Source organism: Callorhinus ursinus, unplaced genomic scaffold, assembly GCF_003265705.2.
Source record: "Callorhinus ursinus isolate GAN/ISIS: 27379988/994484 unplaced genomic scaffold, GSC_fseal_2.0 scaffold2, whole genome shotgun sequence".
NCBI lineage: Eukaryota > Metazoa > Chordata > Mammalia > Carnivora > Otariidae > Callorhinus > Callorhinus ursinus.
Genome location: NW_027397064.1, coordinates 92,119,994 through 92,236,807, shown reverse-complemented (window position 1 = coordinate 92,236,807; position 116,814 = coordinate 92,119,994). Strand labels below are relative to the sequence as shown.

At 39.8% G+C, this 116,814-nt stretch overlaps 1 protein-coding gene and 1 pseudogene across 6 annotated transcripts; both read left to right on the top strand.

The window, feature by feature from the left end:
- The first annotated feature begins 36,277 nt into the window (after positions 1–36,277).
- Positions 36,278–109,099, top strand: ACMSD (aminocarboxymuconate semialdehyde decarboxylase). Of its 6 annotated transcripts, none has more exons than XM_025857013.2 (10): positions 36,278–36,460; positions 44,141–44,185; positions 56,571–56,667; positions 69,060–69,109; positions 70,948–71,184; positions 74,202–74,295; positions 77,295–77,390; positions 78,569–78,741; positions 103,980–104,078; positions 107,885–109,099. In XM_025857013.2, exons 1-10 carry the CDS (start codon positions 36,404–36,406, stop codon positions 107,945–107,947), a joined length of 1,011 nt encoding a protein of 336 aa, XP_025712798.1. In that variant the 5' UTR covers positions 36,278–36,403; the 3' UTR covers positions 107,948–109,099. The 6 variants fall into 6 exon arrangements, with proteins under 6 accessions (XP_025712798.1, XP_073740807.1, XP_073740801.1 ...); XM_073884706.1 differs by lacking the exon at positions 107,885–109,099 and adding an exon at positions 104,923–105,469; XM_073884700.1 differs by lacking the exon at positions 44,141–44,185.
- On the top strand, positions 59,010–59,714 carry LOC112810601 (solute carrier family 25 member 16 pseudogene; annotated as a pseudogene).
- Positions 109,100–116,814: the final 7,715 nt, after the last annotated feature.

Below are 116,814 nucleotides of genomic sequence, written 5' to 3'. Positions count from 1 at the left end.
ACTGTGGAAAGAGCCGAGATGCCCTTCAACAGATGAATGGATAAAGAAGATGTGGTCCATATATACGATGGAATTTTACTCAGCCATCAGAAAGGATGAACACCCGACTTTTACATCAACATGGATGGGATTGGAGGAGATTATGCTAAGTGAAATAAGTCAAGCAGAGAAAGTCAATTACCATATGGTTTCACTTCTTTGTGGAACATAAGGCATAGCATGGAGGACATTAGGAGAAGGAAGGGAAAAATGAAGGGGGGGAATCGGAGGGAGAGATGAACCATGAGAGACTATGGACTCTGAAAAACAAACTGAGGGTTCTAGAGGGGAGGGGGTGGGGGGATGGGTTAGCCCGGTGATGGGTATTAAGGAGGGCACGTACTGCATGGAGAACTGGGTGTTATATGAAAACAATGGATCGTGGATCACCACATCAAAAACTAATGATGTATTGTATGGTGACTAACATAATATAATAAAATTTAAATAAATAAAGTATATATTAGTATATGTCAAAAAAAGAGAAAAGGAGTTTTGTTTTTTTAACTCAAGCAATGCTAGTATCTATCAGTTTCACCCTGGAAAAGATAAGCTTTCATAGAGTAATTCCATCAAACACGGACTTAAGGTCTTTAGCTCCAGTGATTTTTATTTTATATGCAAGCAGTTAACCGTCCCTTTGAGTTTTAGTCAAAGTGGACAGAGTCTGTGGGAAATTCAAAAGAGAAACTAACATCTGTATCCTCTCTACTCTAAGAAATCTGAAGATGGGGAAGGTGGGTCACCCATGGGTGACCAACTGTCCCTCTTTGCCTGGTGTTATGGATTGAATGTTTGTGTACCCCTGAAATGCATATGTTGAAGCCCTAACCTGTGAGACGTAATTAGGTTTAGAAGAGGTCATGAGGGTGTGGTCTTTGTGAAGGGATTAGTGCCATTATAAGAGATAGAAATCTTTGCTCTTTCACGCATGTGTGCTCTCTCTCTCTCTCTGCCCAGTGAGGACTCGGCAAGAAGGTAGCTGTCTAATAATCCAGGAAGAGGGTGCTCACTGCAACCCAACCCTGCTGGCAATTTGATCTTTGATGCTTCAGCCTCCAGAACTGTGAGAAATAAATGTCTACGGTTTACGCCACTCAGTCTATGGCATTTTGCTACAGCAGCCTGAGCTGCTTAAGACAGGCACCCAGGATGCAGGACTTTCACTTTTAAAACAAGGACAGTCTTGGGGCAGCTCGGTGGCTCAGTCAGTTAAGCATCTGCCTTCAGCTCAGGTCGTGATCCCAGGGTTCTAGGACCAAGTCCTGCACGGGGCTTCCTACTCAGCAGGGAGCCTGCTTCTCCCTCTCCCTCTGCCCCTCCACCCTGCCTCTCTCTCTCATGCTCTCTGCCTCTCTCTCTCTCAAATAAATAAATAAAATCTTTAAAAAAAATAAAACAAGGGCAGTTCTGGCCAACCATTCCAGATTGCTTGGGACTGAGAGGTTTCCTGGAACTTGCACTTTCAGTGCCCAACACCAGAAAAGTCCAAGTAAGCCAGGAAAAGTCGGTCACTTCAGTCACCACATCCGATTGGTGACATATGCATTTCAGGGGTACACAAACATTCAATCCACTCCTCTTTCCAAATGAAGCTTTTCTCCCTTTATGGGAGAAGGGCAGAATTGTTGGCAACTCTGCTCCAGAAGGGATCCCAGATTCCATCACCCCCATTTTTTTGGCCCCTGGGTGGAGGAACCTGCAAACAAAAATGAATCCTCCTTTGACATGGGACATGAGTAAAACCTCCATCACTTTCAGGACTCGTCTGAGGAAATGGTCTACTGAGGTATATGTTAGGGGCGCCTGACATTATATTTATTTTCTATTAATAAATCTGGGCTTCTCTCAGGGGACCAATGTAAGCTTGATTAAAGTTCCCTTTCAAGGGGCACCTGGGTGGCTCAGTAGATTAAGCATCTGCCTTCAGCTCAGGTCATGATCCCAGGGTTCTGGGATCAAGTCCTGCATTAGGCTTCCTGCTCCGAGGGGAGCCTGCTTCTCCCTCTGCCTGCTGCTTCCCCTGCTTGTGCTCTCTCTCTCTCTAATAAATAAATTAAATCTTAAAAAAAAAAAAAGTTCCCTTTGAAATGGTCCCAGAGTGGTAGCTTCTTTGCCTGTTATTCAAAGTCAAGTGTAGCTCCTTGTCAAATGGTTGCCAGGAGATAGCATAAGAGCCAACTCCCCACCTCCTCTGCCATGGCAACACACCCTTATTTCCTAATCTAGCTTCTTTCTGCGGGAGTCTAGCTTTCTGAGAGTAGTATGCTACCCTTGATGATGGAGTTAATCTTGCAGACAGAAACCAGCCCTTCTAACCTTCCTTCTGCACAGAGACCGCCTCATGTGGTAGCAGCCTACTGCTGACTTTTCCTTTGTGATCGTGTGCTGTAGTTGCCTTCAGTCTTTCTTATTCTCTCAAGGCCTCAATGAGACACTTCTGGAAGCAGAAATACACTTTGAGCCCTTAAAAATACAATAGTTCACTTAAATGGTGACTTCACAAATAGGAGGCAAGGTCTTCGTAATTTCTTAAGAGCAGAAAGTGCACTGAACACAAAATTGATGGAAATGAGGCTTATTAAGTGCCTCAGTTTACCCATCTGTAAAATAGGGATATATTCCCTTACAGGTTACTGTGAGGATGAAACGAGTGAGTGTATGTAAAGCTCTTAGAACAGTGCCTGGCACACAGTAAGTGCTCAATAAACGTTAGCTATTATATCATTGTAAGATTTGTTCCCATCTGTTTTTACAGGGACCTTTAACCAAATATATAGATAAAAGAACTAAATGTCAATTGTTAGTCAGGACTGTTTTGTTTGTAAGTGATTAGTCAAGTTAGCCTATGTAAAAAAGGCATCACACTAATGTGGTTTAAAGTGGTGGGGTTTGGAGCTGACAGCCAAGAAAGAGGTGGTTTTATTAAAGCACAGGGATAGCACCTATGGGTAGAAAGAGCTCCACTGGGGTTGTGAGGAGTGACTAATTACATAAGATTTTCTATCCTATGGAGGGGAGGGTGCTGTTAGGGCTCCAGGAAATGGAGTCTATAGGTTTCTGGAGATTGCTTTTCTCTTGTAAGTCATGAAGACTATTGCAAACTGATGGAGACTTACGTCCTGTATGACTGTGATCTGTATCAGTTAACGATTTGTTTTTCCTTTCCCTTTGTTCCAGGGCAGCCAGGAGTGCCTGTGGAATGTCTCACAGATCCCACCCAGGGTGTCAACTTGTGCTTTGCCCTCAGCTTGCCTTCTGCTCCCTCATCAGCACTGGCTCCAAGTGCATGCATGCATTCATTTATTCCTCTCTTACTCTCTGCTTGGTGTGAGGGGTACAGTGATCAAAGACACCACTTCCTGCCCCCAGGAAGTTCCTAAACTACTGGAGAGAGACAAAAAAGAGCCCAGACATTGACAAGATAATACAATAAGGGCTATAATACATAATTCTTGCATGGGATGGTATGGGACACAGCAGAGCGTTGTGTGGGGGCTGTGGGAGGCTGCCAGTATTTACCTGTCTGTATCTCCCCACTAGACTGTAAGTCCCTTGACTGCAGGGATTGTGTATTTGCATCTTCAATTTCCTCAGGTCCAAGGCAGGATGCAGGGAGAGTAACAATGAAGCAAATCCAGGTTTAGTGGAGCCTAAAGCTTACATCATTTGGAGGCTCTCCTTAAGAAAATACAGAATTACAAATGCATAATTAGATATAAGGATGAATATGTATTTAGAATGAGAAAAGAAATCAGAACAAACTACTTTCCCTTTAATATGAGGTCTCTTTAGACAATTTATCAAAAATGCTTATAGAGAAATACTTCCATTTGCTTGCTGGTTCTGCTTCCCTACACTGCATACTTTATGACTCCCAGCAGCAATCAGCACCCTGGGGCCCTTGTGAATGCGGGGCCTTCAGGCTTCAATTTCAAGAGCTTCAGGATAAACCCATTTTCTTATTTATTTATTTATTTGAGAGAGAGAGAGAGCACAAGCCGGGATGAGGGACAGAGGGAGAGGGAGAAGCAGACTCCCTGCTGTGCAGGGAGCCCAGTGCGAGGCTTGATCCCAGGATCCTGGGATCATGACCTCAGTCAAAGGCAGACGATTAACCGACTGAACCACCCAGATGCCCCGAAAAGTCCATTTTCGATGGAACATTTCTTCCCCTGCTCTGTCCATTGAAGGTCACAGCTCCACACAGCTCCCTCTGCCTCTGGGTTCTGGGAACTACTCCCTCCCCTATCTCTTCAGGCCTAAGAAAAGTAGCTACACTCCACTGTTTCCAGCCTTGGGGTATTGCACTATCCCAGTAGCTTCCCTACTCTCTGCTCACTACTTTGTAAACAGTCCCTTAATTAAAGACTCTCAAATTTTCTAATTTGAATGTGCCATCCATTTCTGCCAGGACCCTTGATTGATACAGAAGATAAAATGTAGTTCCTGTTTATGGCCCATGGGTAAAAGCTCTCTTAAGTATTATTACATTATGTGCACCACATATTATGTATTCTACGCCCCATATTCTACACGAGTGTCATTATTATGAGTATATACACCATTCCTAGATCCTTCTAATTCAATAGCATGAGAGTTCACCATTCCTATTCCTCTACTGACAGGGATGCTAGTAACAATAGAGACCTAAAACCTAAACCAGAAAAGAAGCAAGTCAGGCCTCATTGAAGCAAATCTATTTGCCATGAGGAATGAGCCATCACTTTTCCGGATGTGAGGAGTGAGCCATCCCTCTTCAGTCCCTAGAGGTGAGCCCCAAAGTCAAATAGGGACTCAATGGCAATCGACATCACCTATAGTTCAGGGGCTTAGGCTGCTCAGCGGGCAAAAGAGTGAGACCTTTGCTTCAAGCAGACATAATTCATCAACAGGTTCCAGCTGGATGCCCTACAGACTAAATCACCTCCAGCCAACTAGCACGTTTTAAATATGCCAAAAGAGGTAGCAAGTGGAATGAATAGGAAAGTCATCCTGGAGCTCCCAACCTTACCCAGTAAGCAGGATTTTAGCATACCAAGGAAACCAAGTTTCAATAGCAAGTGATACATATCAACTTAAAGTGCCTTAAGACAAAAAGCAATGTATCATCTCCTATCACATAAAAAATCCAGGGATGGATCTTGCTTCAAATGCAGTGGGATTCAGGTGCTCAAAGGGTGTCACCAGAAATCTCAATCTCTCCCTCTCTCCCTCTCCTCTCCCTGTCTCCTCTCTCAGTTTTTCTCTCACTCTCTTCCTCAGCTCTGCTTTCCTCAGAGTTGGTTTGCTTCTTAGTAAGGCTTTTCCCAAGTGGTGGTAAAATGAACATAAATTCTTCCAATTTTACATCCTACCAAATAATCACCATCCTTCTCCATAGCAACAAAGACCAGAGACTGAATCTGACTGGCCAGATTTGGGTCACATGTTCATAGTTCTACCAAACGTCTTGACCACTACTGTCCAGGCTGGAACCAAGGGGTGTGGTTAGTCCCACTGAAACCAGATGAACAGAGTGGGGAAAGAGTAGGTGCTATTAAGTAGAGGAAAAAAATCCTAAGGAGGAAAATCACACCATGGCTGCAGTGGCACCAGCCTGCAGCCAAATGACCCAAATCTAGGAACTAGAGACAGTTACTGGATCTAGGTCTTTGAGGCTCCCGCAGTTGTAAGGCAGTAGAAAGAAAAGAAACTGAGCATCCCAGCTTGAACACTGTCTGATCCCAGGCTCTCAATTCACTTTCCTTCTTTGGCTTCGATGTTCTCAGCAGCAAGTGATGGTGTGGAATCTCTGAGTGTCCTCCTGGATCTAAAAAAATTGATGCCTGTTTATATTGAACAGATATTTAAAAATCCCCAGATCTCAGAAGAGAACAAAGCAAAATCCAACACTATAAGTCAGAAATATAAATTCTTTTTCCCTTTGTTCTGCAGCTGCAGTAGCAGATAAGCATCCTCAGGTAACCACCATATCCACTCTCCTGAGGTCTCATCAAGGCAGCTTCTGGACAGGCATTAGTGAGACCAACACCTATGTTTTTTTTTTTTTTTTTTTTTTTTTTTAAAGATTTTATTTATTTATTTATTTGTGAGAGAGAGAATGAGAGATAGACAGCACGAGAGGGAAGAGGGTCGGAGGGAGAAGCAGACTCCCTGCTGAGCAGGGAGCCCGATATGGGACTCGATCCTGGGACTCCAGGATCATGACCTGAGCCGAAGGCAGTCGCTTAACCAACTGAGCCACCCAGGCGCCCAACACCTATGTTTTTGTCACATGCTACCTTAGCAGTGCAACCACAGACATTTTCAATGAAGGATCTGATTTGGGGTTGGCAAAACTGGATGCAAAAACAAACTCATGCAGGAAAATGAAGGAAACTTTGTAGAATATAAATAGGGTGAGATAGTCTGACTTTTTTATTACATTTTGGTAATATAAATTACAGACCAGATTTTCCATAGTCTGAAACCCATATTTGATATTAACTACCAAAAAATGCGGGAAAGAAAAGTGACCAAATGAAGACTACTTGCAAACAGTAGTGTATCGATCTTGACATGATGCTGACTTCAATTTTGCTGGGCCTGCCATCCTTGGATCACTGTCTTTGGTTTTGAGGCCCAGATTACCACTGACAGTGCCAAATCAGGTTTATAGTGGGAAGCTGCACAGCAATATCAGTGATGGGCAGAAGTTGGAGTTTCAGTCTGTCAAGAGTATGTAAAGACCTGATACCCCGTTGAACCCTTCAGGAACCAACTGAATTCCATTTGCTACTGAAGCTAAATACCTATCAGTTTCACTGTTTCCTTCCCTATAGAAGTCAACAATGTCCTTTAATTGGAAGACCCCACTGAGACCCTGAGGTCTTGCTGGATGATCTGGAGCTGGAGCCTAGGCATGGAGAGCAGAAGATTTGGCCTTATTATATTTCCATTTTGGTTTTTCCCAAGAGGGTAATATAATCGAGGGATGATTAGAACAAGAATATTTAGGCAATTACTTGCCTGCTGGTTTCTGGTTAAATTGATTATCTGCTTAGTTACCAATGCAGTTAACTACATGTTATTTAAATGCATTTATCTCCGAAATGCTGCCCACCAGTACGGAAAATGACCTTTATTACAACTGCTCTTCATTGCTTAACTCTGTTTTTTCTGGATAAGGTTTAGACTATCTGTCTTACATTATATTAGTGGTTCTCAAACTTTTTTGTCTCAGCACCTCTTTTCATACTTAAAAATTGCTAAGGGCCCCCAAAGAGCTTTCGTTTATGTGCATTATATCTATGAATATTCACTATGTTAGAAATTGAAACTAAGATTTTTAAATTTTAATTACAGTATAAATAATATACAGTGCTATATTAGTTTCAGGTGTAGAAACTAAGATGTTATAAAAATATTTAATATTGAGCCTCGCCACCATTATGAACGACACAGTAACTATCCGGACCAGGAAGTTCATGACTAACTGACTACTTCAGCGGAAACAGATGGTCATTGATGTTCTTCACCCTGGAAAGGCAACGGTACCTAAGACAGAAATTCGGGAAAAACTAGCCAAAATGTACAAGACCACACCAGATGTCATATTTGTGTTTGGATTCAGAATCCATTTTGGTGGTGGCAAGACAACCGGCTTTGGCATGATTTATGATTCTTTGGATTATGCAAAGAAAAATGAACCCAAACACAGACTTGCAAGACATGGCCTGTATGAGAAGAAAAAGACATCAAGAAAACAGCGAAAGGAACGTAAGAACAGAATGAAGAAAGTCAGGGGGACTGCAAAAGCCAACGGTGGTGCTGGCAAAAAGTGAGCTGGAGATTGGACAACAGAAGGAGTAAAGATGCTGCAGTGGCTTTATCTGTGGTGGTTGTGCAGATTTTTCATGAGAAGATCAATAAACTAAGAATGTTAATAAAAAAATATTTAATATTTTATTATTTTAACTTTTTTTTGAGAGAGAGAGCATGTGCACAACTCAAGCAGTGGGCAGAGGCAGAGGGGGAGAGAGAGAGAATCTTCAGCAGGATCCACACCCCTTGTGGAGCCTGATGCAGGGCTCAATCTCAGGACCCCGAGACCATGACCTGAGCCAAAATCAAGAGTTGGATGCTTAATCGAATGAGCCACCCAGGTGCCCTGACTTTAACTCTTATTTTATATATCTTATATATTCTATTATTATATGGTATATATTATTAATATATTATTAATTTAAATATTTAACTCACATTTAAAAATTCCATTTCATGTTAACATAACATTTTATGAAAAATAACCATTAAAAAGGGGTGGGGAGGGAGGCCTGGGTGGCTCAGTCAGTTAAATGTCTGCCTTTGGCTCAGGTCATGATCCCAGTGTCCTGGGATCAAGTCCCACATCAGACTCCTTCCTCAGTAAGGAGCCTGCTTCTCCCTCTGCCTGCCACTCCCCCTGCTTGTGCTCTCTCTCTGACAAATAAATAAATAAAATCTTTTTTAAAAAAGGGGGGGTGGGGAAAGAAGTGTGGCAGTGTCTTTAATTTTTCAATGTGACAGAGTAAAACACTGCTGGATTCTTATATCTGTTTGTACACTCGATTTGTTGTGATATGTAGTTTTGGTTAGAGGATGTGAAGATTATCAGGGCTCACGTAGTGGGAAAAGAGAAGACTATTACAATAGGCTTTTCAGATAATTTTAGATATTCTTCTTTGATAGTATACTGAAACTTGACATATGGTAGTTTCTTAAAAGTTAGTGGCAACATGGAATCTGAAACCATGTCAATGAATTTTTTGTACTGTTACATTAAAATTCACTGGTCTGTCTTGTATTCAGAATGATTTTATAATGCATGTATTCCAACACCTGGAAAATACCGTTTCTCTGAATTATGCAGATCTCCCAAATGCTGACCCATTTCATTATATAGCATTTTAAAAGTCACATTCATTTATATCACTACCAATATCATCAGAAAAGTCTTTAAGTATTAGGAAGCTATTAAATTCAAGGATGTGGATGCAAATTTTCCAAAATTCTAATTTTGGAAAGCTTATTAGAATTGGTAAGAAACATTGCTGGCTGTTTTCTTTAAAACAACATTTTGTTAATTTTCAGGAAAATGTCAGCTATCCAAGTCCTAATAGCTACAGTTTATCTGCCACTCATTCTTTTAAGTAAAAATGGTAATTCGTGAAAAACATGGCTAACTCAGCTCTAACTCAAATAATCACTCAAGTACTTTCCTTGAGATATGAATTCTTCAGTATGCAGCATAAGTTCTTTATGCAAACATCCTATTTTACCACACAGGGTATAAAAAGACATGTAATTAAGACTTGAGAATTAATGAAATCAATAATTTCTGCTGCCTCATCAAGGACATTCTAAGTTAAACTGGCTTTTTCTTTAAACTGCTAGTGTGTGATGGTGAAAATACAATCTAGTGCAGTTGCATGCTGTTGCCTTGATTCCTGCAAAGGCATCTGCAGTCTTATCCATCATTACTTTGGCAATATCAATGAAAATGTCAACACAGTGAATAAAGCAAATAACATTTTGGTATGATTATTTAAATAGCTTTGATGTGCACTGCTGTGTGATATTTCTGTTTTTTTGTCAGCTGCTGGGCAGACAAGGAGTTGGGTATATGCAAGGCTAGGGTTCTGCCAGGCAAGAACAAGAGAGACAGAGAGGACCAAATTAAGTTAAGGATGTTTTAAAGGAAAGGTGTGTAGTATGTATTTGGAATCTGATTTGAGGAAAAGTAGCTGAGAACCAAGAGGGTGATGGAAAGTAAGAAAGTGGTATGGTCAATGGAAGGATGGAGGTTATAGCCCAGGTGGGATGGTTTCCATCGAGATGCCTCAGGTACTATAGTTACTGATGATTTCAAGCCTCAGTTTTGACCCTATGACAGAAAATAAGAATGACTCATAATAAGAACAGTAGCTTATGGAGGCACTTATGAGGTACTATGCAAACTACTTAATAAATGTTATATCATTTAATCTTTATGTCAGTTCCATAAAAGAGGTACTATCATGATCCACATTTTGCTGGACAAAAAAATGGTGGGATTAGGGAGGTTAAATTCTCTACTCAAGATCATTTTGTATTGGAATTGGGTTTCAAACCCAGGTCTGCTGACCCCAGAGCCCATCTTTTTCATCAGTATGCAATAATTTCCAATTCCCAACAAAATGCAGGCATTTGGAAGTCAGACTTAGTCAGCTTTTTCCTTTATAATGAAAAAATGTTTGTATTTGTGAGGTGATGAGAAGAAAACACCATGGTGAAGACCTCGACAGACAAAGAAGAAGTGGGCACACACGGTGTGTTTCCTGGAGGTGACGTCACCTCCAATTTCTTCTACAATAGTTACTTCCATTCAACGCACAGAAACTGAATTCTTCCCTGTTTGTATATTCTAACCTTTATGATAGTCTGTTCCTTAGTCCATGGGCATGTGACTCAGAACATGAGTGTAGAAAAAGTGGGACAGACTATTTGCATGTTAATTTGAAATTGAAAATCTTTTTTTATATGTGGGCAGATGCATTTTCTTTCATTGAGATATACAACATATGTTTTGAATAAGAACAGATTGTATTACTGATTTGCAAAAGTTGACAAAATAATGGCTCAAGAGTTCACAGTTGTCTTTACCACAATTCTCTATCTAATGAGACAAGCTTTCTTTCCAACTGGGATACAGATCCCCTTTAAAAATTATAATAATAATGGCTTTTTTGCGTAATGCTTTATATTTTTTCTAAAAAATTCATTCTTTCGTATGTTAAAACTTAAATATAAAATATATAAAATATAAAATAATTATATAGAAGGTCTACACTGTGACCAAATGATATCAGGCTTAAACAGAAACTAAAGAGCTGAACTGAACATGCGCCTCTATTCTTATAGTCTAGTTGGGGGGATGGTCAAGGAAACAGCAAACTGTATAACTTTCCATACGTAATTTCTCTATCTTAACTCTCCCAACATCCTGTGCAGGGGGTAGTTGTGATAGGCAGAATAATGGCTCTCCGCAGAAGTCCACATCCTCATCCCCATAATCTGTGAATATGTTACTTTACATGGCAAAAGCAATTTTACAGATGTGATCCGCAAATGGGGAAACCACCCTGGATTACATGGGTGAACCCAAAGTAACCACAAAGTCCATCTAAGAGGGAGACAGGAGAGTCAGAAGGAGGAGATGTGATAATGGAAGCAGAGGCTGGAGTAATGCAGGGCCACAGACCAAGAAATTTGGGAACCTCAAGATGCTGATAAAGGCAGGGGAGCAAACTATCTCCCATACCTCCAGAAAGAATGCTCATAATACCTCCATTTTAGCCCATTGAGACCCGTCTTGGACTTCTGACCTCTGGATAATAAATTTGTGTTGTTTACAGTTGCCAGAGGGAAGGGGGTGGCAGGGTAGGGCAAAATGGGTAAACGGGAATAGGAGGTATAGGCTTCCAGGTATGGAATGGATAAGTCACAGGGATGAAAGGTACAGCATAGGAAATAGAGTCAATGGTATTATAAAAGCATTGTAAGGGCCCAGATGATGGTAGCTGCACTTGTGGTGAGCATAGCAAAATGCACAGATTTGTCAAACCACTATATTGTACAAATGAAACTAATGTGTAACATTGTGTGTCAACAATACTTCAATGGAAAAAAAAAAGTAAGCTTGTGATAATTTATTACACCAGCAACAGGAAACTGATACAGCTGGTATCATTACTGGTCCTATTTAAAATGAACAAATGAATGAAAACTTCACATGACTTAAAACTCATACATTTTGAAGGGCATGCAAAATGGTGTAACATCCATGGAGGACACTTTGACATTATGTATCAAAATTACCAGGGTATTTACTCCACTTACCCCAATGCTACAGATATACCTGCTTGCATGAAATGGTATGTGTTCAACTTGTTCACAGCAGCATTGTTCATTACAACAAAATACTGTAAACAATCTGATTGTTTATCTCCAGGTAAGTAATGAAATAAGCTTCACAGTGAGATACTATGCAACTGTGAAAAAGAATAAGGAAGCTCTCTATATACTGATATGGAAAGATCTCCAAGATTTCTTGTTGAGTGAAAAAAGCATATAGTATGCTACCTTTTGTGTAAGAAAAGGGAGAATATAAGAATATATACCCATAGCTACTTATATCCGAATAAAGAAATATTGGAAGGATACACCAAAAGCTAACAAAAGTGATTACCTATAGAAGACAGAACTGTGTGAGCTGAGATGAATGGAAATAAGGGTGGGAGAAAGATTTTTCAATGTACATCTTATCATGTCTCATTTTTTAAAAGATTTTATTTATTTATTCGAGTGAGAGAGAGCACATGCGCACACACGAGCAGGGAGGAGGGGCAGAGGGAGAAGGAGAAACAGCATTCCCAAGGAGTAAGAAGCCCGATGCGGGGCTCCATCCCAGGACCCTGGGATCACGACCTGAGCTGAAGGCAGATGCTTAACTGACTGAGCTACCCAGGTGCCCCCTCCATGTCTGATTTTTTTTTAACTATGTGAATGTACTATACTATTTTTTTTCTAATTAATCTTAAAATAATTTTAAGTAACTTACTGGTCTTAGATTGCACAATCAATTATAACAGTAGCAATAAGAGTAAAAAGAGCAGTAATGGCAGCAGCTACCCCTTATTGCATGTTGTGTGCCAGGCTCTTTCATGTCTTTCTCATTAAATCCTTATAATACCTCAGTAAGGCAGAGATCATTATCCTATTTACTACAAACGGAGAAACTGATGCTCAGAGAAGGTAAGACTTGCCTGAGGTCACCCAGCTTATGACCAGAGGAGTTGACCTCCTACCTTAGGTCTCTCTGATTGCAAAGCTTATGCTTCTGGCCACCAAGTTATAGTGCCTAGAAGCCACGTCTTTGACTTTGAGTGTTAGTGATTTCAGTCTCACAACTCAGCTTCTCACATGTAAGTTTTTGGCAGGCTAAAGTGAGAACCAAGTTGGCTAAGTGAGGCATGAGGGTTTTGGGGGGGAGGGAGAGGGTTGGCCAGGCTCTCCCACGAGGCTTTGGAGAGCTTGATTTGGGAACAATCCATTGTAAATCCATAAAATTAGACAGTCAAAGTGGTATCATCAGTGGTTACTTCATGAAATTAAATCGACAGGTTCTTCTTTATTCTTCCAGGCCGGTATCTCGGTACCAGCCTTTTGTGTTCTCCACCTGCCCCACACCCCCACCGCAGGCCAGACTCTAACATTTATAAGGTCTGGGGCAAGGATATAAATGGAAATCTGTGTGCCATATTTATGACTATTATAAGCCAAGCTAGGAAATGGCCAAATAGAATATATTCTATCCACACACCTTAACAAACACACTTGCAGAACCATGTGAACGGCCATGTTTGAAGTTAAAATTATTGGGCTCCTAAAAGTTCTGTGCCCAATGCTATTGCAGAGAGCTCCAGTCCCTAGCCCATGAACTATGAACCCTCTCTTCCCACTCTTAGATACCCCTCCATGCCACAATCAGCCTCAATATCCCAGCCTACATGTCCAAACTCCATTTATACACCCACAAATAGCCACCCTTTGGCCATTCTTTGGGCCTAGAGGTATGTATTCGGTGGTACATTCTGTCTTTAGGAAAATGGACCCAGAGACAAAGCCCACACAGACTCTAGAAACAGGCTCAGGGCCACGGGGAATTCCAATTCCAGGACCATGGTCTATATGGTTAGAAGAAGGGCTACATGTGGGCATGGGTTCTTGGCCCCTGGGACCGCCCACCCTATGGGGAGAGTGAGGCCAGAGGAAAGGCAGCCAAAGTCCACCAGATCATGGGTCCCAGAGAAGGCAGCCATCTTTCTCAAGTCCAAAAGAAATACTGCCTGCCCCCAGAAGTGTTTGTAAAAGAGATCCTACAAGATGGACAAAATTCAGGGCTCAAGCTCAATCACTTAGTGAACAGGAGAAAATAGTGAAGAGAAAAAAAAAATCACATGGTTCACAGTAAATTCATGTGTTATACAGGCAAATAGTGGGGAAAAAGCAACTAGAGTAGACCCAAAATTCTGGTGCAGTGATGATGTTTTGGACTTGTCTAAGCTAGATTTTAAAAGAGGAGCATTTCTGGGACGCCTGGGTGGCACAGTCAGTTAAGTGTCTGCCTTCGGCTCAGGTCATGATGCCAGGGTCCTGGGATTGAGGCCCGCATCAGGCTCCTTGCTCAGCTGGGAGCCAGTTTCTCTCTCTGCCTGCCACTCCCCCTGCTTGTGGTTTCTCTCTCTCTCTCTAATAAATAAATAAAATCTTAAAAAAAAAAAATAAAGAGGAGCAGTTTCCCTCCTTAATACCCATCACGGGGCTCACCCATCCCCCCACCCCCCTTCCCTCTAAAATCCTCGCTTTGTTTCTGAGAGTCCATTGTCTCTTGTGGTTCATCTCCCCCGCAATGGGTGTTATACGAAAATAATGAATCATGGAACACTACATCAAAAAATAATGATGTACTGGGACGCCTGGGTGGCTCAGTCGTTAAGCATCTGCCTTTGGCTCAGGTCATGATCCCAGGATCCTGGGATTGAGTCCCACATTGGGCTCCCTGCTCAGTGAGGAGCCTGCTTCTCCCTCTCCCTCTACTGGTCCCCCTGCTTGTGCTCTCTCTCTCTCCCTCTGACAAATAAATAATAATAATAATAATAATAATAATAATGAAAAAAAATAATGATGATGTACTGTATGGTGACTAACATAACATAATAAAATTAAATTAAAAAAGTAAAAGAGGAGCAGTTTCTAAAAAAAAAAAAGGAAAGAAAAAATAAGGAAAGGAAGAAAGAGAAGGAAAGACCAATGAAACCAAGACTTGGTTTTTGAAGAGATAGACAAAACTGATAAACCTTTAGCCAAACTCATCAAGAAAAAAAAGAAATAGGGCTCAAATAAATAAAATCAGAAATAAAAGAGAAGTAATAACCAACACCACAGAAACACAAAGGGTTATAAGAGATTACTATGAAAAATTATATGCCAACAAACTGGACAACCTAGGAGAAATGGATAAACCCCTAGAAACACATAACCTTCCAAAACTGAATCAGGAAGAAATAAAAAACCTGAACAGTCCAAGTACTAGTAACAAAATCAAATTGGTAATAAAAAACCTCCAACAAACAAAGGTCCAGGACCAGATGGATTCACAGATGAATTGTACCAAAGAATTAGTACCTATTTTCAAACTATTCCAAAAAACAGAAAGGGGGGGAGCAAGATGGCGGAGGAGTAGGAGACCTAAATTTCGTCTGGTCTCAGGAATTCAGCTGAATAGGGATCAAACCATTCTGAACACCTACGAACTCAACAGGAGATCAAAGAGAAGAATAGCAGCAACCCTCTGAACAGAAAAGGACCACTTACTGGAAGGTAGGACGTCCGGAGAAGTGAATCCGAGGCGATATTCAGGAGGATAGACGGCGGGGAGGGGGCCTGCATCAGCCACTTCTGGCAAGTGATAGAGCCGCGGAGCACAAAATCGGAACTTTTAGAAGTCGGCTCCGCTGAGGGACGTCACTCCAGTGGCTAAGCTGGGGGTGGAACCCTCGCGGGACAGTGTGGTCTCAGGACCCTCGGGGTCACAGAAAGACCGGGGGTGCCTGAGTGCGGCAGAGCTCCCAGGTATCGGAGCGGGGGAGCCGGCTGCAGAGAGGGAGCCGAGGCGCAGGCTCTCAGCTCAGGGTTGCCATAAACTGTGATCCGCGGCCCAGTCGGGCCACTGCTCCTCCAGCAGGGACCCAACAAGTGGCAGATCCGGGGAGACTCCCCTTCATCCCCCGGAAGGAACGGGGCGGGAGCGCACCGCAGGGATCTGCTGGGTTTGGCAACTCCGCACGGGGTCAGGTGCCAGGGATAGAAATGCTCCGTCACAGGCCAGGTGAGCGAGGAGTGCGGCCGGAGACCGGGGAGACGGGAGTGACTGACTGCTTTTCTCTGGGGGCGCACTGAGGAGCGGGGCCCCGAGTTCTTGGCTCCTCTGGGGCAGAGATTGGGAGGCCTCTATTTTCACTCTCATCCTCCAAAGCCGGACGGAAAGCTTGCAGGGAACAAAAGCTCTCGAGAGCAAACCTGAGCAGATTACTTAGCCCAGCCCCGCAAGAGCAGGGCAATTCCGCCTCCGGCAAAGACATTTGGGAACCACGGCAACAGGCCCCTCCCCCGGAAGATCAGCACGAACAGCCAGCCAAGACCAAGTTTACTGATCAATGAGAACGGCAGAACGCCAGCGCTAGGGGAATACTGCACATAGAATCCATGGCTTTTTTACCATGATTCTTTAGTCTTTCAAAGTTAATTTTTTTAATTTTCTTTTTCTTCTTTTTTTTTGAATTTTTCTTTTTCCCTTTTCCAACCAACATCTTATCAATTCTTTTTTTAAAAATCTTTATTTTTCATTTTTAGAGTCATATTCTAGCCCTTCATTGTAGTTAACCTTATTTTTGGTATATATGTAAATTGTTCTCTCTTTAAAATTTTGGGATACAGTTTCTTCTAACAGGCCAAAATATACCCCAAATCTCTAGTGTGTGGCTTTGTTCTAGTCTCCTGCCTGATCACATTCTCTCCTGTTTTTTCTTTTTCTTTAAATTTCTCTTCTTTCTTTTTTCAACCAACTTCCTATCAATTCCTTTTATAAAATCTTTTATAATTTTCATCTTTTTTTTAAAGATTTTATTTATTTATTTGAGAGAGAGAGAATGAGAGATAGAGAGCACGAGAGGGAGGAGGGTCAGAGGGAGAAGCAGACTCCCTGCTCAGCAGGGAGCCTGATGTGGGACTCGATCCCGGGACTCCAGGATCATGACCCGAGCCAAAGGCAGTCGCTTAACCAGCTGAGCCACCCAGGCGCCCTATAATTTTCATCTTTACAGTCATAGTCCATCCCTTCATTGTATTTACCCTTATTTTTGTACATATATAAGTTTTTCTTTCTTTAAAATTTTGGGAGGCAGTTTCTTTTAACAGACCAAAATGCGCCCAAAATCTAGTGTGCCGCCACTGATCTCTTCACCACCCTGACCATATTTGATCATATTCTTTTTTTTCTTTTTCTTTTTTCTTTTTTTCCCTTTCTTTTCCCCCAGTTTCAGGTCTCTTCTGATTTCTTTAGTGTATATTTTTCTGGGGTTGTTGTTACCCTGTTAGCATTTTGTTCTTTCATGCATCTATCCTCCTTTGGACAAAATGACAAGATGGAAAAAATCACCTCCAGAAAAAGAACAAGAGGCAGTACCGACTGCCAGGGACCTAATCGATACAGACATTAGTAACATGTCAGAACTGGACTTCAGAATGATGATTTTAAAGATACTAGCTGGGCTTGAAAAAAGCATAGGAGAAATAGAGAAACCCTTTCTGGAGAAATAAAAGAACTAAAATCTAACCAAGTCGCAATCAAAAAGGCTATTAATGAGGTGCAATCAAAAATGGAGGTTCTAACTGCTAGGACAAATGAGGCAGAAGAGAGAATTAGTGATAGAGAAGACCAAATGATGGAAAATAAAGAACCTGAGAAAAAGAGAGATAAACAACTACTGGATCACGAGGGCAGAATATGAGAGATAAGTGATACCATAAGATGAAACAATATTAGAATAATTGGGATCCCAGAAGAAGAAGAAAGAGAGGGGGCAGAAGGTATATTGGCAGAGAACTTCCCTAATTTGGGGAAGGAAACAGGCATCAAAATCCAGGAGGCACAGAGAACCCCTCTCAAAATCAGTAAAAATATGTCAACACCCCGACATCTAGTAGTAAAACTTACAAGTCTCAGAGACAAAGAGAAAATCCTGAAAGCAGCTCGGGAGAAGAGATCTGTAACCTACAATGGTAGAAACATTAGATTGGCAACAGACCTATTCACAGAGACCTGACAGGCCAGAAAGGACAGGCATGATATATTCAGAGCACTAAATGAGAAAAATATGCAGCCAAGAATACTATATCCAGCTAGGCTTTCATTGAAAATAGAAGGAGAGATAAAAAGCTTCCAGGACAAACAAAAACTAAAAGAATTTGCGAACAGGAAACCAGCCCTACAAGATATATTGAAAGGGGTCCTCTAAGCAAAGAGAGAGCCTAAAAGTAACATAGACCAGAAAGGAACAGAAACAATATACAGTAACAGTCACCTTACAGGCAATACAATGACACTAAATTCATATCTTTCAATAGTTACCCTGAATGTAAATAGGCTAAATGCCCCAATCAAAACACACAAGGTATCAGATTGGATAAAAAAACAAGACCCATTGATATGCTGTCTGCAAGCGACTCATTTTAGACCCAAAGACATCTCCAGATTGAAAGTGAGGGGGTGGAAAACCATTTACCATGCTAATGTACATCAAAAGAAAGCTGGGGTGGCAATTCTTATATCAGATAAATTAGATTTTAAACCAAAGACTATAATAAGAGATGAGGAAGGGCACTATATCATACTTAAAGGGTCTATCCAACAAGAAGATCTAACAATTGTAAATATCTATGCCCCTAACATGGGAACAACCAATTATATAAGCCAATTAATAACAAAATCAAAGAAACACATTGACAACAATATAATAATAGTAGGGAACTTTAAAACCCCCCTCACTGAAATGGACAGATCATCTAAGCAAAAGATCAACAAGGAAATAAAGACTTTAAATGACACACTGGACCAAATGGACTTCACAGATATATTCAGAACATTCCACCCCAAAGCAACGGAATACACATTCTTCTCTAGTGCCCATGGAACATTCTCCAGAATAGATCACATCCTAGGTCACAAGTCAGGTCTCAACTGGTACCAAAAGACTGGGATCATCCCCTGCATATTTTCAGACCACAATGCTTTGAAACTAGAGGTCAATCACAAGAGGAAAGTCGGAATGAACTCAAATACATGGAGGCTAAAGAGCATCCTACTAAAGAATGAATGGGTCAACCTGGAAATTAAAGAAGAATTTAAAAAATTCACGGAAACAAATGAAAATGAAAACACAACTGTTCAAAATCTGTGGGATGCAGCAAAGGCAGTCCTAAGAGGAAAATATGTAGCAATACAAGCCTTTCTCAAGAAACAAGAACAGTCTCAAATACACAACCTAATGCTACACCTAAAGGAGCTGGAGAAAGAACAGCAATAAAGCCTAAACCCAGCAATAGAAGAGAAATAGTAAAGATCAGAGCAGAAATCAATGAAATAGAAACCAAAAGAACAGTAGAACAGATCAACAAAACTAGGAGCTGGTTCTTTAAAAGAATTAATAATAAATAAATCCTAGAGGAGAACACAGGCAGCAACCTCTTAACCTCAGCTGCATCACCTTCTTCCTAGAAACCGCCAACGGCAAGGGAAGCAAGGGCAAAAATGAACTACTGGGACTTCATCAGGATAAAAAGCTTTTGCACAGCAAAAGAAACAGTCAACAAAACCAAAAGACAACTGACAGAATGGGAGAAGATATTTGCAAATGGCATATCAGATAAAGGGTTAGTATCCAAAATCTATAAAGAACTTATCAAACTCAACACCCAAAGAACAAATAATCCAATCAAGAAATGGGCAGAAGACATGAACAGACATTTCTGCAAAGAAGACATCCAAATGGACAACAGACACATGAAAAAGTGCTCAACATCGCTCGGCATCAGGGAAATCCAAATCAAAACCTCAATGAGATACCACCTCTCACCAGTCAGAATGGCTAAACTTAACAAGTCAGGAGACAACAGATGTTGGTGAGGATATGGAGAAAGGGGAATCCTCCTACACTGTTGGTGGGAATGCAAGCTGGTGCAGCCACTCTGGAAAACAGTATGGAGGTTCCTCAAAAAGTTGAAAATAGAGCTACCCTATGACCCAGCAATTGCACTACTGGGTATTTACCCCAAAGATACAAATGTAGTGATCCAAAGCGGTACATGCACCCAATGTTTATAGCAGCACTATCCACAATAGCCAAACTATGGAAAGAGCCAAGATGTACATCAGATGAATGGATAAAGAAGAGGTGGTATATATATACAATGGAATATTATGCAGCCATCAAAAAAACCCGAAATCTTGCCTTTTGCAACAATGTGGATGGAACTAGAGGGTATGCTAAGTGAAATAAGTCAATCAGAGAAAGACATGTATCATATGATCTCACTGATATGAGGAATTCTTAATCTCAGGAAATAAACTGAGGGTTGCTGGAGTGGTGGGGGGTGGGAGGGATGGGGTGGCTGGGTGATAGACATTGGGGAGGGTATGTGCTATGATGACCACTGTGAACTGTGGAAGACTGATGAATCACAGACCTGTACCTCTGAAACAAATAATACATTAAAAGGTAAAAAAAAGTAGGAAGGGAAAAGTGAAGGGGGGGAAATCAGAGGGGGAGATGAACCATGAGAGACTATGGACTCTGAGAAACAAACTGAGGGTTCTAGAGGGGAGGGGGGTGTGGGAATGTGTTAGCCTGGTGATGGGTATTAAAGAGGGCACGTATTGCATGGAGCACTGGGTGTTATATGCAAACAATGAATCATGGAACACTATATCAAAAACTAATGATGTAATGTATGGTGATTAACATAACATAATTAAATTAAATTTTAAAAAAAACAGAAAGGAGAAGAAAGCTTCCAAATACATTCTATGAAGCCAGAATACCCAGATACCAAAACCAGACAAAGACACTACAAAAAAAGAAAACTACAGGCCAATTTCCTCAATAAACATACATACAAAAATCCCCCACAAAATACTAGCAAATCACACTCAAAAATACACCAAAAGGATAATTCATCACAATCAAGTAGGATTTAATCCAGGGATGTACAGATAGTTCAATATTTGCAAATCAATCATATGATAAACCACACTAACAAAACAAAGAATAAAAATCATATGGTCATCTGAATAGATGCAGAAAAAGGCATTTGACAAAATTCAACACCTATTCATCTTAAAAACTTTCCACAAAGTGTGTGTAGAGGAAACATATCTCAACAAAATAAAGGCCATATATGAAAAACCCACACCTAACATCATAGTCAATTTGAAAAACTGAAAGCATTTTCTCTAAGATCAGGAACAAGACAAGAATGTCCACTCTCGGGTGCCTGGGTGGCTCAGTCATTAAGCGTCTGCCTTCAGCTCGGATCATGATCCCAGGGTTCTGGGATCAAGCCCCGTGTCAGGCTCCCTGCTCCATGGGAAGCCTGCTTCTCCCCCTCCCACTCCCCCTGCTTGTGTTCCCTCTCTCGCTGTCTCTCTCTCTCTCTCTGTCAAAATAAATAAATAAAATCTTTAAAAAAAAAAAAAAGAATGTCCACTCTCGCCACTTTTATGCAAGATAGTACTGGAAGTCCTAGCCACAGCAATCAGACAAGAAAAAGAAATAAAAGGCACCCAAATTGGTAAGAAAGAAATTAACTGTCACTATTTGTAGATGACATGATACCATACATAGAAAACCGTAAAGACTCCACCAAAAAAGTATTAGAAGTAATGAATTCAACAAAGTTGCAAAATACAAAGTTAATACACAGAAATCAGTTGTGGTTCATATACTAATAACAAAGCAGCAGAAAGAGAAATTAAGAAAACAACTCCATTTACAATTACACCAAAAATAATAAAATACCAAGATTAAACTTAACCAAGGAGGTGAAAGACCTGTACTCTAAAAACTATAAAATACTGATAAATAAATTAAATATGACACCAAAAAAACCCGGAAAGATATTCCATGCTGATGGACTGGAAGAATCTATATTGTTAAAATATGAGCACTGGGTGTTATATGCAACTGATGAATTACTAAACTCTCCATCTGAAATTGGCTACCTACCTACCATCAGCTAGTAACAAATCCCCATTACTTATCGTACCTGAGGGACATTCAGTTCTTCATAATCAACAGAGTCCAAACTTGGATATAGACTTTCATACCAAGAGTGAATGATTTCTAGTAACCTACACATATCTTTAGACTTTCCTCATCCCACCACCATAAAGGAGTCTGCTGGAGCTGCTCAGGTTGGTCCTACTACTGTTTTGCTAAATCAGACCTTTGGGATTTTGTGATGCACAAATGGTAGTAAAGGGAAAGGATAAAACCTAGAAATTCATAGGCCCGGGCTACAGAAGAATTGGGAGCATGGAGCTTTCTCTGGAAAATAACAAATCTAAAGAAATTTTTAGATGTTTTATTTTGGTCTATGTATCCCCTTCATAATATCTGAGAAACACAAACTGGAGACTTGAGTTACTTTGCAATTACATTTAATTTCTGGGATACATTCTGTTGGTGGTGACTTGGTAATGTGATGAGATCCCATAGGTGAATGCTTTAGGAGCTTACAGGTGGATTCGGGAGTAAGGATCTTGGGAATCTCATAGGGATGTGGGAGCAACCATATTAACACATTTTATTGTGACCAGAATAATGTAACAACCTTAAATGAGGGTCAGGACCAAAAGCAGCTTTGGCCACTGTCAGCCATTACATCAGTCTGTTCATCTTTGCCTCTATCTCTAATTACTCCTGCCACTACCAAAGAACCAGCCAGGGTTTTCCTCAGTTCATGGCTGTGATGGTCTCATGCCCTGTGCATGCTGTTCTCTTTCTGTGTGTCATTTTTAGTTGCAGCCTTCTATTTGGTCATTAGAAAGCAGTCTGCAAATCTTCTGGCTCTCTCTCCTCCTAAGCAAATGCTCAGATTGTATTTATCTGTTCTACTAGAAGTTATGTGTGGCTATTTAACTGTCTTTAGCCGGTGAAACTAAGTAGAAGTGACACATGTCACTTTCAGGAGGAAACTTTAAGAGCCAGGGCATGTTTCACTATGGCCAGAATGGTCCAGGCAGTGGCTGCTCCGTCAGTCTGGGTCTCTGATGAGGAAGCTGACATTGCAGAGCAGAGCACCCAGCAAACTCATGACAAACATGTGGCCCAAACAAGAAATAAACCTTTGTTTCCTTCATCCACTGAGATTTGGAACTTGTTTGTTGCTACCACACAAGCTAACCCACTAATTCTCAAAATGTGGTCCCTGAATCTAAAGCAGCACTATCACCTAGAAATTCATTAGAAATGCATATTTGGGGGCTGCAGCCCAGACCTACTGAATCAGAAACACTGGGGTGGGGCCCAGAATTCTGTTTTTTAATAAGCCTTGCAGATTATTCCAATGCTCATTAAAGTTTGAAAGCCACGGACCTGAGCTATCCTGAATGATTCTGATTCCATTACCAATAAACTGACATTCTGTACCCAAAAAATAAAATGCCCAAAGAAAGAATCTGGTCTAATTTAATCATCAACTCATTGGACAGAACTCTTGTATCATGCCACCTCATAGGCCATTGTCCAGACTATAAACTAGCAATCTCAGTTCATGTACCTTCCTCAAGTTCAGTCAACCCTGGCCCCAGTAGCCAAAGTTCAGAAGGGGGCGGGAAGGGTCACTGATACAGAGCATGGCTACATATGCCTGCGTAACTACCTAGATACCCACTCAGCAGCAGCAAAGGGTATAGTAGTTCAGAAGGGGCTGCAGATGCAATAGGCACCATGACCGTTTTCCTCAATAAGTTATAACAAATACAGAATAATACACAGAATATAGGATGACAAAATAGAACACTCTAAAGGAGTTGCAATAGATTCTACTGATCTTTTAAGAATCATTTCCATCCTTCTTTCCTGTCTGTTTCTGCCAACATTAGTCTACAGAGGGGGGTCTTTGAAGCTTTAGCCAGTGTTTCTGAATCTTGATGCATATTAGGGTCACCTGAGGAACATTTAAAAATACCAGACCTGTTAATTCTGAATCTGGATGGGATGCAGTGGCAGGGAGCTCTCAGATTTAGCAACTAAAAAATATAGGACGCATGGATGGGGCGCCTGGGTGGCTCAGTCATTAAGTGTCTGTCTTCGGCTAGGGTTATGATCCCAGAGTCCAGGGATCAAGTCCCACATCGGGCTCCCTGCCCAGCGGGAGGCCTGCTTCTCCCTCTCCCACTCCCCCTGCTTGTGTTCCCTCTCTCGCTGTCTCTCTCTCTCTCTGTCAAGTAAATAAATAATCTTTAAAAAAATAATAAAATAAAAATATAGGACACATGGTTGAATTTGAATTTTAGATAAATAATGATTTTTTAAAGGTGTCCCATGCAATAGTTTATATATACTAAAAATATTATTCATTGCTTATGAGTTTAAATTTAATCAGGCCTCCCCAGACAGGGGGAGCAGGGGCAACGGCAGGAGGAGGGGGCAGGTGGATCAGTCTTTTTAAAGCTCCTCAAGTGCTTACCATTTGAGGTTTAAGATTGAGAATCTCTGGTTTTGCTCAACCCATCCTTAACCCCACAGGATAAAAGTTATTATTATTTCCTATCATCAGAGCTTTGAGTAAGTCTAGAGTGGAATTCATTCTTTTCTAAACACACTTCAGGTGATGGATTTCACATTCATTTATTTCTGCTTCTCCCCTGCATGGCACTGTAAAAGTGTACAATGATTGACAACCCTATCATTGCTATTATGAGTGAACAGCACATAATCCCCCATTATGTAAATGCCTACAACCTCATTTCTGAATTAGGCATCAATTATGGCAACAGCAAGTGAAGAAGCTTAGTCAGAGAGTAGAGCTGATCTCTGACTCAAAGTGTCAGGGAAAAAGATGAATAAAATTCAAGTGTGCCAATAGCTTTTAGGCTGATGCTCATAAATCTCATTTAGAGTGAGCCAATCATTTTTCCTGAGTTCCAGTAGCCATAGTTCTTTCTATGAGTATAGAATTTTATTAGGTTATTCTGATCTGGTGAAAGCTAATATAATCAGAGGAGATCCTAGATTGAACTATAATTCATGGTTCCTGCAGTTGATTTTAAAAATATTTCATGGGGAGGGGTGCCTGTGTGGCTCAGTTGGTTAAGCAACTGCCTTCGGCTCAGGTCATGATCCTGGAGTCCCGGGATCGAGTCCCACATCAGGCTCCCTGCTCGGCAGAGAGTCTGCTTCTCCCTCTGACCTTCTTCCCTCTCATGCTCTCTGTCTCTCATTCTCTCTCTCAACTAAATAAATAAAATCTTTAAAAAAATATTTCATGGGGAAACTGGAGTAGAATATATATTGCTGTGGGGTTATTGACTCAATCATTGAAGCAAACAAGTAGGCCATATCATATCTAGGTTATCATAGTGAAACAAGAATAATGGATTAACCTATGATAAAATAGATAAAAGGGATTAAGAGATACAAACTTCCAGTTAGAAATAAGTCACAGGGATGAAAAGCACAGTGTAGTCAATACTATTGTATAATAACTTGTATATTATATATTGATTATTACTGAATATAGTCAATAGCATTGTAATAACTTGGTTTGGTGACCAATGGTAATTACATTTATTGTGGTGAGCATTGTGTAATGTATAGAATTGCCAAATCACTATGTTGCACACCTGAAAATAATATAATATTGTATGTCAACCATATTTCATTAGAAAAGAAAATTGCTTAGAGAAGGCAAACCATTATGATTCATGGCCAAAGATGACATTAGTCATGGTGACTTTTGAGAACTGGCAATGTGACACATCATACATTCTTTTTTAACCTTTTAATCTTTTATACACATTTCCAATGATCAGAAATTATAACTTCATTACAAAATATTTGAAAATATAAAGATAAGTCATTCAGAATATCACTACTCTAATTGAACCATTATGTGCATTGGGATGCATTTTCTTCTAGTCTAGAAATTCCTTTGTGTGTTTTTAAGTGGTTGTCCATCAAACATTCTTAAACACTGCAGATCCAATGCTGCTCTTAATCACCTAGCAAGGAACTCAAATGCCATTTTATAACTATTCTTTTCTTTCCTTTCTTTTTAAGTCTCTAACCCTATCTTGGTGGATGACCTCACTTCCTACCTCAAAAAGACCATAGATACTAGCAACTCTTGAGGGTTGATTACCTTTGGTTCAACACATCATGATCCCCTCACATCTTTCCCTTCACCCTCAAAAGAGAGACAATCCCTCCTCTCCTAAGCTAACATTCTACCTGGTCCCCATCACTTCCTATCCCCCTGAGTTAACCCTCCACCTGTTCCCCAGACCCCAACACTCCATGCTCCCTTTCCCCCAGTAAGCTAACCCTCCACCTATACTCTGGTCTCCATCGCTATATGTTTCCTCAAGTGGCTCACATCTATTGATAATATGACTTATACATGGTAGGATTATCAATCTCACCTCCCCACCATTAATAATACCTGGAATTCCTAGTTGAGTTGCAAAAATTTCAGGTGTGTAACTGTACAAAGGTAAAAATTACAAAATGTAATTGTCCCCACTTTTCTGTAATACCTCTCAAATGTTAATAATACAAGCCCTTATGCCATCAGATGGCAGAAATAATCTCAATTACATCAGGATTTCTCTTACACACTTTCTTTGAGGTTTTATCTAAATTCTGGCAGGCCTGTATGACAACAATAATATGAAAAACAACGACTGACCCTTACATGCCACTTACTCTATACTAGGCATTGTTTTGCATGCCTTCCATGTCTTAACTCATTTGATTCTTTTTTTAAATTTTTTTATTTAAATTCAATTTTATTAACATACACTGCATTTTTAGTTTCAGAGGCAGAATTTAGTGATTCATCAGTTGCATAGAACATCCTGTGCTCATTACTTCAAGTGTCCTCCTTAATGTCCATCACCCAATTACGCCTTCTTCCCACCCACCACCCCTCCAGCAACCCTCAGTTTGTTTCCTAGAGTTCAGTGTCTCTTATGGTTTGCCTCTCTCTATTTTCATCTTATTTTATTTTTCCTTCCTTTCCCCTATATTCACCTGTTTTGTTTCTTAAACTCCACGTGTGAGTGAAATCATATGATTATTGTCTTTCTCTGACTGGCTTATTTCACTTAGCATAATACCCTCTAGTTCCATCCACATTGTTGCAAATGGCAAGATTTCATTCTTTTTGATGGCTGAGTAATATTCCATTGTGTATACATACCACATCTTCTTTATCCACTCATCTGTCGATGAATATCTGGGCTCTTTCCATAGTTTGGCTATTGTGGACATTGCTGCTATAAGCATTGGGTGCATGTGCCCCTCTGAATCACTATGTTTGTATCCTTTGGATAAATACCTAGTAGTGCAATTGCTTTGATAGAATTAATAATATCAATAAACCCTAGCCAGACTTATCAAAAAGAGAAGAGAAAGGACCAAAATAAATAAAATCATGAATGAAAGAGGAGAGATCACAAATAACACTGAAGAAATACAATTATAAGAGAATATTATGAGCAATTATATGCCAACAATAGGCAATCTGGAAGAAATGGATGCATTCCTAGAAACATATAAACTACCAAAAATGAAACAGGAAGAAATAGAAAACTTGAACAGACCCATAACCAACAAAGAAATTAACTCATTTGATTCTTACAACAGCCCAAGGTAGAATCTATTATTCTCTCATTTTACATATAGAGGGATGAGTATATAGAAAATTAGTTATTGGCTCAAGGAAACAAAGTTTTATAAGTCATGCTATAGTCCATGCTCTAAACCATTACCCCAGACCCCCCCTTAGTTTCTTTTGTAGCCCAAGGCATTAGCAGGCAGAGGTAGTATGTGACTTGGACCATTGTCTATGTTGGCATCCGCTGAAACATCTTCCTTCCGTCACAAACTCATGCAGGTGCCTGCTTATTCATCCTCATCCCTCATTCCAAGGCTCCTTCATGACTGACTTACTTTCAGCTACTTCTATTTTCTCTTTGGGATCACTCTGTATCTCTCTTGCCTTACTAAGCTTCAGGCACTCTGCTTACCTACCTGAAGCCTTCTGTCTGGGTATAACATTCAACCACATTTCCTTGCCACCTTCCCAGGCACTGTTTGGGAATGAAGACACAGGTCCCTTCTACTACCAGATCAAGATTTCATGACCCATCTAGAGTTTCTTCTCGCATTCAACCCCCAGGATTGGCCATAAGGATGTCCTCCTCAGGGACCCGGAGTATCTAACACACTCACCTCTCTTTCTTTGACTCCCCTCTGCCTGGTCTAGGTGGCCTTTATTTAGTTAGGGTGAGTGAAAATTTGATCTCAACCCTGTATCCTACAAAGTTTATGGCTCAGTCTTTCCATCAGTCACTCAGGCTAAGGTTTTTAAAACTCAAAATCCAGGGTGCTTGGATGGCTCAGTTGATTGAGCATCCAACTCTTGATTTCAGCTCAGGTCATGATCTCAGGTCACAGGATCAAGCCCCTTATCCATCTGGCTCCACACTTGTAAGGAGTCTGCTTCTCTCTCTCTCTCTGCCCCTCCCCCCCCACTCTCTCTCTCAAATAAATAAATAAACCTTTAAAAAAAAACCCTGAAAACCCAACAGCTGGCTTCTGTTTTTACTCTTGAACACCTAATCTTCCAAATACAAAAAGGGCCACAGGGTTCACAGAAATACTAAGAATGGCACCTGTTGCTGTATGACATTGAGTAAAGGCTAAATCTTTCACATAACAGTTTCACATGAGGCTTAGATAGAAATGTTCCTGAAAAAGACATTTTATCCACTTATTCATTTTTATTTACATATTTATTAGTTTGTTGAGTATTTATGAAACACTTATAAAGCACTGTATTAGTCAAAGTTTCCAGACAAATAGAACCAATACGATGTGTATATATAGAGAGACTTATTTTAAGGAATTAGTTCATGCAATTGGAAGGATGACAAGCCCAAAATCTTCAAGATACGCTGAGAAGTTGGAGACCCAGAGTAGAGTTGACGCTGCAATCAGAATCTGAAGGCTGGCTGAATTCCCTCTTCATGTGCAGAGGTCAGCCTTTTTATATTAAGGCCTTCGAATGAGTAAAGGAGTCCCACCCATGTTATGGAGGATAATCTGCTTTTCTTAAAGTCCATTCATTCAAATCTTAATCCCTTCTTCCTGAAAAACCTTCACAGAAACATCTAGAATAGCGTTTAACCAAATATCTGGATACTGTGGCCTAGCCAAATCCACAGATAAAATTAACCAGCACAAGCACCTACTCAGTTGTTTTTCACTAGGGATGTAACAGACAACAAAACAAACATAGTCCCTGGCCCCATGGTGTTTACTCAAAAATTCACTAATTCAACAGTGCCTGGATGTAAACAAATTCAAATTCAAGTGCAAAAGATTGAAACTAGCTCTCTTCCAAGTAGCAAGAATTGAAAAGGAAGAGAAAGAGATAAAGAGGTCTCTGGGTGCCAAACCTAGAAGCCTGGGAAAAGGTAGTAGAAAGGGATTCTGGTATCTTTGAAGATGAACTTGAAATCATTCACAGCTTTGTTGGGGCCATTCCTACTCATTTCCCCAGCTAACTCTTGCAGGAGGGGGTAGTCCCCTTTTGCCATTTGGAGATGGGTATTGGCAGAAGAGGCTTCATAGAGGAGGTGATGTTTAAGCTAAATGCTCAGTGATGGATAGAGATGTACACTTGGCAGAAAGGACAGGGAAAAATTATTCCAAGCATTAGAGGTCAAAGAAGCCATATATAAAGCCTAAAAGGGAAATATATCATATTTGGGGAGGCACAAATATTCCCTGTGACTAGGGCACAGGGCACAGTAGCAAAGCACAGAGACAAAAGAGGTGGAGAAATACCCATGGGGCCTTGTTTCCCATGCATGCTTGGACTTAGCAGTGAGAAACCATAAAAAGTGTTACATTGAAGATGTGATTGTCTTGTGTTTTAGAAAGATCATGCTGATCAAGAGTCCTGGGGATGGATTACAGTGGACCAAGATGCCACTAGTGGGCAATTAAACAATCCTGGAGAAAGATGGTGAGGGCCTCAAAGAAAGACTGGAGAGAAGAGAACAAGGTTGGAAGATGCAATGGGCTTAGAATAAAAAGATTTGGCAAGGGGTGCCTGGGTGGTGCAGCTGATTAAGCGGCTGACTCTTGGTTTTGGCTCAGGTCATGATCTTGATCTCAGGGTATTGGGATCAAGGGCTGCATCAGGCTCTGTGCTCAGTGCAGAGTCTGCTTGAGATTCTCCCTCTCCCTCTGCTCCTCCCACTCATGCTCTCTTTCTCTCTCTCTCTCAAATAAATGGATAAATCTTTAAAAAAAAAAAAAGAACTTGGCAATTTATTGATTATGCGGGTGGGGGGAAATTGGGGAAGAGAAGTGGTCCTTTCAACCAGTGGAGCTGCCAACCTTCAAGAGGAACACACAGGCCTGGCCAAGGAGAAACACAAGTGTAGTAACTTCAACAGAGGGCACACCCCTACCCCATAGTCCTGGATCACAAAAGCCCAGGGTTCTTATATAATCTAAGAAAGGGGAAGCAAGGTCCCTCAAACTGACTAATATCAGACTTCCTACCAGTCTTTGCATATGGCAGACTAAGAAGTAATTGGGTTAGGTGTCACGGTATAATTCATAGCTGATACTTTCATTTTACTCAAGTTAATACTTACAGTAACTCTCTATGAGATCAATTCCATTATCATCCCTATTTGACAGAGACCATGAAACTTTCTCAAGACCATCCAACTAATAAGCAGTAGTCAGGAGTCAAAGCCTGGTATTTAAGCTGACTCATAGCCATCAGATGAGGGCCAGGAGAAAGGAGCTACTCAGACTTAGTCTAAACCATTTTTTTATTTTTATACAATCCAGTACTGAATAATTTAAGGATCTCTTGCCTTTTTCCACAAAGGAATGCCAGTATAAATGAGAATAAAGCTCTTCTGATTTATAATTCATTTTCTTAAATGTGGAGATGAGATCTTATATAATTTCCCTTTTTTGTTGTCACTTCCCTCATTCCTGTAGTGGGAAATGAAAGGGTCAAGGACCCTATAACCTCCTGCCCATTTAGCCAAAAAGTTTGCTGTATTTATAAGCAAAAATAAAAGCATTGCTCTCTTCTCCTGTTATAGGTACACTGAATACACAGAACTCATCAGATGTTGTTACATATGCATCATTTTAAATCTCCCACTTTCCCTTTAATACTGCTTGGTGAAGGCGGTCCTCCTCCTCCCTCTGGATGAAAACCTGTGCAGCCTTCATGACATTTCTACTCACTTTTACATAATAAAAATTCCTAAGCTCATTTTAAATTACAAACCCAGTCTCAATTGAAAAACTATAAAATACCCATTGAAATATACTAATAATCTCTTCAATCCTCATTGAAAGGTGAGGCTTCTCCCCCTGAAGGTGGGCACACAGATTCTTTCTTCTCCTTTCCCCACTGGCAATTCTCCTCCTTCCTGAGCTTGATCTCCTTCCATGGGAGGGCCAAAGCAGGGAGAGAGAAGAAATGTTAGGGCTTTAGGACAACTGCTAATTAAATGACCCTGTGGTAAAATGGCTTAGAGCTCTGTGGGCAGGCTGGAGCTTAAAATGCTCTTTCTCTTTCTCTTGTGAAATGTTTTTGAGGTTCTTTAGTGGCTCCCCAGGATTGGGGCCTTCCTCTGTAGCTCCCTGTAGATAATTTTTATCTGACTTATCAATAATTGAGAGACATATGTTGGAAAATTTTTCAAATTTTCATATATATATATATATTTGGAATATGTGTTGTGTGCATTACATATTTTGAGGCAATCTGGTATACCAAATTTAGAATTATTGTGGCTTTGTACTTAGCTGAACCATTTTATTATTAAAGTGATCCTCCTTTGCCTTAACAATGTTTTTTGTATTGTGGTCTCTTATTTGGACTAATGTGAAGTGTTTACGACAGACATGGCTATCATTGCTTTCTTTTGGTTAGAATTTCCTTCCTCTATTTTCTCTTCCCTTTTTACTGTCAAACTGTCTCTATCCTTAGAGTTTAAATATGTTTCTAATAAACAACATTTAGCTGGTGTAGTTATTTCTATCATTTTACTGTGTGCTTTCTATTTGCCTACTTTTTCCATGTTTCTTTTTTCCTCTCTATTGTCTTCTTTTAGATTGATTTTTTTTTTCTTTTTCCAGTTTCCACTTAACAGGGTTGAAAGTTATATACTCTTTGTGTATTCTTTTAGTAGTTACTCTGAACATTCTACCATGCCCAATTGTGGTAGGCTGCATAATGCTCCCCACTCAAGGATTTCCATGTCCTATTCTCAGAACCTGTGAAAATGTTACTTCACATGGTTAAAGGGACTTTGAAAATGTGATGATGTTAAGGATTTTGAGATGGGAAAATTATCGTGGGTTATCTGGGTGGGTCCAATATAATAACATGAATCTTTACGAGAGAGATGGAAGGGTTAGAGTCAAAAAAAAGGTGATGTGATGACAGAACGGAGAGAAATACTGAAAGATACCACACTGCTGGCTTTGGGGATGGAGGATGGAGTCTGAGCCAAGGATGCAGACAGTCTCTAGAAGGCAGAAAAAGCAAGGAAACAGATTCTTTTCCAGAACCTTAAGCAGGAACACAGATCTGCTGACCCATTTTAGACTTCTGACTTCTGAAATAGTAAGAGAATAAACTTGTATTGGCTTAAACCACAACGGATGTAGTCTGTTATAGCAGCAATTGAAAACAAATACAGATTTTGGTACCCAGAAGTGGGGTGCTGCTGTAACAAATACAAAAAAATGTGAAAGTGGCTTTGGAATTGAGTAATAGGTAGAGGGTAGAAGAACTTTGAGGTGTATGATAGAAAAAATCCTAGATTCCCTTGAATAGACTGTTAATAGACATATGGATGCAAATGATTCTGCCAGTGAGGGCTCAGAAGGAAATGAGGAACATGACAGAAAGTAGAGGAAGGGGGGGGTCCTTGTTATATAGTGGCAGAAAACTTAGTTTAATTGTGTGTCCTACAGTTATGTAGAAATAAGAATTTATAAGTGATGAAACTGGATATTTGGCTGAGGAGATTTCCAAGAAAAGTGTTAAAGGTTCATCCTGATCCCTTCTTGGTGATTATAGTAAAATGCAAGAAGAAAAAGACAGATTGAAAAACTAGTAAGAAAAAAGGAATCAGGACTTGGTGATTTAGGGAACTCTCAGCTTATCCAGATAGCAAAAGATATGAAAATTAGATTTGCTGTCAGGAGAGCATACCTTGGAGAGAAAGCCAAAAGTATGGTTGGACAACCTTTTGCAAGTAATTTATCTCTTTAATGAAGGCATTATCGTTGTTATTACTGGTATTATTTTAAATACTTAATATGATTTAGAATTACTTATATGATTACCAGTTTCTTTCCTTCCCATGCATTCTTATATTTCAGACCTTCTTTCTGGAGTCTTCTTCCTCCTTTCTGGAGTACATCATTAGGAATTCCTTAAGTGAAGGTTTTTTGGTAGCAAACTCAGTTTTCATCTGAAGATATCTTTACTTCTCCCTCATCGTTAAAATTAAGTTTTACAAAGTATATGACTCCAGGCTGACAGTTCATGTGTATCATCCCTTTGAGCATATTTTCTTGTGTCCTATGTCTCCTTTCATTGCTGTGAGAAGTTGGCTGTCAGTCTAATTGCTGATTTTTGAAGGCATTCTTTCTCTCTCTAGCAGTTCATAGGATCTGATCTTTATTACTGGTGTTCTGTAGTTTCACTACAAGGTTTCTAGAAATGAAGTTCTTTTTGTTAATCTTTCTTGATATAGTTTTCGATTCTTAGATATGTTGGCTCATCAGGTCTAGAAAATTCTCAGCTATTATCTCTTGGGATATCTCTCCTCTAACTTCTCTCTCCTCTCTTTTAGCACTTCTGTTAGACTCCTTTTAGACTTTCTTATTTTATCCTTTGTACTCTGTGACACTCTTAAATATGCTCAATCCCCTCATCTCTCTGGGCAAGTAAGTCTCTCTTCCAGTTCATTAATTCTCCACTCAACCATGTCTATTCTGCTGTTTAATCCACCAACTGCATTTTTTATTTAAATTATTATGTTTTCATTTATAAAAGTTTTGTCCCTTTTCAAACTTGGTCAATCATTTGATAGTCCATCAATTTTTAAATTTTTATTTCTTTAAACATTCCATGTAAAATAAATTTATATTCTATGCTTAATAATTCCAATATTTATGCCCTTGGAGGTTTAAATCTACTATTTATTATTTCTGTAGGCATTCCCTCATGGTGGTTTTTTTTCCTAATGTGTGTAGAATTTTTTATTATAAGCCCATATTTTCTTGACCTTAATCTGTGGCAATATTGAGAGGACTAAGTTGGGATGCTCTTCTCCAGGAAAGATTTCTATTTTCTCTTTCTGGGCATGGGTGGAAATGGAGTAGTCAAGGATTACTAACCTGGTACCACTTTAATTAAAACCTTCAGTAACTGTCTTTGGATAATACTTCTCAAGGAATTCTCAAAAAAATTGTTATTCTTTTCTTTTTCTTCCTTTTTTTCTCATCATGGAGACAGATGTCCTAATAGACTCCCTTTGTTGACCAGTGGATTTTTTTCTTCTAGTTTACTTATTTGCTGGTTCTAGCCCCTTCAAAAATTCTAGTTAAATGAAGGGGTCTCAGTTTTATACAAGCCCATGGTATGATTTCCTACTCCTCTGTGAGATATAAATCCTTAAAGCTCTAGAATTCTGAGTCTACACTGCCTGGGTTCAAATTCTGTCTCCATCACTTTTTCTGTGACCAGGGACAAGTTATCTAACTTCTCTGTGCTTCAGTTTCCTCTTCTATAAAATGGATATTAGTGATAATTCCTCTCTCATAGGATTGTTATAAGGAACAAATGAATCGATACGAGTAAAATGCTTGGAACAGTGCCTGAGCCACAGAAAGTGCTCACACTTACTTTGGGTATTGGCATATGCCCCCATGTTGATTTAAGGCTCACTTATTCAGTTTTAGCTCACTGAACTTTTTTAAAAATGATCTTGAGGATTTATTTTCTTTCAAGCTGAGCAATATTAAAAGAATGTTTGTTATAATTTACTCAGAATCTAGTTTAACTTATTATAATTTACCCAGAATCTAGTTGAAAAGAATGTTGGTTACAGTTTTTCCAGAATCTAGTTGAATAGCCTAGTAGGAAGGCTTTTTGGATGACTTAGTCCCTGTGCTGTGGAGACTGAGATGAAGGAATCATCCCAAAGCAGTTGCAAGGCTGTGCCAGGGACCTCAGGTCCTTGAACATTTTAAGCTTTCCAGGAATAGGAAAGGGTTAACGTAGAATAATAAAGGGCTGCTTTGTTCTAGGCTCTCTTTAGAGGCATGACCAATAGCCCCACTTTATGCTCCAGTGGAAGACCTCTCCAAAGTACTCTGACAACTCTCAGTGGAATGGTTATTTTCTTTTTTCCCCTGCACTTAAGCTGTGTACAATTATTATTACAACATATGCATAATTTTACCTCATTCAACCTCAATAAATAGTAAATGCATGAATGAACAAATGAAAGAAAAAGGCAATGGAAAAAATAACATGTATGAAGAATGGGCTCTTTCTCTGATTCAAAAGTAAAGGTGAAACTTCCCCCACAACTTTTCAACATGCTAAATTTTCAGGAACAAGCCAATTGATCAATATTGTTTAAAGACATCAAGGTAAATAACTGAACAAAAAGCAAAAGCATTAAAATTGGTTGCTTCTGGGGAATGAAACCAACGATAAGGTGAATCAGTGATCTACTGTTCCTTAAAAACCCTCTGTACTATTTGATTTTTTACTATGTATATCTTTTTTTAAAGATTTATTTATTTATTTATTTTAGAGAGTGAGAGAGCACGAGCAGGAGGGGCAGGGGAAAGGGGAGAGAGAATCCCAAGCAGACCCCATGCTGAGCTCAGAGCCCCACGCGGGGCTCGATCCCACGACCATGAGATCACTACCTGAGCCAAATCCAAGAGTTGGACACTCAACCAACTGCGCCACCCAGGCGCCCCAGATTTTTTTATGTATATCTTGAAAAAAAAAAAAGAAATATTTAAAAACAAAGATTAGCCAATTTTGGACCTGCTGTAATTCAAAAGCACCCAGTAGTACATCTGACCTCCTGAAGTTTAGTACAGTCTTTTTTTTAAATTTTTTTTATTTTTTAATTTAGTGCCCAAAGTCCCAATTACCAAACAGTGGCTGACCCAAAGCCAGGTTGACAAATAAACAGAATTTTGAACTTTAATAAGGCAACTCCAGTGAACCTAGACGGAGCTGAGTAAGCCTACTGACTGGTGCCGGAAAATAGCTGTAAAGGAACTATGTAAATCAATTAACTCCATGGTTTTTATGGAGATCTCTTGATACCAAATCTTTCTTTTCATGCTTCTCTGATCCTGCGGAGATGAAAATTGACATCCATAGTCATATTCTACCAAAAGAATGGCCAGATCTAAAAAAGGTAATGGTGATTAATTTGCTGAATTATTTCTGGACCTTCTCCAGGGTTTCTCACTGCTTCTATTACAGATCTATCTCTTCTTTAGGGAATTAGATGTTAAGTTTCTCTGCTCTAGGGGTGATTTAAAATTATTTGGTAGCTCTGATTTCCCAGTTTTTTAAAATTACTTTTATATTTATTTTGAAAGAACATTGATCAAAGAAGTAAGTGCCTTCTCAAAATCCCCTTTTCTCCTCAAATGAAGCATTCTCTAAAATTTCTGGACAATTTAAGTCAGGCAGTTTTACTTCCATTTAAATCACATATTCAGCTGCTGGGAAGATACGTGCCAACTACAGAATTTAAAGTTACAGTTTCAAGTAAAAGACTATTAAAAACATGGAATGTGATAGGCTTCCAGTACTTCTAAAACACATCTCCTTTCCAAAATGTTTAAAATAAGTTTTAGAAACACCAAGAGATAGCTTGTGGAGTTTTTTTAAAGTCTATTTTAGGACACTGTCTGAAACCTTTCCTTTTGATGTTCTTTAAGCTGTAAATTCTTGTTATGAACTAGAGAGTAGGAACATCAAAAAAAAACCTAGAGAAAATGACATGAAGCCTTTGTACAATGAGTGTCTCTTTCTCTGTGTTTCTCAAAAGAGGAAAATTTCCTTTTGTCATTAAGAACTTTTGAATGAATACTAAAAGAAGGAGATGGGGAACATGAAGAAATTTATAAGTGGTTTGAGCTTTATTCAGGCTAAGTATCAGGTTTTACCCAATCTTCAGCCTTCTCTAGTATTTTCATGCCACTAATAATGTTTCATCTTTTTTATCCCAAGTGAGGAAAAATGAATTAACACAAACTAATTAAAATATAGTTTATTGTGCAAGTAAGTGAAACTATTTTCTTCTCATAATTGTCTCCTGGAAGAATGTTAATCTTGTTTCTTTGTCCATTGGTACTTCAGGTAAGGTGGATAGTAGACATTGTAGACAGAAAAATACATATGATGCTGAACCATCTATAGTACCTGCTCTAACAGGAAAGCCTCTTCCTGTTAGAGCAGGTACTAAAAACTAACTGCACCAACTGACCCCTCCAGGAATCTAACTGCCTACATAGGAACTTGCTGTTCTGAATGCTATTGTCCTCATCATGTTTTATTAAAGTGTAAACACCACTTCACAAGGTTAGTGATGAAGACCCAGAGCAGCCTAAAAAGGTGCCTCCTCTTTGCTAAAGGGAGAAAACTTTCTACCTAGTATCATGTGCCACAACTCCACCTCCCATTAACTGCCTCCCACCTGGAAGCCTGCCTCCAGTTTGAGCAGAGAAGTTGTCACCAAGAGCTGACAATTTCTAGGTGTTCCCACCCAATGCAGGGTCCTAAAGGCATTGTTAAAACTGCTTAGGAAGCTGAAAGATGCAGAGCTTAGGGAGGCTATAACCATAAATGTGTGCCCTGGAGACTTCCCAAGCACATGCTCTGCTGGCTCTTTATTCCCCCTTCTCCTTCTTAATTATTTTAAGATTTATTTATTTATTTATTTGAGGCTGGGGAGGGGCAGCGGGAGAGGGAGAGAGAGCCTCAGGCAGACTCCACACTGAGCGTGGAGCTTGACAAGGGGCTCGATCTCACAGCCCTGAGATCACAACCTGAGCTGAAACCAAGAGTCAGACACCTAACTGAATGAGCCACCCCCCTCCAGACATCCCCCTCCCTTCTCCTTCTTAACTTCTAGCTTGCCTCATAAGAGGGGAGGGGCATTTTGTCCCAATAAACCAGGGTTCTATCTAGTAGTCTCATGTGCTGCAAACAGATAACTGATGCACTTAATTATGTTGATGATATGATGATAGTAATAATAACCATTATACTCTTAGACTTCCAGGGAGCAATATATACATATGTTTGATTCACATAAAAATTGTGTAAATTGCAGATAGGATTTATATTATCAACCTTGCTGGACCAATGAGTGCCTAAGACTCAGAAATGAGCCCCTAATCCCGGAGCTATGTGGGACCATGGTGGCCCCTCTACAGCATTACCACTGCAACCATCTTGATAGAGCTGGCTCAGGAGAATATCAGTGCTGTGAGGGATGTCCCTGCTTCCCTCTGTCCCCCAGTGCCTCCCTCGACACCAGCCAGTTCCCCAATCCCCCACACTCATGTAAACCCACTGAGGGCCTCATCACAGGGTCACTGGAACCTGACTTCAACCCACAGGTCAAGCAAGTGGATCTGTTATGTGGTAAAGTTTTCATTTGATTGCAGGCAAGCCAGTGATGAAAAAACCAGCTGAAAAACAGTTGTGTGTTTTCAAACTGGGAGTGAGATAAATAAACATACATATAAATAGTGCCGGGATTCTTCTTCCTCTCTCCCCATTTCCAGTCCATATAGTCAGAGTAAAGTGAGCATTAAAGTGACATGAATCCTTGGCGTTCATATAGTTCAGTAATTACAGCAGATTTTCCTTTATCTTCAAATTGTTTCTTAAGGGGTAAAATATTATTTCAAAACATCAATCTCTGATCTTTTCTAACCATTTTTTCAAACTTTCCAATAAAAGAATGAAAAGGAGAAGCCAGTACTAGTTTTGTTTGAAAAACTAGTATCTATTTTCCAACCTGCTTTTCTTTATTAAACATTAATGGACACACCTCAATAACCTTGACCTCCTAATGCAGTGAGGAAACAAACAAGCAGAATCAACATCCTGGGTTGGATAATTAACTAATGACTACAAAGGACTGGGATTTGAGAAATCTTTTTATTTTCACTTGCTAATAATGATTTTACTCGGACTTACAGTTAAAATCCTTAGGGGGAAAAAATCTATCTCATGTGGAAAGAGAGCAGATGCAGGGGGCACTTGATTAAATTGTGTTTCTGATGCATCAGGACCCCCACTCTCTGCTATCAGAAAGAGGAGGATGGTGGCCCAAGGAACCACGGTGAACAATGTTTCAGACTGATCCACTATGAGATTGTTCATAACAACTATAATGATAATAAGGTCTTGGCTCTTTCCTTCAGTAAGAATTTATGGATCACCTACTATGTCCCCAATAGTAAGATTTGCAAAGATTCTTCTAGTTTTAAATGGGGTCAAAAAAGTCTGGCCTTTAATAAATATATATTTATATCTTTTATCGTTAGCAATGATTTAATTGCACTTGATCACTGTCAGGTTTTAGGGGACCAAATCCCAGACATAATCTGACTTTTAAGCAACCCCTCTGAGGAAATAGATATCTGGTTTCATCACACAGGAAGTTCCTTATTCACCTCATGAAGTATGAGGGCCCCAAGACACTAAAAATGCCATTCAGTTCATCTACCTCTGACTCATATAAATCCATCTCAGAAACATAACTCTTGTATATAAAACTGAATTCCCTTGGATTTTTTAGTTTGTTTTTTATTGTCATGCCCTTAAATGCCTACGGGACCCTGGTCGTTGTCAGTCAAACATTTTCAGACTGTAAATGCCTCTTGGCATATGCTCTCACCAAAACTACTTTCAAGGTCATAAATTTCAGACCCCAGGCTTGGTTCAACCTAGGATGACGGCTGCAGAACTATGCAGAGCCCAGACTTGCAACAGTTGCCCTAAATAGGTTAGGCCTTTGCAAGGGGCTTAGAAGAAACACAAAGTGGTCAAATTTTGTGCTTTCCAAGAAAGAGGAAGGAGGAAAGAAGGGTGACAAGAGCTCCTTCTTTCAGAGCACTCTTTAGTCTGGCGCTAGGGTATGCCTTCTTCCACCACCTGAGGATAGAACAGGCTGCCACCTCTATGCTACATCCAATGCCATCCCTGTCTGCCACCACCACTGCCATGAAGCTCACTAACACAACCATCACCGCTACCACCTCACAACCTCTACCATTGCCACCGCCACTGCCAATCCTACAAACACCACAACCATCACTCTCGCCACCTTTGTCACCACCTCCACCACCACCAATGCCACTGTCACCATCATCACAATCATCATTAGCATTGATGAGGTTCTTTCTATACGCCAGGTCTGGTATCAGTGGCTTTCTATGAATTTTATCTCAATTAATTCCTGTAAAACCCTATGCCACAGTTACATATGAAGCACAAAATGTAGCCTCATTTTACACATAAGTGTAAAATGCTAAGTTACTCCAACAAAGTCAAGGATCTTTTAAGTGGTTTGTCATGTGTGACAGGATCCCTTTGTTCTGCCTCTCTCTGCCTCTCTACCCTTCCTCCAATGGAACACATCTTTAACCTGCTAACTTATGGGTTAAAGTTCCTTAGCAAATTCAGAAAAAGTAAGAAAGACAGAGAGGAAAGAAGGAAGAAAGGAAGAAAGAAGAAAAGAAGGAAACAAGGAAACAAAACCTTTTCTTCTACACTAAAGTTTCAATGGCAATTTTCCAATTCGAGAGAAAGTTAATTTACTCTAAAATGTAACTGGTTGAGGCCATATGCCACCTCCTGCACCAATACAGATCTCTCAGCAGCTTTATCCAGGAGAAGGTGGAGGGGTGGCACAAGGGTATTAAATGCCTGTAAGGAGGAGAGTGGGATAGAGGAGTGCAAAGGAAGAGGCTCGTACAAAGAAGAGAAGCTTGGCCCCCTGGTGGACAGTTTCCTCTGCATGCCCAGCCTGCTACTTCAGGTCCTGTGATACCATTTAGGAAGGGGGCCGGTAGATTTCCAGAGCTAATATGATTCTTTGGAGCTAGAACTCAAGAACAGACCTTATGCCAAGGTGGAATAAGGCTGATACAGAATTTACCAAATCTTAAATCTCCTGGGGCAGGCCCCACTCACAGACACAGAAACATACAAACACCTCTGTGCAGTTGGCCCAGACCTCCCCTCAGTCTGGAGGTGAGAGGGTAGCTAGGAAGAGGAACCTTCCATCACCTGACTCACTCAAGACAACTGCCTTGTAACAGGACATGGAAACCAGCCACTGTTAGCTGGTTTCATCCAACTACAACAAGCAAGAAGTTGAGCTGATGGTCAGCTTCCCTACTCATCACTACTGACAAAAGCTGTTAATGAGCTCTTCACATCTGTTTCCGGGCCCCACACCTTCCCTTCTTCATCACACTGTGAGAATAACTGTTCTAAAGCCTGGAAATGGTGAACACTGGTAGTTTCTCTCCAATCTGATCCCAGACTATCATTTCAACCTCCCTCCCTAGATACCACCTGATTCAAGTTGGTGGTCAGTACCCTCCTCCAGGCTCCCAGGGAGCTTATGTTACTCTACCACAGCACGTCTCATACACCATCACCCTCCAGTACTTGCCATCCCAGCCCCACACGTTCAAGACTGTGCTCCACACAGGCTGGAAGTGTCCTTCACTTTTATTTTCTCTGCCCTAGTAAGGCTGGTCAGGGGTGGGATTCCCTGAGGGTTTGGAGAATGAATGAACAAAATGAGATTTTAAAACCTATGGTTACATGAGTTATATATACCTATGTTCTTAGGCAGCCTTTGAAAATTTTTTATTCATGACCTCAAGAAGAAATATATTTTATACTGTGACTCAGTACATTCATATATATGATGGAAAGGTCTAATGAACTAATACCACATGGGAAACATTCTAATATATTATTCTATTCTATTCTGTTCTATTCTACTCCATTCCATTCCATTCCTATTTTAGCTTGGGTTTTCCAAGAAGCAGACCCTGAAACAAAGATTCAAATGCAAGTAGTTTACTTTGGAGATGATCCTGGAAACACCAGGAAAGAGGAGAAATGAGACAGGGAAAGCAAGGCAGCCAAAGAAAGTGTAGAATGTGTGCCTCAACTCAGACTCATGATGCCCAAGTGGTGGGGAAACCAGTGTATTCAGTGTACTTACATACAGACACCCTCAGTCACTGGTTGAGGGCTTTGGAGGCAGGGAGCCAGGAATGGGGACACTAATTTCCTGAGACTTCTGACCCTCTAGAAGGACCGGATCAAAGCTGGCTTCAGTAGCAACAGGGAAGCCCTTGTCAAAGAAATGCAGGGGCTGACAGGTGAAGGAGGGCTGGTGTGCACAGGAGTGTTAAGGGGAGGGAAGTTGGGTTGGACGCTGGCAGCATCCATTGCACAAACTATTTTGGTTTTTAGAATGTCTGGGTCACTATCCACTAAACAGATTTCATGATCTACTAATGGACTGCAACCCATGGTTTGAAGAGCAGTGTTAGCATTCTAAGATGGTATTTCCTAAAGAGTAGTCCTTACAGTCCATGTACTCCTGGTGGTCCATGAAATGATTTTAGGTGGTACATGGACAAGTATTTTTTAATGTTAATCCTCATTTAAAAATTGCAAGCTAGTGTCTGATATCTGATCCAGAACACATAAACAACTCTCAAAACTCAGTCATTAGAAGACAAATAACACGATTTAAAAAAAAACTAGGCAAAGAATGTTCACAGATACTTCACCAAAGAAAATATGTCAAATAAGTACTTGAAAAGCTGTTCTCGTTGTTAGAGAAATACAAATCAAGACCACAATGGTATACCACTACACACCTACTGAAATGGCTAAATTAAGAAAACTGACAATACTACGTGCAGATGAGGGTATGGAGCAACTGGAATTCTCATACTTTGTTGCTGGGCATGCAGACTTCTACAGCCACTTTAGCCACAGTTTCTAAGTGGCAGTTTCTCATGAGGCAATTCTGCTCCTGGATATTTATCTAAGAAAAAATAAAACATATTTCTACACAAAGAACTGTCTTCAAATGTTTATAGCAACTTTATTCATAATAGCAGATAAGTAGAAAAACAAAATGTCCACCAAGTGATGAATGAATAAATAAATTGTGGTATATCCCTAGAATGGAATACTACTCATCAGTAAAAAAGGAGTGAACTACTAACACAAGCAACAACATGGATGGATCTCAAACGCATTACTAAATGAAAACAAATCTACTCACAAAGGATGCATAATGTATGATTTAACTTAAACAACATTCTGGAAAAGTCAACTTATAAACAGAGAAATCAGACCAGTGGCTCTAAGGGGCTGAGGACAAGGGTGAGTTAAGTGTCGACTGTAAAGGAGCATAAGATTGTATTTCAGGGTGATGAAAGACTCTATTTTTATTTTGATTGCAACGTGGGATTGCATAGAATATACACTTACAAAGATCTAATGTTACTGTGTGTAAATTATACCTCAATAAACCAAACTTAAAAAAAATTGTAACCGGGGCACCTGGGTGGTTTAGTCGGTTGAGCGTCTGCCTTCGGCTCAGGTCAGGATCCCAGGGTCCTGGGTTCGAGCCCCACATTGGGCTCCCTGCTCAGCAGAGTCCACTTCTATCTCTTCCTCTGCTGCTCCCCCTGCTCACAAGAGAGTGCGTGCTCACTCTCTTCCTCTTCCTCTCTGTCAAATAAATAAAATAAAATCTTAAAAAAATATTGTAACCTAGGTAAAATGAGCACTTCTATGATATAGAATTTTCCTCTTTATATTTCAAATAAATATACTTGAGGGGAAAAAAAGTAAATTGATTTAAATATCAATATTGAGTATGTGATACATGGGTGTTGGGGGCAGAAAATGGGAAGGTGCTGCCTGGTAGGATGGAGCTCAGGATCCTTTGCCCCGGGGATGCCCCTTTATTGCAGTCCTCCCTGTTTTGTTCCTCCAGTCTAACTGTGCTTCTCCCCCACAGAGATTCGGCTATGGAGGTTGGGTGCAGCTCCAACACCACAGCAAGGTGAGCTTCTCACAAAGGATGAATGTCCCTTAGACCAGGGACATCCTGAGCCTGAGATGTTCTTGCAGGTGGGCCTCCAGGCTCAACTCACGTCCTCTTTTTGACTTTGTAATAGGCAAGGGAGCAGCACTGAGTTTCTCAAAATTACCAGAAAAATGAAGGTGACTTCAAAGAGCAGTATTTAAGAAGATAAAACTGCAATTTGAGAAGCCATTAAGAAATTTTTTTTCTATTTTTTTTTCTGCCCTAGAACCAATTTTAGCATTTATTGCTCTGCCTCAAGAAAGCAACCTGGGCTCTTTCCACAGGTTATTACAGTATATTAATGCCAACCAAAAAAATGGCACAGTTTAGGTTTGCGCTAAGCTGGAGAAATTAAACGTTGGAGACAAAGAGGAGAAAAAGCCACTTTTATTAAAGGTTGAGTCTGGTAAGAGGAAAAGCAAGAGGAGGAAGGCCTGGGGCAAAGCATTCTGCAAGTAAGGAGGCCTGAGAGTGAGCTGAAGTCCAGTGCTACGCAGCCGTCAGATCTGACTTCACTTGCATAGGCATCTCATGCTCTCCTGGAGTTCAGATCACATTCCTGAGCTTCCAGCTAAATGCAGATGGACCCTGGAGGACTCAGGGTCTGGGAAGGCAAAGTTACCATGTGCAGGGGTAACTTGGGAGAAATGCAAACTTGGAGGTCTCACCCCAGACCTACCAACTCGGGAATTTGGAGGGTCAGGACAGCAATCTGTTTTGACAACCCTCTGGTGATTCTGACACTCAAGTCTGAGAACCACTGGCTCATACATTCATTCACTCACTCACTGGTTTATATTGATGCCTATTTTGTATCAGGCCAACCAATCTCAATACCGGGAATAGGCTGGTGAACCAGACAGAGATATTCGCTGCCCTCATGGTGCTCAAATTCCAGGGAGAGACAAACAAACATGATCACAACAGAGAATGGAATGAAAAACAGTGCTGTGGTAGCGAGTGATTGGGGAAGATTCACTGCGCTGGCTGCTCAGGGAGCCAGCTAAAACTCAGAGGATGGGAAGGAAAATCCTGGACAAGTGTCCCTGGATGAGGAACAGCAGTTGCAAAGCCCACCAAGTAAAAAAGAACTGTGTTTGAGGAACAGAAAGGAAGGGAATGTGGCTGAGATGTAGTGAAAGGGGGAGATGGTAGGAAATAAGGCTGGGGAGGTACACAGGGGCCAGATCATGGAGGGACTCTGGGGACACTTGGAGTGTCCCCAGCTGTGGAGTCTGGATTTTATTCTCAGTGCCATGTAAATTCTCTGGAGGGTCTTAATGGCTTAAAAAGACTGCTCTGTGGAATATGAACAGAGACAGAGTTTAGGGAGCCAAGATAAGAGCTGGAGAGATGAGCAGAAGCCTCATTAGACAGGGCCATAGAGGATAGATTTAGGCCTTTGTACTTGATCCTAAAGGCAATGGAGAATAAATAGTTTTGGGAATCAGAATCCCTGGGGCAGCTTGCTTTCACCTTCATTAAAGAGTGCCCACTAAGTGCTGGTTTAGACACTGTGCTGTACTCTTCCCATTAAAAGTGCTAGTTCCTAGCCTGGGAGTTGGTGATGTCAGTTGGCCTTAAATCTCCCCAAGGTAGAGAACATTCTGAGTGGAGCTGATTACAACGCTATCAGGAAGTCCACAGGAGTGGGCAGCCTGTGACTGGTTTTTAGGTCTCATTTGTAACCTCGATACTGGATTTGAAAGGCTTTCATTTCATTTTGTTTTCATGTCAAAAAATTGCATAAAGAGTAAATCTCCAAAAGAAAACAGGAATGAAAATATTTCATATCGGCTACCTACATATTTCCAGCAAAATTGGACAGAATTTAATAGAACAAAACAGTGACACTCTCCTTCCCTCTCTCTCAAAAACAAAACAAATGAAAATACAACAGAAGCGGATCTGTATTTTTCATAATTATAGTGGTGAGGGATTACAGTCAGGAAAAACAACAAGCAAATATGTATAAATATGGAAATTAGGCTAAGCAATGAGAAAATCCAGTATTTGGGGGCTGAAATTTCTTTTTGTTCTCCTACATTCCTTTGAACAAATATTTTGTGGCTCCCAAGACTGATTTACCTTGGAGATTCCTGTCCTCTGAAAAATCTTTCCAAAACATTTCTCTGGTCTGCCCATTTGTTTCTCTTTTCAACTTTGGTTTTTCAATGCTCTTGGAATGAATTGAGGGGTATTTGTTTGCCACAGGAAAGCTTTGTTCAGAACTAAAAAAAAAGAAACACCATTTGTCCTTGGTTGAGTATTGATAAAAGTATAAGTAGTAAGCCAGTTTGTATAACTTCCTTTCAGGAGCTGTTTGGGGTGAGGAAAAAATACCTAGGAGCATTTCAGAGGGTAGACATAGGGTCCTTCTCAAATCCATGGGTCAGAAGCATCTAGAAACATCCACTGAGTGTTTTTCAGGAGCTTGGGAATACAAATGCAGACACGCACACACGTGCACATAAACACATGTCTGTGTATGCATACACATATACACATCGTTTCTATCCGATTAGCATTTTGCACACAATGTTCTGTGTGAGCTCATCAGGCTGCTGCTCTCAAAATGATTTCCCCCATAAAGAAAAACCTACCCAGTTTTTCACCTGTGTCCCAAGCACAGGACCTTCCATCCCCATGGAGTTGGGGTGCATCATCCTCCCAGTGTGGATGTGTTCTCCATCCTGGAAGCTCCCAGAACCCCATGCTATTGGGATTTTTATGGAGGCTTTATCATGTAGGCATGTTCAATTATTAACTCCATTTCTAGCCCTCCTCTACTCCCTGGAGAAGTGGGGGGGGGACTGAAAATTCCAAGCTTCTAATCATGGCATGGTCTTTCTGATGACCAGCCCCCACCCAGGAGCCATCCAGGGGTCTATTCGGAGTCATGTCAATAGAACAAAAGATGCTCCTAGTCTCTTACCCACTTAGGAATTTACAAGGGTTTTAGCAGTCCTATGTCAGAGGATTAAAGACCAAATGTTAAAATAAGAGATGCTCCTAGTAACCCTCAACAAAGTAGGTAAAGATGGAACATACTTCAACATCATAAAAGCCATATACAAAAGACGCACAGCTAATACTATCCTCAATGGGGGAAAACTGAGAGCTTTTCCTCTATGGTCAGGAACAAGATAGGGATGTTCACTCTCACCATTACTGTTTAACATAGTACTAGAAGTCTTAGCCACAGCAATCAGACAACAAAAAGAAATAAAAGGTTTCTAAATAGGCAAGGAAGAAGTCAAAATTTCACTATCTGCAGACAACAAGATACTCCATGTAGAAAATCCAAAAACTCCACCAAAAATTTGCGAGAATACATGAATTCAGCAAAGTCCCAGGATATAAAATCAATTTGCAGAAATTTGTTGCATTTCTATACACCAATAATGAAGCACCAGAAAAAGAAATCAAGGAATCGATTCCATTTACAATTGCACCAATAACAATAAGATACCTAGGAATAAACCTAAACAAAGAGGTAAAAGATATGTATGCTGAAAACTACAGAACACCTATGAAAGAAATTGAAGAGGACACAAAGAAATGGGAAAAAATTCCATACTCATGAATTGGAATAACAAACACTGTTAAAACGTCTATACTACCCAAAGCAATCTACACATTTAATGCAATCCCTATCAAAATACCACCAACATTTTTCACAGAGCTAGACCAAACAATCCTCAAATTTGTATGGAACCACAAAAGACCCCAAATAGTCAAAGCAATACTGAAAAGGAAAAGCAAGGCAGGAAGCATCACAATTCCAGACTTCAAGCTATATTACAAAGCTGTAGTCATCAAGACAGTATGGCACTGGCACAAAAACAGCCACACAGATCAATGGAACAGAACAGAAAACCCAGAAGTAAAGCCATAACTATATGGTCAACTAATCTTCAACAAAGTAGGAAAGAATATCCAATGGAAAAAAAGACAGTCTCTTCAACAAATGGTATTGGAAAACTGGACAGCCACATGCAGAAGAATGAAACTGGACCACTTTTTCACACCATACACAAAAATAAATTCAAAATGGATGAAAGGCCTAAATGTCAGACAGGAATTACTAGATACATCACCAGAGGAAAGGGAAACAAAAGCAAAAATGAACTACTGGGGCTTCATCAAGATAAAAAGCTTTTGCACAATGAAGGAAACAAACAAAAAAACTAAAAGGCAGCCTATGGAATGGGAGGAGATATTTGCAAATGACATATCTGATAAAGGTTTAGTATCCAAAAATCTATAAATATCTTATCAAAATCAACACCCCAAAAAACAAATAATCCAGTTAAGAAATGGGCAGAAGACATGAACAGACATTTTTCCAAAGACATCCAGATGACTAATAGACACATGAAAAGATGCTCATCACTCATCATCAGGGAAATGCAAATCAAAACCACAATGAGATATCATCTCACACCTGTCAGAATGGCTAAAATTAACAACACAGGAAACAAGAGATGTTAGAGAGGATGCAGAGAAAGGGTAACCCTCTTACACTGCTGGTGGGAATGCAAACTGGAACAGCCACTATGGAAGACAGTATGAAGCTTCCTCAAAAAGTTAAAAATAGAACTACCCTACAATTCAGCAATTGCACTACTGGATATCTACCCAAAGGATACAAAAATACAGATTTGAAGGGGTACATGAACCACGATGTTTATAGCAGCATTACCAACAATAGCCAAACTGTGGAGAGAGCCCAAATGTCCATTGGCTGATGAATGGATAAAGAATGTGTTATATATACACAATGGAACATGACTCAGCCATCAAAAATAATGAAATCTTGCCATTTGCAATGACATGGATGGAGCTAGACTGTATTATGCTAAGCAAAATAAGTCAGTCAGAGAAAGACAAATACTATATGGTTTCACTCATAGTGGAATTTAGGAAACAAAACAGATGAACATGTGGGAAGGGAAAAAAAAGAGAGAGAGAGAAGAGAGGGGAGGCAAACCATAAGAGACTTAAAAACAGAGAACAAACTGAGGGTTGACGGAGGGAGGTGGGTGGAGGACAGACTAAATGAGTGATGGGTATTAAGGAGGACACTTGTTATGATGAGCACTGGTATTGTATGTAAGTGATAAATCACTAAATTCTACTCCAAAAACCGATATTACACTCTATGTTAACTAACTAGAATTTAAATAAAAATTTGGAAGAAAAAAAGAGAGATTCCCCTAGTTTTCTTATCACTTAGGAAATTACAAGGGTTTTAGAAGCAGTGTGCCAGGAATCAGGGGCAGAGACCAATATATATATTTTCTTTTATTTCACACTCCATCACTGGGCAGCCAGGAAAACACCCAACTGGATAAAGAACACATAGATAGTAATAATTTTGTACTAACTGAGCAAAAGAGACAAAAAATAGTAAGGGACTTTAGGAGAGGTGGAGGGGCAGGGGGCAATTTTCATAAAAGAATCTCTGAACTGTAGAACTAGTGATTATCTAGTCAGTGTTTGAAAATATGGGCTGCAATGCAACAGTGAGTCATGATATCAATACAGTGGGTTAGAGCAGCTTAAAAAATAAAATAGATTACAAAAGAGAATAGCAGAACGCATTCATGGTAAGAGTAAATATTGTTTCATGGAAATTTTATTTCAGTCTGTATCTGTATAAATAGATATATTGGGGTGCAATGCGTCACAATGGAAAATACATTTCTTAATGTGGTATCATGGCCAATACTGATTAAAGCCCTCATCCAATGCCCTCATTTCATGTTTTTATTTTTAAGGTTAATTTTTCATTACATAAGTAATATTTGAATAAATTTTCCTTTTTAAATTTAGGCTTTTGGAGATTAAGCTATAGTTAATTCCCTTGGATCAGCACTCCCTATCCTCAAAAGTAATTCCTATCAGGGATTACTATCGGGGTGCCTGGCTGGCTCAGTTGGTACAGCACGCAACTTTTGATCTGAGGGTCATGAGTTTGAGGCCCCACATTGGGTATAGAGATTACTAAAAATAGAATCTTGTTTTAAAAAAAAGTAATTTCTATTAACAGTTTGGTGGGTATCTTTCCAGACTGTTTCCCATTATTTTATTTATATATACATGTACCTATAGAAACACATAGTATTATGTAAAATGTTTATGTATATTTTTAGTTAAATCAATCAGCCTCCAAACAGAAAACAAATGGCACACTAATTTAAGCGTGAGTAGTCAATTAAGACTACTCAGAAAAGAGCTAACAAAGAGCCTATTTATAAAGGTGTAGGTATGTATGTGATGAAGTTGTAGAAGCCGGCACGGATTAGAGCACGAAGGGTCTTGCAGGCTGGGTTAAGGAGTCTGGATTGTGCCTTCAGGGCAATGGGATTCCATTCAAGAGCTTTAAGTGGGGCTGTGGCCAAATCTGATTTAAGGTTTTTATTTATTTTTTATTTATTTATTTTTTAAAGATTTTATTTATTTGACAGAGAGAGAGCGAGAGAGGGAACACAAGCAGGGGGAGTGGGAGAGGGAGAAGCAGGCTTCCCGCTGAGCAGAAAGCCTGATGTGGGGCTCGATCCCAGGACCCTGGGATCACGACCTGAGCTGAAGGCAGACGCTCAATGACTGAGCCATCCAGGCGCCCCTGATTTAAGGTCTTTAAAAGTTGACTCTGGGAATACCGAGCTGGGTGACTCAGTGGCTCAGTCTGTTAAGTATCTGACTCTTGATCTCAGCTCAGGTCTTGATCTCAGGGCTGTGAGTTCAAGCCCCACATTGGGCACCACCCTGGGAGTGGAGCCTACTTAAAAAAAAAAACAATTAAAAATTTTAATTTTAATTTTAAAAAGCTGACTCTGGCTCTTTTGTAAAGACTGGGTTGGAAGGGAACAAAAGTGAAAGCAGATCAAGCTAGAGGCTGATGCAGTCATTCAGGCAAGAGAGGAGGGGGCTTAGGCCAGACTGAGGCGGCAAGCTGTGGAGGAGGAGACCACTTCCGGATCTACTATGGAGACAGAATTCAGGGCACTGGGAAATGAACTGGATAAATGACATGGTAGGCAGAGGGAAGTGAAAAAGTGAAGTTGTCTCAGAGAGATGAGAAAGATAATGCAGGCATCAAGGCCAAAAGCAGCAAGCCAGGAGGACCAGCAGGTCTGGGAGAGAAATGGTTGTAGCAGGGCCTCCAATGGAGCTCCCTTCAGAACCTTTAAATGTGAGCATTGGAGTGATAATAGAAAGTTCTTCCTGATGACAGCATCTGGGCCATTTCTAACAACTCTGCACTTCATACCCAACGAGCTCAGAAGCTTGCACGGTCTAGAGGGATAGCCTGAGTAGGCACTGCGGTTAAGGAGCAGAGAATGGGAATCTGATAGTGAAACACTGAGTTTGAAAGTACATTTTAAGTGATGCATGAAGTACCCATCATTTGAAATACCAGCCATATTCGAACTTATCTGTGGACAATATTAGAATTAGAATGTGAGAACCAGAAGTACATCAGGTTAGGGTCCCTGGGAATCAGACTCTGAGACAGAAATTAGCACGCAGGAGGTTTATCAGGAAGTGCTGTGACAATGGGCACCAGTGGAAGGAGGAGAACAAAGCTGGATAGAACAGAGGGCAATGCTGAGCTGTGATGTTTCAATGGAGGCCTCAGCTGACCCTACCAGGAGATCTAAAGCTAAACCTTCAGAATTGTCCCAAGTTGGGGTGCAGGAGGACAAGAGAGACGGTTCTTTATACCTCCATGTCAATCAGTCATTGGAAGTGGGCTGCCCTGGAAATGAAGCAGGACCTGGAGGGAGGTGGCTCTTCAGCTGAGGCAGTCTTCCTATCTCCCCATAGGGACTGATAGCTCAGGGACGTCTGTAGGCAACACCCTCAGAAGCTAGAAGAAAAGGCCCTTTATTCCTGAAAGAGGATTTGAGCAGCACATCACACCATCCTGGGAAGGGAATTTAGACATCTCTTACTCTAAGCGCTTATTTTATAGTTAGAATCTGAGGTTCTGGGAGGTTGTTTACACACAGGGTCCTGGTCTCCTGACTCCTGCAGTATCATGATTTCTATTATGTCATGCTATTCTGGCTTTAAAACTATTAGAGGTGTATTTGAAATGGTTTACCCAGGTGGCGATTGTTGGTTGGGGAACTCTTTTTTTTTTTTTAAGTTTTATTTATTTAAGTAATCTCTACACCCCACGTGGGGCTTGAACTCAGGACCCCAAGATCAAGAGTCACATGCTCTTGGGCTGCCTGGGTGGCTCAGTTGGTTAAACATCTGCCTTCAGCTCAGGTCATGATCCTAGGGTCCTGGGATGGAGCCCCGTGTAGGGCTCCCTGCTCAGTGGGGAGCCTGCTTCTCCCTCTCCCTCTCCCTGCCGCTCCCCCTGCTTGTGCACTCTCTCTCTGTCAAATAAATAAATAAAATCTTAAAAAGAAAGAAAGAAAGAAAGAAAGAAAGAAAGAAAGAAAGAAAGAAAGAAAGAAAAGGAAAAGAAGAAAGAAAGAAAGAAAGAAAGAAAGAAAGAAAGAAAGAAAGAAAAAGAAAGAAAGAAAGAAAGAAAGAAAGAAAGAAAGAAAGAAAGAAAGAAAGAAAGAAAGAAAGAAAGAAAGAAAGAAAGAAAGAAAGGAGGGAGGGAGGGAGGGAGGGAGGGAGGGAGGGAGGGAGGGAGGGAGGGAAGGAAGGAAGGAAGGAAGGGAGAAAGAAAGAGTCGCATGCTCTTCTGACTGAGCCAGCCAGGCACCCCAGTTGGGGGAATCTTTAAAAAAAACAACAACTTGGTTTTCTTTTGAGAGTTTAGAAAAACAGGATTTGTTTGTGGGTTGAATAAATTAGAGCAGCTTACTCCAATTACTTGGTTATTAGTTTGGTTTAAGATCTTGGTTGATATTGAGGTCAGCTTAAGAACCTAAGAAACCCTTTTGTCCCTCCCCCAGCAACACGTACTGCCTTCTGAGGCACATTTACAGCCCTGCAGGGATACTGGGTTCCCAAATGTAAAGTGAGAGGTATCAGGAATTGATTCTCCCAAAATTCTGGCTTAAGAAACAATGCAAATTGGGAGCCTACTATAGGGCACAGCTGCTCTGTGGTACTTTTCACTCAGAAAAAGTTCTACTGAGAGTTGCTGTCATTCATTAGCTTTACCATGGATCCAGCATGAAGGATGTGGAGAGAGAAGTTCAGTGAGTCCAATTCTCCTGCCATGTAATGAGGGCCATCCCCTCAAAAGATCAGAATCTGTAGGAAATTATAGTAATTAACCTTTGCTTACTAAATAGACACCAATTAACAATATCAGCATGGTGGTATGGAAAATGGATCCATAACCTTGGACAAGTCATTGAATTTTATAGACTTACTGCTAAATGCAAGGGGTGAACTAAATGATCCATTTCTGCTTAAGGTGCCCTGCTTTATCTGAAACCAAAACTTACTCATGCATCGTCCAGAGAAACCCAAGTTCCTCCATTACCATTGATAATATATGGTAAAATCTGGCCTGAAATGATGGAGCATGTTCTCTGACCTGGTTCTTTACAAATATTCTATTTCTATTGAATCTTCTGTTTTATCCAGTGTTCTTAGTTGCAAACAAAAGAACCCACTCTAGCTTGCTTTAGTAGAAAGGCAGTTCATAAAACTCCTGGGAAGATAAGAGATCAAAACCAGAGGCTGTGCTAACATTCACAATGCCCAATCATACCTGGGGGACTGCTCCAGCAAAGAGGCAAGTGCCGCCCTTCCTGGCCACAGACAGGAAGCTCATACTCATGCTGATGCTGCTGAGACTGGAGACCAGAGTACTGACATTTCTGCTCCAGCCATGTCTGATACCTCAGACAACACCCATACCAGAAGGTAGCTTCTGCATGCATGTTCGTACCCTCACTACAAGGGAGGCTGGGAAAGTGAAGTCTGGATTCTCCTTCATAACATTTATTCACACACAAAAGTGTTCCAAAGATGCTGGGTGGCCACAAGCATGACAAATATAATTGTCCACATTTTGCAGATAGAAAAAGTGAGGCTTCAACTCAGAAATCCCCTAACTTTAGCCTCTTCTACTGGTAGTAACTTCAGGAGATTTAAACCCAGGTCTCTTGGAATGCATGCTCTTTCAGCACTCTGCTATCCTGGGTGCTTTATGGTGCCTAAGCTTTCCTATTTAGGAGCACAAGAAAAAATAAAGCCTCTAATTTGCCAAATAAAAGTTTATTTCTTCACTTTTTCTTTTACCATCATTCCTCTCCCCTCCCTTCTTCACCAAATGGAAAGACATGTGTTCCTATATTCTATTTGGGCAATCAGTATCATTCTGGACTCTTCGTTGCAAACAATGGAAAACAACAATGGTCAGTTTAAGCGGAAAAGGAATTGGTTGCAAGTGTTTTAAGCCCCTCCAGAATTACACATGCCTAGGGAACCACTCATAAGATGTGCAGGTGATTGAAGCCACAGCCAAGACCACACCACAGGACTAGCCTCACTAGAGAGCTGCTGCCTCCCAGCTGGACACTGGACACTGCCACCAGCACCACTGCCAATGGACCCAGCACGTGGCCACTGCTGGAATCACTGGCAGAATAAATTCACCAATCCTGTCTTTTTGCATCACTTCCTCTTGATTAAAAACCAAGCATTGCTGGTCAAGCTTGGGGCAAGGAGAGCAAGCATTGGGGCTTTGGGGCTTTATGAGAGGGTATCTGGGACCTGCCTCCACCAAGACTCTCGTAGGAAATTTCCCAAGCTGGAAAGGAGGTTCAGATGCTGCCAAGGTCAGCAAAGGATGGGAACTGAGGCAAATAAATTCTGATGTCCTGATGTCAAGAGACTCAGCTATGCCTAGATATGGACATCTGTCTCAGGATGTACAAGTCATTGTTAACTGACCTTTTCCCCAGCCATGAGAAATGGAAACTTAGATGTGAGGTCTTATGTATGCAGACCAGATATGAATGGGCTGCCACACTTGAAGGTGAAAAGTGGTCAACTTTCTCCATGCATGAGACGGAGAAGGTCTTGTCCAAGGACTAGAAGGATGGAGAAGAAAGCTGTGGCAGGGCCTGCGTACCACTCAAAATCAAGTCAAGAGGTGGGCGCCTGGGTGGCTCAGTCGTTTAAGCCACTGCCTTTGGCTCAGGTCATGGTCCTGGAGTCCCTGGATCGAGTCCCGCATCAGGCTCCCTGCTTGGCGGGGAGTCTGCTTCTCCCTCTGACCCTCCCCCCTCTCATGTGCTCTCTCTCTCTCATTCTCTCTCTCTCAAATAAATAAATAAAATCTTTAAAAAAAAGTCAAGTCAAGAGGAAGAGGAGGAAGGTGAAGGACTCCACCAAGCAGAGCTCAAGGCCTTTGATCACCACATGCCCATTCAGCCATCATGTAGGGCCCAAGGGCAATCCTGAGGCCCTGAAGCACCACCAAAGGTGATGTGCCCTCAAAGCAGGGAAATACCAGGAGATAGTCTCGTCCCTAATTAGCCATACATCATTAATAACTAATACTTAGAATAACTAGCACTTAACACGTGTCAGAAACTCCACTGAGTGCATTACAAGGATTATCCCATTTCATGCTTACAAGATCCCTTTAAGGTAAAGGATTACTATTATTATACCACAGTTAGTGGTAGAATGGGGATTTGATCCCCATTGATCACTAAGATTTCAGGGACCTGGATCAGACCTTTCCCTTTTCTTTAGGGATCACAAATTCAAAGTCCACTTTAGAGGACTCCTTGCACTGAGTATTAAATGCAGTGTACACAGGCAGGCATGATGCCCGGTGGAAGCTAACAACTCAGCACCAAATTTCATACATGCTACTGGACTGATTCACTTCATTGCCCGCATCCTCCTGCAGTTGTTGACATCAGTGTGATGTGACATCATCACTGCTCCGTTAGACAAATCATTTACTGTCACTAACCATCTGTTGCTTTTCTATAAAACAAGAGGGCTGGACTAGATGGTCTATCTCAGAGGCCCTTTCCAAATCTAAAATGTTATGGATCTGGAGTTTTCCAGACACTGGGCCATGCTCTTGGGTCCTATAGCCAGCAGTTGAGATCAGCAAGATGAACAGCCATCCTCAGTATACTGCCTCAAAAGGCCATGACCATGACCTTGTTCTCTCTGTGTCCAGCCACTGACACTCACAGAGCACACCCCTTCAATTCCAGGCCAACATTATGGCATAAGGATGAAAAGCTGAGTCCCGTTAAATGAACAGACTTCTACTTCTCTGAAGATTAAGTAAAAACCCCTAAAAATGTTAGGGGAGGACCATGTTCCAAAGCATACAAGGAAGAATAAATCTAAGTAAGCCTAGGTCACACCTCTTGCTGATGTGAGTTTTCTGCCCTAGGGAGAAGCAAAGATGCTGAAAGATGGGAAGGTCTTCAGAGTGGTCCAAGAGAACTGCTGGGATCCAGAAGTCCGTATTAGAGAAATGGACCAAACAGGTACTTAGGACGAGAAATGCTACCAATGTCTGTATCTGATATAAAAGCAACATCTGCTCTAAAAGTCTGTTGACCACTTTATGTGATTAACGTGATGGCAACTTCTGATTGCCTTTTCTCCACAGGACAGGCTATTTCAGCTTCGCTTCTACTACAATGCTTTTAAGAATATGGATTTAAACTTTTTAAAATTAGGTATACCGTGTTTTAAAGTAGCATGCTACATCATCAGAAAAATAAAAGTAGTATTTTATTATTTTAAACTTTTAAGTTCAAATGTAGAGTACTTACTATGAAGTCAACTAAAACCGTAAAAACAAGAACTCACAATTAAGGATGCCAACTGCTTGCTTAATCAGATTCAGGATCCATATTCTTTCTATAGTTTGTCTCAATGCACAGTACAGAATGTCCCCACTGACATACAAGGAGTGGAAATGGGAGTAGTTAAAAAGAAAGTTAATCATATAATAATCTCAGGATACTCTACAATGTAACCAATACAGAAATTTGAAAAGTGAAAATTGGGAAATTCTTGTTTCAAAGCTGAATCACTAACAATTTCTAAGAACTGCTTGATTTTCCTTATCTTACATCTAAAAAGCAAACAAGTTTCCCCAATTTAAAAGAATTTCAAAGACTATCTAAAATATGGTATGATGGCCACATCGTGCTTTCACTTATTACTACCTGGTCGACTGTGCGACCTGAGGAGTATTTGCTCCAAGAAGATGCACTGAGCCTTCTAGACACATGTGAGCCACGACTATGGACCATGATGGGGAACTCACCACTACAACACTGTCAGGCCTAAATTTTGACATGGGTTGTCTAGATTCAAACAAGAAAACAAACAATGCATATACACAAATGAAAGAGCAGCTTGGAATTATCACCTTCTTAATCAAAGACAAATGTATAAGAACTTCAAATACACATAGAGATAGCAGAAGCCATTTTATTCCAAAGTCTGCACAAAATGAGTTAATCTGCCAGCCCTAAATAAGGAGGTAGTCTCTGGCATGGTAGAACTTGGTCTAGGATACTTCTGGCCAGGTACTTCTTCATAGGTTTCTTTAACAATTATAAGGATATTTAAATAGCATTCAAATTGAATTTTACAGAAAGTCTAAAGCACCTCTGTAGACCACACCAGAGAACACAGAGTATATGCCCCTGTTCGACAAGTATATGGGAGTGGGAGAAGAGTGAGAGAGAAAAAGCATCCCAGGCCTAGAGCAAAGAGCAAGGTTTTGATCTAAATGTGAAGTTTAGAGTGAAGATGGTGGAGGCATAGGGGACCCTAATTTCGTCTGGTCCCCAGAATTAGCCAGATAGTAATCAAATCATTCTGAACACCTGCAAAATTAGCCAGAGATCTGAGAAAAAAATTGCTGCAATTCTACAAATAGAAAAGCAACCACTTTTTGCAAGGTAGTAGGTGCAGAGATGTGAATCCAAGGCAATATATGGGAAGATAAACCTTTGGGGGAAGAAGCCTCCTTAAGCTGGGTACCAGAGGTGTTATAATCAGCAGAATGCAAAATCAGAACTTTTAGAAGTCTGCCTGAAAGGTGATCAGGTGGCAAAGTGGGGCAGAATCCTAGGTGGGACAGCGTGGTCTCAGGAGCCCCGGGGTCACAAAAAGAACAGGGATGCCTGAGTGCAGCTTAGTTCCCAATCGTCAGAGCAGGGAAGCCAGCTGCAAACAGAGAGCTCAGGAGTGGGCTTTCTGCTCCGTGTTGCCATAAACCCCAAATGCCAGCACAGTCAGGCAACTGCTCTCGGAGCAGCGACCCAGCAAGCAGCAGAACCCCGGCGAAACCCATTACTCCCCCAGGAGAAACAGCATGGGTCCCTGCCTTAGGAGGCCATAAAGTTTGGAGACTCAAAATTGGGTCATGCCTGAGATAAAAACACTCAGTCACGGGCTGGGTGAACACAGAGAGCAGGTAGAAACCAGGGAGACATTCCCTCCCGCCCGCACGGCTGTTGGTACTCTGTCACCGCCCACTGTGACCATGGCCCCAGACCGTGGCCTGTAAATTGGCGACCAGAGTTCCTGAGGGGGCCCTGGTCCTGACGGCGGTGGCAGCGGCCGACCCCCCTCCCGCAATGCCCGCAGGTGGCAGGAGCTGGAGGGTCCACTGCCCATCGGGATTTCTACTGGCTGCGCTACTTTCTGGCCGGAATGTGTGCCAAAACAACAGTCGCTCCTTTGGATCAAGTAAAAGTTTTATTACAAGCTCACAATCACCATTACAAACATTGAGGAGTATTTGCTGCATTGGGTGCTGTTCCCCAAAAGAAGGGATACCTTGGATTATATAAAGGTATATATAATGATGATCCGAACCTCTCCCTATCGTGCAATCCAGTTTTTGGCACTTGAGCATTATAAAACGTTAACTACTACAAAGCTGGGGGTTTCCAGTCATGTGCACAGGTTAATGGCTGGATCCATGGCAGCTGTGACAGCAGTTATCTGTCCTTACCCTCTTGACATGGTGCGAGTATGCCTAGCACTCCAGGTGAAAGGGGAACACACTTAGACAGGAATTATTCATGCATTTAAGACAATTTATGCAAAGGAAGGTGGTTTCCTTGGATTTTACAGAGGTCTAATGCCCACTATATTAGGAATGGCTCCATAAGCAGGTGTTTCATTTTTTACTCTTGGTACCTTAAAGAGTATTGGGCTTTCCCATGCTCCCACCCTTCTTGACAGACCTTCATCAGACAATCCTAACATCTTAGTTTTGAAAACCCACATAAACTTATTTTGTGGCAGCGTTGCTGGAGCCATAGCACAGACAATATCCTACCCGTTTGATGTAACTCATCGGCAAATGCAATTAGGAACAGTTCTTCCACAATCTGAAAAGTGCCTTGCCATGTGGGAGACTATGAAGTACGTCTACGGACACCATGGAATTCAAAGAGGATTATATCGTGGTTTATCTCTTAATTACATTTGCTGTGTTCCCTCTCAAGCAGTGGCTTGTACAACATATGAACTTATGAAGCAGTCTTTTCACCTCAACTAAAGAAAATCATGATTTCTTTTCCTTAATAAAATCTCAGAGGGAGAAAGGAAGGAAGGAAGGAAGGAAGGAAGGAAGGAAGGAAGGAAAGAAAGAAGAAAGGTAAGGGAAGGGAAGGGAAGGAAAGGAAAAAGAAATGAAACCAGGGAGACAAGAGTGATTCACTGCTTTTCTGTGAGGGCTCACTGAAGAGTAGGGGTGCACAAACTTTCAACTCTGGAACTAGAGATCGGGGTATTGCCATTTTCATGCCCCCATCATGCCGAAAGCCTTCAGGGAGCAAAACAGCACTACATAGTGCAGTCTGGAGCTGCTTACACTGAGCCCGGCCCCCTGGCAAGGGGGGTGCAATTCTGCTCGGGCAAAGACACCTGAGAATGAGCACAACAGGCTCCTCCCCCAGAAGACCAGAACAAACAACCAGCTAATACCAAGTTTACCAATTACAGAGAACTGCAAAACTTCAGCTCTTGGGGAAAACAGTATATAGCTTTTTTGTTTTTTTTCTTATTATTCTTCAGTCTTTCAGTTGTATATTTTTTTCTTTTCAGCTTGTTTCTTATTTTATCAATTCTTTTTTTAAGTCTTTTTTGATTTTTACTTTTACGTTTACGTTTTATATATATATTTCATTTTTGGTTTCCTTTTATTGTATTCAATTTTATTTTTGTATATATGTAAGTTTTTCTTTCTTTCCTATTTTGGGACCTAGTTTCTTCTAAAAAACAGACCAAAATACACTCAGGATCTAGTTTATTGTTGTGTTCTCTTCTACGTCTTGTTTGATTTCTCTCTCTCTCTCCCTCTTTTTTTGTTTGTTTGTTTGTTTTCTGTTATCTTCTGATTTGTTTAATGTGTATTTTTCTGGTGTTGTTGCTATTTTTGTATTTTCTCTCCCTTTCATCTATTCTTTTCTGGACATAATGATGAGATGGAAAAACTCATCCCAAAAGAAAGAACAGGAGGCAGTGCTCCCTGCCAGGGATTTAATCAATATGGATATAAGTAAGATGTCAGAACTACAATTCAAAACAATAATTATAAAGGCACTAGCTGGGCTTGAAAAAAGCACAGAAGACACTAGAGAATCTCTTACTGGAGAAATAAAAGAACTAAAATCTAATCAGGCTGATATCAAAAGGCTATTGTTGAGATGCAATAAAAAAAAATGGAGGCTCTAACTGCTAGGATTAATGAGGCAGAAGAGTCAGTGATATAGAACACAAAATGATGGAAAATAAAAAAGCTGAGAAAAAGAGAGATAAACAATTACTGGATCACAAAGGGAGGATGTGAAAGATCAGTGATACCATAAAGCAAAACAATATTAGAATAATCGGGGTCCCAGAGGAAGAGGAAAGAGAGGGGTCAGAAGGTTTATTTGAACAAATTATAGTTGAGAACTTCCCTAATCTGGGGAAGGAAACAGGCATTCAAGTCCAGGAGGCACAGAGAACTCCCCTCAAAATCAATAAAAATAGGTCAACACCTCAACACACACATAATAGTGAAGCCTGCAAATTTCAGAGCTAAAGAGAAAACCCTGAAAGTAGCTTGGGACAAGAGGTCCTTAACCTACAAGGGTAGAAACATAAGGTTGGAAGCAGACCTGTCCACAGAGAGCTGGCAGGCCAGAAAGGACTAGCATGATATATTCAAGGTACTAAATGAAAAAATATGCAGCCAAGAATACTTATCCAGCAAGGCTCTCATTCAGAATAGAAGGAGAGATAAAGAGCTTCCTGGACAAACAGAAACTAAAAGAATTTGTGATCACTAAACCAGCACTGCAAGAAATATTAAAGGGGCTCCTTTGAGTGAAGAGACAGCCCAAAAGTAACAAAGACCAGAAAGGAACAGAGACAATATACAGAAACAGGGACTTTACAGGTAATACAACGGTACTAAATTCATATCTTTCAATAATTACTCTTAATGTAAATGGACTAAATGCTCCCATCAAAAGACACACGGCATCAGATTGGATTAAAAAACAAGAACCATTGATATGTTGTCTACAAGAGACTCATTTTAGACCCAAAGACACCTCCAGATTGAAAGTGAGGAGGTGGAGAACAATTTATCATGCTAATGGACATCAAAAGAAAGCTTGGGTAACTTACATTAGACAAACTAGACTTTAAACCAAAGACTGTAATAGGAGATGGAGAAGGGCACTATATCAGAATAAAAGGGTCTAACCAACAAGAAGATCTAACAATTTTAAGTACTTATTCCCCTAACTTGGGAGCAGCCAATTATATAAACCAACTAATAACCAAAATAAAGAAACATATTGATAATAATATATTAATGGTAGGAGACTTCAATACTCCTCTCACAGCAATGGACAGATCATCTATGCAGAATATCAACAAGTAAACAAGGGCTCTGAATGACACACTGGACCAGATGGGCTTCACAGATATATTCAGAGAATTTCATCCTAAAGCAGCAGAATACACATTCTTCTTGAGTGCACATGGAACATTCTCCAGAATACATCATATACTGGGTCACTAATCAGGTCTCAACCAGTACCAAAAGATTGGGATTATTCCCTGCATATTATCAGGCCACAATGCTTTAAAATTTGAACTCAATCAAGAGAAAATTTGGAAGGAATACAAATACATGGAGGTTAAAGAGCATCCGACTAAAGAATGAATGGGTCAACTGGGAAATTAAAAAAGAATTTTAAAAATTCATGGAAACAAATGAAAATGAAAACACAACTGTTCAGGACCTTTGGTACGCAGCAAAGGCTGTATATAGCAATACAGGCCTTTCTCAAGACACAAGAAAGTTCTCAAATACACAACCTAACCTTACACCAAAAGGAGCTGGAGAAAGAAGAGCAAACAAAGCCTAAACCCAGGAGGAGAAGAGAAATAATAAAGATTAGAGAGAAATCAATGAAATAGAAATCAAAAGAATAGTAGAACAGATCAATGAAACTAGGAGCTGGTTCTTTGAATTAACAAGATCAATAAACCCCTAGCCAGACTCATCAAAAAGAAAAGACAAAGGACCCAAATAAATAAAATCATAAATGAAAGAGGTGATCACAACCAACAATGAAGAAATACAATTATAAGAGCATATTATGAGCAACTATATGCCAACCAATTAGGCAATCTGGAAGAAATGGATGCATTCCTAGAAACATATAAACTACCAAAACAAAAACAGGAAGAAACAGAAAACCTGACCAGAGCCATAACTAGCAAAGAAATTGAAGCAGTAATCAAAGATCTCCCAACAAACACTACTCCAGGGTTGGATGGCCTCCCAGTGGAATTCTACCAAACATTTAAAAAAGAATTAATACCTATTCTTCTGAAGCTGTTTAAAAAAATATAGAAATGGAAGGAAAAACTTCCAAATTCATTCTTTGAGGCCAGCATTACCTCGATCCCAAAACCAGACAAAGATCCTGCCAAAAAGGAGAATCACAGACCAACATCCCTGATGAACATGGATGCAAAAATTCTCACCAAGATACTAGTTAATAGGATCCAACAGTACTTTAAAGGATTATTCACCACAACCATGTGGGATTTATTCTTGGGCTGCAAGGGTGGTTCAACACCCACAAATCAATCAACATGATACACTACATTAAAAAAAGAAAGGACAAGAACCATATGATCCTCTCAATAGATGCAGAAAAAGTATTTGACAAAATACAGCATCCTTTCTTGATAAAAAAAAAAAACTCCCTGCAGTGCAGGGATAGAGAAAACATACCTCAATATCATAAAAGCCATATACAAAAAACCCACAGAGAAAATCAATCTCAATGGGGAAAAACTGAGAGCCCCAAGGTCAGGAACATGACAGAGGTGTCCACTCTCACCACTGTTTCAATATAGTACTAGAAGTCCTAGTCTCCACAATCAGACAACAGAAAGAAATAAAATGCACCCAAACTGGCAAAGAAAAGTCAAGCTTTCACTCTTCACAGATGACATGATACTCTATGTTGAAAACCCAAAAGACTCCACCAAAAAATTGCTAGTATTCATACAGGAATTCAGCAATGTGGCAGGATATAAAATCAATGCACAGAAGTCACCTACATGTCTATACACTAACAATGAGACAGAAGAAAGAGAAATTAAGGAATCCATCCCATTTACAATTGCACCAAAAACCATAAGATACCTAGGAATAAACCTAACCAAAGAGGCAAAGGATCTGTACTCAGAAAACCACAGAACACTTATGAACGAAATTGAGGAAGAGACAATGAAGTAGAAAAACATTCCATGCTCATGGATTGGAAGAACAAATATTGTTAAAATGTCATGATACCCAAAGCAATCTACACATTCAGTGCAATCCCTATCAAAACACCATCAACATTTTTCAGAGCTGGAACAAATAATCCTAAAATTTGTAAGGAACCCGAAAAGACCCCGAATAGCCAGAGGAATGTTGAAAAAGAAAAGCAAAGCTGGTGGCATCACAATTCCAGACTTCAAGCTCTATTACAAAGTGTAATCATCAAGACAGTATGGTACTGTCACAAAAAACAGACACAGATCAATGTAATAGAGAACAGAATAGAGAACCCAGAAATGGCCCCTCAACTCTATGGTTAACTAATCTTCAACAAAGCAGGAAAGAGGGCACCTGGGTGGCTCAGTTGGTTAAGCGACTGCCTTCGGCTCAGGTCATGATCCTGGAGTCCCAGGATCGAGTCCCACATCGGGCTCCCTGCTCAGCGGGGAGTCTGCTTCTCCCTCTGACCCTCCCCCCTCTCATGCTCTCTCTCTATCTCATTCTATCTGTCAAATAAATAAAATCTTAAAAAAAAAAAAAGCAGGAAAGAATGTCCAATGGAAAAAAGACAGTCTCTTCAACAAATGGCGTGGGGAAAATTGGACAGCCTCATGCAGAAGAGTGAAACTGGACCATTTTTTTACACCATACACAAAAATAAACTCAAAATGGATGAAAGACCTAAATGTGAAATAGGAATCCATCAAAATCCTAGAGGAGAACACAGGCAGCAAACTCTGTGACCTTGGCCACAGCAACTTCGTGCTAGACAGGTCTTCAAAGGCAAGGGAAACAAAAGCAGAAATGAATTATTGGGATTTCATCAAGATAAAAGGCCTTTGCACAGCAAAGGAAACAGACAACAAAACCAAAAGACAACCGACAGAATGGGAGAAGATATTTGCAAATGACATATCAGATAAAGGGCTAGTATCCAAGATCTATAAATAACTTATCAAACTCAACACCCAAAAAAACAAAAAATCAGTCAAGAGATGGGCAGAAGTCAGGGTGCCTGGGTGGCTCAGTCTGTTAAGCGTCTGCCTTCAGGTCAGGTCATTATCATCAGGGTCCTGGGATTGAGCCCTGCATCAGGCTCCCTACTCAGCTGGGAGTCTGCTTCTCCCTCTCCCTCTGCCCCTCCCCCCACTTGTGCTCTCTCTCACCCTCTCTCGAATAGATAAATAAAATCTTTAAAAAAAGAAATGGGCAGGGAGCCTGGGTGGCTCAGTTGGTTGGGCGGCTGCCTTCGGCTCAGGTCATGATCCTGGAGTCCCGGGATCGAGTCCCACATCAGGCTCCCTGCTCAGCAGGGACTCTGCTTCTCCCTCTGACCCTCTTCCCTCTCATGCTCTCTATCTCTCATTCTCTCTCTCTCAAATAAATAAATAAAATATTAAAAAAAAAGAAAAGAAATGGGCAGAAGACATGAACAGACATTTCTCCAAAGAAGACATATAAATGGCCAACAGACACATGAAAAAGTGCTCAACATCACTCGGCATCAGGGAAATACAAATCAAAACCACAAAGACATATCACCCCACACCAGTCAGAATGGCTAAAGTTAACAAATCAGGAAATGACAGATGTTGGTGAGGATGTGGAGAAAGGGGAACCCTCCTACACTGCTGATGGGAATGCAAGCTGGTGCAGCCACTCTGGAAAACAGTAGGGAGGTTCCTCAAAAAGTTGAAAATGGAGCTACCTTATGACCTAGCAATTGCACTACTAGGTATTTGTCCAAAGGATATAAACATAATGATTTTAAGAGGCACCTGCACCCCAATGTTTATAGCAGCAATGTCCACAAGAGCCAAAATATGGAAAGAACCCAGCTGTCCATCCACTGATGAATCAATAAAGAAGATGTGGTATATATATACAATGGAATATTACTCAGCCATCAAAAAAATGAAATCTTACCATTTGCAGCAACATGGATGGAACTAAAGGCTATTATGTTAACTGAAATAAGTCAATCGGAGAAAAACAATGATCATCTGAGCTCACTCATATGTGGAATTTAAGTAACAAAACAGAGGATCAGGGAAGGGAGGGAAAAATTAAATAAGATGAAATCAGAGAGGGAGACAAATTTAAGAGACTCTTATCTATAGGAAACAAACTGAGGGTTGCTAGAGGAGAGGTAGGTGGGGGATGGGGTAACTGGGTGATGGGCATTAAGGAGGGCACTTGATATAATGAGCACTGGGTGTTATATGCAACTGATGAATCACTAAACTACCTCTGAAACTAATAATACACTATATGTTAATTAATTGAATTTAAATGAAATAAAATTAAAATTTAAAAGAAAGAAATGTGAAGCTCAAGCAAGGACCCATTGTTTCAAGGAGAAAACTAGTAGAAATGAGACACAGATGGCTGTTGTCAGAACCAATGCTTACACCTGCAGTTTAGATGAAGGGTGTCTCCTTTGGATTTTGTTTTGTGTTTTATTCCACGGCTATCCTTGAGAGAACTGTCATGACTAACCCTGGCTGAGCACTTTTGTGCCAGGCACTGTTTTCAGCACCTACCATGTATTCACTCACCTAATCCCCATAACAACCCTAGGAGATAGTATCTATTATTATGCCCTTTTTATAGATGAAGAAAGTGAGGTACAGAGGTTAAGCAATTTGCCCAAGATCACACAGCTTACAGAGGGCAGAAACAGGATTCCAATCCAGGCAGTCTGACCCCCCAGGGGCTTAACAACTAACTATATCCTACCACCTATGTGGAGGTAAGAAAATAAAATGATGAAATGCCCAGTACAGAAGATTCCAGCAATCCATGCCATCTTCATGGGGAGGAAAATGTAACCAGCAGACCCTGGGTCATTTCACCACAAGATCCAACACAGAGCTGAGAAAGACCAAAGTAGTAAGATAACGAGATGATGTATCTGTGTCTCCCAATTCCTCAACTAGGTTGAGTTCCTCTTGAAGCTGGTTCTGGGGTCGACCCAGGAAGGTCAGAATCGGTGAGGGATCCAGGCCTGATAAGGGCTGGAGTGGGAGCTCAGTCTTCTCTGCATGGAGGAGGCTAAGAGGTCCCAGTGGAGTCTGAGGAATGTGAGCACATACCTGCTCATATCTCATCCTTTCTCAACATCTCTAGAAGGCAGGTATTGTACCTATTGCTACCTAAGGGAGGCAAGGAGGTTAGGTGATTTGCTCAGGATCACACAGCTAGAAGATGGCAGAGCTAGGATTGTTCCTAGGGCTGTTTCTCTCATTCTACCACAAAAGCTCTCCCCAAACCTTTCTCAGCATAAGGATCGGCTGGGATGTGTGCTAAAAAAATTTTTGGGGCCCCCTCCGCTGAATCAGAATGTCCAAAGGAGGGCCTAGGCATTTGTTTCTATAACAACCCCCTCGCCATTTTAATCAACAGGTAAGTCTGGGGAATGTTGTGCTATGCTATAGGGTCAAAACCCTGTTTTAAAAAACATAAGCTCCAAATGGATTAGGCTTGTTTTTTCCCTTTCAGTTCTCAGAGACCAAAGAATATGTATCCAAACCAAATGACGCACAAATAGTGCAATTTTAATCTGAACTATGTGACGTGCAATGGCCCCTGGGGTATATAGGGAAGGAGCAAGGCTGGACAGGAGCCTCACCCCACCACTTTCAAGCCATGTGACCTTACATCTAATCTACGAAATGCAGAAACAAAATAGAGTAATGTAAGCAAAAGCATTTTGTAAAGACTTTACAATTGAAAGGAGCTCATCTGTTTTATACTAATCAATGAACATAAACATTATCGTGACAGTGTTTTAACAATGCTTTCTAATCAAACACTGCAGTCTCTAGTCCTCACTAAATAATGATTTATTCTTTCATTTATTGGGTCTGTTCAACATGCCGGGCACAGTTCTGGACACTAGAGATATGGCATGGATGGTCAGGCTCACGCGGTGTTTACTTTCATAGGGGAAGCCACAGAGTAAACCACTAAACACAGTAATGACAGACTGCATAGAAAAGGGAAGGAACAGAACAATGGGACAGGGAGCGAGTGGCTGGAGCTAGGAAAGGCCTCCCTGAGGAGGTGACATCTCAACCAAACCTAAGGGTGAAAATGAGTCCACCCTGTGGTGAGCCAAAAGAACATTGCAGGTAGGTGGAACAGCAGTGCAAAGTCCTGGGGCAGGAAAGCATGCAAATAACAGGCAGAAGGCCAACAAAGCACAGAGTGAGCCGTAGGAGAGACTGCATGGGCCTTATAGACCACGTTCAAGTCTAGATTTTACTCCAAGTGTGATGAAAAGCCCTTGGAAATCTGAAGCAAGGAAGTGACTTGATCTGAGTTTTAAGCCTTACTCTGACTTCCGAGGACAGGACTCTAAGAGGACAAGAATGATAGTAGGAGACCAGTTCCGAGGCTTCTGCAGTGGTCCATGTATGCTGGTGGTTTGGACCAGGTAGTAGCAGGGGGTGGGAGAGGTGGGCAATGAAAGGAATCAGAGTAGAGCTAACAGGACTTGCTGGTGGGTTGAATGTGACTACAAGAGAAAGAGGAGTCGGCTTAGTCTGGCAGCATCTCTCCTGATACCCCAGCTCCCGGAGCTTGAAGACAAGAGATTTTAGGCATCCTGGTTGCTGGATTCTAGGGCCTACCCAGAGACTCATTCTGCGCATTCTACAGTGGGACTCCACCCAGGTTCACTTAGGAGATGAATTAAAAGGGAAGGTGGCTAAGAAACACTCTGTGACACATGACCTAAGATGAAGAGCTCTGAAAGAAGATGGAAAAATGTCTTGCTTAAATAAAACTTCACAGGAAGGAGGGTAGAAATAGCCCTTTACAAAAGGGGCCACTTGGCTTTTCTTGAATGAGCTCATTTTTGTCCAGCTTTCACCCCTCCCCCGGCCTGGAGCTGAGGGATAAGGGGGGCCTGGGACAAAGAGCCTGAGAGAAGGGGGATGGGGGGAGCAGCGGGGGAGGGGAGAGTGGGATGGAGATGTGCTGGGCTCTGGGAAATGCAAGAGGAGTGCCTGGACTATTCTTCTCATCACCTTTGCCTTTCTTTGTGTCTGTGTCCAGGAGTGACCGTGCAAGCCCTTTCCACAGTTCCTGTCATGTTTAGTTACTGGGTGAGTGTGAAAACTCAAACCGTCTCCTTGGTGGGCGAAGGCTCACGTCCAACTCAGTAGCGAGTAGACAGATGCCTCAAGTCTTGACACTGCCCCCCAACTCTCCTCCCCTTTAGGGATCACCAGGGACCCCCAGCTTCTCATACTGCAGTGTCCCCTTCCAGGCCTTCCTCCTAGTCATGTTCTTGCTCTAGACCCACATGGTCCAGAATGGTAGCCCAGGAGCCACATGTCAACATGTGTCTCACATTACATTTCCATTGAACAGAGCAGTTCTAGACTCAACCTGAATTCCATCAGAGTTTACCTGTCTCATGATTCATTCCTGCAGTGCCTTGTTCAGTCATTGACAAGCCATTGACAGGTTTATTCTGAGATGATAATGACTGGAGAATGAGAACAATAATAAAGGCCTAATATGTTGCCTCTCTGGGAGAAATACACAATTCAAAATGGGATTCCTGCAGTTGAATGCCTCTCCCTGAGAAATTAAGTCTCAAGCGCTGAGTTTCAGGCATGATCACAGTCTGTGGGAGGTCATTTTTGTACATAGCTAGGGATGCACTAAGTATCTACTCAACCAAGTGAATATTCATTTGTGTTGTGATTTAAAGAGCAATGGAAATATCACCTGCTCACACACTTTCCCCATCCATGCTCATATTCCAGTATTAGTGTTTCAGTCTTTATCTGTTCCTGGGATTAGACTCATTTTTTATTTTGTTTTATTTTTTATTTTTGAGAGAGAGAAAGAGAGAGTGCAAGGAGGGGGGAGGGGCAGGGGGAGAGGGAGAAAGAATCCCAAGCAGACTCCCCACTGAGCGCGGAGGCCAACGAAGGGCTCCATCTCAAGACCCTGAGATCAGGACCTGAGCTGAAATCAAGAGTTGGACACTTAACCAACTGAGCCACCCAGACACCTCTAGACTCATTTTTTTTTAAATAAAAATGCTCTAAGATTTCAGTATGTGCAGATTTATCAGAGTGTCTACTATTTTGACTAAACAACTGGAATTTCAGGAGTACCAAACGCCTGCCAGTGGGGTGGGGTGAAGTTAAAAGGAAAGAAAACAGTAAAAAAGGGAGAGTTAAGGAACAGAAAGCAAACCATCTGCATTAGCATTTTGCTGAGGTAACTCTTGAGTGTCACTGCCAACAGGAAGAACAGGGAGGAACACAGACAGGGACAGGAGGGGCCCGTGAGCAGCCTGGCATCCCAGGAGGAGGCGTGACAAGGAGGAGTGTGGCTGGTGATGTGGGACACTCATCAGGCCCAGCTCCGGCGTGGGGGAGCTGCCTTGTCGCCCCCTGTGTGCCCTGGGGTGGGTGGGAGGGCGTGGCCCATTCACGTTCCATCTCTTCTTTGGATGACTGGCCCAGAAGTTGTGTCCATCCCTTCTGATTATAACTTCCATTTTTTTAATTAATTGGCAATATACTAGCAGTTTCCTTTACTTCTGCAGTGATTGGGTTTGGGTCTCCTACAGCCAGTGCCTATTTCAATCTGTGCCCCAACTGGCTGAAGAGTAAAAGCCATGGACAGTGACAAATGATTCAGCTCAGGAAAGGTGTTGTTCAGAGTAAATATATAAAGAAGTAGGTTGTGGGGTGCCTGGGTGGCTCAGTTGGTTAAGCGACTGCCTTCGGCTCAGGTCATGATCCTGGAGTCCCAGGATCGAGTCCCCCATCGGGCTCCCTGCTCAGCAGTGAGTCTGCTTCTCCCTCGGACCCTCCCCCCTCTCATGCTCTCTCTATCTCATTCTCTCTCTCATAAAATCTTTAAAAAAAAAAAAAGTAGGTTGTGAATGATATGATCTTCCCTTACCTGTCTCCGCCAGGCCAAACCTCAGGACACTTTAGACCTGTGCCAGCTTTTAAACAACGACTTGGCTGCCACTGTTGCAAACCACCCCAGGAGGTTTATAGGTCTGGGGACGTTGCCCATGCAGGCCCCTGAGCTTGCCGTGAAGGAGATGGAGCGCTGCGTGAAGGAGCTGGGCTTTCCCGGGGTCCAGATTGGCTCCCACATCAATGAATGGAATCTGAATGCACCGGAACTCTTCCCTGTCTACGCAGTGAGTACACGGGGATCCCTCAGCCAGCATGTGGTGGGCCAGGCACTGCGCTGGGTGCAGGAGGGCAGAACATGAATGCACCACCTCCCTGGCAGAGGGAAAGAAAGATGCCTGATGACATGCTGCATATAGCATGAAATATGTAAAGAGTTCTCCAAGAGGAGTGGGCCATTCCACTAGAAGAGGGACAGGTGGAAATGCTTCACAGGTCAGACCCAAGTAAGCTCAGGGAAATCTCTCTTACTTTCCATCCCCCATGCTCTCTTTCTACTGTTTCATTTGGGAGCTGAAATAATACCCTCGTCACAGCCCTGGTGCAAAAGGCCATGTTAGTGACATGCAAAAAAAAAAGTATTTATTTTGCTTTAGAAAAAAATACTTATCTTTTAAAATTATGAAATTTGTTCCCAGGTGCCTGAGTGGCTCAGTCCATTAAGTGTCTGCCTTCAACTCAGGTCATGATCCCAGGAGTTGCCATGAACCAAGTTGGGTTTGTCATTTCAAGGGGAGCCTGGAGTTCCAAAGTGTCTAGCCTCCTAGACCTCCCTTGGTAGTGAGTGAACCCAACCCTACATGCTCAGTCAGTTTTCAGGCACGAAAATGACCTCATTACAAGTATGAGGCATACAGCCTGCCTCTACCATGTATCAGCCACAAGACCTGAGTAAGTTACCTAGCCTCTGCCTTAGTTTCTTTCTCTGTAAAATAAGAGTAATAAAAATGCTCATCTCAGAAGGTATTATGCTAAGTGAAATAAGCCAGAAACAGACAAATAAATACCACATGATTTCACTTCTATGTGGAATCTAAAGAAAAATAAACAGGCAAAACCAGTAATAGATCCAATAAACACAGAGAACAAACTAGTGGCTGCCAGGAGGAAAGGGGTGGGGGATGGGCAAAATGGGTAAAGCGGAGTGGGAGATACTTGGCTTCCGGTTATGGAACACATAAGGCACGAAGATGAAAGGTCTGGCATAGGGAATAAAATGCATATTATAATAGTGTTGTATGGTGACGGATGGTAGCTACCCTTGTGTGAGCACAGCATAGTATAGACTTGTCAAATCACCATGTTGTACACCTGAAAGTAGTGTAACATTGTGTGTCAACCATACTTCAGTTTTAAAAAGTGCTCATCTTATAAAGGATTAAACTAGTCAGCAATTGTAAAATTCTTATAACAGCTTTGGCATATGGTAAGTTCTCAGTTAATGTGAGTTATCGCGATTTTGAGAGTTTAAGTGACTTCTTTTTGTGTTCTCTACAATGCCTCACATACAAAAAGGATCTCTGCACCATCACAGGTGCATAGAATAAAGTTTTATCCTAATAAGGAGTCAAATCCCACTGAGATACCATGATTTTGTGCTTTTGTCAAGCTCAGCCCATCCCAAGAAGTTGACCCAGCCTGCATCCATTATCAAAAACTAATTAGCTCCTCTCCCTTCTGCCCCCAGAACCTGATGAAATTAGAAGTCCATTCTCCAATCTACTCTTTGTCTGCCACTTCCAGAACCCCTGTTGTCCAAGAATTGCATCTCCATTTTAAAAATGCTTATGTCCAGGGGCGCCTGGGTGCCTCAGTCAGTTAAGCGTCAGGGTCTTGATTTCAGCTCAGGTCATGATCTCAGGGTTGTGAGATCAAATCCTGTATCGGGCTCAGTGCTGGGCATGGAGCCTGCTTAGGATTCTCTCTCTTCTTCTACCCCTCCCCCTCCCCTCCTCACTCCCCACTAGCGCATGCTCTCTCTCTTCTTAAAAAAAAATTAAAGTGCTTTCGTCCAGAACTCACATTGCATCAGCCTATTTAGCCCATGTATTTATATGTAAAGGTAGGATGAATCACTCCAGCCCCTCAATATATTTGGAAAAGCAATGAGCTAAGGAAAATCTGTTTTGAACCTTGTTAAGCACTCATACTCAATGCCCGCTGAGGGAACTTTTTTAAATTAAACATTTTGTTGAATAAAAGTCATTCCATCCAGATAGGATTTCCATTTCCCAGCAGGCCCTGGAATAGGTGTGCCCATGACACTCGTCTCAGTACCTGCCTGGCTGAGGCACTGAGAGCTCTTGACTTTCTAAAGTCATCTCATTCACAACAGACTGTCCAGGGACTCAGATGGGCTCCTGAGGCTTTGTGAGTACCCGCAGACCTCCAGCAATTCTTAGTTGGTGTCGGGCTCTGTGTGGCCGATGGCTTGAGTCAGACCAGCCTGCCCCAGTCCAGTCAAAAGCCCCTGACCCCAGCCATCACTTCATTTTCACATCCTCAGGTTTCCAAGTGGGGGAAGCAAGGGAACACTCTAGCCCTAACTCTAAAAATCCTCCTGAAAGAATGGATCAAGTAGCAACCAGCAGGGGAAACTTCCCTTGCATTTGAGGCATGAGATCAGTCCTTGAGCATTTTGTTCTCAGCTAAAACATGTGAACAATGGATGTTTCCTGTGACTTGTATTAAATTCATCGACCTCCATGGTGAATCCACCAACCCCCTTGTTAATTCTAAATGGCCTTCTTATTTTCTAAGCAGGAGCAGAATTTCTCAATGCCTTTTTTTTTTTTTTTTTTAGGAAAGTCACCGAGTTTTTTTTAGTTTGTCTAGCGTTTTCTTGTTATAAGGATGGGAGTGGTGACTTCTAAGCTCTTTATTTTATTTTTTCAAAGATTTTATTTATTTATTTGAGAGAGAGAGAATGAGAGACAGAGAGCACTAGAGGGAAGAGGGTCAGAGGGAGAAGCAGACCCCCTGCTGAGCAGGGAGCCCGATGTGGGACTCGATCCCGGGACTCCAGGATCATGACCTGAGCCAAAGGCAGTCACTTAACCATCTGAGCCACCCAGGCGCCCTCTCAATGCCTCTTTTATATAGATTAAGAAACAACTTCAAAAATATTTTAGCTTATTTATTCAGATCAATATAGACCCAGAGAAAAAGTTTCCTTAAAATAGTACCCTATGTTTGCTGGCTCATCCAAATAACACACACTCTCTCTCTCATTGCTTCTTTAAAGGTGGCTGAAAAGCTGAACTGTTCCCTATTTGTGCACCCCTGGGACATGCAGATGGATGGACGGATGGCCAAATACTGGCTCCCTTGGCTTGTAGGTTTGTGTCAGCTTGGCATCTGGAAAAGAGGATTAAGCCTTTGGTTTTCTTCCCAATTATTTCTGGAACCCTACTATGTCAAAAAGAGAAAGTATGAATAATTAACAGGATTGTGAGTTACTGAGCTCTTGGATAAATGCTATATATATTACCTTAATTTTAATCATATCCACACAAAACTCTATGAGGTTGACATTATAATAACCATTTTATAGGGAAGAAACTGAGTCTCTGAGTGGTTAGATAAGCTGTCCAAGTCACACAGTTAATAAGTGAAAATGGAATTTGCACAAATCTGTCTGACTCCAAAGCTACCTCACTACAAAGACTCCCAAAAAGGCTCCAAAAATAAGTAATCATGCCTGCCTAATAGATTTTTTTTAAAGAACCAACAAGAGTATCAGCTCTAGGGCACCTGGGTGGCTCAGTTGGTTAAGCGTCTGCCTTCAGCTCAGGTCATGATCCCAGCGTCCTGGGATCGAGCCCCGAGTCAGGCTCTCTGCTGAGGTTGACCGAGGAGGAGACTGCTTCTCCCTTTCCCTCTCCCTCTGCCTGCCATTCCCCCTGCTTGTGCTGTCAAATAAATAAATAAAATCTTTAATAAAAAAAAAAAAGGAGTATCAGCTCTTACAATGAGAACGCTGGAGTTACAAGTGTAAGGTCAACTTCCAGCACCCTAGATTATAGATGACCCAGGCTTTCAATTTTCCTGTTATCTGCTCCTTTCTGCTGCTCTTTGTTCCTGCACTATTCATTCATGGTTCCACATGAAGGTAAGGGAGAGGGCAAGAGGAGCCCTCTGCTTGGCCTATCCAATCTCCTTATTATCCCTGATAACAAGAAATGGAGACAGGCAGCAATTCTGTGGCCACAAGTAAAAAGTGTGGCTCATCTACAAACCCAGTAAATAGTGGGTTTCCCAGATGTACAGGTTTGGATTTTCTTTAGAGAGGCCATTATCCATTCTCTCCTCAGCCCAATTAGTACAAGTAATGATAAAGTAACCAACATGAAGAATTAAATGGAGCAGTATATTGGAAGTGAGAAAACTGAATTTCAGTTCCAGCTAGTCTCTAGTTCTCTGTATAACCTGTGGCAAATCACTTCACCATCTCAGGCCCATTTCTCATGTGTAAAACGGGAGAGCTGGTCTGCACTATCTTTCTGCTCTGACATTTTGTGGCTCTCTTGATTGCTTTTGGAGACCAATGTATTTAGTAAGGCAGCTTCTTACCCATCCTCCACCAAATTTTGAGCAACAATTAGCAGGAAGAGACGACCTAAGAGGCACCAATGCTGTCCAGCTCCAAAGGAAATCTCATCTTAATTCAGACAACACTTTGATTAGTCCCACAAACTTCTTTATAATTTCCCACATGAAAAACAGAGAAGAACATGTGCGTAAAGAGCCATTTCATTATTCATTTATGCAACACACATATATTGATGCTCTCCAGCATGCCAGGCCCTATACCAGGCACTGAGGATACTAACATGGACAAAACCTCTGCCCTCCTGAAGCCAATGTTCTGGTTAGAAGAAAGAAATGACAAACAGATACACAGATCATAAACAAACAAACAGGCTAATTTCAGAATTCTATTCTGGACACAAAAGTGGTCATCAGCAGACTGGAGGATTCCCAGCAAGGGAAGGACATGATGCAACGGACACTGTAAATATCCCACTTTGGCTCCTGTGTGGAGAATGGATTATGTAACTATGGTCCAAGTAACTAATGGAGAGCAGAATGACAGGACCAAAAGGAAGTGAGGCTGTTCATCCCCGTGCCTTCAGGAAGCTCTGCCCACAAACCACTCCCAGATAGATAGGAATCTATTGTGCTTCCAGAATTCCCAAAAGGCCAGGGAGCCAGAAGCATCTCTGTCCATACAGCAATGACAGGCTTGGGAAAGGATGAGCATCTGGTAAAGCCCCATTTGGTAGCCAGGGAGTAAGTCTTCCCCTGAAGGTACAGGCTCGCCTGTGGAGCCCCCAAAGATTTCTTGATCACAGTCTGAAAAGCAGTTGCCAGGAAATGTAACCCAGACTAACTCCGTGGGGGTGAAGGCATCAGGCATGAAACAGCCGCTTCTTCTAGGGGCACAAAGCACTCGAAACAACTCATCTTAATCCAGTTTTTTTCGACCTCATCTCTAAGAAGCACAAAGATTTGGCAGGAATCATAATTTTTTGTTAAGATTTTTATTTATTTATTTGACAGAGAGAGAGACAGCAAGAGAGGGAACACAAGCAGGGGGACGGGGGGAGGGAGAAGCAGGCTTCCCGCCGAGCAGGGAGCCCGATGCAGGGCTCGATCCCGGGACCCTGGGATCATGACCTGAGCCGAAGGCAGACGCTTAACAACAACTGAGCCACCCAGGTGCCCCAGGAATTATAATTTTTGTTAATATTTACTGAGTCCTAAGTGGCAAGAACAAACGCATCTTACAGATGAGGAAGCCGAGGCACAGGGAAGCAACTAATATTTGTTGAGCACCTCCAATGTGAGGTTCTGGCCAGGACCTTTCCCAACATCATCATTTTCAAGGCTCCACAATAGTCTTGCAAGATGGGCAACAGGATCCCCACTTTACAGGTGAAGAAGCACAGACTCAGGAACATTAAATAATTTGTTGAAGGCCAGGAAGAAGAAAATTAGAAGAGTTAGGGTTCAACCCAGATTCACTGTACTCTGCTTGCCCCACCACATCCAAACTGAAGTGGAGGAATTGGGACAAAAGCTAGGTCCTCTGGCTCCTTGATTCTGTTGTCCACTAGATGACTCCACCTGCAAGTGGCAAATAGGAAGCTTCCAATGGTCTGTTTGCCAAAGTAATGGCTTGTAGACAACCAAGCCATGCTGGGACAGAGGGACCTCACATTTCTCAGCATTGACAACCACAGCAAGCTGCCATTCCCCCAACCACTAGTATCACTGAGCTTCTTCCTGCTTGAGATGACAAGCCCTGCACTCTGTGACTGATTTCCTCTTTTAGGAATGCCAGCAGAGACCACCACCGCCATCTGCTCCATGATCATGGGAGGAGTGTTTGAGAAATTTCCCAAACTGAAAGTGTGTTTTGCACATGGAGGTAAGGCCCTATCTGCATTACTCAGCTCAGTCTACCATAACAAAATACCATAGACTCAGTGGCTTAAACAACAGAACTTAATTTTCACACAGTTCTGGAAGCTAGAAGTACAAGATCAAAGTGCCTGCAGGGTTGGTTTCTGGTGAGACTGGTCTTCCTGGATTGTAGAAGGCCACTTTCTCACTATGCATGTGATGTGTCATTTTGGATGGGTACAGAAATGACCCAAAGGAACAGGAGCTGATCTAAGGGAATTAGCCAGCCATGTGGATTATCTGGGATTTCCCTGGTGTATATACTGGTTCTCTGGCAATACACACTCTGTGTTGAAGGAGGCTCTGGGGAGGATCTCCTGTGCAAGCAAATCTAATCCTAAATCTCACTGTCCCTCTCCTTTTTCCTATCAGATTAAAGTCCCATTTTATAACCTCATTTAACCTTAAATTACCTCCTTAATTACCCTGTCTCCAAATACAGTTAGATTGGGGGTTGGGGCTTCAACATAAGAATTTTGGAGGGACCCCATAATTCAGTCCATAACATGCCTACAGCTATCATTCTAGTCATAAAGTATATGATGGTTGGGGACCAAATTCCATTTTTGTGGACAAGGTTAGTTTGCTTGGCGTAGTTTTTGTTTAATTTTGTTTTGTTTTGTTTTTGTTTAAATTCCTCTAGTCAGACTACAAGCTCTCCAATTTGCAATAGTCCCTACCATTCTCTATTATTTACAAATAGGTCTATTTCATTCATTTACATTTCCTGCTTGGTCCCTGCAAGTAATTGAGTTTCTGACTCTTGGGCACACACACATACCACCATTACCACTACTTTTGATGGTTGCATGCATGGCAAAACATTTTATGGATATGCCATCATTATGTAGATATTTCCCAGTTGATAGGTTGCCTCTGCCTTTGCTATTATAAGCACACTACATTTGAAAACCTTGACCACATATCTTTACACACTTGTATTCTTTCTTTAGGATAAATTCCTCAAACATGAATTTATAGATGAGTTCATATCACTTGTTCTGAGTCATCTCCCAGCATTTGGGACACAATAAATCCTTTGTAAATACTGGACTATAGTAACACCTCTTTGCATACAACATGAGGATTGAAAAATATCCTTTTCAATTGACATTAGCCCTCACTCACGGGTTTTACTTGCAGGTGGTGCCTTCCCTTTTACAGTCGGAAGAATCTCCCATGGATTCAACATGCGCCCAGATCTGTGTGCCCAGGACAATCCAACCAACCCAAAGAAATACCTTGGTTCCTTTTATACAGACTCCTTGGTTCATGATCCTCTGGCACTCAAGCTGTTAACAGATGTCATAGGAAAGGTAAATTGGGTCTGCCATGTGGATGGCTTATGGGGAGCGAAGTATAGGATCAGCAACCAGTTACATGGCCTCTCTCCAAAAAGGGGATGGAAGAAAAGGCATTAGAAGAAAGGAGAGGGACAGTGAGATTTAGGATTAGATTTGCTTGCACAAGAGATCCTCTCCAGACCTCCTTCAACACCATGTGTACTGTCAGGGAACCATTATATACACCAGGGAAATCCCAGAAAAACCACATGGCTGGGTAATTCCCTTAGGTCAGCTCTGTTCCTTAGGGTCATTTCTGTAGTCACCCAAAATGACACATTGCAATATGGTAAGCACGAAAAGAGATACCAGTTTTTTGGGGCGCCTGGGTGGCTCAGATGGTTAGGCATCTGCCTTCAGCTCAGGTCATGATCCTGGGGTCCTGGGATCGGGCCCCGCATCGGGCTCCCTGCTGGGTGGGGAGCCTGCTTCTCCCTCTGCCTCTGCCTCTCTCTCTCTCTCTCTCTCTGACTCTCATGAATAAATAAATAAAACATTAAAAAAAAAAAGAGATACCAGTTTTGAAGTCAAATTGATCTGTGTTAAAATCTTGGCTCTACCTCTTACTAATTGGGTAAATTATGAACCCAACTGTCCTCATCCATTAAATGAAAATTGGAACATTAAAGAAGGAGGAAATGACACTTGACAGGGAGGCAGGGGAAGATGATGAAGGGTCTGTATACCACTGAAATTTTTTTCTGGAATACGGTACAGCCTTCATTTTGAAAACAATTCTCTCATTTAGTCCAAAAAGACCAACATAGTATTACTTTAAACTTCACGACATAGAGTCTTTCCCTTGTTGTCATCTGTTCGCAGATCTCGTTGGTGGCATTTCTACCTTTAAGTCCTTTTTGAAAATGCTAACTCTGCAAGTTACACCATTTTTAGGGCAAAGTCCAGTTTGAATCAGTGAAAAGTCTGAAATATATACTATTTCAATTCCCTCATATTATTTACAAATATCTATAGGTTTCCAAATTTTCAAAGAAAAAAAAAACCTTGAGGATTTCTTTAAAAATGCGGATATTTAAAGATTTGCAACGTGGTACTTGGATTGAGAGTAGACGCTAAGGTATTTAAAATCTTGTCCAGCAGAAAAAGAAGTCCATCATTTCAAAGCTGCAAGTTCTCCATCTCCAGAATGGAGATTTCATCTTACTTTAAAGCTGTTTCTCTGGCTTAAGAAACTGACTAGAATATAAATGTTAAACATTCTGGTTTGGTAATAAATTATATAGTTGAGCTGTGCTTCTGAGCCTTCTAGCTTTTATGTTGTTCCTGCCAAAATGGGTGTTTAGCAGTGGGTTGTGAATGTTGATGATTATTGGTTTGGACACAGGGGTAATGGGGAAGAAATTACAAAAAGGAGAAACTGGAAGAGACTGTGGGTGACTGTGACTTTGAGTAATGGAGGAGGGGATGTGGGGAAGTGGTGTGGAATTGGGGAAAGAGTCATCCTGATGACCTCCCATCAAACCTAGTACCCCTGGTACCCTTAGAAATGGTAAAATCAGGAGAAAATGCCCCTGGCAAATACAACACACCTCTTATGAGGGATACCTACAATTAGCAGTGAGGGAGTCTATCAGCATCAAACAGCACTCAGGACAATACATATTGCCAGGGGGTCAGAGCAAAAGAGGAAGAACATGGTAAATGGCTTGTGGTAATTAGCAGACAGACTAGTTAGAGAGCACATGTGAGCACCACCCCTTTTAGCTACCCCCAGAAAAACTGAAGAGGGCACTTTGCAAAGTCAGTGGTGCTCAGAATTTACATTCAAACTATGAAGGCTTGAGCCATTATAATTTGGGCATCAAAAGCGAATGCAACCTCATTTTATGTGACCTCACTGTCTGGTGAATCCAGGACACAGAAGCAATATATATTAATAATTTGGATTCTCTCTAAAACATTAATGCTTCTTCATTCTGGTTATATTCACATTAACAAATCCTCTCAAAAACAACCCCCAAACTAAAATGGCTGAGGAAAGTCCTAGCATGACAGCCAGACAAGAGAGAATCATTAGAGCTTTAAAGGGAGGTCTCCGGGAGAGAAAAAAATGGAACTGATGGATTATTTCACGGGTTTGTGAGTTTGAAATGTTGATTACCAGGCATTCAACAGATCTGTTGATGTATTAGGAGCAAATAAGCAATATGTACAAAGAAAATTAAGCAAATGAAAGAAAAGGAAATAATTAACTCTAAGAAAACAAACACCCATATGAGGACAGATAATCATTGTACATTACTTGACTCAGCAGTGAACAATATTTACAGTCCTAATAGTGTAAATACTAAGTACTAGTTTAAGTGAAAATTCTAATTCTATTGGGAAAATGGAGGAGAGAAGCTGGGGTAACAAAGAAATTCTCAAGGATCATAATGAGAAGTCAGTAACTCTCTAAAGCTAATAAATCAAGAATGGAATAAGGTAATTATATAGAACAAGGAAGGTAATTATCAGAAGATGCAAGGTAAAATGGTGAAAGTGGCTGCCTCGAAAGATAAGAGTTAGGAAAGATATTGTAGTGATATTTGATTATTTAATATGTAGAGGCATTACTTTGATAAATAAAAATTTACATAATACCCTAGGAGTAAATGAATATATAGAAAGAATATACAGAGAAAAATAAATAGAATAATAAACATTTAGAGAAGAAAGTATATATACCAAAACTATTTATTGAGCCCCTACTATTTCTAAAACACTGTGCTAAATGAAGGACTTAAATTACATAATCTCTGACAGGTCTGAGTTGATATCTCATTGTAATTTTGATTTGAATTTCCCTGATGATCAGTGATATTGAGCATCTTTTCATGTGTCTGTTGGCCATCTGGATGTCTTCTTTGGAAAAATGTCTATTCATGTCTTCTGCCCAATTTTTTAAAGTGGATTATTCATTTTTGGGGTGTTGAGTTTTATAAGTTCTTTATATATTTTGGATAACCTTTATCAGATATGTCATTTGCAAATACCTTCTCCCAGTCCATAAGTTACCTTTTAGTTTTGCTGATTGTTTCTTTGGCTGTGCAGGAGAAGCTTTTATTTTGATATAGTCCCAGTAGTTTATTTTTACTTTCGTTTCCCTTGCCTCAGGAGACATATCTAGAAAAAAGTTAGTACAGAGGGTGAGGGCACCTGGCTAGCTCAGTTGATAAAGCATGTGACTCTTGATCTCGGGGTCATGAGCTCAATCCCACATTGGGCATGGAACCTACTTTAAAATTTTAATTTAATTTAATTTAATTTAATTTAATTTAATTTAAAAGTTGCTACAGCCAATATCAAAGAAGTTACTGCCTATGCTCTCCTCTAGGATTTCTATGGTTTCAGGTCTCACATTTAGGTCTTTAATCCATTCTGAGTTCACTTTTGTGTATGGTGTAAGAAAGTGGTCTAGTTTCATTCTTTTGCATCTTGCTGTCCAGTTTTCCCAACACCATTTGTTGAAGACTGTCTTTTCCCCACTGGACATTCTTTCCTGCTTTTTAATTGACCATATAGTTGTGAGTTCATTTCTGGGTTTTCTATTTTGTTCTGTTGATCTATGTGTCTACTTTTGTGCCAGCACCATACTGTTCTGATCACTACAGCTTTATAATATATCTTGAAGTCCAGAAATTGTGATGCCTCCAGCTTTGCTTTTCTTTTTCAAGGTTGCTTTGGCTATTCAGGATCTTTTGTGGTTCCATACAAATTTTAAGATTGTTTATTCTAGTTTTTTGAAAAATGCTATTGGTAGTCTGATAGGGATTCCATTAAATGTGTAGATTGCTTTGGGCAGTATAGACATTTTAACAATATTTATTCTTCCCAACCCATGAACATGGAAAGACACTGTTGGGTCATCTTCAGTTTCTCTGATCATTGTTCTATAGTTTTCAGAGTACAGATCTTTCAGCTTTTTGGTTAGGTTTATTCCTAGGTATCTTATTGTTTTTAGTACAATTGTAAAGGAGATTGATTCCTTAATTTCTCTTTCTGCTGCTTCATTATTAGTGTAATTTAATTTAATTTAAAATCTGCTACAGCCAATATCATAGAAATGCAACAGATTTCTATACATTGATTTTGTATCCTGTGACTTTACTGAATTTGTGTATCAGTTCGGTGGAGTCTCTCAGGTTCTCTATATAGAGTATCATGTCATCTGCAAAAAGTAAAAGTCTTACTTCTCCCTTGCTGATTTGGATGCCTTTTATTTCTTTGTGTTGTCTGATTGCTGTGACTAGAACTTCCAGTACTATGTTAAATAACTGTTGAGATTAGACACCCCCGTCTTGTTTCTAACCATAGAGGAAAAGCTCTAAGTTTTTCCCCAGTGAGGATGATATTACCTGTGGGTTTTTCATATATGGCCTTTATTATGTTGAGATATGTTTCCTCTAAACCTACTTTGTTGATGAGGGTTTTTATCATGAATGGATGTTGTACTTTATCAAATGCTTTTTCTACATCTATTGAAATGATCATACAGTTTTTATCCTTCCTCTAACTGATATGATGTATCACATTGATTGATTTGTGAATATTGAACCACATTTGCATGCCAGGAACAAATCCCACTTGATCATGGTGAATGATTTTTTTAATGTATTTTTGGATTCAGTTTGCTAGTATTTTATTGACAATTTTTACACCCATGTTCATCAGGGATATTGGCTTGTAGTTCTCTTCTAGCGGAGTCTTTATCTGGTTTTGGTATCAGGATAATGCTTGCTTCATAAAATGAATTTGGAAGTTTTCCTTCCTTTTCTATTTTTTGGAATAGTTTGAGAAGAATAGGTATTAACTCTTCTTTAAATGTTTGGTAGAATTCACCTGTGAAGCCATCTGGCCCTGGACTTTTGTTTTTTGGGAATTTTTTGATTATTGATTCCATTTCTTTGCTGGTTATCAGTCTGTTCGAGTTTTCTGTTTCTTTCTGTTTCAGCTTTGGTAGGTATTATGTTTCTAGGAATTTATCCATTTCTTCTAGGTTGTCCAATTTGTTGGCAAATAGTTTTTCATAAAATTCTCTTATAATTATTTGTATTTCTGTGATACTGGTTGTTATTTCTCCTCTCATTTGTGATTTTATTTATTTGGGTCCTTTCTCTGTTCTTTTTGATAAGTCTGGTTAGGGGTTTATTAATTTTACTGATTTTTTTCGAAGAACCAGCTCCTGGTTTCACTGATCTGTTTTTTTTTTTTTTTTTTTAGGTTTCTATTTCATTTATTTCTGCTCTAATCTTTATTATTTCCTTCCTTCTACTGGCTTTAGGCTTTATTTGTTGTTCTTTTTCTAGCCCCTCTAGGTGTAAGGTTAAGTAGTTTGAGATTTTTCTTGCTTCTTGAGGTAGGCCTGTATTGCTGTATACTTCCCTCTTAGGACAGCTTTTACTGTATCCCAGAGGTTTTGGACTGTTGTGTTTTCATTTTCATTTGTTTCCATGTATTTTTTTTATTTCTTCTTTGATTTCCTGTTTGGCCCATTAATTGTTTAGTAGCATGTTATTTAACCTCCATGTATTTGTGGTCTTTCCAGATTTCTTCTTGTGGTTGACCTCTCATTTCACGGCATTGTAGTGAGAAAAGGTGCATGGTATGACTTCAATCTTTTTGTATTTGTTGAGGTCTGATCTGTGACCTAGTATGTGATCTATTCTAGAGAATGTTCCATGTACTTGAAAATAGTGTGTGTTCCACTGTTTTAGGATGGAATATTCTGAATATATGCTAAGTTCATCTGATCCAGTGTGGTTCAAAGCCATTGTTTGTCAATTTTCTGTTTAGATGATCTGTTCTTTGATATAAGTGGAGTGTTAAAATCCCCTGCTATTATTGTGTTATTATCAGTTAGTTCCCTTATGTTTCTTATTAATTGTTTTATAACTTGGGTGGTCCCATGTTGGGTGCATAAATATTTACAACTGTTATATCTTCTTGTTGGATTGTCCCCTTTATTATTTTATAGTGCCCTTCTTTGTCTCCTGTTACAGTCTTTATTTTGTAGTCTAGTTTCTCTGATATAAATATTACTACTCTGGCTTTCTTTTGACATCCATTTGCATGATAAATGTTTCTCCATCCCCTCACTTTCAATCTGCAGGTGTCTTAAGGACCAAAATGAGTCTCATAGTCAGTTTGTAGATGGGTCTGGTTTCTTTATTCATTCTGACACCCTATGTGTATTGATGGGAGCATTTAGTCCTTTTATATTCAAAATAATTATTGACAGACATATATTTATTGCCATTTTATTACTTGTGGTTGTTGCTAAATATTTTCTCTGATCTTTTGTTGTCTTTCTCTCTTTCATGGTTTGCTGATTTTCTTTAGTGATGTATTTGGATTTGTTTCTGTTTATTCTTTCCATGTTTATTAGTGGTTTTAATATATGGTTACCATTAGTGTGTATATAACCTCTTCTGCAAATAACAGTCTGTATTAAGTTGATAGTTACTTAAGTTTGAACCCATTCTCTTTTTGTTATTATATTTTATATATTTTTTGCGTGTGTGAGTTCCTTGACTGATTTTTATATAAATATTCATTTTACTGCTTTCATGTTTCCTGCCTTTATACTGCTACTTTTGGTCTCTCCTTTCCACTCAGAGTCCCCTTTAATCTTTCTTTCAGGGCTGGTTTGTGGTCATGAAATCCTTGTTTTTGTTTTTCTGGGAAACTCTTTATCTCTCCTTCTATTCTGAATGATAGCTTTGCTGGATAGAGTACCCTTAGCTGCAAATTTTTCCCATTCAACACTTTGAATATATCATGCCACTCCCTCTGGCTTCCAAAGTTTCTTTTGAAAAATATCCAGCTGGCCTTATGGGTTTTCCCTTGTAAGTTAATGATTTCTTTTGTCTCACTGCTTTTAAGATCTTTTTTATCACTATATTTTGCAAATTTAATTACAATACATCTTGGTATTGGCGTGCTTTTGTTGATTTTGATGGGAGTTCTCTGTACTTCCTGGATCTGGATGTCTGTTTCCTTCCCCAAAGTTTTCAGGTATTATTTCTTCAAATAAATTTTCTGCCCCATTTTCTCTCTTCTTCTTCTTCTGGGACTCCTATAAGATAAATGTTATTACATTTGAATGACTTACTGAGTTCCCTAAGTCTATTCTCATTTTGCATAGGTCTTCTTTCTCTCTTTTGTTCAGCTTCACTGCTTTCCATTATCTTGTCTTGTAGGTCATTAACTTGTTCCTCTGCTTCTTCCAGCCCCCTGTTCATTGCATCTAGCATGTTTCTAATCTCCTTAGAGATTATTATTAAGTCACTTATCCCTCTCACCCTCAGGTTCCTCAACTGTAAAATGGAAATGACAACCATGCAGAATTGATGTGAGGAGTTGGCATAATACTATGTCAAAGTACTATACAAATATCAGCAATTTATATCACCTATTCTAGTGCTTTACAAATAGTAGGTATTGAGTTAATGTTTGTTTAACTGAGTTTGTGTAATGGTTTTATGAGTATAAGGCTAATCTTACTGTGCATTGATTGAATTAAACCAGGCTCCTTCTCTAGGAGAACAAACTGAATTTTTGATAAGTTAGAATTTTTGTAGTAAGCTACATTATAATAGAGTTATGTTGTATTTACTGCATATGCTACTAATGAAATTGGCTAATGAGAAGATAGCTAATTGTTCCTTTTCTAGAAGACAAATGAACTCTCTCTCTTCTACTATGTGAATTTATTTAGTAAGCCACATCTTTCAGTGTTCACAGCATTTCCTGAAAATGTGAAAAAGTTAATACATCCCAGCAGGTGAGCAGTTTATTTCTTTTCCCTGGCAGGACTATTAATCACTATTATTATCATCTCAGTAAGTCTTTGACCTCATAGGGAATGTGTGTTGCCAGCTTTGGGGAGGGAAACATATGTTGGGGGAGAGTGCTGGTGCTGAGAAATAAATCAGGATTATCCACTGTCTAACAAAGAAAGCCATTGTCTGGGTAGATGGTATAACTTCAGGATCCCAGAAGAAGCAGCCATGGTAACTAAAAGGCCCACCATTAGAATTATTCCTTTGGGTTTACAGAGTCTTTAGAAAAGCCCTACTAAAATGTAGATGTTGTCAAATGTTACATTAGCACAGATATCCTTAAAAATTGGTTCATGATTATGGTGGATCTTAAGGGAATAGAATCCTACGTCACAGACAAGAAGACAGAAGAAAGTTCTAGCTTTTGGAAGGCCAGAATCAGGTACGCTATTTGGGAACCTGAGATATCACAAGAGCTTAGGTTTCCCTGAGAGCTTCAAAATAGGGCAGCAATCATCCACGTCCATATCCTATGCCTCCTGAACTAGGATTCTCTATGTAATCCCTTTAAAATACAATCAATTTGCAGTTATGAAACAAAAGGTGGTAAAAATGGCAATACAAAAAGTATTTTTAACTCAGGAAATATTTATTAAGCTTCTATCAAGTGGAGACTGTTATTGAGCAATGGAGAATGCAACCTTCATCATACAGGACCCTACTTGGAGGAATCTCATCTCCCCACCTCTTCCCTACTACTATCTCTTCTCCCTCTGAACAAGAAATCTCATTAACAAGAACTTCACTTCCAGTTCTTTTATGCCTACTTCATTCTCCCTTATGAAATTCCTAACAAGTGAGAAATGGTCAGAAACTTACCAGAAAGTATCAATAAAAGGTATATAGATAGATATAGGGTATGAAAAATTAACAAACCAGAGATTATCACAAGCAGATAATTAACCTCCTGTAGAGAGGAACTGTGAACAATAGCTACTAAATAATAATTGAATATTGCCAAACCATGACTTTGGAGTTTGGCAAAAGGCATCCACAATCAAGTTAGCAAGGAGAACGAGGAAGTATCTTAACCAGGAAGGATGAAATGCCGAGGAATGGTTTTCATTTCTGTTTTAAAATCCTTTGCTCTCTTCATATTAAAATGGAACAGACACATTCCCCCCTTAAAATGTATTTATATCCACGAAGGCCATAATACTGAGAATGGAAGAATTCCTGACTAGAAAGCAAAATAAATTTCTAAATCTCAATTTCATGTTAATGTAGTTAACAAATGTAATATAGCAGGGGACTTTTTTAAAATTATGTTGTGTTTTGGAACTGTAAACAGCTTTAGCAAGAGGAGCAGAAATAAGAACAAATGAAGCTCCAGTGAATGCAAAGCAGGCATTCAGAACAAGATCAGCTGTTGGCACAGATGTGAGTAGACATAAGTTTGGGCCTTTAGGGCTTCTATAAGCAGGTGTATTTGCTTGGTTTTTTACAGTAATGAATATAAGAACCTAGAAATAGAGTTGTTAGTCCATCATGGCCTTCCTCTAAATTTATTATACATTCTCCCATATCATTTCATGTGAATGTATTCATAAACCCAGGAAAATTATTTTTTTTTTGGTAGAAATCAAAGTGTCATTTATTCTTACAGGAGCTCAAATTTAGCATATTTAAAATATATTTAGGCAGTAGCTCTTTCTGCCCACAGGTCCTGTCCCTGTGCTTTAATAAACCACCATTTTGCACCAAAAAATAAAAATAAAATAAAATATTTTAATATTTCAGGACTAGTAACAATCAGACGACTTCCCTCTTTCATATATTCAAGTATTCATTCCTTCAAAATATAAAGCCACTCTCAGATACATTATAAGCATATGTCAGAGTTTTATTTCAAATTTGTTTTAAAAAAAGAGGCTTTCTGAAAAGTCCAACTCAAAGAATCTATCTTGGCAGAGATATTTTATAGGGAAAATGATGGTCAGACAGTTATTGTTGACTGGATGTAAAAAAGAAGACAACTATCCAGTTAAGGACAATTAGCCTCTTTGTATTATTGGTTAAAAGTCCTAGACTAGTTTGAAAACTAATAGTCAATGAAGGGGGTGCCCTAGAAACTCTTAAGCTCAATAAGTCTATCCAAAAAATTAGGCAAACATTTTATCAAGAATGCTAAACTATGTTTGGTGACAAATGTTAACTAAATTCATTGTGGTGATTATTTTGTAATATATGCAAGTATCAAACCATTATGTTGTATACCTGAAACTAACATAACGCTATATATCAATTATACCTCAATTTAAAAAGAAAAAGAATGCTCATTATTCCCCAGGAAGAGCAGATAGTCATATTAGACCACAAAGTTCTGCCCCAGTTCAGATTTAGGACACCTTTTTTTTCACATTTACTGGAGGCATTTTATTCCACGCTAAGAAATTTGGGTTTCACCTCCTGGACAACAGGAAATTATTAAAGGATTTTAAGCAGGGATGTGGCATGATCAGATTTTTATTTAAAACAGCATTTTCTCCAGTGTTAGATATTGATTAAAATGGATGAGACTGAAATCAGTTAGAAAACTATAGTAGCAGTCCAATTTAATTCAATAAACATCCACTCTGTACCAAGCTTTTGCTCAGTGCTGGAGACAGTTTTTGTCCCACTTCTTAGCTGAGTTGAGGAAATGGAGACACAAGTCTGGCTCCACCACATACTAGTTGTACAACTCTAAGCAAGTTAGTTATCATCTTTGCTTCCTTGTCTGTTGAATGGGGATAATGATAGGACCCATCTCATAGAAAGGCTGTGAGAATGAGTTAATGAATGCAAATGGCTTAAAACAGCATCTCACATATGGTAAGCAATCAATAAATGTTAGATATTATTATTATAAGGGGTTATCTCACAGCAATGTAAGAAGTGCTGTGAATAAAAGTATCTGTAGGGTGCTTTAGGGATACAGAGTTTGCACTTGGCTGAGTGAAGGGCTGGTAAGAGCCTGAGTTGAGGGAAGAACTGGGGAAGTAGAGAGGAAGTGATGGGTGCAAGAAATGATACAGTGATAGAATCCAAAGGGCTCAGTGACCCCTGAAATGCTGGGGTGACAGAGCAGAAGGAGTCCAACGTGATTCCCAGGTTTCCAGTTTGGGCAACTGGGTGGAAAGTAATGCCATCAACCTAAAGGAAAAACAGGTTTGGGTTCATGCTCTATCGAGTAATCTTTCACAAGTCATTAGAATTTGTGAAATAACCTAATTAATACCCAAGATACAATTCCCAGTTAACAGTGGCAAAAAGGTCATACAAATCTTATCAGAGTTGTTATTTAACATTCTCAACTGGAAATAGTCATTATTATGGAAGGCACATTAAAATCCTAAACTCAGTTACAGTATAAATCTAATTAATTGCTCAAGTTTAAGTATTTTCCAAACGTCCCCATACTGTTGGCCCAATATCTACGACTTATTAACTCAGATGAATATAATGTAGGTTAATTGAGGCCAAGAATATGAGTTAGTTCAGTGGTTCTCAACCTTGCTTGTGCATTAGAATCATCTGGGAGCTTTATTTTTTTTTTTAAAGATTTTATTCATTTGTCAGAGAGAGCACAAGTGGGGGGGGGGCAGTGGCAGGCAGAGCCGGCAGAGGGAAAAGCAGGCTTCCTGCTAAGCAAGGAGCCCGATGCAGGACTCGATCCCAGGACCCTGGGATCATGACCTGAGCTGAAGGCAGACACTTAACCGACTGAGCTACCCAGGCATCCCAGCATCTGGGGAGCTTTAAAAAAATGCTAATGTTACTAGTATTTTTAGGCCCCACGCCCAGATATGATGATTTAATTGATTTGGGGTAGGTTCTGGGGTATTTTTTTAAAGCTCCCCAGGTGATATTAATATACAAGTAGCATGAAAAAACTGGGTTAGCATCAGTATGAATTTATAATTTATGGTCACAAGGAACCTTAGAAATACTCTAGTTTTGGAACTTTGCTTTTAATCCATGGAAACTATGGTCAACAAAGTCTTGTGTAAACAAGTAAAATAGAAGCAGAGTTGTTCTAATTAGGCAGTAGAGGTTGGGAGGGAAGCTTTGTCTGATAGGCCTCCGCCTCACCCCTGTCCCATCTCTCTTGTATAACCTTCATTGATGCTGCTTCCCATCCTCCAGTCCCCAAGAATTCTCTATATAATAGTTTAAAAAAATCCTGACAACTAAAAATAAAAAAAATGTCATTCTCTCATTCATGAAATATTTTTAAGCTCTAACAACATGACTGGGGCTGATATATGGGAACACTTCATATTTTAGAGTAGAAAACAAATGACAAATGTATATAGAATATGAGGAAATTCATCTTGCACTCTCTGGGTAAAATAAATAAAAATAAAATCTTAAAAAAAAAAAAAAGCAGAGGGTGCCTGGGTGGCTCGGGCATTAAGCATCTGCCTTCGGCTCAGGTCATGATCCCAGGGTCCTGGGATCGAGCCCCTCATCGGGCTCCCTGCTCAGTGGGAAGTCTGCTTCTCCCTCTCCCACCCCCGCGCTTGTGTTCCCTCTCTCACTGTGTCTCTCTTTCTCAAATAAATAAATAAAATCTTAAAAAAAAAAAGCAGATAGAAAGAAATGACAAAGAGCCAAAATCAAAGAACAGAACCAACATAAACAATAAAGAAAATTGATAAATCAAAATTTGGGTGTTTGGTGGTGCCTGGCTGGCTCTGTTGGTAAAGCATGCAACTCTTGATCTTGGGGTCATAAGTTCAGCCCCACATTGGATGTAGAGCTTACTTTAAAAAAAAAATTGTTTGGGGCGCCTGGGTGGCTCAGTTGGTTAAGCGACTGCCTTCGGCTCAGGTCATGATCCTGGAGTCCCGGGATTGAGTCCCACATCGGGCCCCCTGCTCAGCAGGGAGTCTGCTTCTCCCTCTGACCCTCCCCCCTCTCATTCCCTCTCTATCTCATTCTCTCTCTCAAATAAATAAATAAAAATCTTTAAAAAAATTGTTTGTTTGTTTTTTAAAGATTTTATTTATTTATTTGAGAGAGAGAGAGATTATGAGACTGACACGCTGCCTACTGCGCTAAGGAGGCAGGTTGAGAGAGAGAAAGCACAAACAAAGGGAGGAAGAGAGGGAGAGTCAGAAGCAGACTCCTCACTGAGCAGGGAGCCCAACATGAACCTGGGATCATGATGTGAGCTGAAGGCAGATGCTTAACAAACTGAGCTACCCAGTCACCCCAAAATTGGGTTTTTTCTTAAGAGATCAGTAAAATAAACTCCTATAAAGACCGATCAAGCAAAAAAAAAAAAAAGAGAGAGAGAGAGCACAAATTACTAACATCAGGACTAAAAGTGGGATAAAACCACAGATCATACAGACATTAAAAGGATATTAAAAGAATATTATGAACAATCTTAGGCCACTAAATTTTACAAATTAAATGGACAAATTTTTTGAAATACACAATTTACCAAAATTGTAATATGTATTAAAGGAAACTGAATTTGTTTTCAAAAACCTTTCTACAAAGGAAACTATAGGCCCAAGTAGTTTTCCTTGTAAATTCTATCAAACATTTAAGGAAGAAATAATACCAATCCTATACAAACACTTCCAGAAAAATAGAGAAGGAAACAATTCCCAACTCATTTTATAGGGCCAGAATGACCCTAATACCAAAACCTAAAAAGACTACATAAGAAAATAAAATTACAGATCACTATCCCTCCAGAATAAGATGCATAATCCTTAACAATTATTAATAAATCAGGGGGGCCTGACTGGCTCAGTTGGTTAAGTGTCCAACTCTTGATTTCAGCTCAGTTCGTGATCTCAGGGTCATGTGATCAAGCCCCGTGCGTCATGCTCCGCGCTGGGCACGGAGCCTACTTAAGATTCTCTCTCCCTCTCTTCCTCCACCCTTCCCCCCCTCTCTAAAATATATATATATATATATATATATATATATATATACACACACACACACACACACACATATATATGTAAATCAAATTCAGCAATAATTTAAAAATACTACATCATGAACAAGCAAGGTTTATTTTAAGAATGCAAGATTGGCTTAACTTTTTAAAATCAATGTATTTCACCATATTCATGGAATAAACAGTATGATTATTTCATAGATGAAGAAAAAATATGACAAAATTAATTACTCATTCTTGATTTAGAAAAAAACTCACAATATAAGGAATAGGAAAAAATGTCCTCAATTTGATAAAGAGCATCATCAAAAAACTTATAGCTATCATCATACATAATGGTAAAATAAACACTTTCTCCCTAAGATAGGGAAAGAGGAAAAGATGTCCACGCTCACCCCTTCTAATTAACATTGTACTAGAGATCCTAGCCAGTACAAGATGAAAAAAGAAATAAAACGCATACAGATTGTGAAAGAAGTAAATTCTCTTTGTTAAGCAAATGACATGATTGTCTATGTGGAAATTTTTAAAGACCCTACAAAGTAACTACTAGAACTAATAAGTGAATTTAGCAAGACTGAGGACATGTGGGCAATTTTTTTTTTTAAGTAGGCTCCATGCCCAGCGTGAAGCCCAATGTGGGGCTTGAACTCACAACCCTAAGATCAAGACCTGAACTGAGATCAAGAGTTGGATGCTTCACCGTCCGAACCACACAGGCACCCCCATTAGGGCAATTTTTAAAAAATCAATTGTTTTTCTGTATACTAAGAGCAAACAACTGTAAAATAAAACTTCAATACAAATCAATTTGCAATAGTGTTAAAAAACACAAAATATACAGAAATAAACTTAACAAATGATATGCTAGACCTTTACGTTGAATGCTATAAAATATGACTGAGAGCAATTTTTTAAAACCTAAATAGGGCGCCTGGGTGGTTCAGTTGGTTAAGCGACCGCCTTGGGCTCAAGTAATGATTCTGGAGTCCCTGGATCGAGTCCCGCATCGGGCTCCCTGCTCGGCAGGGAGTCTGCTTCTCCCTCTGACCCTCCCCCCTCTCATGCTCTCTGTCTCATTCTCTCTCTCTCAAATAAATAAATAAAATCTTAAAAATAAGTAAATAAAACCTAAATAAATGGAAAGATATACAGTGTTTAAGAATCCAAGAACTCAATATTAAGATGCCAATTCTCTCAAAATTAATCTATACATTCAATGTAATCCAAGCTGAGTCCAAAACGTATAGGGATATACAAAGGACCAGAGAGCCAAAATAATTTAGAAAAAGAAAAGTAAAATTGGAGACTTGCACTGACTTAAGAGCTACTATAAAGCTATAGCAGTCAACACAATGTGGTGTTGACATAAGGACAGGCAGATAGATCCATGTAATAGATGAGAAGAGTGCAGAAATAGTCTCACTTTTACATGATCAATTCATTTCTGATAAACGTACAAAAACAACTAAATGGGGAAAGGAAAGCTATCTCACAAATGGGACTGGCACAAGTAGATATTCATATGGGGGGAGAAAAATGAAATGTGACTTTACCTCATACCATAAACAAAACTTAATTTGAGAAGGATCATACACCTAAGCATAAAGCTGAAACTATAAGGCTCCAAGAAAAAAATATAGAAGAATATCTCTTTAACATGGTAGCCAAAAAAAAAAAAAAAAGGACACAGAAAACAGTAAACATTTTTTAAAAAGACGAGTTAAACTTCATCAAATTCCTTTATCTCATCATAAGAAAAATTAAGTGAAAAGGCAAGCCACGGAATGGTGGAAATATTCACAAAATATATGTATGACAATGCACTTACATCCAAAATAAAGAACTACTACAACTCAATAATAAAAAAACAAATGATCCAATTTAAAATGGACAAAAGACTTCAATAGCCATTCTGCAAAAGATTTACAACTAGCCAATAAACATGTTTAAAGATACCAAGGGAAACGGGTGAAAGTGGTCAAAAGATTCAAACAACCAGTTGTAAGATAAGTTCTGGGGACGTAATGTACAGCATGGTGACTATAGCTAACAATACTGTGCCATGTATTTGAAAGTTGTTAAGAGAGTGGGGCACCTGGGTGGCTCAGTCGGTAAGCGTCTGCCTTCGGCTCAGGTCATGATCCTAGGATTCTGGGATCAAGCCCCAGGCCAGGCTCCCTGCTCAGTGGGGAGCCTGCTTCTCCCTCTCCCTCTGTCTGCTGGTCCCCCTGCTTGTGCTCTCTCACTCTCTGTCAAATGAATAAATAAAATCTTTAAAAAAAAAAAAAAAGAAAGAAAGCTGCTAAGAGAGTAGATCTTAAAAGTTCTCATCATAGGAAAAAATATTTGTAACTATGTGAGGTGATACACGTTAAGTAAACTTACAGTGGTAATCATTTTGCAATACATACATATGTCAAATTATTATGTTGTACTTCTTAAACTAATACAACGTTCCATGTTAATCGATCTCAGTAAGACTTGAAAGAAAAGAACAAACTAAAAGGAAATATGCTCTTTAAAATGGTAAAAATAAGTAAATAAATAAAGACACTCTACATCATTAGTTCACCAGGGAAATGCAGTATGAGAAACCACCACACATCACTAGAGTGCTAAAAAGAAAGAGACTGAAAACTGCCTGGCAAAAGATATGGCACAACAAAACTTCAGTATACTGCTAACAGAACACACTCCTACATACTCCTACGATCATTTACTCCTAGGTATTGATCCAAGAGAAATGAACACATATATCCACAAAAAGACTTTATAAGAATGCTCATTGCAGCTTTATTCAAAATAGCCAAAAACCAGAAACAATCTTAAATGAAGGGACATGCGAGAACTTTCTGGGGTGATGGAAATATTCTGCATCTTGATAGGGGTATGAGTAACACAGGTATATGCATTTGTCAAAACTTACCAAATTGAGAAAAAAACTTATCAAATTGAACACTTAAGAATTTTACATTTTACTCTATGTAATTATCACTTTAAAAATATATTGAATTATAGCTAACTTTGTTTTTTGCAGTAGTATGTATTAGCAATTCTGAAAATACTTTCTGTGCATTCTAAGACTTGCATAAAATGAGTAAATAAATTTAGTAAAATGCAGGTATCTCCCTGTTGAAGACAGTTACAAATATAGATAAATATAGAAATATACATATACACAAACATATATATATATGTATATATATATATATATGTAGTTCCACATCAGCAATAATTATCCCATCTAGTGCCCAGATCTTGGTTTATACACACCATTTTTCACAATAGGGAAACTGGGCTGCTTGGAGAAATGGCTGATTCCAGGACAGAGAAAGTACAAAATTAGCTAGAAAAATTTCTTGTGCCTGAGAGTACTTAAAAAATAGTGGGGAAATAGCATGTGGACACAGGAAACAACTTGAAGGTATTCACACTGATCAAACTTATGATCTGTTCATCAAAATAAACAATGACAGAAATGGATTATAACCCAGTAAATAAAATAAAGTCCAGGATGATATAAATATATAAATGAATGCAGAATATATGTGAATAAACAAATGAACATATATATTTATATAAACATGTATATATAATAAAATCTCTTCCGAAGGATTAATGAGTATAGAAAAAATTATAGAGCTAGAAAATCATTATTGATAAAATATGATAAAGCCAGTGGGCAAAAGTTTCATGAGGAACAAGATATTGATGTGATCCTAAAGTGTCTCCCCACAAATTACTTATTAATCATGAAGGGAAAAAACTAACTTTATATTAGAGAAACTAGGCGGGCACCAATTGAACTAAATGATTAAACATCACCAATACTAGGACATACTGATATCGTGCACCCCTGATAATGATGTACTGAAAAAGACAATTTGCTTCTGCAAGATTCCTACCAAAACTAGACAATCTATATATAATCATGAAGAACAATCAGACAAACACAAACTTAAGGACATTCTATAAAATAGGTAGGCTGTACTCTTCAAAAAAATCCAGGACAAGAGTAAAAAAATAAAAAGTGTTCCAAATTAAGAGAAACTTCAGAGCAACTAAATTTAATGTGATTATCAATTGGATCCTGGACTAGGAAAAAAAAATATTGGGACAGCTGACAAAATCTGAGTATGGACTAGGAATAATATAATAGCATTATATCAATTTTAAATGTCCTGATTTTGAGAACTGTACTGTGATTATACTTTTCAAATGTCCTTTTTCTTAGGTAATAAACTAATTCGTTTAGATGTAAGGAGCCATGATGTCTCCACCTTACCTATAGTTCAGAAAAATATGCATATATACATAATTATCTATAAAGACGAAATGATAAAGCAAAGGGGGCAAAACGTAAAGAATTGGTGAATTTGGGTGAAGGTTAAATAGCAGATCCCTAAATTATCCTGCAACATTTCTATCAGTTTAAAATTTTGGCAAAACAAAGAGGTATCCACCACATCAATCAATCAGTCAATCAATCAAAAATAGGAGTTCAGGGCTGGATACAGCATTTCAACCAGAGAAATCAACCCAGTAAATTCAGGAAACTATAAAGTTTGGTATAACTGGTACATACCATGACTTATTCAGGGTTCCAGCAAAAAATAAGATGGTATACTTAAATTGGGAAAACTACAGGAAAATTAGTAAATGGAATATTTACAAAGATATGGAAAGATCCATTTCCATTCCAGGCCAAAACTTCAAGACAGGACTCTGTGAATGGGTCTGCATGACACGAGCTGAGACTTCTGGGTGGAGCTAAGCTGGATAATTCCAGAGGGAGGGACCCGAGATAAACACTTTCCTTCCATTCTCTAGTCTCCCGCCTGTGTTACCTGTTAGCTAAACCTAACTAGAAGCCTAAGGTCAAGGGAGTATTTGCATAGTTCATACAGGTCAGTCTCCAGGGGACAAATAGTGAAGAAGGATGGAGAGTGGATCTGGAGAAGCAAACAGAAGCTATCCAGGATGCAAGTGGACAGGGATGAGAAAGAGAGCAAGAGGGTGGGAAAGAGAACAAGAGAGAGAATGAGAATGAACACGATGTGGAATAAATATTAAGATCAGGACTTCAATATTAGGTAACATGTTGAGTTTTAATTGCCTTTGAGGTAGTTGAGGAGTGATGTCCAGCAGGAAGCCCTATTCTCAAGACTCGAGGCTTAGAGCTAGATCTTTGTTTATCCACAAGGCTGTCTAAGCAGCACAAATAGAGTAGCAATGAAAGAGAAGAGGCGCACCAAGCTAAGAGACACTTGCCATTTTTTCACTATTCATTTACTTTTCCATCCAATTCATCTGTTTTACTCCCTATCACTCTACTGGACGTACACTTAATAAGGATGCCATAACCAATAGATACTTTTCAATCTTTATCTTTTTTATCCTCTTCTAAAGCATTACTTATTAAAAACTTTTCAAATATCTCTCTTTGCATTTTTTTCTAATACCACTTTTTTCTGGCTTTCCTTCTACCTCACTAGTTTTCTCTGCCTCTCTTGTGGGTCTCTGTCCTCCATTTCTGCAACCACTCCACCAGCAGTGTTGATGTTCTCTATGGCTCTCTCCTTAGCTCTCATCAGAAAACATGAAGGCAGTGGAAAACATATTTAAAGCACTGAAAGAAAAAAAAAACTGTAAATCAAGAACTCTATATCCAGCAAAAGTATCCTTCAAGAATGAAGAGAGATGAAGACATTTCAGAATAAACAAAAATGAAGAGAATTCATCATTAGTAGACATGCCATACAAGAAATGCTAAAGGGTGTACCTGCAGGTTGAAATGAAATGACACTAGACAAAGGAGAAATCACAGGGAAAATTAGAAAATATTTAAGACAAATACAATACAAAACACAACATTCCAAAATTCATGAAGTTAGCTAAAGCAGTACTTAGTGGGGAATTTATAGCTGTAAAATGCCTATAGTAAACAAGAAGAAAAATCTCAACTCAATACCCTAGCTTTGCACCTTAAGAAACTAGAAAAAGGAAAGCAAACTAAACCCAAAGCAAGCATATGGAAGGAAATAATGAATATTGGAGCAGATATGGAAAAAAATAGAGAATAGAAAAATAGAGAAAATCACAAAACCAAAACTTGGTTGAGATCAGCAAACATGGCAAACCTTTAGCTAAACTGACCAAGAAAGAAAGAGAGAAGATTCAAATTATTAAAATTGGAAATGAAAGAGGAAGCCATTACTATAGACCTCACAGAAATAAAAGAATTACAAGAAAAAAAATAGGTAATTGTACACTAACAAATTAGATAAACTAAATAAAATGAAGAAATTCCTAGAAAGATGACAGAAACTGATTCAAGGGAAAAAGAACATCTGAATAGACCTAGAACAAGTAAAGAGGTTAAGTTAGTAATGTTATTTTCTTTAAAGATTTCATTTATTTATTTGAGAGAGAAAGTATGAGAGAGAGAGAGAGAGCACAGGGGGGAAGGGGCAGAGGGAGAGGGAGAAGCAGACTCCCCACTGAGCAGGGAGCCCAACTTGGGACTCGATCCCAGGACCCCAAGATCATGACCTGAGCTAAAGGTAGACACTTAACCAACTGAGCCACCCAGGCACCCTCCCCCAATGATATTTATTAAACTCATTCCAGCACCATATAAAAAGAATTACACATCATGACTTACTGAAATTTATCCCAGGAATGCAAGGTTTTTCAACACACACACAAAAAATCAATACAATACACCATATTAATAGAATAAAGGACAAAAACTACATAAACATCTCAATAGGTACAGAAAAAGTACTCAACAAGATCCAACAGCCTTTCATGATAAAAAACACTCAACAACTAGTAGAAGGGAGCTTCCTCAACGTGATAAAGAGCATCTGTGAAAAATCCACAACTAACCTTAACATACTTAATGGTGAACTGAAAGGTTTTGCTCTCACCACTTCTGTTCAGTATTGCACTGGAGATTCTAGCTAGGGCAATTAGGGAAGAAAAATAAAAGCCATCCAGACTGGAAAGGAAGAAGCACAATTATTTCAGATGATACAAATTCATATATAGAAAATCCCAAAGAATCCACAAATAAACTAATAATTAAACAGATTCAGCAAGGTTGTAGGTAACAGATAAATATATAAAAATTAATTGTATTTCAGGGGCATGTGAGTGGCACAGTTAAAAGCTTCCAACTCTTGGTTTTGGCTCAGGTCTGATCTCGGAGTCGTGGGATCGAGCCCTGCACTGGGTTCTGCACTCAGCAGAGTCTCTGCTGAGTGCAGAAAAGGGGAGTTTCTCTCTCCCTTTCCCTCTGCCCCTCCCCCGCTCTCTCAAATAAATAAATGTTTTTAAAAAACTGTATTTCAATACACTACTAATGAATAATTCATAAATGAAATTGAGGAAACAATTCCATTTACAATAGTATCAAAAAGAATGAAATACTTAGGAATAAATCCAACTGAAGAAGTGCCAGACTTGGGCACTAAACTATAAAACATTGCTGAAGAAAACTAAAGAAGACCTAAATAAATGAAGACATCCCATGTTCATTAAGGAGTGCACTTGTGATGAGCACCAGGTGATATATGGAAGTGCTGAATCACTATACTGTACACCTGAAACTAATATTATACTATAAGATAACTGGAATTTAAATAAAAACTTAAAAAAAAAAAGACATCCCATGTTCATTGATTGGAAAACTCAATAATGTTAAATGGCAATAGCCCCCACATTGACCTACAGATTCAATGCAATCCCTACCAAAAATCCAGGGGCCTTTTTTTTTTTTTTTTTTTTTTTGCAGGAATTGACAAGCTGATCCTAAAATTCATATATAAAAGCAATGGACCCAGAATAACCAAAACAATGTGAAAAAGAGGGACAAAGTTGAAGGGCTCACACTTCCAATTTCCAAAACATTCTACACAGCTATAGTAGTCAAAACTGTGTAGTACAGTCCTATAAGGAGAGACATTTTGAACAGAGGTGCCAATACAATTAAGTGAGGAAAGAATAGTCTTTTGAACATATGACAGTGAAACAACTGGATATCCACATGCAAAAAAATTAAGCTGTACCCCTTACTTACACCCCACATAAAAATAAACTCCAACAGATCAAATACCTAAATGGAAAAGCTAAAACTACAAACCCTTAGAAGAAAATATAGTTGTAAATCTTTGTGACCTTGGACTAGGCAATAATTTCTTTTTTTTTAAGATTTTATTTATTCATTTGAGAGACAGACAGACAGAGATAGCAACAGAAAGCACAAGTGGGGAGGAGAGGGAGAAGCAGGCTCCCCGCCAAGCAGGGCTCGATCCCAGGACCCTGGGAGCATGACCTGAGCCAAAGGCAGACAGATGCTCAACCAGCTGAGCCACCCAGGTGCCTCTAGGCAATAATTTCTTAAATGTGACACCAAAACTATAAGCAACCAAAGGAAAAAATTAGATAAATTAGACTTCATCAAAATTAAAAACTTTTGTACTTCAAATATATGTCTAGTAAAGTGAAAAGACAACCCACACAATGAAGAAAATATTTATAAATATATATCTGATAAATCTCTAATATTCAGAAAATATTGGAAAATTCTTACAACTCAACTATAAAAAGAAAATATAGGGGCTTGAATCGACACATAGGATCAGAATAGATATTTCTCCAAAGACATAAAAATGGCCAATGAACACATGAAAAGACGTTCAGCATAATTAGTCATTAGAGAAGTGCAAATCAAAACCACAGAGAGATACTACTTTATCCCTACTATGATGGCTTTAATCAAAAAGATGGACAAAAACAAGTATTGATGAGGATTTGGAGAAACTGGAACCCTCACGCATTTCTGGTGGGAATGATGCAACCACTGTGAAAACTAGCTCCTCAAAATGTTAAATGTGGACTTACCATATGACCCAGCAATTCCACTCCTAAGTGTATATCCAGGAGAAGTGAAAATACGCTCAGGTAAAAACTTATACAAAAATGTTCAGAGCACTAGAGGGTGTTATGCTAAGCGAAATACGTCAACCAGAGAAAAACAATTATCATGATTTCACTCATGTAGAATTTAAGAAACAAAACAGAGGATCATAGGGGAAGGGAGGGAAAGATAAAATAAGCCAAAATCAGAGAGGAAGACAAACCATAAGAGCCTCTTAACTATAGAAAACAAACTGAGGGTTGCTGGAGGGGATACAGGTGGGGGGATGAGGTAACTGGATGGTGGGCATTAAGGAGGGCACTTGATGTAATGAGCACTGGATGTTATATACAACTGATGAATCACTGAACTCTACCCCTGAAACTAATAACACACTATATGTTAATTTAAAAAAATGTTCTGAGTAACATTATCATAATAGTCAGAGGGTAGAAACAACCCAAGTGTCCATCATCTGATAAGCGGATAAACAAAATGTGGTACATCTATACAATGGAATATTATCCCACCTAAAAAGGAAAGAAGTACTGATTTAGACTACAACATGGATGGACCTTGAAAACAGTACACTAAACAAAAGATAGGACATATGACATAATTCCATTTACATGAAATGTCCAGAATAGGCAATTCCATAGACAGAGAGGATAAATTAGTTTACACTAGGAAGGGGGGAAGGAGGAAATGCAGAATGCCTGCTAATGGGTATGGGATTAACTTTGCAGTGATAAAAATGTTCTGGAATAAGATGGTGGGAATGATTACACAAATTCATAAATACACTAAAACTCACTGCATTATATACTTCTAAAGGCTAAATTTTAAGGTATGTGAATTACGTTTCTTTTCTTTTAAGATTTTATTTATTTATTTGAGAGAGAGAGAAATAGAGCATGAGCATGGGGAGGGGCAGAGAGAGGGAGGGAGAGGCTGATTCTATCCGCTGAGCAGGGAGCCTGATTGGGGACTCGATCCCAGGACCCTGGAATCACAACCTGAGCCGAAGGCAGATGCGCAACCGACTGAGTCACGCAGGTGCCCTGTGAATTACATTTCAAAAAGGGAGACAGGGATCTCCTCCATCCCCAAATCCTAATCTTCTTTTCCACAGGCAAATAATGTTGTTTCTTGAGTACCATTCCTGAAATAGAGTGTATATACAAATGTATATTTGTGTGTCTATAGGTCCCTTGTTAAAAACAGAAATATGAGCATAGCAGATACATTGTCCTAGATTTCTTCTCCTTACAATATAACAACATCATTCCTCTCTCTAATATAACTTAGTGATTATTCCATTTCAACATATGTTAAGTATTCCTCAATCTTCTTTATTTTTTAGATATGCTATAATTTAGTTTGCTAGTCTTTTGCCACTACAAATAATGTTGCAATTAATTTCCTTGTATATATTTCCATTACATGTGTATTAGTGGAACACATTTCTAGAAGTAAAATTTCTGGTTGAAAATGTGTTTTTCTTATTTTGATAGACTGCCATTATTAATTTAATGTCTCTCTTTCTTACTAGATTATGAGTTCCCTGAGGACAGGGCCTATTTCTGTTTGGTTGGCCAGGGTAATCTAGATTCTAACACATTGCTTGACATACTGCTTTATATATTTGTAGATGGACAAGCCTGTGTGCTTTGTTGTACAAAGTGTCAAATGGAGATTTGAAGCAACATCGTTAAAAAAAAAAAGACAACTATTCAGTTTATAGAGATAAGAATTCTTTGGGGATTGGTTTTTGTTTGTTTGTCTTTACTTTTCATCCAGTTGTTTGTTACTTTTTTCCTTTTCAACTCCAGTATGTTTTCAAAAATTATGGGATCAGGGGTGCCTGGCTGGCTCAGTCCGTGGAGTGTGCAATGCTTGATCTCAGGGTCATTAGTTTGAGCCCCACATTGAGTGTAGAGATTACTTAAAAATAAAATCTTTTAAAAAAAAAATTATGGGAGGGGCACCTAGGTGGCTCAGTCAGTTAAGGGTCTGCCTTCAGCCCAGATCATGATCCCCAAGTCCTGGGAACAAGCCCCGCATTGGGCTCCCCGCTCAGCGGGGAGTCTGCCTCTCCTTCTCTCTCTGCTCCTCCCCACTGCTCATTCTCTATCTCTCTTTCTCTCTCAAATAAATAAATAAAATAAAATTATGGGATGAATTGCAATGTGTCATTCTAAGAAATATAGAATCCTTAATTTCATCTGATGATATCAACATGTTTTATTAAATAAATTCTTGCTTCTTATATATATATATGTTTCAGTTATTCAAAAAAGGAAGGATGGGGGGGTTGATTTGCAACTTTAAGAAACCCAATAGCGACACCTGCTGGAGAAAATGTCAGAATATGTTTTGAATCCATTAAATCAAACATTTTAGATCAGTTTGCTTCTATTAACTGGAAGGAATTTGTTATTTTATCATAGGAGTACTTGTAATAAGTAAATATAATTATATTTACAGAAGATTCTTTGATGCTCTGTAAAGTTACAGTTAAAAAATTTTTTTTCAGGATCAAGTCATTTTGGGAACTGATTACCCCTTTCCACTAGGGGAGCTGGAACCTGGGAAATTGATAGAGTCCATAGAAGAATTTGATGCAGAAACAAAGGTACATGCTTTTTACTTCATGGTCTTCCTGAGTTTTCCTGCTCTAATTCTTTGGTTTCAGAGAACTTTGATATGCGACAACAAAGAACAAGGGAAACATTATGCTTAATATTCCTAGAATTGTTACTAGAAATAGTGGAACTACTAAAGGGCAAAGGAAGATGTGGTGTATATATATATAAATATATATACAATGGAATATTACTCAGCCATAAAAAAGAATGAAATCTTGCCATTTGCAACGATGCAGCCGGAGCTAGAGCATATAATGCTAAGTGAAATAAGTCGGTCAGAGAAAAACAAATACTATGTGATTTCACAATGTGAAATTTAAGGAACAAAACAAAGGGAAAAAAGGAGACAAACCACAAAACAGACTCCTAACTATAGAGAACCAACAGATGGTTCCCAGAAGGGAGGTAGGTGGGGGGGAGGGGTGAAACAGGTGGTGGGAATTAAGAGTACATTTATCTTGAGAGCACTCAGTGGAACTAGTGAATCACTACATTGTACACCTGAAACTAACTTTATGTTAACTACACTGGAATTAAATTTTTTAAATTATTTTTTTAAAAAGCTGAAAGTCAACCTAATACAACTAAATTCATAAAGCCAAGAACAAAAACTGTAAAGAAGCATATCATAATCATATATTTATGCTTGTATGTTTGAATAAGAAAAATGTCTGTTTTTCCTTTAACATTTCTGTAACAAATCTACCAATCTCAAAAATTATAATGATCCTGGTTATTCGGATATTGAGACTAAAGTTTTGATTAACAAGGACTCAAAGAACCAGAACTCTCAAGTAACTGGATTTTTTTCTTTTGGCATTTGATTTTTAGGGTGGATAAATGATACTAAAATGTACTATAATCCTGCCACTGCCTATTCTACCTCTTCGGCTTATGAACCAAGATGAGTTCAAAATGAGAATCTGTCCTCAGATCCCCCTCCTTTGTCATCCCCCTCCCATCCCACCCCTACCCCACAACAAAACAAGTTCTTCCTAAGGGATTCATTGCTAATCACAACTGTAGTCAAGCTTGGCCAAAGATGAAGACATAGGAACATATAAACTCTTAAGAAACCTTACAAATTCTCAGTCATGGGGCGCCTGGGTGGCTCAATCAGTTAAGCGTCTGCCTTCTGCTCAGGTTGTGACCCAAGGATCCTGAGATTGAGCTCCCGTCATCGGGCTCCCTATTCATCAGGGAGTCTGCTTCTCCCTCTCCCTCTGCTTCTCCTCCCATTCATGCTTTCTCATTCTCTCTCTCAAATAAATAAGCTTTAAAAAAAAGTCTCAGTCATAATCCTTTTGCATAATTCCTGGCTTTCTTCTAAACTAGAAGTTCCCTTAGCCAAAATTAAACTTAAACCAAATTACCCTAAGTATCCTGATTAAACCTTTAACAGAATAATAATAATAATTACTATTATTATTTTTGCCTCTAGTTATTTATTGTATGTGCTTATAACTTTTAAGGTCAAAGTTTTAAAAAAAATCTTACATGAAAATGTTATACTCACAAATTCATGACATTCTGTACAAGGTTACTGTAAAATTGTTTATAATAAAAGACTGAAAACAATCCAGTTTTCAGAAAGAAATAGTTAAATAAATAATATATCCATACAATGGAATGTATGTAGCCACAGAAAAATTAAAAATCAATTTCCAAAGTATCTTAAGTTTACAAAGCAAGGTACAAAACAACGCATACAGTGTACTTCCATTTGTGTATAATACACTATCCATTTGTGAAAAATGTCCATATACCTATATAAGCAAATACTTATATATGCATAAAATATTCTGGGAAAACAGACAAGAAACTGATAACTCTGGGAAGAAAAAGTACTGGTTGGGTGGCAGTAGTGAAAGGAGGCATCCATTTTATACCCTTTGAATTTTGAGCCACATAAAGGTAAATTTCACTAAAAAATTTTTAGACACAATAAACCCATTTGATGACCACAACAACACTGGGAGGTGGACAGGCAGATGCATTCCACCATGTAGATGCAGAGGAGAAAAACAAGATTTGGGTGCTGGGTGATTTGCCAAAGGCAATATTAACTGTTAGATTATATAGCACATGGACCCAACCCCAAATCTGACATGCCAAAATGTATCTTCTTCAAACGATAGTTGGTACTAATTTATTTTTAAAAGTAAAGCAAACGGTTTTCTCAGAGCAACAATAGTCTCTTCTAAATCCTCCTTTAAGACGGGTATGGCCCAAGTGTGTATCAGGGAAGAACCCTGAGTAAGAGGTCCCTGCCTCAAATTCCCCACTGTCCAAGGCTGTGTAAGAACCCTGAAGTGATCAAAATATATAGAGACACATTAATATCCAGAGATGTTACACAACCCCATACATGTTTCCTTCTACTCTCAGCTACATGGTGCCCTTTGCAAGCTGGACATATATCAAGTAAGTTACCCCCTTAACTCACAGGATTTTTTTTTTAAGATTTTATTCATTTATTTGAGAGAGAGAGAGAGAGAAAGGGAGGAAGGGAGCATGCACACATGAGCCCGGGAGGGGCAGAGGGAGCTGCAGACTCCCCACTGCACAGGGAGCCTGATGCAGGGCTCCAGGATCATGACCTGAGCTGAAGGCACATGCTCAACCGACTGAGCCACCCAGGTACCCCAGCTCACAGGAGTTCTTGCTGTGGGGTTGACCTAGTCTATAACTGGGAAGAAAGTGAGGAAAAATTTGGCAGTCCTTTTTTTCATCTGAAAACTATAAATTTACATATTTGTACCATATTCTGAGGTGCTTCATCTATCACTTCTCTTGTGCCAAAAGAGCTTACCTTTTATTCATGGCCATGTGAAGGGACAACACATATGTCTAAAAACTGGAGGATATCTAGATGACTTCTGGGTACTATCTCCAGCTCACCTGTTCCACAGACCTAACCTGTACCTTTCTTTATGAAGTTGACCTTTGAACAACACAAGAGTTAGGGGCGTTGACCCCTCCATCAAAATCCACACATAACCTTTGGCTTCCCAAAAACTTAACTACTAATAGCCTGCTGTTGACCAAAAGCCTTACCAATAACATAGATGATTAACACATATTTTGTATCTTACTTGTATTATACACTATATTCTTACAATATCTAACTTTTTACAATTTTTTTTATTTCTAGGCTACACAGTTTGTGAGTTTTTTCAAATTGTCACAAATCTCCAAAGAATTTTCCAATATATTTACTGAAAAAACTCCTCATGTATGTGGACTTCCACAGTTCAAACTTATGTTGTTCAAGGTCAACTGTATTTGTCTCTAAATAGTCCTTGAAACCCATTAGAGGGTCCTATATAGGTTTCAAAAGAAGGGCATTTTTTCCTAAGAGGGCTTTCCCCCTTATAATTCTCCTTTCTTCCCATGACCAAGTTTCAAACTTAGATTTTAAATAGTGGGGCAGACGGGGTCAAGAGATACATCGTTTAACCTGCTAATATTTTTCTCTCACATTGGGAAATTCATCTTTTAAAAACCTGATAAAGGGGCGCCTGGGTGGCTCAGTCATTAGATGTCTGCCTTCAGCTCAGGTCATGATCCCAGGGTCCTGGGATCGAGCCCTGCATTGGGCTCCCTGCTCAGTGGGAAGCCTGTTCTCCCTCTCCTACTCCCCCTGCTTGTGTTCCTCTCTCGCTGTGTCTCTCTCTATCAAACCAATAAAATCTTTAAAAAAAAAAAAAAAACCTGATAAGGACACTCAGTAAAGTATTTTGAAATAACCATTAAATAATACTTTAAATAGAACCTTTCTTTTCTGTTGCAGGATAAACTCAAAGCTGGCAATGCCCTAGCATTTTTGGGCCTCGAAAGAAAACAATTTGAATGACTGGATTTACTACAAAGGCAAACATTCAAGAAGTTATCTTATTTTTGTTTTTAAATATGTATCACACATGCATTACTAAAATCTTATTTGGAATTATTTTACCCAGAAATAGAATATCCACAAATGTTCTAAATTATTCATAACAAAAATGACTCAGAGAATATGTTTTCATTCTGAAAAACAGCACATTGTTTTATGTACCAATCAAAAATAATTTTCCCAACACTTTTTAAATTAATGTCAGAAATAAAAAGCAAAATGTCATTAATGATTTACATGTAGAAAGACCAAACACCAGACTCATCCTGGAGGGCTGAGGTAGGTTCTCCACTTGGAGCAAGTCTATGTGAATAGGGCCCAAATAACCCGTTTTTATCCACTTTTAACACCCTCCATTAGTCCACAACTGGGCCGGGAATGCTTTACAATCCAAAAAATAAGTGATACATATATTGCATCATCTCTAGAGGGCTTACAGTCCAATTAAAGAGGCAAGACACATGTTCATGGAATAATTATTAAGCAATACAATCGGAAGCACAGAAGTTTCAGTAAGAAAAACTCATCTGGATTCAAACTTGCGCAGATCTTCACAGAACTCGGACTGAGTCTCTAAGGATGGACAAGCCTAGTTGGAAGATGGGAAATAGACAAAGAGGCAAAAATCTACAAGAACAGGGATTTCAGACAGAATGAGAACTTACCTATTCTGAAGAAAAGCTCCAGTCTATAATTTACTTTTACCAGAAGCTCTTTTAATTTAAAATACTGAGCAAAATGTGTAAAGCTAGTTAAGGAGATTGAGCAAGGAAATACCAGGGTAGCTTTGTTCTACTTACTTCATTTATGGTTGTCCCATCTGGGCTGCTGAAAATGAACTTGTCCTGGGAGGGGTGATGAACATCTGTGGTTCATGTACCTCTGGCTGAATTCTAAAACCAAATACAATTTTTCAAAATGACCCTCTTGGGGCGCCTGGGTGGCTCAGTCGTTAAACGTCTGCCTTCAGCTCAGGTCATGGTCCCAGGGTCCTGGGATCGAGCCTCGCATTGGGCTCCCTGCTCAGTGGGAAGCCTGATTCTCCCTCTCCCACTCCCCCTGCTTATGTTCCCTCTCTTGCTGTGTCTCTCTCTGTGAAATAAATAAATAAAACCTTTAAAAAAAAATGACCCCTCTTGCTTTGGATTCATTCATAGTTCTCTTCCATCCTATTAGTCCAGAAAACCAAGAGTTGAGTACTGGCATGTAATGTGAGGTGATCTAACTTTTGCTAAACTATACCTATCCCATTATCTTCACCTTATTTAGTTCAGTACTCCCTTTTTCCTGTTCCTCCTGTTGCTTTCAGGGACTTTACCCACCCACCATTCTGCTTACTACTACAATCTGCCTAAAAAGAAAAACAAAGTTGAGCAAAATGGCAACATGAAGCATATGTTATTACTTTTTCCTTCGCCATTCTTTGGGGAAAACATCTGTTATTTTTCATATATTCTATATTTGAACACTTTTAATGTAGTGTTCAATCACTGTTTTATTATGAACAGTAACCTGATCACCTTATTCAATATCATAGACAGATAAAGACAGATTAAATAGATAGAGACAAAGATATTCATACTCAAAGAGTGTTTGTGTGATCTAAGGGGAGTAGGAGTGGGGCTACGAAAGTAAACACAAAGCACAAAATTCCTTCTCTGATTACACTTACAATCTGGAGAATAAGAACACAAGTAAACAAAGGAGAGAAAACAGAAAAAGGAGGAATGGAGACAGGGAGGGAAGGAAGAAGGAGGGAGGGACGGAGGGAAATTTTTTTCTTACACTGACAAACACTATAAAGAAATTAAAACAGAGAAATGTATAGAGTGACTAGAGGAAGCAGGGGGGAAAAAACATTAAATTGTGGAGCCTCTTTAGAGAGGACTTTAACTAAGATTTAAATGGTAGAATGCAATAGCCATAGAGAAGAGCCTTCCAGGCAAAGTGAAAAACCTCTGAGGCAGGAAAGAGCTTATGGCAGTTTGTGAGCCAGGAGGACAGAGGTAGGAGGTGAAGCTGAAAAGACAGCCAGATAACTAGGCCACAGACAAGAATTTAGATTTTATATTAAGTTTCACAGGAAGCCATTGGAGTTTTTGAAATAGGTCTGTGATATGCTCTGACTTATGTGTTAAAAAACAAAAACAAAAACATTAGGAGCTGTGTAGACAATTATTTAAGGGGGTAAAGAAGGGTAGTAGGGAGACAAGGCAAGAAATGGTGACTTGGGCAAGAGTAATAGAATGGGGATGGTGAGATGTGGTTGTAGAAAGAACCAACAGCACTTGATAAATGTGAGAAAGAAGGAAGAAGGTAAGGAAAGAAATCAAGGTTGATTCTCAGGTATCTATATGTGTGTGTGTGTACCATACTTTGTTCCATCAATCTCCTATATTTGGGCATTACATATAATTTCCAATATTTGCCATTACAAACAATCCTACAAGGGGGAGGAGCAAGATGGAGGAGTAGGAGACGTAAATTTTGTCTGGTCCCAGGAATTCAGCTACATAGTTATCAAACCATTCAGAACACCTACGAACTCAACAGGAGATCAAAGAAAATAATAGCAGCAACTCTCTGAACAGAAAAGCGACCACTTACTGGAAGGTAGGACCTGCGGAGAAGTGAATCCAAGGCGATTTTCGGGAGGATAGACGGCGGGGGAGGGGGCCTCCGTCAGCCGCTACCGGCAAGTGATAGAGCCGCAGGAGCACAAAATCAGAACTTTTAGAAGTCGGCTCCGCTGAGGGACGTTGGTCCAGTGGGGATAAGCGGGGGGTGGAACCCTCGTGGGACAGTGTGGTCTCAGGACCCTCGGGGTCACACGAAGACCGGGGGTGCCTGAGTGCAGCAGAGCTCCTAGGTATCGGGGCGGGGAAGCTGGCTGAAGAACAGAGACAAGGCGCGGGCTCTCAGCTCGGGGTTGCCATAAACTGTGATCCACTCACAGTCAGGCCACTGCTCTTCCAGCAGGGACCCAACGAGCAGCAGATCCGGGGAGACTCCCCTTCCTCCCCCGGGAGGAGTGGCACAAGAGCGCACGGCAGAGAACTGCTGGGTTTGGAGACTCCACACAGGGTCAGGTGCCAGAGAGAGAAACGCTCGGTCATAGGCCAGGTGAGCACGGAGTACAGCCGGAGACCAGGGAGACGGGAGTGACTGCTTTTCTCTGGGGGCACACTGAGGAGTGGGGCCCCCGAGTTCTCGGCCCCTCCAGGGCGGAGATCGGGAGGCCGCCATTTTCACTCTCGTCCTCCAAAGCTGGACGGAAAGCTTGCAGGGAACAAAAGCTCCCGAGAGCAAACCCAAGCAGATTACTTAGCCTGGACCTGGCAAGGACGGGGCAATTCCGCCTCCAGCAAAGACATTTGGGAACCACGGCAACAGGCCCCTCCCCCAGAAGATCAGCAAGAACAGCCAGCCAAGACCAAGTTTACTGATCAATGAGAACAGCAGAACGCCAGCGCTAGGGGAATACTGCACATAGAATTCATGGCTTTTTCCCCATGATTCTTTAGTCTTTCAAAGTTAATTTTTTAATTTTCTTTATTTTTTTTCTATTTTTTTAGTTAAATTTTTCTTATGTCCTTTTTCAACCAACTTATCAATTCCTTTTTTAGGATCTTCTTTAATTTTCATTTTTACAGTCATATTCCATCCCTTCATTGTATTTAACCTTATTTTGTGTATATATATATATTTTTTTCTTTCTTTAAAATTTTGGGATACAGTTTCTTCTAACAGACCAAAATATACCCTAACTCTACTGTATGACGTTGTCCTAGTATCCTGCCTGATCACATTCTTTTTTTTTATTTTTTTTATTCTTTTTCCAACCAACTTCTTATTGTAACAATTCCTTTCTTAAAATCTTTTATAATTTTCATCTTTACATTCATATTCCATCCCTTCATCATACTTACCCTTATTTTTGTATATATATAAGTTTTTCTTTCTTTAAAATTTTGGAAGGCAATTTCTTCTAACAGACCAAAATACACCCAAATCTAGTGTGTAGCTCTATCTATTCTATTAACAGCCTGATCATATTCTTTTTTTTTCCCCTTTCTTTTCCCCCTGGTTTTGGCTCTCTTCTTATTTGTTTAGTGTATATATTTCTGCAGTCGTTTTTACCCTCTTATAATTTGGTTCTCTCATTCATCTACTCTCCTCTCGACAAAGTGACAAGATGGAAAAACCTCAAAAAAAAAAAAAAAGAACAAGAGGCAGTACCGACTGCCAGAGACCTAATCAATACAGACATTAGTAAGATGTCAGAACTAGAGTTCAGAATGACAATTATAAAGATAATAGCTGGGCTTGAAAAAAGCATAGACCTAAAATCTAACCAAGTCGAAATCAAAAAGGCTATTAATGAGTTGCAATAAAAAATGGAGGCTCTAACTGCTAGGATAAATGAGGCAGAAGACAGAATTAGTGATAGACAAGACCAAATAACGGAGATAATGAAGCTGAGAAAAAGAGAGAGAAACAACTACTGGATCATGAGGGGAGAATTTTCAAAGGATAAGTGATACCATAAAGCAAAACAACACTAGAATAATTGGGATCCCAGAAGAAGAAGAAAGAGAGAGGGGCAGAAGGTATATTGGAGCAAATTATAGCAGAGAACTTCCCTAACTTGGGGAAGTAAATAGGTATCAAAATCCAGGAGGCACAGAGAACCCCCCTCAAAATCAATAAAAATAGGTCAACACCCCGACATCTAATAGTAAAACTCACAAGTCTCATATACAAAGAGAAAATCCTGAAAGCAGCTTGGGACAAGAGGTCTGTAACCTACAATGGTAGAAACATTAGATTGGCAGCAGACCTATCCACAGAGACCTGGCAGGCCAGAAAGGACTGGCTTGATATATTCAGAGCACTAAATGAGAAAAATATGCAGCCAAGAATACTATACCCAGCTAGGCTGTCATTGAAAATAGGAGAGATAAAAAGCTTCCAGGACAAACACACAAACAAAAAAGAATTTGCAAACATGAAACCAGCCCTACAAGAAATATTGAAAGGGGTCCTCTAAGCAAAAAGAGAGCCTAAAAGTATCATAGACCAGAAAGGAACACAGACAATATACAGTAACAGTCACCTTATGGGTAATACAATGGCACTAAATTCATATCTTTCAATAGTTACCCTGAATGTAAATGGGCTAAATGCCCCAATCAAAAGACACAGGGTATCAGATTGGATAAAAAAAACGAGACCCACTGATATGCTGTGTGCAAGAGACTCATTTTAGACCCAAAGACACCTCCAGATTGAAACCAAGGGGGTCGAAAACCATTTACCATGCTAATGGGCATCAAAAGAAATTGGGGCAGCAACCCTTATAACAGACAAATTAGATTTTAACACAAAGACTGTAATAAGAGATGAGAATGGACATTATATCATACTTAAAGGGTCTATCCAACAAGAAGATCTAACAATTGTAATATCTATGCCCCTACCATGGGAGCAGCCAATTACATAAGCCAATTAATAACAAAATCAAAGAAACACATCGACAACAATACAATAATAGTAGGGGACTTTAACACCCCCCTCACTGAAATGGACAGATCATCTAAGCAAAAGATCAACAAGGAAATAAAGACTTTAAATGACACACTGGACCAAATGGACTTCACAGATATATTCAGAACATTCTATCCCAAAGCAACGGAATACACATTCTTCTCTAGTGCCCATGGAACATTCTCCAGAATAGATCACATCCTAGGTTACAAATCAGGTCTCAACCAGTACCAAAAGATTGGGATCATTCCCTGCATATTTTCGGACCACAGTGCTTTGAAACTAGAACTCAGTCACAAGAGGAAAGTTGGAAAGAACTCAGATACATGGAGGCTAAAGAGCATCCTACTAAAGAATGAAGTGGTCAACCAGGAAATTAAAGAAGAATTAAAAAAATTCATGGAAACAAAAGAAAATGAAACCACAACTGTTCAAAATCTTTGGGATGCAGCAAAGGCGGTCCTGAGAGGAAAGTATATAGCAGTACAAGCCTTCCTCAAGAAAGAAGAAAGGTCTCAAATATGCAACCTAATGCTACACCTAAAGGAGCTGGAGAAACAACAGCAAATAAAGCCTAAACACAGCAGGAGAAGAGAAATAATAAAGATCAGAGAGAATCAATGAAATAGAAACCAAAAGAACAGTAGAACAGATAAACAGAACTAGGAGTTGGTTCTATAATAAGATAATACCAATCTAATAAGATTGATTAAACGCCTGGACAGACTTATCAAAAAGAGAAATGATCCAAATAAATAAAACCATGAATGAAAGAGGAGAAATCACAACCAACACCAAAGAAATACAAACAATTATAAGAATATACTATGAGCAACTATATGCCAGCAAATTAGACAATCTGGAAGTAATGGATGCATTCCTAGAGATGTATAAACTACCAAAACTGAACCAGGAAGAAATAGAAAACCTGAACAGACCCATAACCAGTAAGGAAATTGAAGCAGAAATCAAAAATCTCCCAACAAACAATAGCCCAGGGCAAGATGGTGTCCCAAACACTTAAAGAAGAATTAATGCCTTATTCTTTTGATACTGTTCCAAAAAATAGAAATGGAAGGAAAACTTCCAATCTCATTTTATGAGGCCAGCATTACCTTGATCCTAAAACCAAAGACCCCATTGAAAAGGAGAACTACAGACCAATATCCCTGATGAACATGGATGCAAAAATTCTCACCAAAATACTAGCCAATAGATCCAACAGTACATTAAAGAGTTATTCACCACAACCAAGAGGGATTTATTCCTGTGCTGCAAGGTTGGTTCAACATCTGGAAATCAATCAAAGTGTAACAATACATTAATGAAAGAAAGAACAAGAACCATATGATCCTCTCAATAGATGCAGAAAAAGCATTTGACAAAGTACAGCATCCTTTCTTGATTAAAACTCTTCACAGTGTAGGGATAGAAGTACATACTTCAATGTCATAAAATCCATCTATGAATATCCTACAGCGAGTATCATACTCAATGGGGAAAAACTGAGAGCTTTTCCCCTAAGATGAGGAACACAGCAGGGATGTCCAATATCACCACTACTACTCAACATAGACTACAAGTCCTAGCCTCAGCAATCAGACAACAAAAAGAAATAAAAGGCATCCGAAACAACAAAGAAGAAGTGAAACTCTCACTTTCTGCAGATGATACGATACTTTATGTGGAAAACCCAAAAGACACCACCCCAAAACTGCTAGAACTCATACAGGAATTCAGTAAAGTGGCAGGATATAAAATCAATGCACAGAAATCAGTTGCATTTCTATACACCAACAAGACAGAAGAAAGAGAAATTAAGGAGTTGATCCCATTTACAATTGCACCCAAAGCCATAAGATACCTAGGAATAAATCTAACCAAAGAGGCAAAGAATCTGTACTCAGAAAACTATAGAATACTCATGAAACAAATTGAGGAAGACACAAAGAAATGGAAAAACGTTCCATGCTCATGGATTGGAAGAAGAAATATTGTGAAAATGTCAATGCCACCTACAGCAATCTACACATTCAATGCAATCCCTGTCAAAATACCATCCACTTTACTCAAAGAAATGGAACAAATAATCCTAATATTTGTATGGAACCAGAAGAGACCCCAAATAGCCAGAGGAATGTTGAAAAAGAAAAGCAAAGCTGGCGTCATCACAATTCCGGACTTCAAGCTCTATTACAAAGCTGTCATCATCAAGACAGTATGGTACTGGCACAAAAACAGACACATAGATCAATGGAACAGAATCAAGAGCCCAGAAATGGACCCTCAACTCTATGGTCAACTAATCTTTGACAAAGCAGGGAAGAATGTCCAATGGAAAGACAGTCTCTTCAACAAATAGCATTGGGAAAATTGGACAGCCACATGCAGTAGAACGAAACTGGACCATTTCTTTACACCACACACAAAAATAGACTCAAAATGGATGAAAGACCTAAATGTGAGACAGAAATCCATCAAAACCCTTGAGGAGAACACAGGCTGCAACCTCTTCGACCCCAGCCACAGCAAATTCTTCCTAGACACATCGCCAAAGGCAAGGGAAGCAAGGGCAAAAATGAACTATTGGGACTTCATCAAGATAAAAAGCTTTTGCACAGCAAAAGAAACAGTCCACAAAACCAAAAGACAACCAACAGAATGGGAGAAGATATTTGCAAATGACATATCAGATAAAGGGCTAGTATCCAAAATCTATAAAGAACTTATCAAACTCAACACCCAAAGAACAAATAATCCAATCAAGAAATGGGCAGAAGACATGAACAGACATTTCTGCAAAGAAGACATCCAAATGGCCAACAGACACATGAAAACGTGCTCAACATCACTTGGCATCATGGAAATACAAATCAAAACCTCATTGAGATACCACCTCACACCAGTCAGAATGGCTAGAATGAACAAGTCAGGAAATGAAAGATGTTGGCAAGGATGTGGAGAAAGGGGAACCCTCCTACACTGTTGGTGGGAATGCAAGCTGGTGCGGCCACTCTAGAAAACAGTATGGAGGTTCCTCAAAAAGTTGAAAATAGAGCTACCCTATGACCCAGCAATTCCACTACTGGGTATTTACCCCAAAGATACAAATGTAGTGATCTGAAGGGGCACATGCACCCCAATGTTTATAGCAGCAATGTTCACGATAGCCAAACTATGAAAAGAGCCTAGATGTCCACCGACAGATGAATGGATAAAGAAGATGCGGTATACACACACACACACACACACACACACACACACACACACACACACACACA

Coding starts and splice junctions, on each gene's coding strand:
- ACMSD (XM_025857013.2), top strand. CDS start 36,404: ATGAAAATTGACATCCATAGTCATATTCTACCAAAAGAATGGCCAGAT. Junction 69,110..70,947: donor CTGTCATGTTTAGTTACTGG/GTGAGTGTGAAA, acceptor TGTCTCCGCCAG/GCCAAACCTCAGGACACTTT. Junction 78,742..103,979: donor TAACAGATGTCATAGGAAAG/GTAAATTGGGTC, acceptor ATTTTTTTTCAG/GATCAAGTCATTTTGGGAAC.